The sequence below is a fragment of the Artibeus jamaicensis genome, unplaced genomic scaffold, assembly GCF_021234435.1.
Source record: "Artibeus jamaicensis isolate MK-2021 breed Jamaican fruit bat unplaced genomic scaffold, CSHL_Jam_final contig_2790, whole genome shotgun sequence".
In the NCBI taxonomy this organism is placed as follows: Eukaryota; Metazoa; Chordata; class Mammalia; order Chiroptera; family Phyllostomidae; genus Artibeus; species Artibeus jamaicensis.
The window spans coordinates 2098257-2222989 of record NW_026521616.1 but is presented as its reverse complement, the minus strand read 5'-3'; the positions used below and the strand labels follow the sequence as shown (position 1 = coordinate 2222989).

The 124733-nt window shown below is 39.2% G+C and overlaps 2 protein-coding genes and 2 pseudogenes across 3 annotated transcripts; 1 reads left to right on the top strand and 3 right to left on the bottom strand.

Annotated features, from left to right (window-relative positions):
* Positions 1 to 6197: 6197 nt before the first annotated feature.
* On the bottom strand, positions 6198 to 43695 carry GOSR1 (golgi SNAP receptor complex member 1). Of its 2 annotated transcripts, none has more exons than XM_037162787.2 (9): positions 43610 to 43695; positions 41020 to 41140; positions 37495 to 37582; positions 37047 to 37154; positions 31193 to 31284; positions 28694 to 28768; positions 18664 to 18693; positions 10945 to 11027; positions 6198 to 8134 (listed from the first exon to the last, which is right to left on the bottom strand). In XM_037162787.2, exons 1-9 carry the CDS (start codon positions 43638 to 43640, stop codon positions 8010 to 8012), a joined length of 753 nt encoding a protein of 250 aa, XP_037018682.1. In that variant the 5' UTR covers positions 43641 to 43695; the 3' UTR covers positions 6198 to 8009. The 2 variants fall into 2 exon arrangements, with proteins under 2 accessions (XP_037018682.1, XP_037018683.1); XM_037162788.2 differs by having other exon boundaries at positions 41026 to 41140.
* Positions 43696 to 48455: 4760 nt separating this feature from the next.
* Positions 48456 to 113359, bottom strand: CPD (carboxypeptidase D). The gene is made up of 21 exons (XM_037162776.2): positions 112537 to 113359; positions 106254 to 106501; positions 85196 to 85338; positions 81992 to 82161; positions 80619 to 80968; positions 79984 to 80175; positions 79177 to 79344; positions 74337 to 74446; positions 71445 to 71547; positions 70815 to 70957; positions 69032 to 69201; positions 67322 to 67645; positions 64490 to 64685; positions 62138 to 62273; positions 61118 to 61249; positions 60057 to 60152; positions 59894 to 59958; positions 55737 to 55868; positions 55018 to 55203; positions 54589 to 54688; positions 48456 to 52503 (listed from the first exon to the last, which is right to left on the bottom strand). The coding sequence occupies exons 1-21, from the start codon at positions 113268 to 113270 to the stop codon at positions 52277 to 52279; spliced, it is 4125 nt and encodes a 1374-aa protein (XP_037018671.2). The 5' UTR covers positions 113271 to 113359; the 3' UTR covers positions 48456 to 52276.
* LOC119061990 (60S acidic ribosomal protein P1-like) lies at positions 75004 to 75348 on the top strand (annotated as a pseudogene).
* LOC119062064 (regucalcin-like) lies at positions 87446 to 88431 on the bottom strand (annotated as a pseudogene).
* Positions 113360 to 124733: the final 11374 nt, after the last annotated feature.

Sequence of the window (124733 nt, the reverse complement as noted above, 5' to 3'; positions counted from 1 at the left end):
TTTGCGGCTGGATAATCCTTTCCTGTGTGCGGGGCTGTCCTTTGCTCTGCAGGACATTTGACAGCCTCTCTGGCCTCTACCCACTAAACGGCCAGTAGAATCCACCTCCCCCTGCCCCACCTGTTATGACAGACAAAGATATCTCCAGGCCTTGCTAAACGTCCCTGAGGAGGGGCAAAGTTGGCCCCAGTTGAGACCCCTGGATGGGCAAAGCACCTGGTGCTATGGGAGGCACCTCCCGTGCCAACGGGCCAGCCTGAGCCTGTGGACACGACAGGACATGGGGTGGGACCATCTCTGGGATTTGGGTTCCAAGCTCACAAACAAGCGAATGAGTGTTTAATGTTTGTGGCACTGTTTTATTCCTTCCTCTATTTATTCAGCAACCAGAAAGGACTACTATGTGCCAAGTACTGAGGAAACCATCACAGGGAGGAGTTACTGAGGGATTTAACACCTCATTCTTTCCCACCCTCACAAAGGAGACCTCAGGATTCTGAGAGTTGGGGCTCATCCCGGAAGGTGCGGGGAGGGAGGGAGGTGGGAAGACTGAGGGAGCCGTGAGGAGTTTCCTGGGGAGGCTGTGGGAGACCGACTGGGAGGTGGCAGGAAGTGAGGGGTCGCTGGTGCCCGCTGGTGCCTCGCTCCCTGCTAGTTGGTGTCCCAGTTCCTGGAGTGCCCCCGGGAGTGGCAGCACCTCAAGGAAATGGCCGTGGGGCGGGGTATACTAGGGAGGCCCAATCCCTGGCCCAGGAACTCCTTGGCTAAGGTCCCTGTGACCAAGGGTGACATGGAAGCAGAGCAGCCAATGGCTTCAAGGAGGACATGGGCTCAGACGGTGAGCGTATGAGTGGCGTCTGGTGTGGATTGAGCACCTGTCCCAAATGTTCTGGTCTGTGAAAGACTTCTGAGAGCTTTGTACAACCCAAGAAGCAAAGGGAAGGAGATTCAATTGTGACCAAGACTTTTTTTTTCCGAAGTTCAGCAGGATAAGCACTCTGAATCAGATTCAATTGAATTTAAAGAGTTACATGATGGTTTTGGCATAAAATTCATTGTATCACTCAGGATACAAAGATGAACAGATCCCTGCCCTGGCTCTGCAGGGACTTGCAGTCTTAATGGAACCCCCCCGACCCTACATTACTTATTGAGAACATTCTGAGGAATCACGTACCATTGTAATCTTTTATTCAATTTGATTTCTACAACTGCATCAAGTTGCTAGAGTTCATTTTGCAGATGAGTGATTTAGTAATTGCTCACAGCCTGAAAGTAGCAGATTCCGCACCAGAATGCACGACTTCAGCCTTCAAGCCTCATTCTTTTCACTGCTGACCTCAGTTCATGGGGGCGAGGAACTCCGGTCCCGCAAAGGGCAGCCGGCGGCTATCAGTACAGTGAGTCCTCCCTTCACGTTGATACATTGTGACTTTAAGCAAATGATGTGTAACCAAACCAGTTTTACCACAGGCTAATTGATATTAAAAAGAGTTAACTTGCTTTGGCATCCCTCAAGGTCATAATGAAGCGACACTGAACAAAATGATGTTATTTGAGGACCTGCTGTGCTTTGATCTCTTGGCCTTCTCACCTGAAAAGGACAATCCCACCTCGCTAAGTGAACAGGATTTTGTTGTTTGTATGTGTGGAGTATGCACATACATACACATGCACTTACCCATGTGTATGAAGCAATGCGCCAAACGAGGCCTCCATGCAGTAACTCATGGTAGCACACTGGCATAGGCAATTGGGAGCTGCCAATCCCCGTGCAGGGCTGTGAGGGGTTGGAAGTTGTTTAGGAAGATGCACCACAGAGCTACGTGCAGGGCGGGTTGAGAGGGTCAGATGAGAGGCAGGGCACTCAGGGCAGGGGCTGGCGGTTACACGCAAGCCCGGTAACAAACAACAGGGACCCAGCTGTGGGACAAGCAACGTGGGACAGAAGAAAATGGAGAGGACTGAGTGCTTATTCCAGGGTGAAAAATGCAAAATGCCAGATTGTCAGCATTATCCATAAGAGGGAGAATTGTAAGAATTAAGTGCTGCATGCATTTAGAGATGACTTGTCACTTTGGGGGAAATGATGTTCAAACAATACATACTGGCGCTGACTTACAAGTAGCTACCAGCCCTTCTTCCCTGCTCCCCCTGAAACTATAAGCAATTTCATTAGCAAAGAACCAATCAGATGTTTGAAAATTTCTAAAAGATGTATAGTAATTAAGAGAAAGTTCCCTAAGAGCTTTTATCTCAAAGGAGGGAAGATGATCAGGGCAAGCACAGATCAGGGTAACAAATTACAAGGTAATTTTACAAGGGTGAGGAGAACACTGCCAAGGGTTGCTGGATTCCTCTAAGCAGAGAGCTAGACTTTCAGCACCCAATCTTCTTAGCTTTTAAGCGCCTTCAGAGAGTAAGTAATAAAGAGCTTTGCAAGTCGAGCAGCCCTGCCAAGGGGGGAAGCTTAGCCAAGTAGAGCGGAAGGCATTGGGCGAAAGTGCCTCTGTTCCTCTCTGTTCCAACTCAGCCAGCAAATCTGCATCTTCTCCTGGCTTTTGCTAGAGAAATGAGAGAAAATGTCCTGATAGCAAGTAACTTCAGTGAGAGTCTCCAGCGACCCATTTTTACTTCTAGGCATCTCTGATATCAGACAAGGCACGATGGGGCAGAGCCTCAGACCCTTTCCCAAGGAAAGGCTGGGTTCAGTGGGGGCGGCAGCCTGTTGAAGCCCGTCCGCCCGCACCACCGCCCTGGGGTGGGTGGCACTGACTGAGGACCTGGGCTGAGGTGCCTGGTCTGCCATCTCTATGAAGGTCTCTGCAGTTCTAAACTGGAAGGTACAGAGTTGGGCTGGACATTTGGTTTCAAGTGAAGCCACTGGAAAAAACATTTGTACAAATTGACTGCATTAGTTCTTGTAAAGTGACTTACAAATGAGTCCATTTTATTAAGCATTTGCCTAGTAGTTAACCTTCCTTGAAAATAATCAAGACACAGAGCTTTAAATAGATTCTAAATGTATGGCCTTTAAACAGGCAAAATTGGTGGTTCTTTATAGCTTCTCTTATCATACAGCATGACTTAAAATGCATTTAGTGCAACTATCACAAGATTTCGTTGGCATCAAAGAGCCCTGAAGATTCAGATCCTTGCTTTACTGTTTACTCTGATTTTGAGCAAATTACTTAATCCTTATGGGCTTGTTTCCTTCTGTGAGAACAGGAGGCTAACTCACCAGGTGGTGCTGGGTCTCATGCAGGTCTGTGTGGAGGTGCGCACGCACAGGGCTGGCTGCGCCCATGTGAGGGAGCCACACACACATACACACACACACCCACCCCACCCGCCCGCAGGCAAGAGGTGGCACTGTAGGGGCAGTGTGAGTGGACAGGAGGAAAAAGCCGTGGCGGGTGGCAAGACAGGGAGGACAGCGTGGTCAGATGCCAAGGATGCAGGGGCAATGGGAAGTCACTGCTAACGAGGGTGGGGTTTTTTGGGTGATGAAATGTCCTGTAGTGGCACTGGTTGCACAAGATACTAAAACCCATCTGTAAATTTTTTTTAAAATGGTGAATTATATCTTGATTATACCACTATTTTAAAAAAGGGTCCAGAAAACATAAGGACATTTGGAAAGGTGATAGGAAATGGGGAATTTTCAAATTTTCTGGTGGGGTGGAGGGCTGTTCTGATCTATAGGGTAAAAGTCATCATTTAGGGAGGGCGGGAACATTTTTCTTGCCAAATTCTAAGTTTTATATTCTCGCCATACCTTCTGAAGTTTCATTTTGATAAGTGACTTCTCCTTCACTTCTTGAGCTAAATTATCAGTGGAATATTCGCATGGTGTTTTGGAATGGAAGGTGATGGATATTCAGTACCTGTGCTGTTTCACCCTGGGTCTCGGGACCTCATGAGAAATACTTACCAAACCCAAAGACTTCACATTCGCTACCCCCAAACTGCCTTGGTGGTACTATTCCAAAACAAACAACCATAGGCACAACCATTTAGGTTTCTAATTTATTATTAAATTACATAACAAAGCTTCTTCTATACAGTCAGAAAATGCACATTTAGATGAGAACAAAAATTAAATACAAATACAATTAAACTGGTTTCAAGAAGCCATTTTAAAAGCAAAAACTTAGAAAGTGCATTTGGAATAGATTTTTAAAAACCTATATTGGCATTTTTCACGAGAAAACATCTTCCATCATGGTGAAGTGTGAATGGAATTGATTTCCCTCCCTAAGAGCTAATAGGATGGCAATAAATGCAAATACTTTGATACTAAAGTGAGACCTTGCATATAAAGAAAATGAGAAAGCTTTCTCAAGACATGGCTCCACTTTGTCTAGGCTTCTTATCCAATTAACATTGAGTTACTCGTTCCGTTCTGGCCGGGTGGCTCAGTCGGAGCGCTGTCCTGTACATCGAAAGGTTGCAGGTTCGATTCCCAATCTGGGCACATACCCAGGTTGTGGGTTTGTCCCCGGTTGGGGCATGTATGGGAACTGATTGATGTTTCTCTCTCTCTCAAAAAAAAATCAGCAAACATCCTCAGTGAGGATTAAATAGTTACTTGTTCCTTCCTCATTTTTCTTCTATAAAACTTAAGAATATGCAGATTTATAAAGGAGTAACAAAGATTAGTATATAAAGATCATGATGTAAAGTTTTGCATCTTTTGGAGACCAGGCTAAACCACCCCTATCTCCAAAGGAGAATGGAACACAATCCTTTTTTCTGAGTAGAATCCACTTGTTCTTTAGTTACATTTGCCACAAAGTTCAGTGTAACACTAGCCATGGCCATTTATCCTCATTAGCTTAATATTGCAAGTTAGAAAACCCAATTGCCAAGAAATCGTATCTGGCTAATGATCAAACATAAAGTTACTAGAAACCAAAAAGGCTGGTCCAGTTATTTAAAGTCCTTGTCACCAAGTAGAGATTAGCAGTGAAATAGAAAATTAATGGTGGGATGTAAGTCCCAGGTGCCTCAACTGCACAGAGGCCAAAAGGCTCAAATGTGTCCATTTTTCTATTCAGATGTATTCAGCATCCAAGAGGAAAGAACTAAAGTAAAGCCGTTTGGTTCTAGGTACAGAAAGTGCCTCCCGATGTCTCTCCTCACCGTCTCCATGCTCGGGAGCTGACTCCCTCGCAGGTCTGAGTGTGGGGTGGTCTGGGACACGGCGTTCTCTGCAAAGGGAATTCTGGTACAAAGGAGAGCGGACAGTGGAGAAGGAAAGCCCTTTTCTAACATTAGACAAATGAAGGGTGAGCAACACAGGCTGCAGGGAGTCCTTCAGCATCCCACAGAACAATAAACGCAGAGGCAGCCGGGACAGGGTGACTGAAGCACTTGGATATTTTGGCTTGAACTTCAGTAACAGATTTACAAATTTTTACTAAGTTACCAGCATATGTTAAAACAAAACCTCAGAAGTATACCTTTTGGAATTTTCTGCCTTTATGTTGCCATGGGTTTCCACACTTTTTGTGAAATGGAAAGTTTTGAGCGGTTACAAAAAAGATCCCAAAAGGAACGATCATTATATGAGACAATGGCTGGGGGAGACCACGTCCCCTGAGAGGCAACGTCTGGAAGCAGGAACAGAAAGTTCTTCTCTCTGACAGCTAGGAGAGGAGCTGACTGTTGGCTCCTGAGCCTGGCAATGGGTCTTTAAGGACAGCAAAACAGAAAAGAAAAACCCAAGATGATTAAAAAGTTAAGTGAAAGGGAATCGAAAGGCTTCTTAGGTCAGCTACCCGGGATCCACCCAGAGACCACCGGTAAGCGGCACACTTCTAGTCCTGGCTCTAGGTTTTTTCTCTCAAACGAGGGAACCAAACGCGGAAAGGAGTGTGGTCTTCGCTAACCTGCATTGGGCCCCGGCCACCCTACTGTGGGCTACGGCACCGGGAGCCCAGTCTGACCCGACACCAACACCAACACCAACAGCACGCTTCTTCGACTTCCTTGGAAGAACCGGTTTCTTTATCTTTGTAAAGAAAATAACCAACACAATTCTGTTACTTCATTTCAGCAGAACCCTAATGGAAAGGCCATCAGTCATCAGAAGTGTTTGCTTCCGTAGCTGTGGCTACATCAACTCGGGTCCTGCCACACGATCAGCTTCAATGAATGCACCAAATGACCAGACCAGTAAAAAAGACTGGCAGTATAATTAAATAAATAATTTTATTTATGGTACTTCAGATTTTATAAATGCCAACTATATAGCGACCAAAGTGCTGGCTGAGGTACAACCACCAAGCAAGGCCCTTTGAAAAATCAAAGATGATGAAGTGGCGGGCAGAAAAGCTCTGTCCTCCCGACAGAGAACTGAACATACGGACTTCCCCACCCTTGAGGGCTCACACTGGGAAAACTTAAACTCTCTTTTAAGGGCAGCCCCAATCAACTACTGATCAATCAACCCATATTTAGAAAAATAAAACCCATAGTTCAAAAAAATATCAAATTCCTTTTATACCCAGAACATAATAAAACTTTGACCCCAGAATGAAAAACGTCTCGGCCTCTGCATCAGACCGCGGGTAGTCTGCCCACCGGCCTGTCCATCGGCGTCTGCTGACGCGCTAAAACGTAGTCACGAACCACATGGTAACACCCTGTTACTCCCGGTGGCACAGTCTGAAGCCAGTGCTGTAAATGCTACACCAGATCCAATGGTGAAAAGCAGCCTCCCTTCTGGGTGAGGAGTGCAGGTGCTGGAAGCCTCCGAACCCTCTGTGGTGGTTTGGTTAGACAAGTAATGAACGCACGGAGGCTGAGAAATGGTTAAACTTGAAAAGGACTTGTTGGGTGGTTTCAAGTTCTGTCACTGCCCAGGGATGACAACAGAAGATGGGGCAGATACAGACAGATTCTGTCACGCGCGTCTTCAACAGCAAAACCATTCTCTGGATGTTCGGAAAAGCTGAACACACTTGGAATGAAGAGATTCTCACAGAACACAGAATTCCTGTTACATCAGGTGGTAATTTTTAAAACACCTGCTCATAAGTGGCAGGCATTTACAAATGAAATTCTCCAACTGCGAGCCCTCAATCGAAGTCTCTTTACTGGTGGCCTGTTCACCACGAGACCTCACTGAGGACCGCGCAGCCCCCTCACTCAGCCGTCGGTGTGACTCCGACTCCATGAGGGGTGGCCGGGGCACCGACAGACGCTGGCTGGCAGTTTCTTCTGTCCTGGTAGAACTAAGATTTCATTTTCTCCTAGTAGCGAAAATTAGCCCAACTGAAGAAATAAACAATAATTGACTCCTTAAAAAAAAGCCCGTCATTCCTGATACTTTTCCAGCAATAGTTAAGCCCAGTGTGCACATGATTAAAAACAAGAAAGAACAATGCGTTTTTGCAGTGTTTCTTATTTGAGACCACCTCACCTCTCTTAGAGTTGGCCTGTCAGCGTCTCAAAGAATCTGTGAAAATGGAATTTTCCGTGAATACCAAAAGAGTTGACACAGAGTAGAAATTTATCAAGAAATGACTTGTGATTTTTCATCATGACTATTAAATAAAAGGACAAGAACTGTTTGTATTCACAACCCAATGTGGCAGCTAAAAGGAAAGCCGTCTTTGGATAGAGAGGGGCCTGGTTTTCTGAGGAGTCGGTCGGCTCTAAGACCTGGCTTGTCATCAGCCTCAACACCGTCACCGAAGCACAGACGCCCTCTTTCCGACTGGTTTACTTACCTCCGGGGGAGACAAAAGCAACACAAAGCTATTTCTTATTTTTCTTTTTTTTAAAACTAAAAACAGAAGGAAGTATGTGTTAGAAAAAACAGCACAGGAAAACTGTGGCTTCTGCTCAACCTGACCCTGTCCCAGATCCAGCAGCATCCGTCCTGAATGACCCTGCCGGCCTGGCTAATTATCAGGACAGTCCATGTCTCCTTCCTACTTTTCCGCATTCCAGACCAGGGCCCGAAAGTGGTGGCTGTCCAGAGTCCCGGAGAGGTCCTGTCAATGGAAAGCGTACAGCAGCAACAGGATGGTACAGACCCCAACAATGCCGCCCAGGATGAGGGAGTCTCGCCTCTTCCTAAGGTTGATTCGCTGGATCAGGCTGTTCACAGCAGGAAAGCGATCTTTGGGAAATCTTTATTAAGGTCATATCTGGAAGCTTCTGTAGTGAAAAGTCACAGAACTCACACCAGTGGAGATCAGGAGAACCACAAAGAGTAAGCAACGGGGAGAAAGCCGCACTGAGGGAGTGCAGACTTCAGCAAATACACATGCCCGGACTGCAGATGTCCCGGCCCCCGACGAATGCAGGTGTCACGGTGCACTGCGGCACACAAGTCCGAATGCAAAGATCAAGAGAGAAAGGGGAGGGAGAAAATAACAAGGACAGCTACTATGCATTAAGGGGTTACTGCTAGGCTTCAGGTCAGGTGGTCAGAAACAGGACCACCTCTGCGGGAAGCGTCTGTGTAGCCATGCCTGACCCCGCCATTCCATCTGAGCGCTCCTCCCTCTCCCTCTTCCCCCCACCACACACACACACACTCTCTCTCTCTCTATCCCTTCTCTCAGGAGGCTGACAAGTTTTCCCAGAGGGTTTTGAAGCCTACCATTCCTCTGCCCACGGTGATAAGCTCCCTGGAATTCAGGCAATTGGTGGGAACCAACTCTAGGGTCTGTACAATCAGGCACCACTAATTTTAAAACTTTCTAATTTACTTTGCATCAGTAGGCAGGACATGGTAGGAAAGTAGATTAAACGGCTTTATCGTCCTACTTGGGGAACGTACCAAAAGAGAAGAAAATTTCAACTTTAGAAATTTTATAGCAGTTACAACAGTATTTTCCTTAGTATTTTAAACTGTCTTTGTCCTCTTAGTAGTTTGTGTGTTGTAGACCAAATTACATCCTATAGTGTTTTGTATTTGGTTTTTCACTATATGTCTGCAGGTACACCCTTGCTGTTTATAACAGAGGTGTTATATCAAGGTCGGAGAAACCACCACCAAAGTCACCTGGGACTCTAGGAGCGGCAACGACCCCACTCCCTGTGAAGCCCCACTGCGTTTTCCTGTGACAAACTGACTCCCAGCAGAGACAACATTTGTATACTTACAGGTTCCACATTCTGTATGACTAGGACCATGCTTTCTTCTAATGTGGAATTTCCCTGTGTGTCTAGAATAGAGTTTCATATACTATGGGCATTAATGTGTTTTTTGAATTAAGTAATGAGAGAAGAATACTTTGCAGAAATATTCCTTAAAATGTAGAAGAGTGAGAAGCATAAAGAAATAGGCAAACACTTTTACAAGGTAGAAATCTCATATGGAACAAACGCTTAATCTTTCCTTGCTTGGTAAAAGAAGGGTCAACACTCCGTTTGGGGAAAGTGTGAGGACTCTCGGCATCAGGAAACCCTGTCTACAGTGGACACATTTCTATCCAGTTTATCTTCAGGGAACCTCTCCCCTACCTCCTAAAATAATCTACCTCAGTCCACGTAACAGGATGGAGCTGCCCTCGTCCTCGGCCGCCAGGCACACGTTCGGCCTCAGGCCTGGCCAGTGACTGAGCTGGGAACAGGCAGTGACTCAAGCTGCGGTCAACCACAGTCCGCTGGGGGCATTTCCCACAGCTGTTGGAAAAGACACCCTTTTCCCATGGGGAGGTGAACGGGTAGGAGGTGACTTTTTCAGTCCTCTCTATCACTGTGAGGAGAAGACCTGCCCCAAAATGAGGCCAACACACAGGAGAAGAGGTGGAGTAGGTAGGGGGAGCAGAGCAAAAGAACAGATTCTTGATAATAAAATCTGAGGCCCTGAACACAGCTGTATCGTATTCTACTCCCAGATTTTACAGACATATGAATACATTCATTCTCTCCCTTTCTCCCTTAAGTCAGCCTGAATTTGGTTTCTACTACCACCTCTCTATGGAGTCCTGACTAATTTACGCCCATTTTATTTGATTTTTTTAACACATTCTTTTGAAATGACTGTAATTTGTGATAATGATAAAATGAGATAATGTATAAAACACTATTCTGTAAACTGTATAGCTCTATATAAAATATAAATAATTTTGGATGTGTGGTTTCAGAACAAAATTCACAAAAAAACCCTGGAAAAGACCAACACACTTCAGAATGTTCTTTCCCCTGAGCAACTAAGGTATCAAACTAAAAGTGACTTTAAATTATCCCAGATGAGAAGATACTAAATTTTTGAAAATTATATTGGTCCTTTCCCACTTAGTAACTGGGGAAGGAAACTTTTTCCCCCTAAAAGGCTTGATTTCTTAGTAAACAAAATGTTTCAGAGCTGCAGGCTGGTCAGTTGCCCCGCTGGGTTTCTCAGAGGTGTCAGCAATACTAGTTCCCCTTGGGAAGGGGAGGAATGAAGGAGTGGCCACAACGAACAGGCGGTGAATCTGCCCTAGAGTTCGGCCTGTACCCATCACATTACAGTGAAATACTCTGCGGGCAGTTACAACTCATCTACGAGTATGTCTGTCTCCTTCTTTCCCCCCTTAAGCATCTGCCATTTATTCTCCAAACTGAAAAAAGAAAAAGCATATAATTCATGATGCTTAGGTAAGAATAATGTATACCGTGGAGTTCTAACAATGATATGAGAGCTTTTGAAAAGTAAAACAGTTTTGTGCACAGTTTGAAATTCACATTTATAATTTTTTCACAACCTAATAATAATAAACTCCTGGTGTGCGATCTTTTAGAAATGGCACTAAACAGCACGCACGTTCACGAAGTGGGGTGCAGGGTGCACCTGAGCTGTGTGGTCGGTGATGGCCTCTGCCGCCACTGATGACGGCGACCAGCTGGCTGGGGGTGTAGGGGCCCCGTGAGAGGAAAGCACACTCAGATAATTTTCCCTCAAAGCAACCACAGATTTCAAACTTTCACAAAGGATACTGGCCAAAGTGTTCATTTTGCTCTGAATCGACTTCAACATTCCTCTCTGTGAAGTCATATTTTCTTTTGTTGCCATAGCAATGCTGCAAGAGAAAAAGGGAAGATAATTTAAGAGGATCTACATGGATCCATCATACCCTTACAAGTGAACAGTACACTAAGGTGAACAGCATCATCTTAAAAAGCACTGGGCAGGAAAAAAGAATCACTTCCCAAGTCAAATTCCCACTGTCCTTTCTCTAATGACCACTACATCCCCAGTCCTAGCCTCTGCCATCTTTTTGGGAAGGCAGTAAGCCTTGTCCTGTGTTTCCCCCCGCCTCAAAGTAACAAATGAAATAAGACAGTGACAGACAAATCGCGTACTATAAAGAGCTTCTTAAAATGGTTATATAAGGGGCCAGCTGTTGCAATATCCTTAATCAGGAAAAACTATTGAAGGGGAAACAGGGAATTACAATCATAAAAATAGAACCAAAAGTGTAACATATTACAAAATGTATGTACAACCAGACCTCAATTTATGAAAAGATTATGTTCCAAAAGTCTACTTGAGAACCAACCAAGCAGATTTTAGGACACAAATGCTACATTATGCTGGATTTCTAAGCCAGGTGACAAAGGTCATTAAGCAACCTGAGAGAGAAGGAAAAAAGTCACTGCAGAGTACAGTCTCTCCCATGTAACCACTTTAATATTCTTTTAAAAAAGAATCTCAGTTAATATCTTTTTGCTATCAATGGCAAGATTATTAACTTTTAACAGTCTTCTCTCCCTGACAGCAAAATTCTACAGGGCAGGGTCAGTGTCCACCAGGCAACACACCCACGGTGCTGGCAGAACAGACACACGGACCAATGGACAGAACTGAGAGCCCACAAATGCTTCCACAGATATGTGGGCAAATGATTTTTGACAAAGGAGCCAGACACACAATGGAGAAAAGAAAATCTCTTCAATAAATGGTGCTGAGTCCTGGCTGGTGTAGCTCAGTGAATTGAGTGTGGGCCTGTGAACTAAGGGATCACGGTTTCATCCCCAGTCAGGGAAACCCTGGCCTGGGTTGCAGGCCAGGTCCGCAGTAGGGGACACATGAGAGGCAACCACACACTGATGTTTCTCTCCCACTCTTTCTCTTTCCCGTCCCCCCTCTCTAGAAATAAATAAATAAAATATTAAAAAAAAGAATGAGACTAGATTAGTTTGTTCCATTACACAAAAATTAATTCAAAATGGATCGAAGACCTAAATAGAAGATCTGAAACAACGAAGCACAGAGGAAGACACAGGTACTAAACTTATGGACCTGGGTCACAGAGAAGGTTTTATGAATGTGACCCCAATGGCAAGGGCAGTGAAGGCAAAAATAAATGGATGGGACTACATCAAACTAAAAAGCTTCTGCACAGCAAAACAAACTGACGACAAAACAAAAGGCCACCAACGAATGGGAGACGGTATCTGCAAACAACTCCGACAAGGGGTTAATATCCGAAATACATACAGAACTCATACAATTCAACACCAAACAATCTAATTAAAACATGGGCAGAGACCTGAACAGACACCTTTCCAAAGACATACGAATGGCCATCAGATATATGAAAAGATGTTCAACTTCACTAGCTGTTAGGGAGATGCAAATCAAAACTACAATGAGACACCATCTCACAGCCACTAGAACAGCTATTATCAACAAGACAAGTAATAACAAGTGTTGGAGAGGTTGTGGAGAAAAAGAACCCTCATTCACTGCTGGTGGAATGTAAACTGGTACAACCATTATGGAAAACAGTATGGCGGTTCCTCAAAAAACTAAAAATGGAGCCCTGACCAGTGTGGCTCAGTTGGTTGGGCATCATCCCACAAAGTGAGAAGACGCTGGTTCGATTCCTGGTCAGGGCATGTGTGTGGGTTGCTGTGATGGGTCTCGGGTCAGGATGCCCACAACAGCGGCACCAAGGAGAGGTAACCTGTAGGTGTCTCTCTCTCACACCTGTTGGTGTTTGTCTCCCTCTTTCTCCTTCCCTTTCCCTCTCTCTAAAAATAAACAAATAAAATCTTAAAAAAAACCCTTAAAATAAAGTTACTGTATGACCCAGCAATCCCTATATACCTGAAACACTTGAATACACTTATTTGCAAAGGTATATGCACCCCTATGTTCACTGCAGCGTTATTCACGGTGGCCAAGACATGGAGACAACCTGTGTCCTTTGACAGAGGACTGGATAAAGAGGATGTGGTACATATACACCATGGAATACCACTCGGCCATGAGAAAAGATGAAATACTGCCACTTGTGACAGACAACATGGATGGACCTTGAGAATATCATGCTAAGGATAAGCGTGAAATAAGTCAGCGTGAAATAAGTCAGTCAGAAAAAGCTAAGAACCATATGATTTTATTCATATGTGGGATATAAAACTGAAACTCATGGGCACAGATGACAACCGTATGGTGGTTACCAGAGGGAAGGGGAGTGGAGGGTAGAAAAGGGTCCAAGGGGCAATTACACAGCGACAGAAGATGATCTGACTTTGGGGGGCGGGCACACAATGCAACATACAGATCACGTGCCACAGAAATGCACACTTGAAACCTATATGCCCCTATTCACTAACATCACCTCAATAAATTTAGTAACATTTTTTAAAAAGCAACAGGAAATAGAACATTCTTGAGTAATTCTGAAAATATCTGAAACATTAATTTTAAAAAAAAAGCCTGTTGCTTCAGAAAAGATTCTGGGAAGACGACAGTCAGGGCACAAACTCCTGACCTCATCTGCGGCCCAGTTGGCCCACGCGGGAACACAAGAACAAAGGCAGAGTGCCGTGGCAGGCCCTCTGAGGCCCAAAGTTCTCTTGAGACTGCCAAGGGAAGAAAGGCGGGGAGGGCTGCCCCGCTACACTTTCGCAGGTGAGGGCAGAACTGGGGAGCTGATGGCAGGGCAGACTAGATCGTTCTTCCAGCCTCAGGCAAATACCTCCATTTCACTGCGATCCCGAGGGGCCCGGGAAGAGACAGGGCTGCAGTGAGGGACTGAACTGTGTCCAGTCCCTGAAGCGGGACAAGAACTGCCACATACAGCCAGGAGACTTGTAAGCAGAGAGTTCATGGTCTTCCAGCTGCTGGGAGGAAAAACTGCTGGGCCACCCACTAGTGCCCGGTATGTCCCTGCTACAGGGTCTCTAATGGCCTGACGTGGGGGACTGGCGGAACACATTTTTGGACAGGCAAGACTTGGTATCCTACTGCAGGAAAATGCTAGAGAAAGTACCCTAAGCAAATGACAAATGAATCAACACCGAAATTTCCAGATTTGAGAAGGCATGGAGGAGTGAAAAACAGAACAAAGAAAGCACTGTCTGGAATAGTAAAAGATAAAACATTGGAAGTGACACTGGAATGGTTTAGTAGATTATGGTATAACATGAAATAATATTTGGTTATTAAAAACAATGAGTTGGTATTAATTCTACTAACCTGGAGGGATGTTTGTGACATACTAAATGATTAAAGCAATCCACAGAATGTGTAAATATGAGTCTTTTTTTAATTTTAGGAAAGAAACATTTGGTGTGTATTTGTATGGCCGTAAGAAAGGTATCGGATACGCGGCAGTCAGTTAACACAGGGTACGTCAGGGGAAGAAAGGGAGGGCACCAGAAGGATGCACCTTGTGCGTTTACAGAATTGTTTAATCTGTTACAATGAGAACGCTGTACCTTTAAAATTAGAGGAATTCCACCTGAGTGATTAAGAAATGTGAATAACATCACCAGTACCAAGTCTACTACTATTACTCACCTCAGTACCACTATGAGTCAAGTAATGATTAATAAAGATTTTCTCTAGAGCCTACAAAAGCTCAAGAATTCACGGGATCAGGTATATCTGAGGGCAGGAGTATGGAACAGGGGTAAAAATGGAAATATGTGAAAATTCGTACAAAGAATCGTCAGACCCTAGGTTACCTCCCCCAAACCATGCAGTCAGATGGCTGCCTCCCCTTCCGGAGAAGAGACCTAGAGGCACCGACATTTTGATGTCCCCTGTGAAACAGCCAGGTCCTTCCTGGCCGCCCGCTGTGAGGCCCAGCACTCAGCAAGTCCCACCAGTGGGCACCCAGAATGAGCTTCCAATCACTGGATATTGGAGCCTCACCGTTCAATATGAACCAAGAACCAAGAATTGCCAGATATTTGAGGAGAGCCATTAACAAAAAGGGCAGAGATCTAAAGAAACCAACCAGCAAACAGAAGAGTGAGTCTGAGGAAATAGAGGCAACAAAGGAAGCTAAGGACACTCTAAAATCAACAAATTGAGTAAACCTCCCAGAAAGGAGAAAAACTGGTAAGTGGAAACAGAGAAAAGGTAAGAAAAAGAACTGAAGATGAGTTTCCAGATTATAAGAGCCTACCAAAAGCCTAGTACAACGGACTGAAAAAGATGCACACTAAGCCCATCATGGGATGGTTAAAAACAAACAAAAATACAGGGGGAAAAGGGATGATCCCAAAAACTTTCAGAGAGAAAAAAGCTTATCATATACAAAGGCCCAGAAATTTTAATTGACATTGGACTTAAAAAGCAATACTGGAAACAATGCCTTCAGAATTTCAAAATGATTTTCAAACTAGAATTCTATACACAATGAACCAGAGTGTGGGCAGAACAGAGACATTTTTAGAGGTGAGTGTGGGAGAAGTCCACAAAATGTACCTCCTGTTCTCTCTCAGGAGGCCCCGAAAGGACACGGTCCGGCATAATAAGGGAATAAACTAAGAAGATGAAAGACAGCAAATCCAAGAAACAGGTGATCCAATAAAGGAAATCAGTTTAGGGCAACGGTGAAAGAACATCCCAGGACCAGAAGTACTGAGTACTACCAGGCTCAGAGAACAAGATTAGAGAAGGAAGCAGGCAATGTCAACTTTATAATACACTGAATTTTAGATCCAAAAACACAAAAAGCACAATAAGAGTCAAACTAAAAATGTCCTTTACGTCGTTAGTTCTTATTCATCATTTTGCAGTTTAAGTGTCTATCTATGACAGTATGTGATACATTTAAAATGTGGTTATTTTAAAATAAATTTACAGGATATTTCAAAACTGACCTTATGGTCTTGCATAAAGTAACAGAATTCAAAACTGGGCTTAGTAATCTGAGGCCGATCTTTGAATCATTTTATACCTTTGTTTTTTAAACTGAGACTATTACCAACTCGTGTGCACTCTGATTCAGAAGTAGACAGAGAAGAGTAAAAACTAATTTCTGCAGAGCACTTTGTATTCCTTGGAGAATGGGTATCACCACCATACATTATGTTATTCTTTTGTTGACTATGCATGACTTCCAGTACTGCACCAAGATATCCAGACATACTTTCCCATCTCATTATTTAGAGTCAAGTTGAGTGAAATCTGGGTTGTTGATATTTCAAGGGTCAAATACTAAGAGATAAGATAATATAGGCTCCAAATAATATATAATGCTTTTTTAAAAAATGATAAATCACTGATGTGCTTACTGGAACTTCAACTTTCTTACCTATTTTGTGAACTACTCAGACACATATTTTTTCAACAAAAGATAATACCAGTTACACAGTTAAAGCTAAAGAATGTAAAATATTAAAATATAATTTTCAATAAATCGATGCTAAAGTTTACAATAAGTTGTGTACTTTAAAAATGTATCTCCAAAAGAAAAAAGGAAATTTTTACACATATAGAGTTTGTAAAAATAATTATTTGACACTTAAAAATCATCCATAAGTAATATTATCATCCATAAGTAACCATAACTAGGTTTATATTCAGTGAAATTTAAAGTGATACCTATCATATTTTGACACAAAGGGCATTAGTGAAATAAAAGGCCTTCTAATGACATGTTTTTTGTTTTTTAATTAGCAAAATAACAGTAGCAGTGATTCAGTGGTTCTCAAATGTTCCTACCCTGTGCAGCACTCCAAATTTGTTTACTCATATACCAACCTTTAAATAGGCCCGTGTTGAATTTAAAAGCTTAATTAAGGCAGCCTGGCCCTAGAAGATCAGGCAGAAAGAGGAGGAAATAAAAGGAAGAAAAAAAGGGCTATAAGGAAACTAAAAGTCTGTGGCAAAAGGGGATCTGACTCCGTGTGCCCCAGAGTGCACAGATGAAAGGGAAAGGCAGCGTCACAAGGAGACCCTCTGGTTGACCAGCAGGCAATTCTGTAAAAGCTACTTAAGTTCAGGTAGAAAACCCAAGTGCATAAAACTTAAACAAAATTCCGAAATGTAAAACTGTGTATTGTAAAAGATTACAATTGATTAAGGTTATCATTAAATAACAGAAACATTATAATCCATTGAATAAAACAAGAATCCACAAGTCCATATCAATATGTGGGGTAAATACATAGGCTACGAACACTAAAATATTTAGGGGGAAACAGGCATCACTTCTGCAACGTATTTTCAAGTAGTTCAGGGGAAAAAATCATGAAAAAGCAAATGTAACAAAATGTTAACATTTGGGGAATCTAGTAAAGGGTATACAGGAATCCTTTGTACTACTGGAAGTCTTCTGAAATCTGAAATGGTATCAAATAAAAAGTAAAAAGAATGCAATAATAACAAGCTACCATTTACAGATTACCTAGTACTGGCCAGGCACTGCACCAGCCACTTGACTCATATTATCTTTAATCTTCACAACACTCTTTTAGGGTAGGTATTCCCATCAATCCCATATTTTTAAACACATAATAAAATGGAGGCCCCAGGTAACTTACTCAAGAACAGAGGTCTAATAATAGGGCAGCCAGGGTTCAAAGCAAATCACACTCCAAGGCATGTACTCTTTGTACAAGAGTCAGTGCAGTAGTGGTTTAGACAGAGCCCTGGTTCCCGAGTTAGGGAGACTCAGATTCTCCAATACTACTTATTTGTCATGTGGCCAGAGGTCTATCACTAATCTTAATTTCTTTTTTGTTTTGGAGATAGATATGTAATCGATGAGCGTCTATCTCACAGGTTACTGAGGAGATTAAATAAATGAAGCAGGTAAGGCACTTGAGCACCACAGCAGCTTACAGTGAGAACCGCAGTGTCACTGCTGCTGTCGTGCACTCCAACCGCCTCTTCTGAAAAGCAACGCTTTGGACATTACTGAATTCCAGAGTGCAGAGGCCACACCTGGCTAACCTACTTTCTTACTGTCATAACACAGGTATTTAAAAATTCATTAAACCTAGAGAATTAAGCAGTTTGAACCAAAAAATAAATGTTCCTTCCTAAATCAACAAACTACTTCAATGTTATTATAGAGAATACTAAATATTACCAGTGCAGATTTCCTACAGCTATTCAAACCAAATCTACATAAATGGTATAAGTACGACATTTACCAAATCACACGTTTAAGATCGTTTTCCATTAAAAAATGAGAATAAAAAGATGGAGGCTTAAAAAATTGAATATAAATTAATCAGAAAAATCAACCTAGGTAAAACAGCCTAATTCTAGTATTTCTGGAAACAAATATTTTGGACTTCAAAGGTCTCTTATAAAGGTAAGATACAGTAAAAATATATTATGATGTTATTAAAGTTTCATCTTTAAGGGGGTGAATTAACTTTAAATATAGGGTTAAACTGATTTGTTCATTTATGTGCAAACAAAAACTACAATAAAGTAAAACAAGAAATTATTCCTACCTTATTGTCTCTTCTATCAGACGATCTGAGCTGCAATAAAAAAATTCAAATTCTGGAATTATTAAGAGTACATTTAAAACATGCACTTAACTTTTCTATATTTTCTAGGTAGATTAATTTTCCATCCATCTATTAAACAGAATATCCAGACTTTTGAATGCACAAGAAGATGATTCTGGACTCTGAAATAACTTTAATTTATTTACATATATAATTTTCACCTTACTTTTATTTGTTGGCTTAAACCTATTTCTTTCACAGAGAAGATTAAAATCAGAATGGTTTTAATGTCAGTATAAATAAATGAAATTTCTTTAATCTAGATAGCTCAAAAGTTGTCACTATTGCCCATTCTAAGCTTAAGAGTTACAACCAGTTTGTTGAGACAGGACAGGCAAATACAGTTCTGATGCCCATAAGTAGTAATTATGTACACCTTAAAGTTTCTTCCTTTTTTGGGAAACTAAACCAAATCTCAGCGTATCATGCTTCAGAATCTGAATACAGAAACCAAGTGCTCCCTTGATCTGTGAAGTGTCTACCTTTATGTATCACACACTGGAATAAAAGAAATTCCCCCCCAAAACGGTTTCAGGGAGGAATTTATAGGTAGCTAACTTTGGTAAAGGGGCACTTTTACAACAGAAAGTAGGGGAAAATGCCCAGGTATCTGGATCCACTTGGCACAGTGCATGGTGCACAGTAGGCACTCAAATAAACACCTGCATATTTTCCCAATACTTCTTTTCAAAAGAATTTCTAAACAAAATAAAACAAAACCACACTCATACATATGGACAACAGACCGGAGTTACCAGAGGAGAGGGGGTGGGATGAAATGGCCAACGGGGGTCACATAGAGGGAGACGGATAGAAACTAGAATTTTGGTGGTCAGCTCTCTCTTGTATATACAGATGTCAAATTATAATGTAACCCGAAAAGTTATGTAGCTATCACTTCAAAAACAAACAAACAGGAGAGTTCTGGCTAAGATGGGGGTGTAGGTAGAAACTCTTTGCTTCCTCGTACAACCAAAAGGAAGATAACAACCAATCTAAAAGCAGTAAACAACCAGAAGTGCCAGAAAATCAAACTGCATGGAGCTCCGACAATTAAGGAATTGAAACAGTCAAACAGAAAAACCAGACAGGTGCACCAAGACAAAGAAATATGGCCCAAATGAAAGAACAGAGCAAAGCTTCAGAAACAGAGATAAGCAATGAGGAGACAGCCAACCTACCTGGTGGAGAATTTAAAGCCCTGGTAACCAAAATGCTCACAGAACTAATTGAGCTTGGACCGAATGAACTGATTGCTCATTGAACTGACTGAGTCAAAAAATGAAAAAACAAATGAAAGATACCCAAAATGAAATAAAGCAAAATATTCAGGGAACCAACAGTGACAGGAAGGAAACCAGGACTCAAAGCAATGATTTAGAACAAAACGAAGAAATAAACATCCAACTGGAACAGAATGAAGAAACAAGAATTTAAAAAAATGAAGACAGGCTAAGGACCCTCTGGGACAACCTGAAATGTTCCAATATCCAAATTACACGGGTGCTAGAAGGAAAAGAACCACAGCAAGAAATTGAAAATGTATTTGAAAAAATAATGACGGAAAACTTCCTCAATCTGCAGAAGGAAATAGACTTCCAGAAAAGCCCAGAGAGTCCCAAAGAAGTTGGACCCAAGAAGAAATATACCAAGGCACATCATCATTAAGTTACCTATGATTAAATATAAAGAGAGACTCTTAGAAGCAGCAACAGGAAAGGAGAAAGTTACCTACGAAGGAGTTCCAATTAGACCACCAACTGATTTCTCAAAAGAGACCTTGCAGGCAAGAAGGGGCTGCAAAGAAGTATCTAAAGTCATGAAAGGCAAGGACCTACATTCGAGATTACTCTATCCAGCAAAGCTTTCATTTAGAATGGAAGGGCAGATAAAGTGCTACCCAGATAAGGTCAAGTTAAAGGAGTTCATCATTGTCAAGCCATTATTATAAGAAATGTTAAGGGGACTTATCTAAGAAAAAGATAAAAAATATGAACAGTAAAATGACAACAAACTCACAACTATCAACAAATGAACCTAAAAGACAAAAAACAAAAACTAAGCAGACAACTAGAACAGGAACAAAATCAGAGAAATGGATATCGCATGGAGGGTTTTCAGTGGGGAGGGGGAAGGGAGGAATGGGGGGGAAGGTACAGGAAAGAAGAAGCATAATTGGTAGGCATGAAATAGATGGGGAGAGATTAAAATGATATAGGAAACAGAGGACTCAAAGAACTAGTCAGTACAACCCATGGACATGAACTAAGGAGGGGGATGCTGGAGGGTTGGGGGTAGGGGGGATAGAGGGGGATAAAGGGGGATAAATTGGGAGAACTAATAGCATAGTCAATAAAATACACTTAAAAATAAATAAACAAATAAATTCTACATTCATCCTATAAACTAATAGTTTGAAGTTTCATGATAAAACAGTGGACCAGGAAATGTAATTTACTGTATGAATCAGGGAACAAAGAGGAGCTTCAAAAATGTCACAAACATCTTATATACATCCTATGATTAAGAATTTCAAAAATGTGAAAGATGACGGATTATTAGTTTTAATTCTTTTTTTGGTAGAGTCTTTAGGGTTTTGTTATTTTTTTATCTTTAGAGGGGAAGGGAAGGAGAGAGGGAGAGAAACATCAATGTATGGTTGCCTTTCATGCGTACCCTGCTGGGAATTGGCCTGCAGGGAACTGGTCTGCAACCCAGGCATGTGCCCTGACTGGGAATCGAACCGCGATTGTCTGGTTCGCAGGCCCGTGCTCAGTCGACTGAGCTACACCAGCCAGGGCTGAAAGATGATGGATTAAAAGCCAGACTGTACGTGGCTTTGTGAATGCTGGGTCTAGCAATTACAGTTTTTTCCCCAGACTCTGAGACGCACCCCACCACCCCTTTGGGAGTAATAATGGTTGTTAATGCTGCTGTTGAGTTCTGTTTACATTTACATTGGTGAAATATTGTTATTTATGTTGTTAAATATTTTTAATATTTAATTATATTTTACCACATTTTTTGCTTCAAAAAAATTTTTTCTCTATTTTCCTCCTCTAAAACCTAGGTGCATCTTATGGTCCAAAAAATACGGTAGCTCTGTGATATTCGGCAAGTTACTCTGTGCTTCAGTTTTCTCAACTGTAAAATGGCAATGATAATAAGAGCTATTTGTTAATAGGAATATATATATGCACTTAGATATATAAAAGGAATATATACACACACACATCCAGCTAGTGTGATACCCACCACTTTCAGAACTTGGCAAATCACTTAGATAGCACCTACCTGGAATCTTCTTTTAAAGTTTAAGAATAGGTGATTAAGTAAGTAACAAGTAAATGTGTGAGTAAGTAAATGAGAAAATAAGTACATAATACAAACTTTAAACTGATCCCTTTGTAAACTGCAACTGATGAAGTTATCATCAATGAATCAGATCATTTATATCAAGCGGGTGGTGATCCACTCCTTCACTTACAGTTCACCAGAGAGACCCTAAGGTCTGTTAACAGAATGTAATCAAACTGTAGTAGGATACAAAACCTGTTTGAGTGCTAACAGATTTTTATGTTACAGATAACATTTGGAAAACACAGAAAAACGAAGGTGAAAGTAGAAATTTAGCACCATGTGTTGAAAAGACTATCTTTTCTCCTATTACTTGTCTTTGCTTCTCTGTCAAAGACCAGCGACTCAGCCTCTGGGCTGTCTACTCCATCCACTGATCTGTGTGTGTAGTCTTTCGACAACGCCACAGGGTCTCCATTACACACCATATGCATGCAACAGGAAATCGAGCTGAAGTGGGGAAGAAATTTTGTTTCCTTTTCTCCCTCTGCAAGTATTTTAACCAAACATTTTGGTGCAAATAAGTGCTTAATGTCAACAAATCTGTTTAACTATAGCAGAAGCAGAAAGCTTAAGAACAATGTGGGGAATCACGTTGCCCTCTGCTGTTTTTTACATAAATGGTATTTAAGAAGTTCTAAAAATCCTTAAAAACTACCTGAATCATAAAACACCTATGAAATACTAAGTGTTTTCTAATTTTTGCTGAAACCTCTAAAAAATAACTTGTATATCGATGTGTTAATCTGCTTACATTTAAAAAATTGAATATCTGTCATTATGTTTTTCACAATTCTTTAACCAATATAATCATAGAAACTCAATAGTATTATCAACCATGACATTCATGAAACTACAAAGAATAAAGTAACTAGTTACTCTTTCTTACATCCCAGAACCTGAGTTTTAGCCAAGGCTCGAGCTCGTGGCTGTATGAACGCGCCTCATGGAGCTTCATGAGGCTCAAAAGAGTTAATGTACAAGCCTACAGATACGTGGTGACAGAGATGAAAGCTCTTTAATGTCTCCTAGTGTCCCTCTTGCTCTGCAATCCCCTTTCCCAGTTATCAACATAAACTGCTTATATTTCAAAGTTCAGCTCAAAAGTCACATCCTTTGTGAAGCTTTCCCCATCCCATCTATACATCCAGGCTGAACCAATTCCTCTTTATAATGTATGTTTTCATGGCTCTTTGCTCTTTGTCAACTCTTTTGAGAATATAACAAGCATTTAAGACATGTCAGACATTGTAATATAAGCTGGGGAACAGTATCTTAATTTTGCAAAATTTAAGTTTTTCCATATACATTATCTCATTTCTTTTTTAAAAAATATTTTACTTATTTATTTTTAGAGCGAGGGGAGAGGAGGGAGACAAAGAGGTAGAGAAACATCAGTGTGTGGTTGCCTCTCATGCACCCCCTACTGGGGTCCTGGCCTGTAACCCAGGCATGTGCCCTGAGTGGGAATCGAACCTGTGATGCTTTGGTTTGCAGGCCTGAGCTCAATCCACTGAGCCACACCAACCAGGGCTCATTTAATTCTTTTTAAAATATAGTATTTTACAGGATAGCTTAATTATCTGTTTATTTCTCTAACCAGATGAGTTCCCATGGGTTAGACAATGAGTCTGATTCATCTTTGATGCCCCAGAGTCTAGTACAATACCTAGCTCACAGGAGATACTCATTAAATACTTAAATGAACAAATAAATGAGATACTTGTTGGAGTAATAAAATAGCAGTCAAGAGTTAACGCTGAAATAATCCTTACAAATTTCCATAGCGGGTGAGAAGGGTACATACAGTAGTCCCCCCTTATCCATGATTTCACTTTCTGTGGCTTCAGCTGCCCATGGCCAACCATGGTTCAAAAATATTAAGTGGAAAATTCCAGAAATAAACAATTCTTAAGTTTTAAATTGCGTGCTGTCTAAACGGCATGATGAAATCTCGCATCGTGCTGCTCGGTCTGACCTGGGCTGTGAGTGATCTGACCGGCGTGTCCACGCCGTGGATGCTGCCCACCGCCAGCCTCTCCGCTGACGTTCTGGCTATCAGATCGGCTGTTACAGTCCTGCAGTGCTCGTGTTCAAGTCTCCCTTATTTCACTTAGTGATGGCCCCAGAGTGCAAGAGTAGTGATGCTGGCAATTCAGATATACCAGAGGGAAGCCGTAAAGTGCTTCCCATAAGTGAAAATGTGAAAGTTCTCAATTTAACAAAGAAAAAAATTGTATGCGGAAGTTGCTAAGATCTATGGTAAGAATGACTCTTCTGTTTGTAAACTGTGAAGAAGAAAAAAAGAAATTCATGTTGGTTTTGCTGCTATACTTCACACTGAAAATGTTACAGCCACAGTGCGTAAGTGTTAAGGTGGAAAAGGCATTAAATTTGTGGGTAGAAGACACGAACAGAAAAGTTGTTCCAAATGATAACAATGTGCTGCACCAGAAAGCACTGGGCCTGTACAAAGACTTCAGCAGGGACCCCTGAAACGAGTGACCACACATAACTTTTATTACAGTATACTGTTAAAATTGTTCTATTACAGTATACTGTTAAAATTGTTCTATTAGCTGTTGTTAATCTCTTACTGTACCTAATTTATAAATTAAACTTTATATTAGGTATGTATAGGAAAAAACAGTCTATATAGGGTTTGGTTCTATCCACGGGGGTCTTGGAACGTATCCCTCGCTGGTAACACATCTGGGGAGAGAAAATTCCTCAGTATAGCAGAGCACCTGCTACTCAAGTTTTATTGTTTAAGAAAGCCATGTACCAAATGAAGGTGAATTTGATTTCACTACAGCTCAAAGTGAAGGAAAATGAGTTCTAAATAAAAGCTCCTAACTATATCATTCCTACTTTGTAAAACTGGACGTTATCAAATTAATATAAACATAAGCAAAGTTATGTTCAGAATAATATTAATTTGTTATTTCAATATGGCAGACAATCGTACTACCTGAGACACATGGAGCTTTGACTATGTAATTTTGAAATAATTCATGAATGGAATGACAGATATATACTGAAATAATCGAATGCAACAAGTTCTTGTAGACTAAAAATGCAATTCTCTATTAAGCAAATGACCTGCTATATGGAAGGGTTCTCAAATTCTTTGCATATTTTATGGCTACTACTACTATTACATCTAGTTTCTTCTATTTACTTTCCATTTCTTACTTAAAAGCATTGTTTTCTTAGAATCACCTCACTATCATTACCTTATAAATTGTGCTTTTTCCTTGGAGTGTTTCACAAAGAAATAAAGTACGTGTGTGCATGTGTATAAACCATTTTATCGTAGTTGCCAGGTAAATAACAATCATCAGCAAATATGAAGGCAGAAGTGAGGCTGAAGGGCAAATGCTGTTGTCCAGATAACTGGTCAGGTGTATTTATCAGCCAACTGACTTCCCCAATGTTGGCTTTATGACGCGTAACATTCGAGCTTGTATCTCAACAAAACTATACTGCTGGGTTCATAGATAGTTAAGAAAGCTAAAGTCAAATCCTGAATGCTGAGAGTTTACTATGTTACCTCACTCACAGATGTTATAATATCACCAGTGTTTAAATGAATTGTATATTTATTAAATAATATACAGGGTGGGGCAAAAGTGGGTTCACAGTTGCTTATATGGAAAATATACAATAATAAATAATAATATAAGAATAAACTCTGTGTTTCACCTACTCACAACCTAAAACCTACTGGTACTTTTGCCCCACCCTATACCAAAGATTTCTGTGATAAAAATCACTCCTTCGAAAGGACACTGAATTATGGTGATCATATCTCATACTTTTAAAATACGGTCATAGTCTGTTAATACAACTAGAATTTCATTTCATGCAGATTATTCTGACATCAAAAGTATTTCAAATTCTAAGACATGTAAATTGACAGTGTATATACAGCAAAAGTTTTTCTCCTTTAGCATTTGTTTTTCTTATTCTTTTTTAAAATGATTTTATTTATTTACTTTTAGACAGGGGAAGTGAAGGAGAGGGAGAGAAATATCGATGTGTGGCTGCCTCTTGTTCGCCCTCAACTAAAGCCTGCAACCCAGGCATGTGCCCTGACTGGGAATGGAACAGGCAACCCTTTGGTTCACAGGCCAGTGCTCAATCCACTGAGCCACACCAGCCAGGGCTATGTTTTTCTTACTCTTATACCTCTTATTACATTCTATTTTATACAAAAATGCCTCATAGTTTACTAAGCCTTTTACATGCATTTACTTAGCAACTCTGTGAAGCAGACACCACAGAATCACCTTCCAGGGGCAGTGCGGTACTGCAGAAGCAACACCTCTGGTTAGAGGATCTGAGTTTGGATTTATTAGCCTGAGGTCTCAGGAAAATTCAGCTAAAATCACAAAATAAAAAGTGAAACCACTTAAAAAAACCCCTCACCCAAGGATGTTCATTGATTTGAGAGAGAGAGAGAAAGAGAGATTGATCTCTCCGTGAGAGAGAAACATTGATCAGTTGCTTCCTGCACGTGCCCTGACCAGGGACTTAATTCACAACCTAGGTAAGTGTCCTGACCGGGGTCCAACTCGCACCCTTTTGGTGAATGGGGTGATACTCCAACCAACTGAGCCATCTGGCCTGGGCCAGACTTGTTTTTAGTCTTAACAATTTCTCAAATTCATTAATTCATATTCCATCCAACTTCATCCTGTCTCAGTTTCTCTATGAATAAAATGAGCACATACAAAATCTTTCACAAGAATATTGTAAGGAACGTGAGTAAAGTGTATCATATATAAAATTGAGAAACAAGAATAGAAAATACCTTTCTGATTTCTAATTCTCCTGTCATTTTTATAACTGGGAATAAACTATTTAAGACATGACTCCCTGAACTGTTTTTTCCTATAAAGTGGACAATATGCAACTCCTAAAGGGTTTTCTTTGAATTATTAAAATAAATGTCAAATTACAAATTTTCATATAAAATTTATAATAAACAATGTGTTCTGAAATAAAGAAACAGAAGATATTAATTCATATAATTACTCTGGTATATCTGTTTTCAATAATAAATCATTCTTAAAGTAATTCAACTACATTTGTTCAATTTTTTTGGAGGCAATAAATATAAAAACACTGACACAATCTAATCCTTATCCTGTGCTACTAGAGGATCTTAGCCCTTAAATTAGTCTGTATCCCAATATATTAATATACTTTTAAATGTAATGCAAAAATTCTCTTTATCAAATACAAAATGAACAACCAACACTATGAACTATAAACACACTCTAGGAAAGACTGCCCCCTTGTGCCAGTCCGTGATACTCAGCAGACTGAGGAAGAACACCAACCAGGGTTTCACTAGGTTCCAACAGAAGCACCCAGACTTCTAAAAAGGTCTCAATCTTTCCATGTTCTGATTTCAACAGTTTACACTTAAAGTGGTAACCTTTAAAAAAAACAAACTGTATACTACATTAAGCTCATAAGAACATGATTAATTTATGACATTCAGCACCAAATCTCAGCATAACTCATTACATTGAATAATCATGGATATCAGCAGCTCAAATGCTCAGGGGCCGAGCTCACAGAGATACGTAATTTTCTGACCCTTAACTTCCATGACAAAATACAGAGAAAATAATGAAAGAAATCAGTATCTATCAGAGAAAAAATAAATGAAGCAGGGACAGAATATGGTGACTTGCACTTATAAATAAATAAGTAAATAAGTAAGTAAATAAATAAATGTGATATATAGAGTTTATCCAAGGTTTTAGACATTTTCTTTCGAATTCTTAGAGAATAAGATATTTTCTTTGGATTTGATGGATGGCTAATTACTCTTTATAAGGCTTCTTCTTCTTTAAAAGATTGTATTTATTTTTAGAGAGGGGAAGCAAGGGAGAAAGAGAGAGAGAAACATCAATGTGTGGTTACTTCTTGTGCATCCTCTACTGGGGACCTGGCCTGCAACCCAGGCATGTGCTCTAACTAGGAATTGAACCAGCGACCCTTTGGTTCGCAGGCCAGCACTCACTCCACTGAGCTACACCAGCCAGGGCTATAACGCTTCTTGACATATGTAAGTAGTATCTGGCAATTCAAACATAAGCCATCAGTATTATTACTATTATTATTACTCATAACCTATGGAAGTAAACAAAAGTATTAGAGCAACAGACTTGCTAAAGAAAAAATACAGGCAATAAAAGACATATTTCAGGTAACAAGTGATGTGAATGTAGATTTTTTGTGTGTGTGGAGTCCCGAAGGAATTCACTTTCTTGCGTCTAGCGGGGCGGTTAAGCCGCGGGCCCCACTTTCATCTTCCTGACACCAACTGAAAATGACCAGAAGGACTTTACTGCGCAGGCTGAGACTCCAACTCCCGGCTTGGACCTGAACGTAGACTTTTTATATCGACAGCATACCTTTCCTAATTATGGTTGGAACAGTTGCAATTCCATTTCTACTGAGCAGGGTCAATTTAAAGAATTAAACAAATTTGCACTGATAAAGCACTTACTATAGTAAATACCATAAAATTTCTCATACAAGTAAATGAAAGTACAGGAAACCACACAGTATGCACGCATTCAGTAACACCTACTTTCGAAGGTGCTCGTGTTCCTTCAAAAATAGTTCAGTTCTTCTGTTGTTTACTCCAGACCCACCTTTATATGATCTAGAAGAAAATGGAGAAAATTTAAGAACATTTTTGGCAGACACTGCTAAAAAAAGATTAACTGCCTTTAGTAATATCCAAGTAGATAAACTGAGCCTCTCCATAGTTTTAAATGAGCAATTAAAATGCATATTCCTTTTCATCTCCTTTTAAAAGTGATGTCTACTATAAATAAATATGATTGCCTCTCTCTAATTGAGGCCTAAAAGTTTATTCTTTTTTTTTCACCGAAATAACCCAATGTTCTTAAACAAACAAAAATCTTAGTTTTCCTTTCTGTCTATTATCTCCTGTATCTTTATTTTCTCCCAGAGGAGTGTAAAACTTCGGGCGGATTACTGCATCGCACGCGGGATGGAAAGGCTGCCGAAGCAGAACGGTCCCTTCAGGACAGTGCGCGAGGTCCACCAGCTGCGGCCTCGGGAGCACTAAAATGGAGCTACAGACCTGCCAGTCTGGGCACACCTCAGAATTTCTGTCTTGGTCTTAAGCACATTAATATTTACAAGGAAATGCCTTGTACCATTACTATCAAAACTTCCACCACGTTTCTGTTCTTCACTCACAATAAAGTATCAAGAACAAAATAAAAAATAACTGCAAGTAACCGCACATATACTGCAGTTACAAAAGAGGGTCATGCTGCTAAAACTCAAATACTGGCTGAGAGGCAGTGCTAAATGTGCAAAGCATGGTGGGAAAGAAAACCCCAGGAAAAGCGGAATGTTGTAACTAAGAGCACTCTGGACTTGGAAGACTGATGGTTTGAATTTAAATCTATATTCCATCACTTACAAGCCAGTTGGCAATCTTAGATAAGTCTCTTTATATCTAGTTGTATAAAACAGAACTAATAATTTCTATAAATACCAAAAGATTTTATGAAACTAAAAAAGTGGTAACTGCAAAAAACTTTAAAATGTCACTTATTACTATATCTCATCTAATTGTAGTCCGCTTCACATTATGTTATTTGAGAATGTGTCTTACTACGCTCTTAACACCTAGATTGTAAACTCCTAGAGGGCTAAGTTGGTCTTCTCATTTCTATCTTCAAGATGACTGACATAGTGTCTTACTCTTGGTCGGCAATCGAGAAATAGTTTAATGAATATGTGAGCATGTTTCTTTTATGACCATCCTTCAGAAAGCAAGTTGTTCCAGTGGGCTGTCTTCTAGTCATTTCTGCAAACTACGGGAATGCTAAATGCCTGTATATTAAAGGCTGTCCCCTACACTGGTCCTCAACGCATTCCTTAAGAGGTATATGTAAACAGAATGTACAGAAATTAAACAAAAGCTTTATATGTTTCTGAGAACTAAAAGTATTACAAAGTTCCTAATTATGGCAAAAGTGCTTAGCTTTTTTACTCCCATATATTACACAAAGTACAAATAACTAAAAAAAAGACATAAAAACAGAGATGAACCGTAGAAATTATTTTTGCAACATAATTTCTGGAGGTAGAAACATAATTTTGATGGCTGGATAATCCTGGGTGAGAGTTTTGAACAAAAGTTTTGAATGCCTTGAATATTCAGTTATATCTGCTACAAAACTCTCTTACTGTTATGAAAAAATACAGAGCCTCAAGGGAAATGTTTCTCAGAGTACACAAGATTTACATCAGTTCATGACACGGTAAGGTGTATCACAGTTTGTGAAATGTAAGTATTTTACTTACTTATGAGTGTTATAAACTTATCAAAAGTGAGATAATGACGGGCATCAACAGATGGTCCAAAAGTGGGAAGTCTTCAGCTTTAATAAGATGCCCAATGGGTTCAGCCTTGTCAGCTGTGTTCAGTTGTGAAAAAATGTCAAAAATGTGTATGAAATGTTAGAATATATTATTGAAGGTGAAGTAAAGGAATGTAAGAAAAGAATAGATCTTTAAAATTATGGACTGAGACCAGCATAAAAATATTGGGAGTCCATAAATAATTTTACATAAGGCTGTAAGTTTGTATAAAATTTAGAGGAAACAGAATTTCAGATTCCAGAAAAGTAAAAGCTACTTTAATAGTTACCTGAATATATAATAGTAGGGGCAGGAGAGAGGGTAGAGGAGTAGGTGGTAATCAGGAAGAACAACACAGTGAGCACCAGTTACTGGTAATGTTACAGTCCTTGTGGCGGGTGGTAGGAGCTCAGAGAATAACTCCTGAAGGTATCATCTCAGTTGGGACTTTGAATCAACACAGGAAAGTCATCAGAGGAAACTGCAGTTAAGACCACCAAAGTAGACTAGGGCCACATTGTATCAGCGATGTTTAAAGAACAGTGAAATGGAATTAGAAACCTTGAAACCTAAACCATGATTCTCAATTTTTATTGCTACTCAATTTTGCTGTTAATCATGGATATAGTCTAAATCTATATCTGAATAAATATTTTACAAAATAACGTAAAAGGTAACTTACTCAATATCCTTTCGTACTGATCCCATGAGATTCTCCCTTTCCCGTATTGCTGTAAAGTTTGCTTTGGTTTTATGGAATTCATGTGTATAATCCTGCAATAGATCAATATCCAGTCTCAATGTAAGCTAATCATACATTTTCATCTTATGGAGCCAGTTACATATTGTCATCATATAATCATCAGATTATTAACTTCTGTCAAGAAAACTTCAATGTAAGAAATCAAACTGCCAAGAGGTAAAAATAACATCATCACTCTTCTAAAGTGACCAACTTCTTTGAAATGAAAACGACTCAGTGGCAGGGTGACAGTGCCACTAAATCACTGTCCTTCATTACCTTGTCTAATGGGACAGAGCTGTAAAGCAAAAAATAGTTAAGATAAAATGACTTCAAATAGCCTACGATAAAACTTAAGGAGCTCTTTCTAATCCTTTCTGCACCCCACAGGCTTATTTTCAAATTTCAGCCTTTTAGATCTCCCACAGAAATTTAATTATTAAACCAATCACAGAAAGAATAGAGCCAAGAGAATTGTGAAGAACAAAATAAGCTTTAAATATTTTCCTTTCCTTTTCCTACTACTATATTTTAAAGTTTTTCAGGAGTACTCATTATTTTTCAGAAATCGAGAGGTATAAAAAGATGAGACTCATAATCCACCTCCCCAAAAGTCCCTACTGACCCTTTAAAAAACAAAAATAAAACATGAACATAGGGAAAATACTAAAAGAGGACCAACAGGAATAAAAGCAAAAACATCCTGCTCCACAGTTTATAACATAATCATCACTTTAATCTTCTTTTACGAAATGTTTTTGCATATACAAGCTTATTTATTCTAAATAAAACATGTCATATTCTGCTGTACATTTGCTTTTTTGTAGTTCATGAAATATTAAGTAATCTTTCCATATTGGCAAATAGATATCTACATTGTTTTTAATAGCTATATAGAATTCTACCTTATGACTCTATCATAATTTGATACATTGTCTACCAAACATTTTAGTTGCTTTATTTGCTGTTAAAAATGTCACAATAAACATTCTTGTAAATGTTATTAACCTCTCTTATTAAACTGTATTCAGCAAACGCCTAGCAGAATTGGATCAAAGAATATTACATTTAAATCAGACTGCACTTGATTTGTGTTTCCAGCAAAATAGATGAAATGTCCATTTTCCTTCACTCTTGCCAATAATAGGTTACAAATGTCTCAATATTTGCTAATCTGATAGGTGAGAAATCATGTCTCATTTTGATTTATCTATTTTTATTTGGGAATGCAGCTGAACATCTTTTTATGGATTTGGCTACTCATTTTCTGTACACAAGTTCATATCCTTTGTCAATTTTCTTTCTTTTTTAAAAAAATATATATTTTATTATGTTATTATAGTTGTCCCATTCCCCCCTTCATTCCCCTCCACCCCCTCTTCCTCCCACATTCCCCCCTTTAGTTCATGTTTATGTGTCTTAAGTTCTTTAGCTTTTACACTTCCCATACTACTCTTGCCCTCCCCCTGTCTATTTTCTGCCTGCCATCTATGCTACTTATTTTCTGTACCTTCTCCCCACTCTCCTTCTCCCACTCCCCTGTTGCTAACCCTCCATGGGATCTCATTTCTGTGGTTCTGTTCCTGTTCTACTTGTTTCCTTAGTTTGTTTTTTTTTAGGTGTGGTTGTTAATAATTGTGAGTTTGCCGTCATTTTTGTATACGTTTTTATCTTCTTTTTCTTAGATAAGTCCCTTTAACATTTCATATAATAAGGGCTTGGTAATGATGAACTCCTTGAACTTGACCTTATCTGAGAAGCACTTTATCTGTCCTTCCATTCTAAATGAAAGCTTTGCTGGATAGGGCAATCTTGGATGTAGGTCCTTGTCTTTCATGACTTGAAATACTTCTTGCCTATAAGGTCTCTTTTGAGAAATCAGCTGACAGTCTGATGGGAACTCCTTTGTAGGTTACTGTCTCCTTGTCTCTTGCTGCTTCTAGGATTCTCTCCTTCATTTTTATTTTGGCTAATGTAATGATGATGTGCCTTGGTATATTCCTTCTTGGGTCCAACTTCTTTGGTACTCTCTGAGCTTCTTGGATTTCCTGGAAGTCTATTTCCTTGGCCAGATTGGGGAAGTTCTCCTTTATTATTTGTTCAAATAACTTTTCCACTTGTTGCTCTTCCTCTTCCCCTTCTGGTACCCCTATAATTTGGATGTTGGAACGCTTAAAGTTGTCCTGGAGGTTCCTAAGCCTCTCCTCATTTTTTGAATTCTTGTTTCTTCATTCTGTTCTGGTTGAATGTTTGTCTTCCTTCTGGTCCACTCGAGTGATTTGAGTCTCAGTTTCCTTCCCATCACTATTGGTTCCCTGTGCATTTCCCTTCATTTCACTTAGTGTAGCTCTAATTTGTGACTAAAATCAACCAGTTGTGTAAGCACCCTGATCACCAGTGTTTTGAACTGTGCATCTGATAGGTTGGCTATCTCTTTGTTGCTTAGAAGTATTGGCTCTGGGGCTTTGACCTGTTTTTCTGCTTGAGCCATAATGTTTTGGTCTGTTTGCACCTGTTACATATGAGGGGCGGAGACTCAGATGCTCACCAGGGCGGGGCAACCCAAGTCACTGGGTTGTGATGCTGTACGTGGGGATGGGGTCTGAGAGGGAAAAAAACAGTGCTTTACTCCACTCTCTGTTGCACTTTAGTCCCTTGCGCCACTTTCCCCAAGCAAACTGGGCCATTCTGGTGCTGATTCCCCTGTGGATGGGCTTGTGTGCATTCTAGGATTCTGTGGGTCTCTCCGACGAACTTTCCTGTGAGGGTGGGAGTCTCTCTCTGCCTCTCAACCCCCACAAGTGTTTTCAATGGTGTTTTGATGCTTTATTTCCCGGCGCTAGGACCCTGGGTTGCGCAATCTGTCTCACTCCCCAGTTATCTGTGTGGGAATGTGGGACTGCTGCCTGGTCGGCTAGCCACCTTGCACATGGTGCCCCGCTTCTCAATCGCTGCCTTGCTGGGTCTGCCAGCTACCACCTGGGTGCCCAGGGTTGCCCGGTGTCACTTTGCGTGCCTGGGGTGCCTTGCGCGCCTGGTGTCACCACTTCCTGTGCTGCCACCCCTCTCCACTGGGGCCGCCTGACTTCATCCCGCCTACCGGTCTGGATGAATGTGTCTATTTTAACTTGTTCGTTGTTGGACTTCCATACAGTTCAATTTTCTTTCAGTTTTGGTTGTTACTTTGTTTCTAAGTTGTTGTTGTCCTTATTTTGGTTGTTCGAGGAGGCATAGTTTGTCTACCTACACCTCCATCTTGGCCGGAAGTCCTTTGCTCATTTTCATACTAGGTTATCTTTTTCTTATTTCTCTGTATATTAAGCAAATTAGTTATTTGTTATAGTTTCTGGTATTAGGTCTTGCTTAGAAAGTCCTTTATTACCCCAAATGCTTTATTCTGAACTTCCATTGTTTCTTTCTGTACACATAAATCTTTGACCCATTTTGAATTTATTCTGGATGGAAGAAATGAGAGAATTTGAGAGATTTGTTTCCCCTCCACCCAACAATGAATCCGGTGGTTAAAGCTTCTATTTATTTTATAATCCCTCTCTTTCCCACTGATCTAAAATACTACCTTTAGAGTAAAACTAAATTTCCATGCATATTTCAGACTATAAATGAATTCTATTCTGTTCCACTGATCTCTTTTTCCCTAGAACAAAACTCTTAATTATTCTACCTTCTTCACAGGTTTTGATAGCTGTGCACTTTACTACTTATCTTAAGCACACTTTACTACTTATCTTAATTTTCTCATGTTTTTTCTTGGTTATTCTTGTACGTCTATGATTCCAAATAAACTCTGGTGCCATTTTTCCAATTGAAAAATTGAAATAAATAAATTTAAAAACCTGTTATTTCCATTGGGAAGATATTCAACTTACAGGCTATTTTAGAGAGAAATCTTCCCATCTAAAAGCAGAGTAAACGCCCTGGCTGGTGTAGCTCAGTGGATTGAGCACGGGCCTGCGAACCAAAAGATAGCGGTTCGTTTCCCTGTCGGGGCACATGCCTGGGTTACAGGCCAGTTCCCACCAGGGGATGCACCAGAAGCAACCCCTCTCCTTCTCTCCTTCCCTTCTAAAGATAAATAAATAAAAATAAAAGAATAAATAAAAGCAGAGTAAACCTTTTGCATAAACCTCAGGAGAGTTTTGTGCACACAAATCCTACGCATTCTTATTAAATTTATAAGTAAGGATTTTAGTTTCTTTCATTGTACTTTCTAAAAGGTTATTATTTGTAGGACAAAAACCACTTGCTTTTATATATTAATTTAGTGAGCTACCATCTCACTGAATTTGTTTCTAGTATATTTTGTTTAGTTAGTTTTCTTGGTTGTATTAACGAGATAATCTTATCATTGCCACATAGCACAAATTTTGTCTCTTCCATTATCTTGTTTCCGTTTTACTATCTAATTGTACCACAAAGAAACTTCCAAAGCAATGTTAAACATCATGGTGATATTGGGTATTCCTTTTTTTCCCTTTAATGGAAATGCTTTTAGGGTGCTATCATTAAGCATGATGCTAGCTTTTAATCTGATATATGCTTATTTGCATTAGGCAACTGAAGTATTCTTCTATTTCTATTTATTAATTTATTAGAAAGAGGGGAAGGGAGAGGGAAAGAAGGGGAGAGAAACAGTGATGTGAAAGAGAAACATCAATCAATTGCCTCTCATACACACCAGACTAGGGCCCAAACCTGAAATCCAGGCATGTGCCCTGACCAGGAATTGAACTGGTGACCTTTCAGTTTGTAGAACAAAGAACAACCAACTGAGACACACTGGTCAGGGCCTTCTATTCCTATTTTTAACATGAGTTTTTAAAATTAGAAATGGTAGCTGAATTTTTTCAATATTAAAAAGATTTGCCTTCCTATTTGTATACTATATATTAACACCCCACGTATAAGTTTTCTTAAAAGGTTTATTTATTTTAAAGAGAAGAAAAGGAATGGAGAAAGAAAGGAAGAGAAACATCAATGTGTGGATGCCTCTTGTGTGCCCCCAACCAGGGAACTGACCAGCAACCCAGGCATGTGCCCTGACTGGAAATTGAACTGACGATCCTTTGGTTTGCAGGCTGGTGCTCAATCCACTGAGCCACACCAGCCAGGGCTATATCTATATTTTTTAAGATTTTATTTATTTATTTTTAGAGAGGGGAAGGGAGAAAGAGAAGAAGAGAAACATCAGTGTGTGGTTACCTCTTGTGCGCCCCCTACTGGGGACCTGGCCTGCAACCCAGGCTCATGCTCTGACTGGGAATTGAACAAGCAACGCTGTGCTTCGTAGTCCAGTACTGAATTCACTGCACCACACCAGCCAGGGCCCATATGTAAATGTTTAAGAGTTTAGTTCATTTTGTTGTTACGCTTTTAATATTTTCTCAAACAGTGTACTAAATCTAGTAAATCACTCCTCTTCCAGGTTATTTTTGAAGCCTAATGAAAGTATATTCTAAACCACTATATTATTATCTATGCATGACCATAGGCTATTTTCACAGTTACAGTTAGTTAGCAAGGTTTCCCACAGAATATCTACCTAATGATGATTATTATTCAATTTTAGCAGGCAAAAAGCAAGAGATATTAGTTATTAAACATTCTCAGAATTTTATAATATAAAAAAAAGTGAAACAAGTCAAACTTCTAAAGCATGGCATTTTCCCTCTCAGAGGGTTTTCCCCTTTGTTACCTTAAGTACACGGGCACACACTCTTTTTGGGGATTTAAGAAACCCTGTCACAACATAGAGACCTCAAGCCCAGTGTGTTACCTGCAGTATGTCTCTATGTCGCTGTAGTGTGTGCATCAGAGCCGCGTTCAAGGAGGGGACACCTGCACTGTTGGTATACTCTGCCATTTTATCATTTATTCCTGTAAGCTAAGAGAAAGAAAAAATACATTAAAAATATTTGAGAGAGCACCATAAAGAGATAAAAGTAAATTAGCTGCCTGTTTGTCCTTTGGTTAACAGTAAAAAACAAACCCAAAACCAGAAAATAGGAGGCAAGAACTCAGTACTTCCACCAAATAATACATAAAAACTAAAATAACTCTCATAGGACCTGGTAATGGCTGTCATCAAAACTCAAGGGGCTTGGGAAGCACACATCTTCAATGAAGATGGCTTCTGTAAACATGTCTGCATTAATATAATCTAGTATCACATCTAACAAGTACACAGTTATTAGCAAAACAGCCACTTAATGGTAAGAGCTTACCCTTGCCAAAAGCTGTTCAATCTCAATCGCCATTGTTTCAAACATCCTGTCTTGGCTTGATCCATTTAAAAGGGGGGTTGTGTCAGAACTAAAGAGAAGGTCAAATAAGGAGAATCCATTATTTAAACCTAGTCCTTTAAAACATACTTAAAAGAAGGAGGTAATTACTCTTAAAGAGGTCGAGTGGAATCCCTGAGACATTCTCTCTGTTTCTTAAGAAACTATAATAATTTTTATAGAAGTTTTCCTATAAAGATCACACAGGCCCTAGATATTAAATTCACTATATAAAATATAATTGAATGTAAGATTTCCCCAAGCTTTAATACAGTCAATCATAATAATGTAAAGAAATTCCAAAAGCTTGTTTACTGTTTCCTAGATGAAAGTAAATTAAGCTATGGCAGTGCTCAATTAAATGCTGAATCTAAAAGAAAAAATCATCTGAGATAAAAGTGTAGACCTGTGTAGTACAGCACACGAGAGGAGCCATAAAACATTATAAATTATGCTATGGGATTTATCAGAAAGAATCTTTTAATTTTTACCCCAAAGCAATCATGGTTACCCAGACCTCATATTAAGTTCTCTCTTCTTTCCTTGACTCTTACCAAAAATAAAATTGAGATTTAAATGACCTATAGATTGGATGACTAGTTATTAAATAATCAGGAACTGGTTTTAAGTCTAATACAGATAGCTATGTCCAACAAGTTTTAGTAGCAACCCTCTACATTTCCACTTATATTATGCAATTGTTTCAGTTTTGTTTTTGCAAAAATGTGTTGAACTGTCTTTTAAAATTTGAATGGTCAGTACAAAAAAAATCTTTTTATAAGTGAAATTTATGTTTGGCAGATTCAAATTTTAAAACCACTACCTGAAAGTTTCTTCTGCCTCTTCTGAAAAACCTCTACCATTCATGAGGTCCCCCAAGTGGTAGGCATTACGAGCAGTTTAATACAAATCTTAGTTATAATGAACACAGATAATAATAAATACCCAGGCAATAACTGTGCTCTGCAATCTCACTGAAGACTCTGTCCTGCCCTGTGACAGTAATTATGTGTATGCATGACAAATGAAAACAGATTCAGGCATCAGTTCAACATCAAACAAGTACCTTCGCCACTACTATTTTCCTTCTCCAATACCTTCCACAGCAACAGTAATAAGTAGTGAAACAGCTACAAAGTAGCTAATAAGAAGGAGTTTTATTTTAAGATGTTTTACTAGGTCCAAATTTTTATTTCTTGAATCATTTCAATTTATTTGCCTTAAAATATATAAAAATATCTAGTTCTTTTTTATGTGTCAGAGCCAACCCAAGGCTCTGAAGTTAATCTTTGAGTGTGCCTGGGGAAAATTCTCTATATACTACTAATACAAATCTTCTACTATAAGACATACGAGAAAAGAAAAATTGACCAATGAATGTAAGCTTCATGAGGAGGGAAACTGTCTGTCTTATTCATCTATACACCTAGCTCCTAAAATACTGCTCAGCACGTGGTAGATGATCACTGAATATTGATGAGTGAATGAGGAGGCAATCTGTACATTCACCATTCTCAGGAGAGTTTGTAAGTCCAGGGAAATGGTCAAAAAGCCAATCTCCATAATACTAAAATTCAGTTAAATTTAATTCATTTTATAGGTATGTGATGATTCACAGGCCATTAAGTTCTCAAAATACAGGAAATAAAAAAATTACCCCAGAAAGAAAAATTCTGGTTATCACTGAGTGTATTCACTGTGACATACTTTCAACCTGGGAAACAAACAAAAACTCAGAATGCAAATTAGACCTTGAACTTCATGGCCTTAGGTTTCTTACTGAAGGGGACAGTTGGGCTGAAGTAATTCCACGTAGTCCCAGTTTTCTGCAAAATTTCTTAAGGAATGTTTTCAACATAGTTTTTCCTTTAAAGGAGTCACAAAAGCATTAAGTTCATGAAGCACGGAGAACACAGAAAATGCATCATAAAATTATATCTCTTAACTATTTTATTTGGAGTTTTAAAATTGTATAATCACTGGCATAGGCAAGTGAGGGACTTAAATTCAGGAAATATGCTTTCCAGGGGTAAAATAAGTTAACTTAGAAAAGAACAGTCCTCATTCTCTTTTACAATACTTGCTAAGTAAAGGTGATCCCAAAGCAATGCAGTGCAATCAAAGCTATGTGACATCATAGCTTTGTTTGTTTGTTTGTTTGGGAGGGGGGCAGAAAGAGAGGGAGAGAAACACTGATGTGCGAGAGATACACTGATAGGTTGCCTTTCATGTACCCCCAACTGGGGACCTGGCCTGCAGCCTAGGCATATGCCATGACTGGGAATCGGATTGGTGACCTTTCGGTTCCTAGGCCAGCACTCAATCCACTGATCCACACCAGCCAGGGCCCAGTATTTTTTTAAACAAGTAAATGGCCTGAAGTGAACCTATGATTCAAAGATAAGAATATATTTTCCAATAGAACTACCATATGATGCAGCAGTTGGTCTTCTGGGTATCGATCTGAAGAATATAAAAGCGCTAATTTGAAAAGACATATGCACCCCTATGTTCACTGCAGCATTATTTACTATAGCCAAGATATGGGAATAATCTAAGTGTTCCTCAATGAATGAATTTATAAAGATGTGGTATATATATATGCAACAGATTACTACTCAGCCAAGAAAAAGACAGGACTACTGCCATTTGTGACAACAGGCTAAGTGAAATAAATCAGATGGACAAGTACAAAAACCGTATGATTTCACTTATATGTGGAATAAAAAACAAAAAACCCCAACCCAACAAACAAAAACAAACTCAAAGATACAGACAACAGATGGGTAGTTTCGAGAGGGGAAGGAGAGTAGAAGGAGGGCAAGCGCGGGTAAAGGGGGTCAAGTGTATGGTGATGGATGGAAACTAGACTTTTCGTAGTAAACACACTATTGTGTACACAGATACTGAATTATAATGCTATACACCTGAAGCTCATATAATGTAATTAACCAATTTACCTCAATTAAAAAAGAAAGAACATTTCCTATATGTTCAATATAGTAGTATACTAGTTCCTCATAAAAGAAGCAAAATTAAAAATAGTTTGGATGATTAGTACTGAGCATACATACTACATTAGATTCATTCTAAAACACCAGAAGAGCAGTATACATACTTGGCATTTGGGTAGTTCCTCACATCCATTTAGCAACCAGAAGACATAAGAAATACAATGTGGAAAAATCAAACCCATTTCCTTAAACTGACTGGCCTGGACACACGCCCATTCTTAACCCTTAGCATGTCCCCCCTCAGTGTCACAATTTTGCCTAAGGATCCAAATACACCCTAGTCTCAAGAATTAAGAATTTTTATAAATCACTAAAAAACAAAACCAAAAAACCCCCATAAACAATACCAAATTTACCAGTAGAACAAATTACAGAGTTATATACACTTAGTGTATTTTTTAATGCTTTTAAAAACATTATATAGTTGAAGGCATAAAAGAGAATCTGGTAGTACCTATACCTGTCGCGCCTTCCATCTCGGGCACTGTTGTGACTGTAACTCGTACACAGTTTACTGAAGGAAACTAGTTTCAGGTCAAGTTCATTTTCCAGCTGTCGAGCCTGTTTCCTGAGGTCTTTAACAAAATTATAAAAGCAAATCATCAGCCACAACAAGTCTATCAATAAACATAAAAACTCACAAAACTATTCTGAAGAAACCAACTGAAAATGATCACATACTGATCTAGGTTCAATAAAGAAAAAATTTAAAAGGAAGAACCCAGAGATGCACTCAACCAAGCAAACCGCCACTTACTTTAAACTTTAGGTGGGGAAGGGATGGACAGATGCAAATTTTTAGCTTCATCCCAAACACAACTAGACAACAAATGATGTTCTAACATCCCTGAAATTATTTTCATAGCAATAAATACATTTTGTAATTTAGGGGAAAACAACAGAAAATACAAATAACAAAGAAACTGACTATGGTTTATAACCAGGATTCTATCAATTTACTATCTAACTTTATAAAAAAGAAGCCACCACTGTTTCTGACAGAGATTTTCCTATCTCTTTATGTTCCAAAACTTTATTAGGCTTATGAAATTCTTAATAGTAGAATGACTTAGTAATTGAGCATAAAGAGAAAAATATCATTGACAAAGATTTTTTTAAATTGTCTTTCAATAAGCTTACTCAAATTTGGAGGCCGAAATTAACACTGACAATTGCTACTAACAAGGTCAAATGTAATTATGACAAAAATAACAGCATAAGTAGTAAAAGAACAGAAGCAAACAAGTTAGCAGAAAAATTGGTATAGTAGTTTGCATCTAAGCATGGTTGAAAGGAGAAGTCATAGCCCAAAGACCCCCATCTAGATGTAAGTAATCTCACTCATGGTAAAGTGGAGGTCAAAACGAGAGGGCTAAAACATAGGAAGAATCACCTAAGGATCTCACCTTTCAGTAACGATGAATACAAAATATTATTTCAATATACTTATCAGCAACCAGAGGTAGGAAGCAGCAGTAGAGCATATTTTCCAGTAGAGCATATTTTCCCAGAAACCAAATCTCAGACCTGAAGTTCTGAGATTCTGAGAATTGGCTCAGAAATTTACTGACAATATATTTAAGTATGAACCTTGGCTTTTTGTTTTTTAAACCCATACTTTCAGGGATTTTCTTTTTTTTTTTTTTAAGAGCACTTCTTCTTTTTAAGATTTTATTTATTTATCTTTAGAGGGGAAGGGAAGGAGAGAGGGAGAGAAAAGTCAAAGTATGTTTGCCTCTTGTGTGTCCCCTACTGGGAACTGGCCTGCAACCCAGGCATGTGCCCTGACTGGGAATTGAACTGGGATCTTTTGCTCCGTAGGCCTGCGTTCAATCCATTGAGCCACACCAGCCAGGGCAGGGATTTTTCTATGCATTAGAAACTATGAGTTTAAAACATCTGGCACAAAGTAGGCTATCAATAATAGGCTGCTATAATTATTACAGCATAGTGCTTCCAAAAACTACAGCGTAATCACTGGTATCAAAGTTACCAATAGCCACTTCTATATAATTATAAAACATTTTCTGGCTAGGACACACATTTGAAATAGTCATTTTTAATGTTTTAAACAATAAACCCACTTCTCTGTAGCTAATAACTGTCTTCTCCCATAGAAAACACCAATAAAAGTATTTTGAAAGTATGACAGGCAAGTATGGATGAGCTTAGAATTAAGTATCTTAGACCCTGTAGCTGACAGTGACAATACTGTTATCTGTGGTGGCTTCCAGAGGCTTCAGTGGGTAGCAACAGGAAACAGGTTGAAAAGGAAGAAAGGACTCAGAGAGCAGTTTCTACGTTGCAGCAAAGCAAACAGACACACTTAAAAGAAAAAGGTGAGCCTTCTCTCCGTTGCCATGATGGTCCAAGAGATGAGTTCTACATGAGCCCACTCTACCAGACCGTATTTTTAGGAATTAAGTAAATGTACTTGGTGGAAGAGGTATAGCAAATGCAATAATTACAAATCCCACTAGTTCTCTCAACTTTCTCTGTTTAACAAAATGGATCTCCGGAGCAGAGGATAAAGTTATTTCCTCTATTATCAAACGCGACTCGACACCCAACCCTCGAAGTCCCAGCCTGAAGCAGCCAAGGGGCCGGAGCAGGAGACATTTCACTCCTACAACTTTCCCTCGATGGACCGGAATGACAAGTTCCTCCTTTCCCGTTCCCTGCTCAATTGTCTAAGGCGCTGACTCCTCCGGTCTCCCGGGCTCGGGATAGTCTCGCTCAACACTCAAGCCCCTTTTCCGTTACCCTCTCAACCTAGTTCTCCTCCGGCAACTCGGGCCGTCTTCCTTTCTATCTCCACTCAGCCCTCGCTGTCCAACCCCTGCCGCAGGTCCCGCTGCCTCACAGGTCAGCTCCTTGCCCCAAACCAGTCCGTCTCCTCCGCCCCCAGGCCCCGTGGCTCCCACTAGAGAGCCCTGCTCCTCAGTTCGGCCGCTCCAGAGTCCAGGCTCTTTCCTCTGCTACCTCGCCCAAGACCCGTCCTCATCAACCCCTGAGCGAGACCTGCTGGAAGGCCTCACCCTTACCTTCCCAGTAATTGCTGGTTCCTGCCGCCATCTTTGTTGTCCAACGTCAGTCGGGATAGGAGAGTAGAGGCGGTGAAGCCAGAGAGTCACCCCCGTGCCTTCTTCCGCCCTGGCGCCAGGGTTGATGGGATACATGAGCTTCCACAGACACTGCCACCTGGTGGTGTACTTATCGTTTCCCACCTTTTGAGGAGCGAGGCCGACTCAGGCTGGGCATCGGACACTCCTTGTCTTTCTAATATCCATCCTCTGCGCTCCAGCTGTTCATCATCGCATCACTGCATCATCAGCCTGAGCTCCACTTATTTCTCTCTCTCAGCAGAGCCTACCTGGCTGAGAAGAAAGTCATCCTAGGACACGACTCCCTGTTGCCCACACCGTCTAGCGATGCATAGCTTCAGTAGCAATCTCTTGCCCTGTTTTCAGAGCCAGCGTCTCTTCTTCCCAAGGCCGACTCTTCATCCGACCTGCGCCTGTGGCCCATTATCCCAGGATCCGACTTCCGTGCTCTTCTCCAGTGGTCGCCTTTTCCTGACTGCAGTAGTAGAGGTCCAGTCCTCTTTCCTCTCCAGCCACCAAATCTAGAAAGTGTGTGCTGCTTCCATGTGCCTCATCCCAGACTCATAACCTATTAACATCTGCTGTTTGAACCCACCATTTATAGATTCATAAATTAGCAGTCTACTTGTGTCCACGTTTTACCAGTTCCAATGTAATGTAGAAACCTTACCTCCTGTAAAGGTATTTAAATCACACTTGTCTCTTTACCCACTCCCATCTATCATTGTCTTTAATAAATCCACTACATTCATTGAGAAGTACATCAGCTGTTATGAATTTTGTTTCCACTGTCAAACATAATTTATAGAATTCAAAAGGAGAAAGCCGACTGTTTTACCCATGTATTACTTTTTTTCTTTGTCTTCCTGATGTTCCAAGATTTCTTCTCTGCTTCAAAAACTTCCGTTAGCCATTTTTTAAAGAGTATGTCAGCTGGAGACCAATTCTATTAGTTTTCCTCATCTGAAAACGTCTTGATTTTCCCATGGTTCCTGAAAGATACTGTTGCTGGATATAGAATCTGGGGTTGACAACTTCTTTTTTCAGCACTTGACAAATGTGACAATTCCTCTTGGCCTCTACAGTTCTGGCTGAGACATTGGCTGTTTGAGTTGTTTTACTACTATAACTAAGGCACCTTTCCTTTCTTACTGCTTTCAAAACTTTTTCTTTAGTTTTCAGAAAGTTGGTTATTATGTATCTGAAAGTTGGTTATTATGTATCTTAGTGTAGATTTCTTTGGTTTCATCCTGTTTGGGGTTTGTTCAGCTTCTTGAATCTTAGATTTATGTTATGCCAAATTTGGGAAATTTTCAGCCATTTTTTAAAATACTTGTTCCGCCCTATATTCTTTCCTCTTCTCTCCTGGGATTCCAATAACATGAATGCTAGATCATTTGTTAAAGTCTTACATATCCCCGAGGCTCTATTTTTTTCCCCTATTTTCTCTTGTTCAGATTGGGTAATTTCCACAGTTTTGTCTTTTTTTTTTTAAGATTTTATTTTTAGAGAAAGGGGAAGGGAGGGAGAAAGTGAGGGAGAGACACAATGTGTGGTTGCCTCTCATACACCCCCATCCTGGGACCAGGCCTGCAACCCAGGCATGTGCCCTGCCTGGGAATTAAACCAGCACCCTGTGGTTTGCAGGCTGGCACTCAATCTACTGAGCCATACCAGCTGGGGTGGTCTGTGTCATCTCGATGTTGGCATGTGTTGTCTGTTTCCACTCAAGTTGAAGTTTTATGGGTTCTTGGTTTAATGAGTGATTAAAAAAATTGTATCCTGGATATTTTAGATCAGATTTCTGGTTCTTATTTAAATCTCCATTTAGGCAGGACTTCTCTGATAGTGTGCTGGTAGGGGAGATGGGAAACGGCCTTGTTACTATCAGGTAGGAATGGAAGTTCAGGCTTTTCCTTGGCCTCTTGATATTCCAGGAGTAGGGGTGCCTCATTACTGCTTCCCATGTGGCCTCCACTGACACCATAGCAGGAGGCCTCATTACCCCTGTGCGATGGTGGAAGTCCTGGCTCCTCACCTGGCTGTCTTTGACACCTGACCCAGGTGGGAAGGAGTGCCTTCACTACAGCCAGGTGAGCATGGAGTGTACGCTCCCACTCAGCCTTTGCTGGTGGCAGTTTGTTTTTTTCCCCCTGGGAATTTGGCTGGAGTACTGCAATTTTTAAAGTGTTGTGGTAGGGCTGCCCCTTTTCTGCTTCTTTGGCCAGGGAAGACTTTTCTTTGAGCTCTTTTTTTTTTTTTTTAAATCTGCACACTTTGGCATTTCTGGGTTGCCAGCTTCTCCACTACCTGTTATGGGTTGTATGAGGCAACAAGACAACCCAGGGAACTCGCCACTGTGTCCTTTCTTGGATACTGAGGTCCCTAGCTGTTCTGCCTTCTCTCCACCATTCTGAGTCTTACTGTTTCATCTATAATACATGTCTTCTGTGTTTAGTAGAAGGAACAGAAATACATCTACTCCATTTGTCCAGAACCAAAAACTGTCATTTAATTTTTAATAGATTTTAATTCTCTGCTAAAATTCATCTTCTCTTCTACTTTCTTGAATTTATTCATCACCATTAAAGTTTCTGACTGATAACTGAAAAGTCTGTAACTCCCATGAGACTGTTCCTGCTTCTTTTTGTTCTTAACATTACCTGATCCGGCCTTTTGAAAGTAAGAGTAACTTTTGACTGGATGCTGTCCATTATAGGTTAAAATTTGTAGCACTTATTTGAGGCTTCAGCCGGTACCTCACTCCAGAGGCAGTTCACTGCTACTTCCTGCGGGCAGTTCAGGTAAGGGCACGTCAGCTTACTCCAGTATGGGGTGGGACTAAGGTCCGGTGGAATTGTATTTTTGTACAAATTAGTCTGTTTCTGATGAGCCCTTACTTCTCATGTGTAGTCACTTAAGTGTCCTAACTGAAAGTCTGTTGGCCAGTCCCTCTTCCTTGACAGGTGGTGAGTTCAATTCCCCTGACTCTTATCGCCTGAAGCTTCTTGTCTTCTCTGCCGCTTGCCTAGCCACTCCGCTGCTAGGTGTCTCTGTCACCTCTTATGAATCAACAAATGCCTCAAGGTGAAAACTTTATTATTATATTCACTCCTGAACTCCCTTTGCTCTAGGATCTAGACTCCATTAGACCTTTATGTTCTTAGTAGATCCCTGATCCTTCAACCAGTAATCCAGCTTATCTACTTGTTCTTAAGGGGAGATCTTTGTTTCAATTTAATCCACTCATAGCTGGAAGTAGAACAGAATTATCTTATTTTTTCTAAGATTTTATTTATTTATCTTTAGAGGGGAAGGGAAGGAGAGAGGGAGAGAAATATCAATGTATGGTTGCTTCTCATGCATCCCCTGCTGGGAACTGTCCTACAACCCAGGCATGTGCCCTGACTGGGAATTGAACAGCGATCCTTTGGTTCAAGGCCTGAGCTCAATCCAGAGCTACACCAGCCAGGTCAAAATTATTTTTAAAAAGTCTAGCAATTGTCCATTACCCATCTGTCCCATTCACTATCAATTCTCTAGGCTCTTTGTATCTTTCCAGCACAAAATCAAAAGCCTGTTTGATTCTGAAACACTCTGCTAGAAACCATACAACACATAAGTGACGATAATAATTATAAATGTTGGGTTAACTCAGAATTAGTGGTGGTTCAAACCTAGCAATCTAGACCTTCTCCATGACCCCTTCACTTTGGCTCAACCTCAGTGATAATTGCAGAATATAATCCATTGACAATTTCTATTTAATTTGCAATCTCGTTGTACGTTTCATTTAAAATCTCTCCACTTGCTTTTACTTTCCACATGCTTGAACGCCTTTGTACTCCAGTTCTTGCTTGCCTGTCTACATTTCTTTGCATAGTAGTGGGGAACAGGATTACATTTAACTCCAGCTAAAATGCCAAAAAGACAAATGCTTTAACATTCCATTGATTAATGTAAGGTGGAAATTATATTAAAGTTAAAATTGGGCTTTATATGCTGATTTGATTGCTTTTAAATTGTGGGTCATAAATAATAATGTATTTATCTGAGGTATGCACTAAATACTATAGAGTCACAGGCATTTTACTGCGAACAGAGCAAGATGAAGACCTACACAACAGCTTTTACTCCCAACTGAGCCAAGAATCAGTCATAGATTGGTTCAGCTCCGATGTCCGTGCTCCAATCTCCGTGCTGTACTTCCTCTAGAGCAGACTTTCTTTTTAGAGGAACCAGTCACTACAGAAATACAGCTGACTTCCATTTGTTTCTCTGGTCTGGACTATGAGTCCCTTGTCAGCAGAGCCCATGTTTTTTATATAACTTTGCGTTCCCAATTCTTATTAGGGCAGCAGTTTCAACAAATTATTGCAAAATAAATTCATCTCCACTATGCTGAAAAATGCCAAGGCAAATTCTAACTGAGCTCATCTGTAAAAATGATCAAATGTTCAACAAGCTAGTTTAAAATGGTACATAAACCTTTCAATGACCAGTTTTGTGATGTTCACTGTGGAATGATTAGACATATATCAGTCCAGCTGAGCTACAAGCAGAAAGAAATGCAGCCATACGATGTAATTGTTTCAGAAACGGTTTTTGTGTGACTCAGTTTGAGACAGACACACTCTACAGGTAACACTCTGTATTCCTAGCCTGGTGCTATTTTTCTCCTAGTACAGGTAGAAAAGCTAAATATGAAGTTTCAAATGGTAACAATAACTTTTCCTAGTCTATTGCTTTTGAGATGAGATTATGAGACAAAACACAAAGACAAACATCATAAAATAACTTTTATACAGGATTAGTAGATCTGTTTACATATAAAAAACAGAAAGGACCTCATTACAGTTAGATTTCACATAAATTACACAGATTGACTTTTTAAAACTATGATTCAACTTTGTTTAAAGTCCCTTTAAAAAATTTTGAAGGCACAGTGCATGAAATAAACCAAAGACTAAAGCACTTGAGATGAATGAGTGTTAGGCACCTCGTATAAATAGCTATAGATTTTCCTGGAGCTGGGGAAGGTCACACTGAAAAAAAAATGGAGAGGTGAAAAATTAATTTTTAATCTGAGCATAATAAAAAATACCATTATGTCATACCTCCATAAAATCTGCAGCATGGCCAGCATAGAATGTACCTAGCACACTCATGGTACGCTATTTATAAAAGTCATAATCACACATATTACATAATTTATGTCCAGTGGTCTCAAAATGGAAGCCTACTTTCAAATTTCAGAATATATTGTCAAATCAAAATCAACTAGAATAATATTCTGAAAGTCAAGGGGAGTATTAACCGTTGCTAACACACAGAGGAAATGGGTGCTGGGAGATACTTCTTCATGAATTATAAATCCCAGTTCAGTTGATGTTAGTCAAGGGCCCTAATCTCCCCACCCCAAAAATCTGCTTTAATTGAAACAAATCAGAAACCCAGAGAGTTACCCAAAAGCTGCTATACAGAGAGAATCACTGAACATCAAACAGTGGAATTCTTTTTGTACTAACAACAAAATTGCTTCTGTTTAAAACAATTCCACCAGAGAACCATAACACAGGGAACTAGGTACAGCATTCACAGCTTCAGAAGCTTTTAATACAGCAGGGGCAAAACCTGGCACAAGTGCATTTCTGGCAAGAAGATAAAACTATTTACTGCTGTAAATAAGGGAAAATGGAGGAACAGGCCATGGTTACTGAGTAACCTGGTGTTAGCTCAGAAACACAGTAAGCTCAGGCATTAGCGCTAGCTTTATTTATTTGTCAACTCATAATTCATTTTAAGTTCAAAATTCACCAATTCAGCAAATCCCATTCAGGTGAGTTACCAAAGGTAAACCAATCAATCACAGTGGGCCTGCTTCCTTTCTGAAGGATGACAAAATCCCAAAGCAAATTTCCTCCACTGAAAATTGCAAGCATTCCTCAACTGGATGGGATCCCAATCACTACCTAAACATTCAGCAACATACATCGAAACCAAAGGGTCTTTCCTCCTGAAAGCAGCTTAAGTTCATCCTATGGAAATGCATAACTGGTACAAGTCCATGTACACAGGCAGACACTTTGAACATGACCTACTCAATCACTTCGCTTTTATTAAGGAGCTGGAAGGGAAGAAGGTTTACAAACTGATCATCAGGACACAAAAACATGCCTTGTGAGTAAAGAAAGGCACAACTCAGGTTTGGTCAAATTTCATAATACTGTGATACTTAATTGCCTTCATGACTCCAAAGAAATGGAAGGTCTCCATGAGAAACACTGAAAAAATGCATTCCCCATCCCATATGGCTTCAATGCCTTAAGCAGTTAACGTGGTCTAATATTAGATTAGACCCACACATGAAAGACAAAGCAAGGCAGAGAACACAGTCGTAGTAGTCAGGATCCTGTACATTCATGTTAATAGTTAACACAGGCAGAGAGGCCTTGTTTTCCAGAACAACTCATTACTTAGAAATTCATTCAAGATTAAAGATTTATAGCAGAATTTGGTGTTTTTCCAGGAAAAATTATTTTAAAAATGTACATTCATTTCTAAAAAAATTTTACACATGCTTAAAAGGCATGGACTCAAGCCACTGTGATGTACAGTTAAAAACATGTTTAATCCAGGAGAGAAATGAATTTAAAAGGCATCCTCCAGCGAAGACCTAATTAAGTAAAGGCTGTCACATCAACTTTAATTTCTTCTTGCAATGTCTGAAGAAGAGCTGGCCATTCATAGGCCCTTTGTTGGTTTTCTGAGTTTTCATTCTTAAAAATAAAGCTGAAAAGAGCAATACCACCACATCATCCTCCTAAGCAAAATGTAAAGAAATTCAATCATATACATTTTATTAAATATTAGCACCCTACTAAATCTGTTCAGTGATCTGTGGTAGGGTAAAAACGGGGTGGCAAGGGCCCAAAATTTAGAGTTGTTAATAACAGGATTAATACCAGAATGGCTTAACCTTGAACCACCCAAATTTATCACAGATACTCATTAATAAATGTCATGACTTTATTCCTGCTGAACCAGATCTCGTTCTATAAAGCCATTTTGGGTGGTAAACCAACCCACATGAAGACTTTGAGGTGACTGATATATTAGTGGATATAGAACAGGATTTGAAAAGATGAGAGTACATTTTTTGATCCCCTGATTTAGTACGAGTTCAGCAGCAACTTGGCCATTAAAACATTCAAAGATTTTAAACCATTAGCATTGGTAAGACTCATACTTACAAAAAGCATCATTTCCACTGATTAGCATCTTACAGACACAATAAAATTCAGGTCTTTCAGTTGCAACATGGCAGTGAACATGATACCTTTCTCACCAGTGTTACAGCACACAGCAGTTCATAACTTTTTTTAATGGAAAGAGCCATATTTAAATGCTTTCAATTGAACTTTTAACAAGATTGGTTGATAAAAAAAGAGACTGTCAAATGAAACATTAGGACAAAGAACCCAATCACTTGCAGAGGTGTATGTGAATTAAACTGGCCAAGCTATTTCAGTAACAGTACACCACAACAGGGCGTAGGTTTGGGCTGGAGCATAAGTGTATGTAGATAGTTTGTATTCAAATGTAAGGTAAGAATGTGCCAAGTAGGTTTCGTTCACACTTCTAGATATTTTCAGTAGAATTCAGATCTTGTAGATTGCTGGGTAATCTGAAAACCACAAGTGTACAACATAGAAAAAGGCTCAAATTTAGGGAATATTAAAGAATTAAGCATTCCTAGAATAACTAGTGTTTCACAGATAAAAGCAGCAGCACCTAAGGGTTTTTACAAAGTTAAAAGATAGGCAATATGAGTTTCAGCTTTTGCTAGATCTCCCTCTTAACTCCATTCAAACGGACATTTAGATCTTTTACAACAAAGTCAGTAAGTTCTCCCTTAAAATGGGGATCTTAAAACTTTGCTAAATCTTACACGAGAGGTAGTGAAATCCTGCTGAGAGCACAGGCCACCAGTTCTGATCTAGCATTAGAACAGGTAGAAAGCGAATGCGGAAGCCCATTTATTAATTTCTTAATGTTATATGTTTAAAAATCAATTCAGCCTCCACTAGACCTGAATAATAAGAAAAACTCCAGCTATTTAATAACCAGAGAAAAGTACTCCTCAGTAGGTTAAGAAAACCTTGAGTTTTAAAGCTTTATGTCAGATTCTGACTGCTGTCCCTGCCTTAATGTTTCTGGATTCTTTTGGCCATTTAAAATAAAGAAAAAAAGCTAAAGCCACTAGGAAACACCTGATGTGCAAAATACAACATCCACTAGTTGGCTTTATGCAGTTAAAACATAAGCTCCAAACAGCTCATCTTAAATTAAAAAGAAAAACAAAGTGGCTGTCCCATCTCTGCTGCATAAATAGAAAGCAGATTTAAAAAAGAAAAAAAAAAGAGTACTTTAAGGAGGGGAAGTTCAAAACCGCCAGCCAAATTCACAGAGAATATAAATTTAGCAAGTTAACTTCCCAAAGCTCTTTAAAGAAGCAAGGTAGTCTCTCCTCTTAATGCAGTGTCTCCCAAAAGGACCTATAGTTTTGCTTGGTTCTTATGCTGGGAGATATGCAAGGTGTGTGTTTCAATGTTTGCTAGAATATAATGTCTCCTCCTCAGTGTCCGTTTCATCCTGGAACTCATGGCTTAAGAGGGACTTCTTGGAGCCGGTTGCCATCATGCGAATTTCATCTTCATACTCATCGTGATGCTGCCTGAGCCGATGAAAGCCATCCTTGTGTCTGTTAGACTTGATCGAGCAGATGCACCAAATAATGCAAGCTGTCAGGACCAATGCCGACATGGTGGCACCTGCCAAACAAAACCACCACGTGAATGGTGTTTTACTTTAAGGATACAAATAAATAGCTACTTAAAATGACACTTTTAATAATATGCCATCCATTTGTTTTATTTTTACTTCACATACTTTAAAACTCTTATTATTACAGAAGCAGTATACTCATAGTATGCAAATAAAAAAAACACAAAACCACAAAAATCCCACATCTTCACATTTTCCTTACCTCAACATAATTTTAAAACCCTAGTGTATATATTTTCCAGATTTTTCTTCATGCGTTTGTATGTGTTTGCATTTTTCTTTTACCAAATCAAACTGTGTCCACTGTTCTGCAACTTATCAAAAGCTTTTTTTTTCCCTTTCTGGTAAATTTTCATCCCATTTAAAACCCTTCATTTATTTAAAAGATCTGTACATAAGGTTATCAGAATAAGAGTCTTAATAACAGGAAATAATAATAAAATCATAAATTAGGTTCATGCCAGCAAATGGGTGGCAGAGCGAGATTTAAACCATGGCTGAGTCCTGGCTCCTGTGTTTCTAACCACTGTGAACCATACCTTATCTGGTGCAAGCTAAGAACTCTTTACTTGAAACACTCCACAGAGGCTCTATGATCTGACCATGTTTCCCACACCACTCTTCTTCAACTAGGGATCTCTCCCTACACACCCTGTAATAAAACTTGGTTAGACTGCATCAAGTCCAAGTTGTACAGAAATGAACCAAGATTCTTTGTGCAGGAAGATACAACACAATATTTCTTTTACTACATACATTTTTCTTTCTAACCTTTCAGCAATTCAAGCAATGACACACATTAATCCTGGAGAAAAGAAATAATTCCTCCTAGCTAGGAGGATGTAAAACAGAACTAAGTCACAGTCTAAGGGACTTATGTTCTTAATATAAAGCAAGTCATTCATTGAGTCAACAACTCTTCATTAAGACCCACTACATGCCAACCTTGGCCTTGGGCACGGGGATGCACGTAAACTCTCTGCTCTCTCCAACCTATGCTTCCCGGGGAGAAACTAAATATAGACCAATAAATAACTAAATATGCAATGTAATGTCAGATAGTGATAATTGCTATAATACAAGCAAGTGGGTTGGGGACAGTGACAGGGATACTATTGGGCTGGCTAAGAAATTCATATGGTATTTTCCGTAGGACAACTCTAGCAGCGTTTAGCTGTCTTTAACTTCATTAGAAACAATTCTGTTAGGTTGTATTGTGGCAGCTGTCATATCAGCGTGCATTAAAAAAAATCAAAATTGGTGAATTTTTGTGTAGCTGTTTTAATATTGAAGATGGAAGAAAATACACATTTTCAGCATATTATGCTTAATTATTTCAAGAAAGGTAAAAATGCAACTGAAATGCAAAAAGAAAGATTTGTGCAGTGTACAGAGAAGGTGCTGTGACTGATCGAATGTGTCAAAATGGTTCGCGGATTTCCACGCTGGAGATTTCTCACTGGATGATTCTCCACAGTCAGGTAGACCAGCTGAAACTGACAGTGATCAAATGGAGACATTAACGGAGAAAAATCAAAGTTATATTACGCAGGACAGAGCTGACATACTCAAAATATCCAAATCAATGAAGTTATTGTGAAAATGAAAAATGCGTTTTCTACTTTACAGAAAAAAACTAAATAAACTTTTTTGGCCAACCCAATATTTTCACCAAGTGTGATCAGGGAAGGCCTCTCTCTGTGGAGAGGACGTCTGAGTACAGACCTGAGGGGAAGCCACGAAAATACATGGGGGAACAGCGTTCCCCCCAAATCATGGTTAGGTGAGGAGACAGTAGAAGAAAAGTGATTAGCTTAGGTGATTATAGAAGTGACTCATTCTCAAATTAAAATTTTTGAGCCCTGGCTGGTGCAGCTCAGTGGATTGAGCGCGGGCCCGCAAACCAAACAATTGCAGTTCGATTCCCAGTCAGGGCACATGCCTGAGTTGCAGGCCAGTTCCCAGTGGGTGGCGCATGAGAGGCAACGATACATTGATAAAAATAAATAAAATAAAATAAAAAATTTGAGACTGGTGTTAACTTCAACTACCAAAAATTTAAATTTCTTTACCTGATACAGTTACCACCAGCTCCCTTGGCAAACCAAATATCCGGTTATCTGTGTCAAACACTATCACCACAGAACTAGCTGCATCGTGATGCACAAAGACCTGGAGAGATAAAGTACAAGAAGTAAGAAAAGTTTACTTAAGGTATAATGCATCCCTGCTGTATCTCTAAAACCTTTTTTAACAAGCCACAGAAATGACTCACTGTCATCTACAATATACAAAATGCTAAAGAAAAAATCCCTTTTGTTGCTAAAAGATATAAAGATAACAAGATATCATAATCAAGAGCTGGCCACACCTTTAATTTTATTCCTCACAGCTTTCTAACAAGTTTCAAACTTGTTAGAAGTAGTTTTCTGCTTCTACTAAAGCAGAAGTACTCTTATGAATAAGAATTTCCCTGACACTCCCCAGTGTGAGTCTCTTACCTGTGAGTGTTGTTGCTGATACCCGTCTGCGATGGCGTTGATGTTGTGGACGCCTGGGGCGAGCAGGACGTGGAAGTAGCCTCCCTCTTTTGTGTGCACTTTTATTCCTTCATTGAGTACGATGACTGCGTTCGAGATTGGTTTTCCAGTCTTATCTTTAACGAACCCGTGGACTCCCTTGTGAACCTGAAAAAATATTTAAAATGTAAATTTACGTCTTCATAATGGTGGTCTGGCAATAGTTTGAGGCATGACAAAAACAACAAACAAACAAAACAACAATATCCCCATAAGACTGGTTTATTTGTCCTTCCCCACTGACTGACCTTGTTTGCTACTCACTCTGCTTCAGAGGCAGAGAGACAGACATAAGGGAAAAGAGAACTTTAATACGGTGCAAGCCAAAAGTGTCAGAACCCAAATCTTCTGATGACTTTAATGATTTACTTTCCACCCTACTCCACTGTCTTGAGTAACTCTGTGTGACATTCAAATGAAAGAGCCTGCAACATCTCACAGGGTTCAATCACCTAAATCACAGCAGATTCCAGATATGTGGTCTCATAGCACCTATTTAGGCAATATAAAATGGACAAAATTCGCCTTTCTATATATATTTAAAATGATATACATTTTTGGTAAAAGATTAAGAAAATGTTTTGATAAAGGTTTTTCATTGCACATATTCCTGGGAATTTGCTTCTAGTTAAAAGACTCACCTCCACCAACATGCTAAGAAGAGATTTTTTATTCTCTGCCCACAAGGAAGGGAGTTGTGCTGCGCTAGGGAAGTAGCAGCAGCTGGTATATACTGTGATTTCTGGACAGTGGCCGTAGGTAACACTGTAATCCTGGAATACGAAATTCAAAAGCAAATGTAAGAAAATTAGTAAGAAAAGTAAGAGTGAGGCTTTATAATGCAATGAATAGAATAAGTGGAATAAAAAGAAAACCTGGGTGATGTAAACAAAGAATCTGTAAATCGTTTTACATCACATCTAAATAAATCACTCGGTATTATAACCAGTCATGCACGTGGCCGCTCCTAGAGGGCCCTGGAGACCAGGGACTACGTCCAATTCATTTCTGTGTCTCCAGTGCTTCCCATAGTGTTTGCGAGGTACAGGGGGTTTATCAGGGTCTATTGAATAAATGAATGATGAGTAAGTACATGAAATAGGCCGGCTTCCCTCTAAACCCTAGAACTTCACTGGTATTCTTGGAGCTCTGGAGGTAGAAGCACAAACACTTGCCCTCTGATACCCTCAACCTGAAGCCTCAAGCCTGGTGGTGACAACAGCCACTGTTCCTGTCCAGGTACAAGAACTGCTTGTGTGAGTGGGTTCCAAAACTTAACTTACCACCTTTCCCCCCAAACCTGTTCTTTTTCCTAATTCATTTGAGGGTATTAACTCGTTTTCTCACATGGACATGAAATCTCTTGTCTTTGACTTCAGTGTCTTACTATCATCCATAATTTGCCAAATCCTGTCAATTCTACCCTTATAGTATCTCTGAAATCTAACCCTTGACTCCACCCCCACTGCCACTACCCCAATCTAGGCCTTTCATTATTACTTGTCTAGGCTACTTGTCTGTGTTTAACTCTCAACCAGTCTCCCTGTACCACAATCTCTCTTTCCTCCGAACTATCTCAGCCCACTGCTGAGAGATTAATGTTCATGTAGAAACAGTTCAGACCACATCACTACATACCTGCTCAAAACCTTTAGTGGCTTCCCATTCCTTACTAAAGCAAAGCATTCAAAGCCCCGAACTCTCTTTCCATTCTTGTCTTTCCATTACAACACCGCTCTCCGTTACACACCACATTCTAACTAAACAAGACTGCTTACTGACCTCAGCCCATACTGCTTCCTCTCCAGAAGTGCCCTGCTGATTCACCATCTCCACCCTAATGCCATGTCCTCTACAGAGAGTAGGCTACATCTCTAACTAGGTGTAACCTGATCTGCCTCTAACTTCTCATGGCATATTGAAAGTTGCTCTCTTCTAGATCAAATCGATTAGTTCTGTAACATAGTTATGAAGCCAATTTTCTGGCTGCACATGTGAATGGAATGATGAGCTAACCTCCCATTTGCTAACTACTCCTGACTAATCTGAAGTGGATGGACAACCAATTAAAATACCATTAGAAAGAAATTAAAGATGAGCCAAATAAATGGAAAGACATCCTGTGTTCATGGATAAGAAGACAATACTGTTGACATGCCACCCAAAGTGATTTGCAAATTCAACACAACACACAACAAAATTCCAACAGCCTTTCTCTGCAGAAAAAGAAAAGACCATCTTCAAATTCAAATGGAATTAAACAAGAGCCTTGAATAGCCAAAACAATCTTGGGGTATAATAAAGTATAAGTACTCACACTTCCCAATTTCAAATCTTACTACAAAGCTACAGTAATAAAAACAGTGGTACTGGCATAAGAATAGTCATATAGACAAATGGAATAGAATCGTGAGCTCAGAAATAAGTGCATACATCATCTATGGTAAGTTAATTTTTAACAAGGGTGCAAAGGCCATTCAATGAGGAAAGAACAGTCTTTTTCAACAAATGGTGCTCAGACAACTAGATTTCCACATATAAATAAATAAAGTTGATCTCCTACTTCATATCATATATAAAAATCAACTGAAATGTAAGAGCTAAATCCATAAAACTCACTAGAAGAAAATATAAGGGGGGTAAATCTTTATGATCTTAGATTTGGCACTGAATTCTTAGATATGACAACAAAAGCATGCGCAAAAAAAGAAAAAGATAATTATGACAAAATTAAAACATTTTATGCATCAAAAGGTATTATCAAGAAAGTGAAACAACCTACACAATGGGACAAACTATTGGTAAATCAAACATCTAATAAGGGTTTAGCATCCAAAATATATAAAGAATTCTTATAACTCAACAACAGAAAGACAAACAACCCAATTCTAAAATGGGCAGTAGACTTGAATAGGTAGATTTTCCAAAGAAATATACATGTGGCCAATGAGCACATGAGCATCTGCTCAATGCCATTAGTCATCAGAGAAAAGCGAATCAAAACTACAACGAGGTGCTACTTCACACTCACCAGAATGGCTATAATTTAAAAAAAGGAAAATAAAGAGTACTGTCAAGGATATGAAGAAACTGGAACCTCTGTACATTGTTGGTGGGAATGTAAAACAGTTTGGCTGATATGGAAAACAGTTTGGTGGTTCCTCAAAAAGTTAAACATAGAATTAGAATATGACCAGCAATTCTACTTCCTGGTACATGAGGTCTGTCCAGAAGGCATCCAGCCAGGTAATATGAAAGATAGAGACATTTATTGAAGAAAATATAAGATTCAAGAAACACTGTACACAGGACAATGACATCTCAGTCCCGTTCAAGGGAGGCACCTTGGGACCTCACGCAGTTCTTCCAATTGCCATCAGCTTCCCTGCCATATTTTCCTGAATCTCATCAGTGGTCTGAAATCTATTCCCTTTCGAAGGTAGGTGATTTTAGTTTGGGGAAAAGCCAGAAGTCACAGGGTGCCAAATCTGGGCTGCAGGGTGGCTGAGTCATTTGAGTGATTTGATGTTTTGTCAAAAAACTGCAAGAGACATGACGCACGTGGGGTGTGTTGTCATGATGAAGCTGTCAATCACCAGTTGCCCATAGCTGCAGCCTTATGAATCATCTCAATAGATTCCACAGAGCAATGTTTAAGCTTAATGCAAAATACGATGCAGGCTTGTTGCTCTAATCGCTCACTCATTTTGAATGTGACAGCCACACAACACAGCACACATGCTCACTCAACAGCATCTACCAGCCCCACTGACTAGTATAGTGAAGTCGTCATTGTTCAGGCACACACATTCCAGCCCATTCTCCTTGGCTGCCAGGTTACATCGATGTTGTGCAAACCAAATAAACCACTCTTGTTATATTAACAATGGCTGGACTTTTTCTGGACAGACCTTGTATATCCAAAAGAATTAAAAACATGGGGCTCCTGGCTGGTGTAGCTCAGTGGATTGAGCATGGGCCTGAGAACCAGACAATCGTGGTTCGATTCCCAGTCAGGGCACATTCCTGGGTTGCAGGCCAGATCCCTGCAGGTCAATTCCCAGCAGGGGACACACAAAAGGCAACCCATACATTGATGTTTCTCTCCCTCTCTCCTTCCCTTTCCCTCTAAAGATAAATAAGTAAAATCTTAAAAAAATAAAAGAATTAAAAACATGGGTTCAAACAGATATTTGTACACAAATGTCCACTGCAGCGTTATTTTCAATAACCAAAAGGTAGAAACAACTCAAGTATCCACCAACAGATGAACTGATAAACGAAATGTGGTATATACATACAATAGAACATTATTCAGCTATAAAATGGAATGGAGTACTAATACACACAATAAAATGGATGAAACCTGAAAACATCACTCAAAGTGAAAGAAGTCAGACACAAAAGGACAAACACCATATGATTCCACTCACATGAAATACCTCGACTAGGCACACACACACACAGATAGGAAGCAGCTTAGAGGTTAACAGGCTGGGAGAAATGAGGAGTGACTGCTTAGTGGGTGCGGAGTCTCTGTCCTGGGTGTTGAAACAGTTCTGGAAATAGATGGTTTGAACTGGTGATGTCTGCACAACATTGTAAATGCAATTAATGTCACTAAGTTGTACAATTAAAAATGATTAAAATGGCAAAACAAAACAAATGCCGCCATAGATTTAGTTGAGGGCCATTGTGTCAAGAAAGCCACGAAGCAGATGCCATCTACCTGCTTATTTCAGAAAAGTCAGTGGCCAATATTTGTGATCGCATTCTCACTGTGTTCTATGAAGCATACCTTCATGCTGCCCAGGTGACTGTGCCATTCTGCTCCACGCATTACTCCTCCTGGAATATTCTCATCTGCAAAAGCATTAAGAAGTGTAGGATCAACCAAACCAAAAGGCAAGACCCCTTCCCTAGCCCAAAGTAGCAACAGTAACGGGGGGTAGGGAAACTACCTGATTTATTTGGGCAACTGGGCTGACCCAAGTGCATTGACGGATGATTATTTGCATAAAGTGATGCCAAATGCTTCAGAGTCTCTTTGTTTTCCACTAGAAAGGAAAAAATTCAGAAGTCAGTGAAGAAATACAAAAGATGTTTTTCCAAGTTCAACTTCAGGGTTATAAGTAATTTTTCTCTCCTTCTTACACCCCACTGAGGTTTATCAAGGAGTTATTAGAATTAAACATGTGGTTCTGGTTAGCCCAGAATGGTGACTAAAAGACACATATTTTCCTTACACTAAAAGGTATTAATGGTTAGTTTAGAAAACACACTATCACACCAAATAAAACTTGCTTCGGTACGTTTAACTGCCTTCTTGGGCAGCTGTGGCCTACTGTTAATAATTTCTTGTATGCTGCACTGAAAATGACACAAACTATCTCCATATACAATGGACCCAAAAAGAGTCAACAAGCAATTGTTTTTAAGTCATTTTTTAAAAGATTTTATTTATTTAGTTTTAGAGAGAAGGGAAGGGAGGGAGTAAGAGGGAGAGAAATATCAATGTGTAAGAGCAACATCAATCGGTTGCCTCTCGGAAGCCCCCAACTGGGGACCTGGCCCCCAACCCAGGCATGTGGCCTGACCAAGAACCGAACCAGCGATCTTTTCAGTTTGCAGGCTGGCAAGCAATTGTTTACCCCACCATAAGGTACAACCAGTCAATTAAGGTTTAAAGCAGGGACAGGCTATTCTGTATTGTGGTTTATTCACTTTTACATTCCCAGTGTACACAGACATAATAATTGCTCAGTAAATGCTTGTGGACTAAACCGAACAGATGTGACAAACGGCTCCACTCAGCAAAGCTGGGCCATCATTAGATCTGATCTCTCTCTCACCAGGAACTGTTCGGACAGTTCATATATGTACAACCATATCAGGTTGGTTATTTGCTCAGGGAGTATGCTCAAATGCTCACCATTTAAAAAAAAATTTACAAGGGACATTACTTAATTGGAATTTCCTATCAAAGCTCAAATAGTATAATGTAAAGTGACATTCTAAATACCTGTTTGTACTGGCTTGTCATATGGGTATGTGACCAGCACTGAACCACCATCTAAAGCCACAGAAAGACTGAAGTCCTGTTTTCGAATCAAATTCTCAATGATGGCTTTAGTCTCAGGCTGGGAAGCATTATCTAAAAAATAAAAAAGTAAACTGTCTATAAATTTAAAATTTTAGTATAAGCAGCTAAGAAACTATTCTCTAGTTGAACAATCAGAAAGCTAACTTACCAAATCTGTAGTAAGTACTTTATTACTCCATAAGCCACTATCTCAAGCAAGAAAGGTACATTTTAGAGCATAGGTTATTTTCTGTTTACATACATCAAGATAATCGTGTAAAGGTTGATGACTCTAAGCAAGTAAGAAAACTCTTAGTGGAAACTAAAAAGGAGGAACACATCCTCCTTTAAAAAATAATTTAGGGAATATATAACCTATCCTTGAAGGTAAAGAAGATTTTCAGAGAGCAGTTGCTTTCTGTAGCATTGTTTGCAAGAGTAAAAAATTAGGAATAAACGAAGTGTCTACCAGTCCAGAAATGGTTGAATGAACCAGGGCACTGCCACACATTAACAGTACTGGTAACACGACTGTTAGAGATCTACAGGTACTGAAATGGAAGACTGTCAGTGACATACTCAATGAAAAATTTGCAGAGCAGTATGTGTAGTGGATGAGTCCATCTAAGTAAGGGAAATAGGTTCCTTCAGACGAACAAACATTATGTGTGTGCGCACGTGCACCTGTGGGAGGGTAAGAGATAAACGTCTCTCTATGACCAGTGATGGAACCTCCCAACATTACTGATTGAATTTCTAAGAAAAAGACTTTAATCACTTTTGTAAATTACAGAGGAGAAAATTTGAAGTTTTCTTGATGTCTGTATTTATTACCTTACATCTGCCACCTAGAAAAAAGTACCCCATTACTCATGTACAAAATAGGATCAACCCATCCCCTAGCAAAGAGAAATAAAATGATCTGCAGAGTACTTCGATGGCTTAAAAAATTAGTCTTACTTGTGAAGTCTGTATCCAGGTCTTTGTCGTGAGCATTTGTCTGACCTGTCTTGGAAGTGCAGTCTTTCTCCTGTGCCCTCTCTCGCCCATCTGGATTTAGAGAAGGGACGATCACAATTCTGGTCCTGTCAACCAACTAAAATGGAAACAGAAGTCAGTAAGTTTATCAGCTGTAGGTAGAGTCAAAAGGTACCTACCATGCCTCAAATGGAAAATCTTTATTGTTTGTTTTAAGCACAGATTTAAAAGGCAAAACTAAAAAAATAAAAATAATCTCCTGCTTCAAGTGCATTAAAAAAAGAAATGAAAAACTACCGCAGAACTAATGTTCACAGAGACCTCCTGATGACTCAAAATGGGGGTCAGAAAACCACTGCCTGCAGGCTAGACCCAGCCTGATGCCTGCCACTGTCATTAAAATTTCACTGGCACAGAGTCATTCCCACAATACGACACTTTTTGTGCTGCAATGCCAAGCTTGTAACAGAACACCTGCCCCCCAAAGCCTGAAATATATACTGTGTGGTCCTTTATAGGAAGTTTGCTGACCACTGGCTTGAATCAATAGTAACGATAAGGCTGTATTTTCCAGATTAAAAAACTAGAATGTATAATCTGACAAATATCAGTGTATATCCAGAAACAATGAGACAGAGGAGTTGATATCAGTATGTCAAAAATAATGAAGTAGGATATTTGTCATGCCCACATACTTTCTCCTCCAGATACTTTGTAGGCGTCAATAGCTACATACATGACATGAACTAATTTCTCATATACTTCATACTGTGGATTTCTAGTAATAAATCAGAATAGGTGATCTCTGGTTTGTTTATTCCATTAAAATAGTATATAGATTAAAAATATTTGAGACCCTTTGATTAATTGGTCCTTAAATCTCTCTACTGGGGAGATTTTCCCCCTAAAGTATCCATGCACGGGCTTCACCACAGGTCTCTCTATGTGAGTATTTTCCTGAATTTACCAAACAATTCTTTCCCTTAGTTCAAAACAAACAACAATCTAAAGTGAGCTAGTTTAAGACCAATGAGACAAGTGAGGCAAATTCTCATAAAGTAGGAGCTTTGAAATTCCTAGGTGTTTCACCTGGGGCAAACAGTCTCATAACCATGAGGTCAGTAGGTAGCAACTCTGCCCAAACACTGGAATAAACTGCGTAGCTTTTCAAGGAACACTGATGCCTCTGCGGGTGAGGCCCAGTCACTGGTGTTTTTAAAAACCTCCCAGATGTTTCTAATGTGTAGCCAGGGTTGAGAACCACTGTCCTAGATACCCTCCCATTTTAAAAAAAGAACGAAAATGTCATTGAGATATGCAACTCACATGAAACCGTGCATGGAATTTACTTTGCCTAAGGTTGTGAAATACTTTTTGATCAAGTGTGACATAAATTAGTTAACCTTATCGAATCCCACAGTTTCCTTCTGATTCTAATCAAGACATATACTCTTCCCAAATTCCCTTTAGGGGAGGAGGTATGGTGTAAGCAAACAGCGCACAGGTTTTAGAGTGAGAGACACTGGGTTCAGTTCTAGTTTTACCACTTACTAGCTGTGTGACTTCATGCAAGTTATCGAATACCTCTGTCTCAGGTTTCACATGTATAAAATGGAGATAACAATTACAGGGTTGATGATTAAATTATGATGGATGTAAAGTACTTGTTATGAAGCCTGGCAGACAGTGGGTACTAAATAAATGTTAGTTCCTTTCTCCTCTAATTTCTATATAGACAGTGTCAATCGGTGAGTGTTCCAGAAGCACACACACTCTTTCCTTCTGTAACACAACACAGAACTAGGTTGCTTAACCCTAGGTGCCTTAAGCCTATGAATCAAAGTTCTTTTTGCAGTCATGGATGGGTAAAGTAGACAACGCCATGTTGCTTTTTCTAAAATCTCTAGTCAGCCAAGATATCCAATAATTCTACATTTATTACATGAAAACAAACTATTTGTCTTTCACCTAATTTTTTACTATAGTATTCTAGTTACAAATAACTAGGAATGAAAGTCCCTGAAGTTAGAATGTACAAAATGGTAAGGGAAGATTGGAGGGATCGACTATTAAATAAGGAAGCAGATAACTGAATAGAAATCTTTAATATTTTTCCTCCATGTCTCTTAATTGTATCCAAAAAAGAAATAATAGAAAGACACTATTTATAATGAGTATATACAATGATCCATTTTAAAAAGTAAAGTTTATAATGCACTAAAAGTGCCTGTGTAAAATCTAAGGAGAAATTAAATTTTCAAAATGATGCCTTGATATCTATGTAGCACAGAGCTTTTCCCCTTTAAAGCAGGTCAAAACAGTCTGTTCTCTTACTTGGGTAACAGCTGGATTCTTTTTGTAGTTTAGGCAGAGAAATTCTGCGAGAGCCAAAAGCAGTTCAGTTCCAACAGGAGCATTTCCATGGATACCAGCAACAAAACGGATCTTCGGTTCTTCAGGCTCAGACACGTTGGGCTTATTGGATATTTCAAGGGACCAAATTTGACGATATTCCACACTCTGTCCCAAACTTTCAAAAACCAGAAACACAAATTTAGCCAGTAATCGAGCATTATATAATGCTTTGATTATATGTTAATGCTGGCATAATTTCTTTAAAGAAAACGAAACATGAAAAGTATTACAAAACCTTTAAAGAAGATTATCCTCATGCCAAAAGACCTTAAGAAAATTAGTTTTCCTTGACCAAAAAAGAGAAGTGGCGAAAGATTATGACTTAGCTTTGCATTCCTCCAAATTCAGTCTTTCTCATACCATTTTCACAGCAGTGGTCCTATCCCACACAATCTTCACTGATATTTAGTTAACATACAAGGGGGACCCAAACCGGCCCCAGAATTTATTTATAAAAAAATGTGTGTCTATTCTTACATGTTTAAATTTCAGTCACCTTCCAAGTACTCCCCATTTGATGTAATACACCTATAGAAATGTTTTTCCACTGCTCAAAAACAGTTTTTGAGCTAGTTGATTTTGATACCTTTTAGTACTTCTGCTGTTTTTGGTTTCACCTCTTCCACAGGGACAAAACATTTCCCTCTGAGATCTCTTTTCATCCAGGAAAATAAACAACGTTGCTGGGGGCAAGACTGAGTGAATAGGGAAGGTGGGGCATGGGGTCATGCTGTTTTTCTGGCCCCAAACTGCTGAACATTCAGCGTGGTGTGGGCAGGTGCCCTTGGTAAATCACCCATCATGAAACAGGCAAATGCACTGAGCCTTCAAAAAAAATCAGTGAAGCCCAATGTAGCCTCTCACAATGACATCAGCTGATACACTGATATAGATGGGTTCCTAAAATATAACAGGGGAAGCCTGTATTACAAGGAGGCCACACTCCAGAAGATAATTCTGTTTTATTTGGGGACATCCCCCTCACTTAAATTTTTATTTTGGAAAAATATGAATATGAAAAATGTAGAGAATCTTACTTTTAAATAGAAATTTAGATAACTTTAGACTTTACTATAAATGCAATACCAGTAGTATCACAGTAAAAATGACTTAAAATGCTCTCCTTGCCCAAGACCTCTGCTTTCTTTGATATAAAAGATTTACCACAGTTAGATAGAAAAATATATTCACATTAAGTTGAGAAGAATTAACAGAACAGAAAAATTATTGCTTCCTGACCATGGAAGCTATTCAATGGAACTTGGCACCCGTCTGTGGACCACGCAAACGACCTGTGCCCACCGCTGGCAGCTGTTGTGTACTTTGGGGGAAATGTTTAACTAAAAAGTCATCTTGAATCGAAAGGTTAAAAAATTTAAATGAACAAAGTAAATGGATAGCAAAATAATTTCCTATTATTTTATTTTAAAATAGGCTCTATGTGGCACTAAGATAGACAATATTAAAACCTAAACTGGGCAGAAATAGTCAAGAATTAGTTTAGGAAGAAAGACAATTAGTATTGCCAAAGCAACTATCACTCTTTTCATCTATGAACATTATCAACCAGAATTTGAAAAACTAAGTTTACTGGTAAAATTAAAAGGACCAATGATGAAAAACAAAGTAAAGAAGTAAAAAGCTAGATAACATTCATTAGGTATGCAGCAGAGAACTGCAAGCTCTGGGCAACATGTGAAGGCCCTTTCCCAGCAAACAATAGAAATCAACAAATCCAGGAAATAGTTTTGTTGTAACTGCAACAAGACCTAAAGACGATTTACAATGAAACGGTGAAAGTGAGGTACAGAAGCCCTAGGAAGTGAAGATAAAGCCAGTCTCAGCCATCGGTTTTACAGTAGCCATTCTGCATATTTTCCTGAGAATGTCAATCACGTAAGTCCCTAAGGCTTCAGGGAACAGCATCGGTTCAACTGGGGATAGATATGAGCAGTGATTTTTAGCCTGTAAATACTACCTTATATGGGAACAGAATCTTTGTAGCTGTGAATATGTTAAGGCACTCACTTTCAACCCTTTCATCTCACTGCACACACAAACTAAAATTCTGCGGCACACCAAAAAATGTATTTCTTGCCAATGTGACAAAAAATGGGTATAATTTTGATTCATTCACAATGGATGGCTGTTACTGTGTTAGCTGTTGTCATTTGTTTTTATTTGACAATCTAAGGGAAAAGAGGTCAGTGCTCCTGACTAAATAAGTCAGGTACCGCATGCTTTAAAAAATCTTGTGGCACGCCAGTGTCCCTCTTGTGGCACACCAGGTGAAAACTGCTAGACTAGAGTACAGAAAATGACAGTAACCAGGCTGAAATTTCTAATTTGAAAAAAAGAACAATCCCGGACAAACTCATAGTTCCAAATTTGTTCTTTGCTCCCAGCAAAATAAACTAAGTAATATGTAGTCAGAACATGAATCTGCAGCTAAAAAGTGAAAAGGTTTTTAAAGCAGTCGAAGCAATCACTAGCAAGAAAAATTTTACATTTCCTGTGGGCACAAGACATACATTGCTAATCTAACAAGTTATTCTCCTCCAGATTTCCAAGATTCATTGTTAGAAAGCTCTCAAAGCAAATATGTTTTGAAATAAGTAAACTTCAACTCTATACATTCAGCTCCCAAATAAATTACCAGAACTGTTCAACATAGGTTATGTTGAATGTAACTTCTTAAAAAACAAACAAAGGAAAAACAGAAAAGCAAGGCAGTAAGAAGGTGACCCTTACTTGGTAAGGTTTGTAATATGTGGGTAGTTCATCACAAGTCCTCTCAGAAACTCTGACAAGTCTTTGTATGAATGGTATCGATAAAGAGCCAGGTTTGAGGAGGAGCGTAACATGAGGCCTTCCAAACCGTTCTCGGCTGAGAGGTCTTTAATTAAAGCTTCAAACTCTTTAGTAGTTGGGTCACTGGCGTCATCAGTGTTGGTGCTATCTCCTTTTCCTTTCTTCGATTCATTGTTTGAATCTGTTGAAGATCGAACAAGTGTGAAGTTGACCTGAATGGCACCGTCACTCTTTACGGTCACGTTCTTGGTAACTGGATTATACCTGTGATAAAGGAGAGAGATCAGAGCCACGCCTCCGCGGCTGGAGTGCACGAGCCCTGGAGAAACAGCATGCAGACGATACGTGAATCCTGGAGATAAACGTGGTGCCTCTTCCCAAAAGAGTCAAATTTTTAATTTTGTGATAATTTGTTTTAAACATTCAACAAAGAACAGACGTGGGCAGACTATAAAACATACATGAGTTTTTAAGATTAAATACATGACTTCAAGAGCAAATTTGTACTAGCAGTGGATACCCTCATGTGTCCTGGAATCCGAGTTCACTCGTCTGTCATCAGGATGTATGGCTGGGAAAGTCTGCAAGGTACTAACTTAGGACATTATTTCCAAACACATCATTCTTGCCCTATTTTTCAGATACCTTGCTGCTTTAGTTTTTTCCAATACTAGGCCAAAAAGGAAGAAAAACAAGAAAGACCTCATTACTCTATGGACCACTAAATATTTGAAAATCACTTTTTTAAAGGGTAATGAAAACTATAAATGTTTTCATATACTTACCCTTACTTCAATGGGTGTTCAAACTAATTCTTCAGAAATAAGATAGCTAGTAGGGGGAAGAATATCCTGTGGTAACATCTGCACTTACCAAATATAAAAAAGAAAACTACAAGAGGGTAAAAATGGTAAGCTTCAAATTAAACAGTCGGGTGGTCCAATTCTAAGCTTTTTGTAAAGGAGGGGGAAATAAAGAAAATTAATTTTTTTCCAAGGAAATAAAAGTCCTAAGTTAATTTTCTCTTTTTAAGTAAGTAGCCTTTGTGGAAAGAAAAACCTGTAAAAAAGATAAAAATGTCCTTTCCTAAAAAATTTGCAATAAGAAAGAAAATGGTACTGAAGCAATAAAGCATTAACGTATAATAATGAAACCTGGGTGTCTGGCTGGGATGGGGGTAAAAGGCAGAAAACTGTACTTGAACAATTAAAATTAAAATTAAATAAAGAATAAATAATTTAGAATAAAAAGGGGGTGTCTAAGAAAGAGTATTGGGCAACATGACTGAAGCGTGCAGCAGGGCAGGAGTCTTCTCCCCCAACTAACAGGTGCTTCCCAGATCGGTTGGTTACCAACAGTGAAGGGAACCACTCACTGTGGCTTTACAGGTGGACGGGGCAGGTGATCTGAGGTGGGAAGGGCAGAAGAGGCCCCCGTCCAAGGTTCCTAATTTCACAAATCCCTTACATTGAATAGTTTATATCCTCGCTTTGCAACCAGAGGAGAGTCATGTGTAACCAGCTCTAAACTTCGTAGCATTAAACTCAAGGTTGCTTGGCCTCTTTAGGGCTGTCTGGTAATAACCCTCCAGGATGGAACTATGTTTGTCTTATTCCCAAGTGCTCAATTTCAAAGTATTCAGTCACTCACCCTCGAGCAGATGCTGTGATTTTGTAAATTCCTGGAACCAAGAGACGCCAATAGTCTCCAGTTTTGTAAGTAGTCACTGGGTGGTTTATTTCAGCAACACTAATGGTGGCATTTAATATGCCCCTGCCGTCTGTGGCATCGAGGACAAATCCTTTGACACCCTGATGAATCTGGATAAAGCACAAGGAGACCAAGATCATCATCTAATTATTCTGGGAGCTCATATCCAAAATAACGGACTGTTAGTAATGTAAACATGTGGAACGAATAGCACTTTAGGAGTTTAGAGTAAAGCTAGACGTAAATGCCTATTAAACAAACTATTTTAGTTTCTGAAAGGCTAATTTTTCATAGGCTAGGTTTGTCTTTACCATAAATATTATAAAACACACTGTTTAAACTGAGCACACTGACAACTTCAGAATATAGGACATTTGGCAAGAAAACTGGCTTGGCTTCTTTAGAATGGAAATGTCAAGCCCTGGCTGGTGTAGCACAGTGGATTGAGCGCGGGCCTGCAAACCAATCTCGGTTCGATTCCCAGGGTACATGCCAGGGTTGCAGGCTGGTTCCCTGCAGGCCGGTTCCCTGCATGTCAGTTCCCAGCAGGGGACGCACGAGAGGCAACCATACATTGATGTTTCTCTCCCTCTTGCCTTTCCTTCCTCTCTAAAGAAATAAAATCTTAAAAAAAAAAAGTCATAAAAAATAGAAGGACTATTCTAGAATAAAGCGAGCAAAAGTTGTGATAACCAAATGCAATGCATAAAGCTTGACTTAATCCTGGTTTTAAAATATAACTATAAAAATCATTTGTGGTACAAGAGGTAGAAATGTAAATGTGGACTAGGTACTAAGTAATAATATTAGGGAATTACTGCTAATAATCTTAGGTGAGATCATGGCATTTGAGGATGGCAAATAGGAGAATATATGCTTATTTTTAGAAAATATATTCTGAAATATTTGGGTATAAAATATCATAACAGCTATAATTTACACTGAAATAGTTCAGCAAACAGGTGTGTGTATTTATACACAATTTATAATAAAGCAAATACAGTAAAATGTTAAAAGTTGTTAAATCTAAGTAAAGGAACAGTAAAACAGGTGTGTGTATAATTTATAACAAAGCAAATACAGTAAAATGTTAAAAGTTGTTAAATCTAAGTAAAGGAACAGTAGTGTTTATTGTATCTGTCTTATAACATTTCTGTGTATTTAAAATTTTTTAGCATAAAATGGTTTTAAAAATTAGTACGCACACTCAGAGCTTTTATGCTACTCCAGCAAAAAAAGTAAAGCCGAAAAGTTCTGACACAAAGTATTGGTTAGATTATCTGAATAATTAACCATTATCAGCATATTTCTTATAGTCTTACCTATTGGTCACCATGCATATCCAAACAAAAGGAAATAAATCATTTCACACTAAACCATTGGCAAAAATAAAAAGAATAAAAGTACCCCATAGCCCATCTTTTTATCACTTGACAGATGCTTATGTGTGTGTCCAATTAATGTTAGCCTTTCATAAAGACAGGGTAAAAAGTGGCCACTAGCAATTAAAAGTAAACATCACTGCAGTGTTTAATCATTTACAACTCTTTCCCATGCATACAAATTAAACTTACTTCCATTCATGAATTTTCTAGATAACTGTACTAAAACACGACAGCCCAAATTGGAATTCAATAGGGTGTATTTTAAAATCACCACATGAAAATCGGATGTAACCTCTTGCTTTGGGGAGAAATTTCATACTTCACTCCTGAGTAGTTACCTGTTTCATAAACTGGATTAGAGATCTTCGATTCTGTTCCCAAAATTTTGGCAGATCCTTTTCCAATGGGTATTTCACACAACCTAGTTCAATAGTCACTTCAAAGCAGTTTGTTTGTAAATAGTTCCAGTCCTGCATGCCACCTAAAGGATACAAAATTAAAATCAGTCAATTCTAACTTGAGCTAGTTGCTCAGGGCCTAAAAGGTAAGCAACATTGCCAGTGAAAATCCAAACTCATCTTTTCTCAGCATTGGTTGAAAAACAATAATGTGTTCATTTGAGAGCTGTTTGATGCTTGTGGTACAGGTAAAACACTTTTACTTTCATGTTCAAGAAGAATTCAAGCTCAGCTTACCCTTGTCTTATTAGCACATCTAAGGTTCCTTGTAATATAGCCAGAGGTAAAATATAACACCTGTATCAAAAGTTAGTACATTATTTTTATTCAAGGTGTACCAAATGTAAAAATAGCTGAAAAGGTTATTTGAATATTGTAAACTATTTAAACAATATCTTTAAAAGAATAATTCTTTTCCAAAATTAAAAAATTAGTAACAAGCAGCACCATCCAGGGAAACAGAAAATCCATCCAATTATATGACCTTAATTTAAAAGAATGTTTGTTTACCTGGGACATTATACCAACTAGCCCCGTTTGTTATTCCATGAGGAAAGTATTCATTAGGGTATATATTCTTGCAAGGTCTTCCTTGAAACATCTGGGAATTTTCCTGAGGAGGAGAGAAAAAGCACCTTTATTTATATTTATTTGTATCTACATCAAAAAATACAGGAAGGATAAGGAAAAAGAACAAAAGCAGTTAATAAGGAGGTGTATGTGGAGGTGGAAATGAGATGCATGGAGCCATGGGAAGCAGCGAGACTTTTCAACGCGTAGCTTCCTAAGCCATTTTAATTTGTTAACATATGACTATTATCTATTTTTTGAATCAAAATTAAATGTGCTCTGGAAAAAACTGGACTCTAACTTCCTACAATTGAACTAATCCAACTCTTTTAAAAAGTTCATATTGGTATTTTCATTTTATGTTTTTAAGAACCTTAAAGTCCAGAAAAGATCATTCACATACAATGTGCATTAAGCAGCCTTTTCTGACTTCTAGGGGAACTTCTAAGGCAGCCAGCCCCTTATGCTTTGAGTGCACTCTGCACAGTTCTCCTGCCCTGTTCCAACTGGTTGCACCTTTTCTCTTCCCTAAAAAAACACAACACACACTAGTCCTTCAAATGGCAGTGTCTTTGTGTGCCCAACATCTAGCACAGTGTGCAGCACGCAGTACATGGGCAACCCCTTACTCAATGAAGGGTAAAAGAACTGCCACGAAAGCACAAATAAATGCTAGTGGAATCCAGAGAAGAGAAAGATTACTTCTGACCAGAGTGGCAGGGACAGCTTTAAAAGATGGTCAAAACTTCATTTCTTGCTTTTGGAAGTACAAAAGTACAGAAAAGTATGAAGAGAAAAAAAAATAACAAGGTCCCATTTCCACCCCTGGGAATTAACCATTTAACTTTAAAACACATAAACAGCTCCCTTTCATAAACTTACTACACCAATTACAGGCTTATGATCCCACTGCTCTCTTGTCAAATAAAAATTATTTTAGATTACTGTGATGCTCTCTTGCTTTCTGGTTTTTCCACTGGAGACTTGCATAATCTTCTACGTCTTTCTCTTTCTCCATTTCCATCAATATCTATACAGCTATCAATTTAATTATTTAGATATATTGCTGTACTAATATAATATGTATATTATAAACCTGCATAAAAATAAAAATTTTAAGAACAAATTTAAAAATACATATTTCTAATATTTTTATCTAGTATAAATCCCACTCCGGACACCACAGTTTTAGGTAGTACTAATATTTCAACTTTATTCTTAGAGCAGTAAGAAGCCAGTGAATGTTTCTGAAGAAAGGGTAATATGTGGTATATTCACGGCTCTGGGAAGTTTATTCTGGTTATCATGTTAAAGATGGACCACAGCCAGAAAGACCCATCAGAGCACTGCTGGAAAAGTCCAAGTGAGAGATAGTGAGCTCGGAAAAGGCTGGGGCAGTTTTACTTTACCATGCGCATTTTACTATCTCCCTTATTTCTCAATGCTCTACTTTGACAGTTTTTAAAAAATCTAATTAAAATGTTAAAAGCAAACATTTTGGCAAGACTAAAGGTGAGGATGTAGGTGTCCAGTCTCAGGCCATACACAAAGAAAGAATCTAAAAGTTATACACCAAGATACTAAATAATTGATGATCTCTAGGTTTATTTTCTTTTTTTGGTTGCCTATATCTTCTAAACTTTTCACAATAACTTTCATTGTATGATAGAATTTTTTAAAGAAACATTACATAGTGTAAATGAATTTGCCAAGACATTAAAAATGGCAAAGGACATACTTTGGAAAGGGGAAAAAAAGTAAGACATGGTATTGAGCCAATGAGAGGAAAAACAGCTCTCTATTACAGAGCTCTCTACTACATAACGGGACAGAAATCAAGGGGAGACTATATTAGTGTCAGACTCTGTGGTCAAGAAAATTTAAAAAAAAAAGGATTTGGCACCCGTGGGGGGCACAGAAGGGGTCAAAATTCATTCTTTTGCATGTGAACACCCAGTTTTCCCATTGCCATTGGCTGAAAAGATTATTCTTTCCCCATTAAATTGTCCTTGTGCCCACTGTAAAAAAAAAAATCAACTGACCATAAATGTAAGAGTTTATTTCTGGACTCTCAGTTCTATTTCATTGATCTACATGTACACCCTTATGCCAGTATGATAGTATTTTAATTACTGTAGCCTTGTAGTAAGTTTGAAATTGGGAAGTATAAGGCCTTTAACTCTTATAATTTATGCCTCATTTTGGAGGTAATTTTGTCTTTTTCTTCCATTTCTTTCCTGAGTTCTATCAACTCTGCTTCATTTCTTCCTGTTTCTTTTTCTTGCTCTTTTTATTTTTAAATATCTAGGCCCACATGACTATAGCATTTTTCTTTTTTAATCTGTTAATATAGTAAATTAAACTGACTCATATTCAAACGTTGAGACAGAAAGTAGGCATAGACAATATGTAAAAGAATGGATGTGACTGTGTGTCAGTAAAACTTTATTTGAAAAAAACAGGTGCTAGGCTAGATTTGGCCCCAGAGCTGTAGTTTGTAAAGCCCCATGTTAGGTTACTTTACTAGTTTTATAACTTAAGTACTAGTCAAGTGAAATAAAGTAGCATGCATATGTTCCAGGTACTGTGCTAAAATACACAGATGGAAAGACAGTACCTGAGCTTAAAGGCTAATAGGGAAATACATTTACTATGTTCAAACATGATATGGGAAACAGAGAAGGAAAATTAATAAGGCTGCCCAAAAGGAATTGTGGAAGGCTTAACCTTCTGAAAGCACCCAATCTGAGTCCCACAGGACTTGGTTCACTGCATTTTTTTTGAATGTACAGAATTAGTTGTATAGCATATTATGCTTAAGCACAAGCCTACCTTGGAATAAGAAAGTGCTATTTGTTGAAACACAGCATCATCTGGTGATTTACTGTACGTGGCAAGCCCTTGTTCATCATCGTCAAAAGGGTAGTTAACCACTAAAGAACCTACCAGGGAAAAGAGGAAAAGATGTCATGTTAACCGTTTCAAGATGAATCATTAATATAGTTAGTTTTTCATAATACTGTCAGAGACGGGAAACCAATACAATTTTCCAAGGCTAATTTCTTCCACAGAAATGAAAAAGTCGCTCACTTCCTGAATAGAAAATGCAAATAGATAACTAAAATATTAAATACTGTGCATGACACTTAAAGGTTGTCTTAACTGGAAAGGTCTTGGGGATTTACCTGAATTTATAGGTATAATTTACATGTCAAGGCTGAAACTAGAAGAAAACAGGCTTAATTTAAATAATTTTATTGTTGTAATACATAGGATCAGAAAAACTGAGCAAAATTTGATACTTTTTCAGTGAAATTCAGATATTTACAGGGCCATGAAATCTTAAAATAAGGGATCCTTGGCTTCCTTCCTCAGGGCAGTGGGCACTGGGTCCTTCTGTGGAGGCTCAGGCAGTACTGACCTGAGGCCCTCACCACCAGGCTGCCTGGCAGCACTTGCCCAGCACTCGCCCAGCACTTGCCCAGCACTCGCCCAGACCATGGCCTTGTCCTAAGAGCTCACCTGCATCTACTTGGCCCTTGGCCCTTATCCTGCACAACAACGAGGTGACAGTCATGGAGGATAAGATCAACGCCCTCATTAAGCAGCTGGTGTAAATGTTGAACCTTTCTGGCCAGGCCTGTTTGCAAAGGCTCCGGCCAATGTCGACAATGGGAGCCTCATCTGCAATGCAGGGGCTAGTGGACCTGCCTCAACGGCTAATACTGCAGTAGCAAGATGTCCTCCCTCCACCACTACTGCTTCAGCTGAGAAGGAAGTGGAAGCAAAGAAAGAAAAATCTGCAGAGTCTGATGATGACATGGATTTTCATCTTTTTGACTAAACTTCTTTTGTAATACCTTCAATAAGAAGCTGAAATCTGAAAATAAAAAAAAGAAGGGACCCATCTCATTCTGCAGATGTGGAGTCTAAAACAGAGAGGTTAAATGGTATATATATGGATAGCAGAGCTAGCCCTGATCTACACTCAGAAAAAAAATGCTTTATTTTCTGACCTACAATTAGAAAATAAAAATATCTCCTGCTCATATTAAAAATTAGTCAGTTGGAGTTATATCATATGATTTTTCATGACCTAAGGTAAATAAAGTGATGCTTTATGACATGTGTAAAGGACATCAACTCCCTTCATGCTCCCCACAGGGCAAAGAGCAGCTTGGGTGCCTCTGAGACAAGAGCCCAGAGCTGCACATGCCTACTCCTCCACCAGAGGGTGGATCCCATATTTTCCAGTTAGTTCCTTGTTTTCATTTGCCCATTGTCCATTCCATTCATTTTGCCTCCACCCAGCCATTCAGTCACCTTGGCTTTTTTTTTTCTTTTTACCACGCCACTTCATGAGAATGGAAGTGAAGGAACACATTTAACTTAAACTCAGATGAAGTAATACCATGATAACAAATATCAGCAAACATTTATATATCTAAAAAAAATGCTCTTTAAGAGTATGAAGAAGTATGTTCATTCTACTCCCCCAAATAGTTCTAACAAGAACTTTAACACTTCTTCTGAGACAAATTTCTCAAAAATATTTGACTTCACCCTGGACCTATGACCCATTTCTAAAACTTCAAACCAAGGAGTGGGCAGTGCACAGGAGAGCAACAGGGGAAAACTGGGACAACTATAACAGAGTAACAGTAAAAATAAATAACTAAAATAAAAAGGCAAACAAAAAATGTCAACATCAACACCTACTCAATACTGTCAAATTGCTAATTTTTGAAGGCCAAAAAATAAGGTCATAAAAGACTTAAAATACTTCTATGAAACATTTATTTTAAAAAATGATATCAATACAGAAGCATAAACAATGAAAGAAAAATAGATAAATTTGACTTAATAATTAAGAACTTTTGTGCATCAAATGTTATTAACAAAGTCAAAATACCACCCGTAGAACGAGAGAAAATATTATCAAATCAGCAATCTGATAAGGTTAGAGAATCCAGACTATACAAAGAACAATTACAAGTCAACAAAAAGACAAAAAACAAAAACAATTAAAAACAGGCAAAAACTTAAACAGATGTCTCCAAAGAAGATATACAAATGGCCAACAAGCACACAAGATGTTCAACATATTTAGTCAATAGGGAAATGCAAATCAAAACCATAATAAGATACCACTTTTCACCCACAAGAATGGCCATAATAAAAAAAAATAACAAGCACTGGTGAGGATGTGGAGAAACTGGAAGTCTTATACATGCTGATTGGAATGTAAAATAGTTTAGTTACTGTGAAAGTAGTTTGGCAATTCCTTGAAAAGCCAAACATAAAATTACCCAAAAGAATTGAAAACAGGGATTCAAGAAGATAATGTATTCCAATGTAGTATTATTCATGATAGTAAAAACGTAGAAACAACCTAAATATCCATAAATAGAGAAATAAACAAATTGTAGTATGTGATAGAACATTCAGCCATAAAAAGGAATGAAGTAATAATACATGCTACAAATATAAATGAACCTTGAAAACACTGTGCTAAATGAAAGGCAAGAGACCAAAAGAGGTGATATATTGTATGATTCCACTACTGTAAAATGTCCAGAACAGGCAAGTCTACAGGGACAGAACACAGACTGGAGACTGCCAGGCCTCAAGGGAAGGGGGACAAGGGAGTGACTGCTCAGTGGACAAGGAGATGAAACACTGTGGAACTGGGTAGAGATGGTGCTTGCACTGTGAACACACTAAAAACATTATTGAATTGTTCCAACATGGTTCATTTCATGTTATATAAATTTCATCTAAAAAAATTAGTGTCAAAATGTACAAAAAGGAACCTTACTTTTCTCTATACTCTTTCAATATCCTTCTAAATTGAAATCCTCTTTTAAACTTCTTTGCCAATAGTCCAAAACCCATTTAAAGATTTAAGATGAGAAGACAAAATATGCCATGGAAAGAAACACATCTACTCGACTGAAGGTGAATTTCCCACCATAACAAAGTCTTGATACCACATGTATAAGTTTGTATTTTTTTCCACTGGAATGTAACTAGTAGGTAAGTTTTGAGGTTTAGCCAACATATGTGATGTATTTTCAGAATATTTTAAATAACTCAATATAAAAATATTTTCTATCAAAAATATTTGTACATAAAATATTTTTAAAAGTTATTTTGCCAACCTGGCTATAACACAACTTCTATTTGGGTCTTTGAGAATCATCCATGATTACCAACTGTGGAAGTATTTTTTTTCTTCTACTGTCAAGCTTTCAAAGCAATTTTTTAGAGAATCTCAATTCTCTAACTTAACATCTTAAATCTAAATATTCTAAGTATATACACTGTCATTCTAAAATGGAGTGACATTTTAGGTTAATGTATGTGTCATCAAATCTCAGTTGTGATACTTCTTCAAATATTCCAACAAACATTAACATTACATTTCTTCCCCCTTACCCCTGGTGCTAATACCTTCACTTAAGAAAAAAAACTTTATTGAGATATAATTCACATACAATACAAATCATCTGTTTAAAGTGTGTAAGTTGATATTATTTAGTATATTTACAGGGTTACACAATCTCCTTCACTGCTATGTAGTTATAAAACATTTCATCACCTCCCCCCAAAATCTGTACCCATTAGCATTTTCGCCCACCACTACCCATAATTTTCTATCTACGGATTTGCCTATTCTGAATATTTCATAAAAAATGTAATCATACAATATATGGTTTCTTGTGATTGGCTTCTATCTAACTTAGCATGTTTTCACAGTTCATCTATGTTGCATAGTTGATTCCTTTTCAAGTACAAATAATACTCAGTCATAATGAGTACACCACATTATATTTATCCAATCATCAGTGAAGGGACATTTGGGTTGTTTATCCTTTTTGATTATTATAAATAACGCTACTATCAACATTCATACACAAGTCTATGTACAGACATCGCTTCTCAGTTCTTTTGGGAATTGACTCTGTCACTCTTATTCACACAACCCTAGATGGACATTGTAATAATTTTTCATCTTGACCTCTCATCCTATTCAACTGCTCAATTCCTGCTAAATTGCATGGAAGTGTATAAACTCAGATACTACATGAGCAGGACTTTGCTGTGCTGCAGTTAAATATATATAGCAACTAATAAGAAAATGTCAAAATTTAAACTTATATAAAAGAGTTTATTAAGCTTTAGGGAGAAATAGGACTAAACATTTAGATCTGTTAGTGTTCAATTTTTATAAATGACAACAAGCATGTTCCTAAATTCCCAGTGAGAGGGATAAATATAAAACACTCGTGAAGGCCCTGGCTGGTGTAGCTCAGTGTACTGAGCACGGGCCTGCGAACCAAAGGATCACAGTTCAATCCCCAGTCAGGACACATGCCTGGGTTGACAGGCCAGTTCCCAGCAGGGGACACACCAGAGGCAACCATACACTGATATTTCTCTCCCTCGATCCTTCCCTTCCCCTCTATAGATAAATAAAGGGATGGGAGAGGAAGGGACGAAGAGAGAAAATTGGCTTAAAAAGTAATGAAAGGGACATTTATTGCTGTCTGGCATAAAAGCATAACAGGATACCCATTTTAAGATAGCCTAGGACTATAAACAGACAAAATCCCACCCAGATTTTCAAGTGCTCTCAACGAGAATTAGTAGGATGTTAAGTTGCCATTACCTCCGTGAAGGTTAGCTGACAGTACAAACGGATAGGTCTTCATCCAGCTCATGACAGCAATAGTTTCAGGTTGGGTGGGATCTGCGATCTGAACAAACTGGTCTGGGAAATTTCGGTTCAAGTCGAAGTTGTTACTGTTGTTTCTGCCAATTACACTTACTGAATCTCCTATACAACAAATGATTCAAACTTAAGCCATGTTTCACTTACATTTTGATCCAACACATACTGCTTTAGCTATCTTACCTTGGAGATAAGTGGGAACACACCAGGCTTCACTATGATCAATCACAATATAGTTAAAATTCACACCGTTTTAAAATTATACATTTCAAAAATCTTTCTCTTCCAAATCCTTTGAACAGAGTGGTAAAACCATTTTCTTTTTGTTTCTGCCCTCTGGTCATACTTTTAGGGGAAATAATCCAACTACACAAATTATATTAAAGTATTGCTCAACTGTCAACAGTCCATGAAAGTGACTTAATCATGAGGTTGAGTGGCATGACTGATCTGATGGGGACCTATGTCCTAGCATACGAATTAAAATTTTTACAATTTTATCTATTTTTAGTAAAGAAGAGCAATTACCAGAGTAGAGAACTCTATTAAATATAAACTTGATCATATTATTATTGAACAAACTGGTCTTACAAGTATACAAAAGCTAGAAGCAATTATAAATTATAAGAATAAAATGAGAAGAAATTTGAGGGAAACAACCAGTTCCAATTCTCTTCTACCCCCAAACAATCATACCACGTAATACTCAAAATGATTAAGCATTAATAAACAGCTATTCTTTACCTTCCTGGGCCTTTTCATACCCATCAGGATTCATGGATGGCATAAGGTGAATTCTGGTGCTACGAACCAAATCTGTAACTTCGGGGTCTGTTCCAAAGTTCTTACAAAGGTATTCGATCAGGTTCAATAGCAGTTCTCTCCCAACCACTTCATTTCCATGCATGTTTCCAATGTACTTAAATTCTGGTTCACCTGAAAACAAAGTAATTACACACAAGACTTTTTTTCCTTTCCATTGATCATGAACTCTCTCTGCTTTCCCCCCAACCTATACAAAGACACTGAGCCAAAAATTTAAGGAAAGAGATATTTCAATAATAAAAGCAAAACAAAAGCATCTTATAAAGCAGCTTCCTTACTCATATTATATGTCTGAGCAGGCTCAGAGCATGTACATATGCTATATACTATGAAAAGAAAAATACTATTAGCAGAAAGAATCTAGGTAGGATGTTAAATACTGTGCCTAATATGAATTATTGAATGACTTTTCTTCTTTTCTGGTGAGACTGGTTACATTTTCTCTGTTCCAGTCATACACAGAGTACGTGACCTTTCAGATGACACACAGCAGTACTGTAGTACACAGATCTAAGAGGCACTACTGAAATTATGTGTAATACCACACTAATTACCTGGTTCATGGACACCTGGATTATCAGATATTTCCATTACATAAAGCTCTCTTGACTCTACTGACTTTCCCAATGAATAAAGCCGGGTGATGTTAGGATACTCATTGGCAAATCTTCTCAAAAAGATTTCCATGTCAGGGAAATGGTGGTGGTGAAAGTCCTTTGGCTGAATGGGCTGGTGGGAGGACTGTGTTCCAGGAGAAGGATTAAGTACAGCAACTGTGCTAGCGGTTACTACAGCCTCAGTTGTGTCCGGGATTACTGAGGTCACGGTTGGCCGAAGGGAAAAATTCGTCTTTGTAGCTGGTCCTTCTTTCACTATTATATTATTAATAGTCAGTGGCATATACCTGAAAAAAAATTGAAAAACTAGGTTGGTTTGGAGTTAAAATACACAATGCTTTGCATAATACTCACAATATTTTTCACACTCTAGGACTCAGTGGTGTAACAAAACTCAAAAAATAAACACAAACATGTAAATTCAAGATTGTCGGCATATTATTGCATAGAGAATCTCCAATTAAGTCTTAAAAGATCTATTTTTCTTAAAATTTTCCCAGGTTCCACAGATCAGAATGCTTATAAAAAAATTACATTCAGCCTTGACTGGTGTGGCTCAGAGGTTGAGTGCCAGCCTGCAAATCAAAGGGTTGCCAGTTCCATTCCCAGTCAGGACACATGCCTGGGTTGTGGGCTCACCCCCCTGGTTAGGGGCACATGAGAGGCAACCACACACTGATGTTTCTCTCCCCCCCCCTTCCTTCCCTCTCTAAAAAATGGATAGATAAAATCTTAAAAAACAATTACATTCAAAGGACAGAATACAATGAATGACAGAGGTCATTTACCCACTGCAACCATTGCTACAACGCCCCAAAAAGGAATAAATTACCAATTCTTTGCAGTGCCTTATCAAACTTACATTCCAACTATCCAAATAGGAAAGTCAAAAATTAAATCAAAGGTTATCAGTTAAATCCTTAGCAAAGTGATCCTACAGGAAGGTTTCTGGAGGAGGTGAGAAACCACTCATTTCAGATGTTAGAAAGCTAATGATAAAGACAACCCTTCACCGTATCTTTTACAGAGACAACGTACTCTGGTATTCAATAGCCTTGAAGCAATGCTTTACACAGCTGACCATCTTTTAAGCTTTAAAACTCTCCTTCCTCCCAATTTTACAATTATGCTTCCTACTCAGTTTTACTATTAGACTACGTGAGAAGACTCTACAATAGTATTTTCTCATTATAAAAAAGGGGGAAAATCAGGAAAAAATCAGATACAATAAATAACATTTCCTAAACTATATTTTTATCTTAGATATAAGCAAAGGTCTGGTATTTTAAGAGTCTAATTTAAATTCTTACCCAGTTAAAACTGCTGTAATGTTATAAGTTCCAGGAACAAGTAATCTGTGGAAATCACCAAATCTGCCTGTTGTGATATTATGATTAATACCAGCCACTGAGATGGTTGCATTCTCTAAGCCAGATCCGGATACTGAATCTTTCACAAATCCTGTAACTCCAATGTGGACCTAAAAAACCAAAATCAAATCAGGCTGCTCAGAGACAATTTGGAAGGTAAGAGAACATAACATCTCTGCACTGATATAGAATTCATTAAAAAATAAGGTGACTTCTTTGTCTTCCTGAAATATTTTTCAATCTCTCCAAGTTAAATAAACTATGGACAAAAATACTAAATCCTTAAACTTAAGTATTATGTGTCTGAAATCGATGCTGGCAATGTGCTTTTGAAATTTTTTCTCCTCCAAGCCAGACTTCTAATTTTCTCAGCAAGACGTAAGTAATAATTTCTGGTACATGCAACAGTATATGAAACTATCTGATATTCAAATTAAACTTATATTTTGATTACTCATGGGCTTCTGGTCAAGATGGAGACACAGGCAAACACAGCTCACCTCCTCATACAACCACATCAAAATTACAACTACACTACAGAACAACCATCATTTAGAACCATCAGAAATTAAGCTGAATGGAAGTCCTACAACTACAGAATTAAAGAAGAAACCACATCAAGACTGGCAGGAGGGGCACAGATGTGGAGCCGGCTGGTCCCACACACACGTGTAGTAGATAAAAATCGGGAGGGATATCTCAGGAGTGAGAGGTCCCGGCCCACACCAGGCACTCAGAGTTCAGTGCCAGGAAGATCAGTCTCCGTAACTTCTGACTGTAAAAAACAGGGGGGATTAAGACTGCAGGAGACAGAAACTGCTGGAATCCCAAGCAGTTTTTTAACTATGCACAGACTTACTCAGATTCATTCCCTCTGAGCTCCAGCACCTAGGTTGCAGATTACAAAGCATCAGAAACATATGGGGAGGAACTGAATTGTCCCAAATCAGGGCCAGAGCTGGGGACAGCTTTGTCCCAAACAGAAGTGCTGGTAGAGGTGACTTCTTTTTCTGAACCTTCACCACACAGAGCCAGCAGGTCATAACTGAGACTCCATCAACCTCATACTGTTCTCCCCACTCTGGTAATTCCCTAAAGCCCTGCCCCACCCAAATTCCACTCCCACAAAAATTGTTTCCAGTGGCTTTTGCATACGAATGGCTTATCTTGGCCCATGCTTCTCATTTTTCTAAATTCCCTTAAACCAGCAGCATCTGGCTTTGGCAAGCCCTGCATCTCTCACTAAGTGGCCCCAGGCCTGGCACTGGCAGCAGTCAGCATTGGTTCACAGTTTGGCCTCTCCTGGGAACTTTCAAGCCCAGCACAAGTAGCAGCCATCTGTAGATCACTTTGTAGCTTATGCTGTATGACCCCGAACAGAACACAGGTGGTGGCTGACCTTGGACATGCCAAAAGTAATCAAGGCTCAGCTACAACAGGAGGGTGTACACAGCCCACACAATTGGTGCAGCTAGAGTACCCAACTTGGGTGATAGGGGAGGCTGTGCTAGTAGACCCTACAGGACACTCACTACATTAGGCCACTCTATCAAGCCTGGGAGACCTGGCAGGTCTATCTAATACATGGAAACAAAGGGAGGCTGCCAAAATGAGCAGACAAGCAATCTAGTAGATGCAGAGTTCAAAACACTAGTTATAAGGATGCTCAAGGAACTTAATGAGGACCTCACCAGCATAAAAAGATCCAGTTGGAAACAAAGGATACACTAAATGAAATGAACAATTCACAGGGAATCAAGAGTAGAGTAGATAAATCCAAGAATCAAATTAGTGATTTGGAACATAAAGAAAAAACAACCAATTAGGACAAGAAGAAGAAAAAAAGAATCCAAAAAAATGAGGACAGTGTAAGGAGCCTCTGGGACAACTTCAAGCACACCAACATTCACACTATAGGGGTAACAGATGGAGAACCAAAAGAGCAAGAAAATGGAAACATAATTCTTTCTTAACCTGGTGAAGGAAACAGACATACAAGTCCAGGAAGCACAGAGAGTACCGCACAAAATGAGCCCAAAGAGGTCCACACCAAGACACATCATAATTAAAATGCTTAAGGTTAAATACAAAGAGAGAATTTTAAAAGCAGCAAGAGAAAAGCAATTAGTTAATTACAAGGGTAACTTGTAGGGAAAACTGTCAGCTGATTTCTCCCAAGAAACTTTGCCGGCTAGAAGGGATTGACAAGAAATATTCAAAGTGATAAAAAGCAAGGACCTACAACCAAGACTACTCTACTCAGCAAAAATAATCATTTAGAGGATGATCCAAAGGATAGGTAAAGAGCTTCCCAGACACAAGAAAGCTAAAGGAGTTCATCACCACCAAACCAGTATTAAATGAAATGTCAAATGGTCTTCTTTAAGAAGATCAAAACTATGAACAATAAAATTGCAGTAAGTACTTATCAACAGCTGAATCTAAGAAACAAAATACACAAAGAAGCAGAACACAAACAGAATCATAGATACAGAGAATGTTTTGATGGTTGCCAGATGGGAGGGGGATTAGGGGTTAGGGGGTTGGGTGAGAAAGTAAAGGGATTAAGAAGTACAAATGGGTAGCAGATACAGGATAGCCATGGGGATGTGAAGTATAGCATAGGAAATTGAGTAGCCAAGGAACATATATATATGCGTGACCCATGGACATGGACAATTTGTGAGGCTTGCCTGAGGGAGTGGGTGGGGCTGGGTGGAGGGAGATGAAGGGTAAAAAAATTGGGACAACCGTAATAGCACAAAAAATAAAATATGATTTAAAAAAGTTATATTCATCGTTTATATGGTGATAAAGGCTCTCTAGCAAATATGACCAGATGATATTGTAAGAACCTGGCAGTACAGGTTTGGCTAATTATTTCAGTTTACAAAGTGTTCTGAAATAGTGAAAGGAAGCCCTCAGGAGGAAAAGAGCTTAGGGAGAGGACAAGGAGGCACAAGTGAAAAATGTTCTAATAGATTCTAACATAATAGTTTTTAAAGATAACCTACAAATTTAAATAATAAAAACATAAGTGGTATCTAGTATAGACTGCTATTTATGTGCAACTGAATTTCCCCCATATTTAATCCATTATTTCCATATCCCAGCCTTCCAAACCTTCCAGCCCGCTACTTTTACCTTTTCAATCAATGTGATCAAAGACTCACGATTGTTCTCCCATTCTTGTCGAAGCTGCGAAGCAGGTGGGTATTTGCAACAAGACAGTTCTAATGTGATCTCAAAACAGTTGGCCCATACATAATTATAATCTTGCATACCACCTGTAACATGAAGGAGAAAATAAGTTTACTCTCAGGATTCTACTCTCAAAAAGACTCCAAGGAAACTAAGGAAACTTAGGAAACTAAGGAAACTAAGGAAACTTGGAGAAACTTAGTTTCTCCAAGGAAACTAAATCTGCCATCTCTGCATGTATATAAATTTTCTTTTCATTAAATTGTTTGAAATTGGAGAAGGTTCTTGAATTACACTGAAGACTGAGGAGGATGGTTAAAAGGATATACAGGAAAATGAATATACATAAAAGAAATATATCTGATTGACAGGATAAAGTTATAAATAGCATGAACACATCAGTTAATAACAACAGCAATAAAGATAACAGATCTACATGCCACACATATCCTTTAATACACAATGAGCTTTATGTGTATTGTTTAATTTTTATAAGATATTAATATTTAATGCCTTACAACAACTGTAAGAGATGGGCATTACTATTTTACCCATTTTACTGAAGTGAGTCACAGAGAGGTTAAGCTTTTTGATAGAAAAAAAAATGAAAGGTAAATGTTATCTTGAAGTTGTCAAGGATATTCATGCCAAGCATTAAGTGCCTACTGTTCTAACTGTTCTCCCCTACATCAAGAAGATGGCAAGAGAGAAAAAAAGGTTCTATATAGGGTGGTGCAGTTACACAAATCAGGGGGGGAAAGACAACAGAACCTTTCAAAAGCAAAAAAGGGCAATAAGCATCCACGCTTAGCCACCTTCACGATACTTACACCTGTATAAGCCCACACACTCACTCTTATAAAGCCTTTTTAGCTTATCACTCCCGTCACCTGATTTTTAAAAATAGACTTTAGGTCAGTTTCAAGTTCACAGAAAAACTGAGGCAGAAGGTACAGAGCTTCCCCATTCACCCCCTGCTCCACACGTGCATAGTCTCCCTTACCACCAACCCAAACCAAAATGTATTTTTGTTACAACTGGTGAACCTACACAGATACATCATTACCACTCAAAATCCAATGTTTATATTAGGGTTTACTCTTCTTGTCGTATATTCTATGGGTTTTGGACAAATGTGTATGTTTCCACCATTACAGTATCATACTGAGGAGTTTCACTGTGCTAAAAATTCTCTGTTCTCTCACTAGTCATCCCTCCTGCTCCTCTCCCCCAACCTTTGCCAACCACTCATCTTTTTACTATCCTCATATGGTTTTGACTTTTCCAGAATGTTATATAGCTAAAATCATACAGTATTTAACCCTTTCCCATTGGTTTCTTCCATTTAGTAGTAGGTATGTAAGGTTCCTCTATGTCTTTTTACGGCTCAATAGCTCATTTCTTTAAGTGCTGAGTAATGGACCATTGTTTGGGTGTACCACAATTTGTTTATTTAGTCACCTACTGAAGGACATATTGGTTGCTTCCACATTTTGGTGATTATGAATAAAGTTGCTATGAACATCTGTGTGCAGGTTTTTTTGTGGATATAAGTTTTTAACTCCTTTGGGTAAATAGATGCCAAGAAGCTCAACTGTTTTACTGTAATTATACAGCAAAGTATATTAGTTTTGTAAGGAATAACCAAACTGTTTTCCAAAGTGGTTGTACCTTTATGTATTCCTGCCAACGATGAATGAGGGTCCTTGTTGCTCAACATCTTCGTCAGCATTTGCCATTGTCAGCATTCCAGATTTTGGCCATTCTGATAGGTATGTACTGCTAGGTATGTAGCAGTACATACCTATCATTGTTTTAATTTGCACTCCCCTAATGATATACGATGTAGAACATGTTTTCTTTTCTTTTTAACAAATCATTACCAGATTACTACTTATTAGTTTGCTTGAAGTTTTAGTTATGGTAAGTATGGAATGCAGAATAAAGAACAGATACAGTCTCTCCCCTCTCTCCCTGTCCACCAGAAATTTGCAAAGAATCAAGAGGCTGGTTGACAGTTGAACAGTTCTTGACATTTCTACAGTACCTGTGCAGAAGGCCTTAGAGTATGTTATCAAACCCACCTGCCACCTCTTGTTTAAAATCTCTACATTTTAAACAAAGGAGTAAATGAAAATCTAAGTATTATAATATTACTGCCTTTTTGTAACTAGATGGAAATTTCAGCTCCAGACTTTTCTTTGTCTTCAAAGTTTCCTCTAGTAAAAAAGAAGGCCTGTTACCTACTCTATTTAAGGATAGGGAGGAATTCCTTTGACACCGCCCACACCTTCAGTCTAGTTATCTTGAAAGTTCCACCTGCTTCAGGTTGTTGTAAAAGAGTCTATTCCATCCTGGGCGCAGGTCACTTCCATTTGGGTCATCCTTCCCTCTGAAGCAGCATGAGGTTGTTTTATCAACAGGCATCTTCACAGTTTGGAGTCTTTTCCCTTTCTCAGTATCTAAACAAATCACTCTTCCTCCATTGTAATAGGCCACCCAGAGCTTCTCCTTGATACACATTCCACCTGGGTTTTGTTCTTCTTTCTCCAGCTGTAACCACCTGTCTGCAGGTCATAGTCAAAGGCATCCACAGAATAGGACTGGCTACTGATTTAATAGATGATTTTGTGGTCCAGGGACCAATCCAAACCACTGGAGATACCCACTGGGTCAAAGTACTTTTCCATGCAGTGGTCAGGAAAGAGGGAGTTCAGGGACCCTTAATGCCACTCCAGAACTGGCAGGGCTGTTTCCTCAGCCTTGGTGCCAGCAAAGTATCTCCCAGCAGGGTCCACCTTCCTTGTCACTGAAATGACTTTCTTGTCTTTACCTACTGTGGCAAACACAATGGTTGACTGACCTTCCCAGTTCAAAGCACAGGACTTTGTTCTAATTGTGGTGACACAGCCTCCTGATTGGCAGAGGGCCACAGAGTTGACTAGGGCATCCACAGACACTCACTCAACTTGCTTGCTGAGTGAATCCCACCAGCAAGCCTTTGTTGCAGGAACACCTATGTAGAGCAGAGAGTCAGACTCTTCCTCCCACACTGGAGACTCACCACACAGGCAGTTCTCAGGCAAGACACACTCAATCTTAAAGGAAGACCTTGTCGTGGGGGAGATCTTGGCACTGGTGACCCTCAGAGAGCCACATGCTCCGTTTTTATTTGCCATCTGTGTATCTTCTTTGGTGAAGTATCTGTTAATGCCTTTGACCCATTTTAAAATTTGATGATGGTTATCCTATTGTTGGGTCTTAAGAGGGTTTTTTGGGGAGTATATGCATATTTTAGATAACAGTCTTATATCAGATGTGATTTCCTTCTTTTGGGGCTGAACAAAATTCCATTTTATGTAAATACTGCATTTCTTTTTCCATTCATATGTCAGTGGACATTTATGTCTTGGCAATTGTGAATAATGGTACAGTGAATATCGGTGTGCAAATATCTTTTCAATATGCTATTTTCAATTCTCTCTCTCTTTATATACCCTGATGGGATTGCTAAATCATACGGTAATTCTATTTCTAACTTTGTGAGCCAGCTTTATACTGTTTTCCACAGTGGCTGCACTATTTTCTATTCCCACCAGCCATGCAAAGAGTTCCAAATTCTCCACATCCTCACCAACATTTGTTATTTTCTGTTTTTTTAATAGTAGCCATCCCAAAAGGTGTAAGATATCTCATTGTGGCTTTGATTTGCATTTCCCTGATGATTAATGATACTGAGCATCTTTTCATATGTCTGTTGGTCATTTGCGTATCTTCTTTGAAGAAATAAATGTCTACTCAACTCTTTTGCTCATGTACTAATCAGATACTTGGGGTTTTTTTGGTTATAGTTGACTTGTAGGAGTTCTTTATATTCTGAATATTTACTCCTTATCAGATATATGGTTTGTAAATATTTCCCATTGGTTACCTTTTCACTCTGCTGTTTGGCTTCCTGCACAGAACTAGGAAGGCTCTGAGCAGAGGTGTGACATGATTTGAACGCTTTTATGAAAGATCATTCTGACTGCTGGGTGGAAAATGACTGGAAGGGGGTGAAAAAAGGGAAGCAGGGAGATGAATTAGAAGAGAATGGTGGTTTGCATGAGGTTGGTGATAGTGGAGATGAAGTGAACAGATTTGGCTGTTCAAAGGACTTGTTTATAAGGAATCAAGGATGACTTCTAGACTTTTGATTTGAGGAACAAGGGAGATAGTAGTGCCATTTACTGAGAGGATGAAGGAGAACAAAGGAAAGAGATATGGCATGCCTAAGGCTCATCTTTGTCTTCCTCTTACTTTATTTCTTCCCCTGGTGCCTCCTATATCCCTATGGTTTTAAATATTATCTACAGGCTGACAACTCTCAAATTTCTATCTCCAGTCTAGGCTTCTTTCCCATACTCCAGTCTCGTGCATCCAATTGCTTCTTCGATATCTTTACTTGCGAACTTAACATAGTCTCATCTTTCTCAAACCTGCTCCATCCATAGTCCCACTCTCACTGTAGTTAATGGGACCTTCATCCTTCTAGTTGTTCAGGACAATATATCCAAAATCCTAGGATTTGTATCTCTCTTGACTTTCACTGCTGCTGCCCTGGAACAAGCCACCGTCCTTTCTCCAGCTGGATTTCTGCAATCACTCTAAATAGATCTTCCTGTTCCTGCCCTTGCTTTTCTATATTCTTTTCTCAATAGAGATGCCAGAATAATTCTGTTGAAATATAAGTCATATGCTACTCCTCTGTACAATGACTCCCTATTTCACTCAGACTAAAAGTCGAAGTCTTTGCAGTGGCCTAAAGCCCTACATACTCTGTCCTCCACCACTCCTCTTCCCTCTTTAACCTCCTTCCATACTCTCCTCGTTACTGACTCAGCACCGGACACACTGGCCTCCTTGCTGTTTACCAGATGGACCAGGTACCTCTGAACTTTGGGTCTTGGCTCTAGCTGTTCCCTTTGTCTGGAATGCTTTTGTCCCAGATACCCCTACTTGACTCCCTTACCTCCAGCTCTTTGTTACAGTTTCAACTTGATAATAAGCCTTACCCTCACCTCACTTAAAGTTGCTACTTACTTCTTTCCTTGAATATCCCAAGCCCATTCCATCAACACTTGTAATTTCTCTCACGCTTTTCTACTTTTGTATATTTTTCTACAGCACTTAATAATTTACCTACTATGCTTATTATTTACTGCCTGTTTTTTCCTTCTAGATTTTAAGCAAGGGTGGAGATATTTGATATGCCCACTGATGGATATCCCAAACAGTACCTGGCACATAGTAGTGCTTCAATAAATAGTTATTGAGGTATGAAAGTAAGTAGTGGGAAAAGTAAATAGTGGGGTAGTGGGACGTTAAGACTTCTGTTCTGAATGTGTTAAAGTTGAGCTGTCCATTAAGCACCTATGTGGAGATATCAAATAGACTTTCTCTTCCCAGAATATATGCAGACTTATAACCACCACAAGACTAGTAACTTGATCTTAATCTTTTTTCTTAGAAAGTAAAGCATCCATCTTTTGGCTTTCTCTTATCTTCTAGTGTCTTGCACTCACTTTGGGTCTGGCAGGAAACCGGTGAGACACTGAGTTTCATATCGCTCCCCAGTTGCATTTAGTCACTGAGTGATGTTAGTCACTGCAGTCATAGTTGACCCACAATCATTTCTGCTAACTTTTACTTATATGTACACATATATACATACATACACATGCTATTCACTCTCCATGATATGTATTAAATTTTCCAATTTTTATTATATTAGTCACAGTACAATGCATTATGTGTAAGATACTATACTAAGATTATAGATTGATAAATAAGAAACATACTTTCAGTTTAGAGTTTTAGTGACAAAGCAGAACACAGAACACATAAAATATCAATTTCAGAGTGATGCAAGTGTCGGTTAAAGGTTTTGCATATGTAAAACTTAACAGCTGTGCTCAACTGCAAAAATAGGGGACTCACCTTTTAATTATGCCAGAGGCAGTGAAGTAGACCACTTATAACCTTATAATCACCAGGCCTGAGTCCTAGCATTCCTTTGTCTGCCCCTTAATTGTTTTACTTCAGTAGCAATTTAAGAAATACTGGCTAACAGCAATAGGAAGACCAAGTTTACAGTAACAGTGTGTTATCTCATCAGTTTTTCAGAGTAATTTAAATAGGACTGTAACTAGCCAGCAATCAATGACTGGCTAGTTAAGTTCACAATCAATGACTCACACAAATATATTCCCAGAGCAGGGATGAAGAAAGACAGAGTCTTTTAAAAATGAGACCTAATTCCAAGAAAGGAAACTACTATCATACATTCAGTGGTCAGGAGTCCCGAAGATGACACACTGTTTTCCAAAGCTGTGGTGTGTTTCACGTTCCCACAGCAATGTCTGAATGTTCCAGCTGCTCTGCAACTCACCTCACAGATGGTCAAGCAACTGGTCAGCCTCACTGCTTTTAAGTATAGTAGTGGGTGTGTACTGGTATCTCATTGTGATTTTAATTGGTATTTCCCTGATTACCAATAATACTGTACATCCTTTCCTGTGTTTATTTATCATCTACTTTGGCAGACCTTGGAAACCACAGACTACAAGCAAGACTGTAGAGAGGAGAGGGCTCAAGAAAGGGATCCCACAAAGTTTTCTTTGAACTCCTGAGCTCAACCCTGAAATGCCCATGTGTGGATATGACTCTAAACAACATACCAAAAGCACTGAACCATACAGGACAGACCACTCACTATCCATGTCCCAGCGGGGCCAGGCTGGTACACACACAGGGCAGATCTGAACAGGCAGTGTGAAACCTTTGAAAATGGAACTGATATTGAAATCACAGCCCACAGAAGGTGAGTAAAAACTTGTAAAATCTAACTGCCATTCACTGCTAGGTCAAATTTTTAAAAAGCCTGTTTATTATAATATTTAAACAAGACTCATCTCATAAGATTCAAAATGTCCAGGATATAATCCAAAATTGTTTGACATTCAAAGAACCATGAAAACGTCAACAACTTGAAAGGAAAAAATAATCAATAGATACCAACCCCAGGAGGATGAAGATGTTGGAATTATCAGAACAACCTTACAACAATTATAATAGCCATTCTCTAAAGAAGTAAGATTAAACATTCTTTTTTTTTAAATAAGATTTTATTTATTTATCTTTAGAGGGGAAGGGAAGGAGAGGGGGGAGAGAAATATCAATGTATGGTTGCCTCTTGTGCATCCCCCGCTGGGAAGTGGCCTACAACCCAGGCATGTGCCCTGACTGGGAGTCAAACCACGATCCTTTGGTTCACAGGTCCACGCTCAATCCACTGAGCTACACTAGGCAGGGCTTAAACATTCTTGAAATGAAATAAAATAAACAGAGACATAAAAAAAGGACAAAATGGAAATTTCAGAAGAGAAAATACAGTAACCAAAATTTTAAAATTTACTGAATGAGTTCAACAGAGGAATAGAAATGACAAGGGAAAAGAGGGGGTTAACTTGAAGATAGATAAATAGAAATTACCCAATCTGAATGACAGGAAAAAAAAGAAATTTAAATAAAAAACAGAGTTTTAGGGATAATAATACCAAAAGGTCTAACATTCCTGTCTTTAATCTTGGAAGGGAAAAAAAAGGGTGCCATGCTCAAAACAATGTTGCAGTAATGGCTAAAAACTCCCTAAATTTGGCAAAAGACATAAACTCCCAATTCAAGTGGCTTAGCAAATCCCAAACAGGATAAACTCAAAGAAATTCATGCCTAGATACTTCACAATCAAACTGCTGAAAACCAAAGATAAAGGAAAAAACATTAAAAGTAGAGAGAAATGATATATTTATACAAGGGTACAACAACTCAAATGACTGAATTTCTCATCAGAGGTCATGCAGGCCAGAAGGCATAAAATGTTAAAAATAAATAATAAATAAAGGAAGGAAGAAAGAAAAAAATCAGAATCATCAACCCAGACCCCAGTTTTATATCCAGTGAAAATATCCTTCATGGAATGAAAACAAAAAGATATTCTCAGTGAAGGAAAACTAAAAAAGAAAATGCTACAGAATGTTCTTCAGGCAAAAGAGAAGTGATACCAGAAACAAACAAACAAACATAGAACTTAAAAACAAAAAAGAAATGGTAAATATCTGGGTAAATATAATAAACTATTTTTCTCCTCTTAAATTCTTCAAAATATGTATGACAGTGAAAGCAAAAACCGTAACCCCATCTGGTGGGGTTCTCTATGTACGTAAAGATAACACATGTGACAACTAAAGGGGGGAGGGAAGATCTGCACATTTACCCTGCAGTGGTAAAGTGTTAATTCTAGGTAGGACTATGAAGAGTTATGTAAGTAAACTGTAATTTTTAGAGCAACTACCAAAACAAACTCTACAAAGAGATATAGTAAAAATACTACAGACAGAAAAAGTGAACTATTGAATATTCAGGCAATCCAATAGAAGGCAGGAAATAGAAGCAATGAAATTTTAAAAAACAGGAAAATATTAATAAAATGGCAGATCTAAATCCAAACATATCAATAATTATATTCAATGTAAATGGTGCTAACATTTATGCCAACTAAAAGAAATTGCCAGACAGAATTAAAAAACAAGACCCTTGCTGTCTACAAGAAACTCACTTTAAATATAAAGGTATAGGTAAGTAAAAAGTAAAAGAATGAAAAAAGATATACTATATAAACACAAATTAAAAGAAAGATGGATTGGGTATATTATTATTAGATAAAGTACACTTCATAGCAAAAAAAAAAGTGGCAGAGATAAAGAGGAAAATTACGTAACGATAAAAGGGTCAATTCACCAAGATGACATAATCCTAAACGGGGCACCTACCAACAGAACTTGAAAGTACATTACACAAATACTGATAGTTCTAAAAGAAAAGATGGACAAATACACAATTAGGGTTGCAGACTTCACATTCCTCTCTCAGTAATAAACAAAGCAAGCAGACTGAGAAACAACAAAAGATAAAGAATTCAAAACACCACCAACTAACTAAATCTTAGACATTTATAGTATAACCTACCAAACAGCAGCAGAATACACAGTTTTTTCAGGTGAACATTCACCAAGACAGGCCATATCCTAGGTCATAAAACAAACTTAACAAATTTAAAAGAACTGAAATCATACAAAATATATCCTTCGACATGATGAAATTATGCAGTAATCAATAACAGAAAGCTATCTACAAAATAGCTTTCTCGATGAAATCTCATAAAAGTAAGCACACTTCCTCTGAGCCAATGATAATGAACTCTTCTCAGAAGGCAATTAGTGAGTTTTGATAATATACCCTAATCTATCTGCTTCCAAACTCTCAGAAGCCAATCAATATCAGAGGAGTAGCAAACTGACTGCAAGACAAAAGCAATAAAGCTACCCAAACTTTAGAATATCAAAAAGTCTTTATTTACCAATTTCAAGTTTTAGTTTAAAAATTACTTAAAAAATATCCAAAACACTGGAAACAAATAAGGATATTAACTAAGTTATGAATAATTTAAGAATTTTTTGTGAGATGTCACAAATAGGGACTACTTGCCATCTGTGTTAAACTTATTTATTTTTCCAGTACTAACTGTCAAGGACTGGATAATAAGTAATCTTAACTAAGTACCTGGTTCAGATTTGTTGTCTTGAGAGTTTCCTTAACAGAAAACCTACTTATTCAAAGCCCAAGTTCACTGAAACAGAGGACCACCACCAATCTGTAGAGAGGCCTGACGTTACTGACACCTGCAGCTAGTCCCAGATTCAGTCAATACCTTCGTTTATTTATTTTTAGGTTGCTATGTCACGTGGCTCGACACTGACTAAAGGATGAAATGTCAGATTTCAGAACATCTTTGTCCAAAGAAAATTTTATCTGAAAGTTTTCATCCTAAGTTTGAATAGATGCAAAAGTACCATGTAAATTTTAGTATTTCCTGCATAATGCAAATTTTATATATTTAAATAAAATATTACTATTTTAGATTTATCCAAATAAATAAAAATACTACTGATTCTCTACAGAATCATCTATTTAAAACTTGCATGATTATATTCTAACAGCAGAAATTGTACATCCCCCCCTTTTCTCATTGAACTTTTATTTTCATCCCATTTCCTCCACAGGAAATGTGAAGTGTGACATATTTGGAATGTGACATATTTGTATGCTTGGAACTCTCTCACTGATCATTCCATAATACTGCAATCTGTCATATGTATGTGTGTGTATTTAAATTTTTCTTACTCTCTGATGACTTTAATGCCTGAATATTAAATGCTTGTCTTCTAGAGTGAATTATTATAGTAACTATTGGTATATAATTTATCATAAAGATATGATATTATTATAAATTCTGACAAATAATAAACATAACAGGTAACAATTACTGAAAAAAATTCTTTTAGTGAAAAATTTGTGATACTGTTAAAGTAATTGCCAAGTGTCTCTTTTGTTTTGGTGCTCTGGGAGTGGGAGAAAATATGAGGATGAACCTCTTCAGCAAGTAACTTTCTCAGGCAGACCCATTTTAGGAAAGAGGTATGCAAGACCTGCCAATTTATTTCGTTAACATTATCCAAATTGACTGGTCTCTTTCTCCTTCCTAGATATACCTCAGTTTGAAAACCACTTATCTAGAATATTTCCTGTATTCACAAAGGGAGTGGACCAAAAAAAAAAAGAAAAAAGGTATAAATTTTGCTTTTAAACCTTCTTACCAATCCAGAGTTTTCTATGCTCAGGAAAATTAAATGCAATGTACTATGAAACCTCAATGCTTTCATTCTTTTATCAATGTCAAAGACAGGACTACAAGTTGTTAACCATTAGGAACCTGTCCAGTACTCTAACAAACTGTTATCAACACTAATTGTTATGGGTAATACAATCTTCTGATCAAAGGAGCTACTCATGCCCATTAAACGGCTTCAATCCATTTGTCTCACAACTCATCTTCAAATGCTTTAACATACCCAATTCCTCCCCGCTATGGAACCAGTCCCTGCTACCATGACTGCTTTCACTGCAGAAACATCTAGCTTTAAGAGAGGGGGCTGTGCTTAAATCCAGGTCCTGCATTCAAAGGTGTGGCACTAATGTTTCAAGCAGAAAGCCAGTTGAAAAAATATAATCAATGTTTCAGTGTTAAGATAAACATAGCAAGTTTTTCTTTAGCTTGCCTAAATGGGCCAACTATAAAGTATCAAATTGTATTATACAGGAATCCTAGAAATCTTTTATTAGAGAAAAAACACACAATGTATATTTTTTAATTAGGAGAAGCATTTTAGAGTATAGAACATATATAGGCAATTTCCACTCTTTAAATTTGAACTTTATTGTAATTTCTTTAATAAAACTATGTTCAAGGAAGTCCGCACAATTTTGGGTTTTGTGAACAATTTATTTATAGATAAGTAAGTTATTAAGTGATGGTTTTGCATTCCTTGAGTTACCTTTAAGAGCTACTTAGCATGATGTTCATTAAAAATTTTAAGTGTAACATCTGGGTCAAATGAATGGAAAAACCAGTTTGCTCTTGAAAAAAATTCCCCATATTCTTGGTCTTTAAACTCAACTTCATTTTAACCAAATCCTAACTGAACTTGGTCTCTGTATTCTGAGAAACTTATCTTATGAATATCTACTTCCTTCACCACTCCCACTGAGCATATATTTGCTAGTGATATGATTCTACAAAGTTAAACTGAACTACACAGTCCTGCATCTGTTTTCAGTTTTACTGAAGTCAACACTCACACACAGCTCTCGGGACTGAATGTTCCCTTTTTATTTTTCAGAAAAGTGCTTTCCAACTCTACCACCTAGGTAAAACAGAAAACAAGAATAGGGGTAAAGCACATCTAATTTTAGACACCGGATCTGAAGATTTAGGGGCCAAATTCTAAAATAGTGTTTAGCATTTGATTCTCAATCTTTCACGTAAGTCTTAAGATCATATTACAAAATAAACAACTGCACTGCTCCCAAAGGTCAGATTTTATATTAGGCTATATTTTAATTTACCAAAGCAAACTCATGACTCAAGCAGAAGCAAATATTCTGTTTGAGTATTATTTTACCTTTTTATTTTCCTTTTAAATTAGGTGGCACTCAGATTAAAAGAGAAAAAGGAAGAATGAGATGCAATCAGCTCCTTAATTCAGAAGATGAGATAAGACAAAATTATAAAATGCATACCTTATTAATGCACATTTTATTATCAACACTGTTTGTAAAACACGTAAAACAGGTTGAGAATATCTGAACTATTAAAGTTCATTAAAGAAAATATCCCAGTATGAAATGCCAGAAGCACATTCACTGTGGAGGTGAACTAGCACCCGTGTACGTGTGTGTATACACACACATAGATACATACACATATATACAGTCTCAGATAGATAGATAGATAAAGATATGTGGTTGTATGCTGCTTAACAGGGGGCATACATTCTGAGAAGTGCCTTGCTAGGCAACTCTGTTGTTGTGTGAGCATCATAGAATGCTGTTACATAAATCTAGACGGTCTAGCCTACTACACACCTAGGCTATCTGGTATTGCTTCTAAGCTACAAACCTGTGCAGCATGTTGCTGTACAAAACATGAGGTTAAATGAAGAACAAGAGAAAATGATGCAATCAAGAGACTTAGTAAACACAAGATTTACGAGGCTGTTGCCAGTGTAACAAGACATACTATTTTACCACAAACTTTTTTGTAAGTAGAAAGAGTACATTCTACAATAACCATAAAAAGTACAGCAAATAAATAAACCAATAATGCAGTCATTTATTACCTTTAACAAATATCCTGTACTGTATATAATTTTATGTGCTACAGTTTTACCCAACTGGCAGGGCAGTAATTTGTTTACACAAGCATTGCTACAAACATGAGTAATGCACTACAAAGTTACAACAGCTCCAACATTGCTATTTCAGCTCCATTATAATCTCATGGGACCATCACATATGTGGTCTGTCACTGACCTAAACATCATTACTGCATAACTGTGTGTTTACATACACACACGAACACATGAATTTCTGGCTGCAAGCAATTCTTACACCAGGAAACAATATTAATTCAATTTTCAAAATCAGGTACACTGCTATATGCTTTCCACATCTCTCCTAACTCCTAAATCTCTTTATCATCTTGACCTCCTTCTCAAGCTCCAGAGCCTATTTCCTAACTGCCCACTGGGTACTTGCAACTAGTATATCAAGTCCTACCTCCAATTTTCATTCCTCTTCCATCTAAAGAACACACACACACACACACACACACTCTCTCTCTCTCTCTGTCTCTCCCCCCCCTCAATTAGTATTTTCCCATTCCATTATCATTCTTACTCATCCAGGTTCAAAATCTGGGTTATATCTTTGGGTCCTTCTCCTTGACACTTTTCTACCATCTAACTGATGGTCAATCCTGAATTTTTCTTGCACAATTTCTTAAGTACTACTTCATACTCCTTTTCATTCCCACAGTATCCCTCTAGATCAGCAATTTTTAACAGGTGTGCAACAGGAGGCACATTGGTGTGTTGCACGAACTTTTTTAAATCCTCACCCAAGGACATGCTTATTGATTTTAGAGAGAGGGGAAGGGAAGGAAAGAGAGGAAGAGAAACATCGATTGGTTGCCTCTCAAATGGGACCCAACCAGGGACTGAACCAACAACTTAGGCATATGCCCTGACCGGGAATCAAAACCACGACCTTTTAGTTTACAGGACAACACTTCAACCAATTGAACCACACCAGCCACCACAGCGAGAATTTTTAAAACATGCAATACCTGACAATTTAGTCAGGGTCACCTCTATTCCCTTAGATTGTCAAAATAAAATGACAATAGCCAACACAACAAATGAATCAAAATTACACCTGGTTTTCTGTCAGATCAGCAAAAAATATATTTTTTGGTGTGCCGCAGAATTTTAGTAATTAGTTTGTGTGTGCCATGAGATGAAAAAGGTTGAAAAATCACTGCTCTAGATAAAGCCCTAATCTCCCCCCAAAAGGCATGACTCTAAATGACCAAAATTTCCCTAGTCTCTCTCCCTCCAGGATTCCTTCCCTGCCAATACACTTTGTATATGGGTAGCACCAAAATGAAAAGCACCACAGTTTTTATTATAAAAAAATTCACATTCCAGCAGGAGACACAAAAAAAGACTATTAAGAATGTGCCCTGACTAGCATGGCTTAGTGAGCTGGGCATCATCTTGCAAAGCGAAAGGTTGAAACGTCAACCAATTGATTCCCTGTCAGGGCACATGCCTGGGTCGTGGGTCCAGTGCAAGGCTGGGGCATATGCAAGAGGCAACCAATAAATGTTTCTCTTACACTGATATTTCTCTGTCCCTTCTTCCCCCCACCCTTCTCTCTAAAAATAAATAACATCTTTTAAAAAGACTATTAACAATGTAATTGGATAAATAGTATACCGAAGGTATAAACAAAAAGATCTAGGAAGGCAGGAGAGTGACAGTTACTACAGGTGAGATTTCAGAGGAGGCTACAGGTGAATGGGAGGAAATCTTTCCAGACAGAGCAGCCAGACGTGTGAAGTTTCACATTCTGGGGGAAGGACAAAGTTCAGTGGCAGGAGAGAAGACTGGAAATGTCTGCTTGAGTCAGGCTGTGGGACCCTTAGTGTCATGCTAGGAAAGTTTAGATTTGATCCTGTTGAAATGTGAAACAAGCAGGTATTACATAGAAGGCTCTATTTCAACTTTTTGTGTTTGCCACTTTGTTTTCACTGTATTATTTTAAAAACAGCCCTGGCTGGTGTAGCTCAGTGGATTGAGCACGGGCCTGTGAAGCAAAGGGTCGCCGGTTCGATTCCCAGTCAGGGCACATGCCTGGGCTGCAGGCCAGGTCCCCAGTACGGGGCACATGAGAGGCAATCACACATTGATGTTTCTCTCCCACTGTTTCTCCTTCCCTTCCCCTCTCTCCAAAAAATAAGTAAATAAAATATTTTTTAAAAAACCCAAAGTAACCCAAGCACCAGCAGAACCAAACACATCTTTCAGAAATTACTTATCACTTATGCTTCAGATCAGTACACAGACTCTGTAGAAAAATTAGAAAAGAGGCAGTCAGATCGGTTTGTTATTGAAATACACTGTGTCTTCACAATCTAACAACTGCCAAGAGGAGACAGGTTTAAAATCTCTCACTCTGTTTATGAGTTTGTCTATTTCTTTTTAAAGTTTTTTATTGAAGTATAATGGCATACAGTATATTAGTTTCAGGTATACTACACAGTGAGTTGACATTTATATACCTTATGATATGATTTCCACACCAAGTCTAGTAACCATCCATCACTGTGTAGTTTGCATAGTGTTGACTATATTCCCTATGCTGTATACAGTTTGTGTATTTCTTAACATAAGATACTGTATTTTTTTTCAGTTCTATGCCATTCCTTTGTTTTTTGTTGTTTTTAAATAGATTCCAATTTTCTGGTGTCATCTGGATTAATCCATAACATCCTGTTTAATGACACCAAAAAAAAATGTCCCTTAAGCTTTTCAGTCTTTTTGGACCAAATCTAACCTGTTATGCTGTTCAAAACAGTTTGGTAATTAATTTTCCCATGCTCTTCCCTTCCCATCAGCAATCTATTTCAAGCCCAGTATACCTCAGTACCTAGAGCACTGCTACTCAGTCTGACCTCTGCTTCATGCTGATAATCATTACCCACATGATCACAGGAGTTTATATTCACAAAAACTAAGTCAGTTACATTATATGCCATCTGGTCACATTTCATAGTTCTCTGCCCATAGTATAAAAGCAGAGGGAAGAAACTTTGATAAGTCCACAGAACATTTTCTTTTTCTTCCAGAAAAGAAAAAATTTCATAATTACCAGTTTGTAAAGACTCAGCCCGAAGTTAGTAGTGGTTTTTAAAGATGTAAGTAAGCCTTATGGTAGCTAACTAATCGCAGAGTGCATGGACTGTAACATGTATGCCTGACAACTGTATTTCAGACCAATTTCCTACGTCAATACTCATTCATACGATAAAAAAGGCAATCTAAAAGTAGGTCATCTGAGATAACTATCTGGGCCTCAGTCCTTACTGGAAATGACTAACATACAAACAAGACAGGACAAAAGAAAAAGTCTTAAAAAAAAGTAGTATTATATGCAGCTTGTAAAGTGTTTTGTTCCTACTTAGAATTTGAAAATAAATCAATTTTATCATGGAATGACCAAAAACAGTGTTTTTGTTAAGCTGCAGGTCATGGTCCATTAATGAGCTGTGAAATATATTAGTGGGTTGAGACAAGTTTTTCTGTTTAATGAAATAGTAGGGATTAGATATAACAATACCAGAATACATTGCAAAGGTTAAGTATTATTTCATGAAAATGTTTCAGTTTTATGTACACACATATATGAAAGGTACAAAAGTAACTGAAAGTTACTTTTTGTATTGTAGGTTACTTTTTGTATTTTGTATTGTAGGTTAAGATAAAAAAAAGTTTAGAAACGACTGATCTAGAAGCCACCAGCAAGATAAGCTTATTTTCTCCGAGTAGGAGCAAAACTGGGAGGAATATTTTTATCCCCTTTTCAAAGATTATCTAGGCTAAAGATCATCTATCTAAGATTTTAAATAACCATTATTCATTTATCAGATGCCAAAATTGATTTATTTAAAAATTCAAAAAAGACTATTATTCATCTTCTATATACCAGGAATGGTTCTATGCACTAGAAATAGAAAAAATGAATAAAACAAAGTCCCTGCTTTCATAAAGTTTAAACTCTACCAGAGTGTATGTAAGTGCTCTACATTCACTCTCACTTGGATCTCCTGATCCTCTGTGGTAGACGGTGCCTATCTTCACTTTGTATGTGAGGTAACTGAGGGTCAGAGAAGTTATTGAGCTTGTCCGATATCTCTCTCTCTCTCTCTCACACACACTCACACACACAGAGCTAGTGGCAAGGCTGGGCTTCAAACCCAAGGCGGCAGGATTCCAAAGTGGTCTTAGCCACTCCACTCCACTGCCTTCCAGAGTCCTTCTATCTGCAGGAAAATAAAGTGGGATTACTTGCCCTTTTAAAAATTGTATAAGTTGAAAGAGGACTATTCTTAAAAGTTGACTTAAACTAAAATTCAGTTTCATTCAATATGCCTTGGAATAAACATACTCAACCATCAGATGATTTTTTTAATGTCTTCTGTGAAGGAAAAAAATTAATGAAGAGTGGTAGACAAAAGGCATGTAAATCAGCACATTGTGGTTTAAAAAAAAAAATAGAAGGCCAGGTCCATGATTAAGTTCAGCTTAGTCTCCCACAATAACAAGCGTCAGCAGAGGAGCACAACTACTCACAGGCCTTACTAGAATAATCATGCCTTAGGTGCAACCTGCAGGTTTGAGAGTATGTTCAGAAAAGCAAGGCTGACCCACAGGAGCAGCTAGATATGCTGTGTCAGCCCTGGCAATGAAAGTGATCATGGTGCGGCCAGAAGATTTCACATTTGTACTTCTGACATTCTGATCCTTGAGAGCTGCCAAGTGTTTATGTTTTGCTCCCACTGTATCCCCATCACCTAATACAGAGTATGGGATGTGGCAGGTTCTCAGTAAATATTTGCTAAGTAAATATTACACAAGTTATTTACAAAATATTTCTTCTCTCAAGCGTTGGTTTCCTATAATTCAAAAGGGTTGGTCTAGGTTAATATAGGGTTGGACTTTCAGCTCTGAAAGTCATACTTCTTTGAGGTAGAATTTCTAAATACATCACATAAAGCATCAGTAAAATTACTCCAAGACATCAGTGTCTGAATACATGCCTACTCACAAGGTTTCATAACATCTTACATCCTACTCATGCAATCCCACATAAGGTAAACAATGAATCTGCCTTTTGAAAATACTGAAACTGTTCAATACTGCTGAGACAGAAAGAGATAAAAGCTAGCTACTGTAGAAATAATATAACACAAAATACACCTGACCATTTGGCTAAAGTGAGAGAGAAGTTGGTGCTCATAAAAACAATTACAACAGCAGCAACAAAATTAAGCTTTGTCAGATGTTTGAAGAATCAGAAAAATCTATTAACTGGTTTAACCAAATAATTTTACTGTGAAGGCAGAACACTTATTTTTTAAATAGTATAACATAGATTTATCTTCCATAATCAATTGTTAAGATCACCTCTAATTATTATGGGCAGAAAGTTTTTTTCTAAACATTTCAAACTGCTCTGAATGTGGACAGATATTTGTTATATATAGGGTGGGGCAAAACGGAGGTTTACAGTTGTGAGTACATGAAACCGAGTTTATTCTCGTATTATTATTTTCTAATTATTGCATTATTTTCCACTCAAACAATTGTAAACTTACTTTTGCACCACCCTGTATAAGGAACATTGGTAGAAACGGTAAGGCAGGGGTGTCAAACTCATTTTCACCAGGGACCACATAGCTGCACGGTCGCCTTCAAGGACCTAACGTAATTTTAGGACTGTCTAAATGTAACTACTCCTTATTAGTTCAGCGAGAGCTCGGCACTGCCGCTGGGTAGACGCAAGGTGCTGGGCTGGATAAAACAAGGTGGAGGACCAGATTTGGCCCGCGGGCCTCGTGTGTGCCACCTGTGCTGTGAGGGAATCAGAAAACTCTACGAAGTATGGAGTCCTCACACGTAGGGCCCAACCTGGGTACACATGTCCTGACACATGAAGTCAAAGAATAATTTGAAAGTTTAAGGGAAGGCATGTTAACAGAAATATCATAAGATATTTTATAATGTGACTGACAATAAGAACAAAAGGAAGACCTATATTTCATCATGGGCAGATTCTAAGAAGAGAAAAGGTTTATACTGATGACATTTCCATGGGTTGACCTCTTCCTTCTGGTTACTCTTAATTAAACAGTCTAAGCCTGTATATAAAAACAAAAAAGTTACTATTCCAAAAGTTTATCAAAAGTTTAAAATCAACAATAGCTGCTTTTATAACATTTAAAAGAAAAGGTAAACAATTCTAGTTTACTTTAACAATTCTTTCAAATATCGCATTCCATGAGAAATTGGAAGCCTTGTGTATTGTTAGTGGGAATATAAAATGGTACAGCCAATGTGGTCAACAATTTGGCTGTCCCTTAAAAAAGCTAAACACAGAATTACCATATGTCCCAACAATTCAACTCCTGAGTAAACACATATACCCAAAAGATTTAAAAATAAGGATTCAAACAGATACTGTTCACCAACATTCATAGCAGCATTATTCACAGTAGCCAAAAGGTGGAAACAACCCTGCGCTTATCAACAGACGGATAAAGGAAATGCAGTATATACATACACACGACAGAATAGGTCTCAATTGTACAAAGGAATAAAGTTGTCTCCTGGCCAGTGTGGCTCAGTGGGTTGGAGCATTGTCCTGTAAATGTAAAGGTCATGGGTTTGATCCCCTGTGAGGGCACATGCCTGGGTTGCAGGTTAGGTCCCCAGTCGGGACACGTACATGAGGCAACTGATATGTTTCTCTCATATCCATGTTTCATTCCCGCTCTCTAAAACCAATAAGCATGTCCTTGGGTGAGAATTAAAAAAAAATTTTTTTAAAGGAATAAAGTTCTGCTATATGCTACAAAATGAATGAATCTTGAAAACATTATACTGAGTGAAACAAGCCAGATACAGGGCAAATATTATACGATTCCAGTTATACAAAATACCTAGAATAGGCAAATTCACAGAAATAGAAAGATTAGAAGTTACCAGTATATAAAGGTCTGTAATATATTGTACACCTGAAACTAATTCAATATTTTATGTCAACTGTAAACTGAACAACAACAAAAAATCACCCGCAGCTGGGAACAAAAAAGGAATAGGGACTTAATGCTTAATGGTTACAGAGTTTCTACTTGAGGTAATGAAGTTTTATAAAACAGTAGTGACACAGCTGTACAACAATATGGATAAATTAATGCTACTTAATTCTACATTTAAAAATGGTCAAAACAGCAAATTTTATAACTGACATATCTATATATGCTTCTGGAAAAACACACACACAGCTGCTACCACAATTAAAAAAAAACACAGCATTCCATGACCGCACCACAGGTTAGAATACAAAAGGAAAATGTGCCTTTACATAAAATGAAGAAAACTGGTGGCCATCACCAGTAACCAAGCTGTCCAGTGAGGCCACCAGCATCCTGGCGTGATGTGCCTCCTGATGTGATGTGATCTCTATACTGGCCTCACGGGAAAGTCTGTCCTGAATCTTACCACGAAGAAGGTGACATCTAGAGTACGGGATGTCTGTAGGACAACTGGCCTGAACTCTTTAAGCGTTCGCTATCATTAATAAAAGAGAGTGTTAATGATGATTGTTCTAGATTAGGGGAACTAAAAAAACAAGCAAGCAAAAACCAAAACCCCCACAAGAGCCAAATAGTTTTTGAACCCTGACTGGATCTGATCTGCAGGAAAAGGAGCTAACAAGAATATTTTTAGGATAACAGATGAAATTTGAGTTAGACACTATGTGGGATGACATACTGAATTACTGTTGATTTCTCAGCTGTAGCAATGGTATATGGATACACAAGAGAATGTCCCAGGAGTTAGGAAATACATGCTGAGGTACTTCAAGGTGCGGTGCCATGAAATCTGCAACCTACTTTTGGATGGCTTGACAAAAGAGAATGAAGGGTGGAGCGGGGAGGGAGAGCACACTGAAATATCTGGGGTAATAACTGTAAATGAAGGGTATACAGGTGTTCATGTAGTTTTCTTTCAACTTTACTGTGGGTTTGAAAATTTCAAAATAAAAAAAGATTTTAAAAATGAGAATTCTTCAAAGTTCCCTCTTTTCCATTCAAGAGTATACATAAGGGACTAAATGTACAACGGGGAAAATATAGCAAATTCAGTGCTTTACATACCTTCTACGTCATACCAGTGTGCACCATTTGTGATCCCATCTTTGAAAGTCTCATCTTCATCTCCGGGACAATGAGGCACCCCAGTTTTCATAATGGGGTGATTTGAAGCATAGGCTTTTGCCAGGTATTTAAATACTTCATCATCTGAGGTTCTGCTATAGATTCCAGTGGCCTTATGTTCTGGAGAATCATCAAAAGGATAGCTTGCTACCACTGAGCCACCATGCAGATTTCCAGAAAGCACGAACCTTTGAAAATACAACCAAATCCCATGTTATTTTAAAAAGGCACAGAAAACTCTATGTATTTAAAAATTTCACATCTTTCATAAATAAACCCAGTATGTCTTTTGACACCTAGGAGACAACACTAACAGCTGTTATAAATAGGCTGACAACAACAAAAAAAGAAAGTGGAAAGCAAGCACTGTCGATTTAACAAATTTCAAACAGTTTTTAACAACTTGAATTAACCTCAAATAACTTTAAAGAATTTTTCCATTATTAAAAAAGTACCAGATAACACAGTATAAATTAATGTTTTCAGGAGATGTCTTAGTGAATCCCACATTCATGTATTAGGTCAAATAGTTTGCCAATAGCTAATCATTTTTTGACCTATGAAAATGACAATATCATAGAGTTCAACCTAAAACTTGTGGTTCATAATGTGTTAACTTCATAGAAAGTGTGACTTGTATAAATAAATATTTGCTGAATATATTAGTTAGGTTAATAACTTTCATGCTTTCTATATCACTGCCCAAAGAGAACTTTTAAGATGGGGAGTCTAAAACAGGATGTGTTTTGTCTTGCTCCAAGTTCACAATATACTAAACTCACATTTTTCAAGAGAAAAGCCGCAGTTGAGAAGACTGGTGGGAGCGGGGGGAGGGGGTATAGAACCTGATACACTGAGCTGCTTTCAGAGAAAAACAATACAGCACATAAAAGACTAGTCCTCCATTGCATCACCGTAAAAGCAGCTCTCTTTGTAGGCCCAAGGTTCCTGATCGGGCCATTAGAAAATAAACTGACAGGGAGACAAGACTGCTCCTACGGAAGAAACACTTTTACTTTTTTTATGTTTCTACTTTTAAGTGAACCCATCTACAATCTGGTCAAATTTACAGACACAGAAATACTTCTTTTATGGTGAAAGGTAAAGGCAAAACCAGGCTTAAATCCTACTTACACTCCTCTTCCTCATGTAACAGTTCAAGCCAGCACTATGAGTAAAGATTAAACACTTTTCTCTTTGTACTTGAAATTGGATTTTCTTGCTTCTGCCTCTTTGTGGTTGAAATGAACTGACCTACAGAAATTTTAAAGGAGGTTGATAGATAACATTTACTTCTATAGGCTTAAAAGAAGATTAAACCTATGGAATGTCCCAACGAACTTTCCATAGGTTTAAACAGATCCCTAAACTGTTTGAGGAGATCAAACAGTGAAAATTACAGAGAATCTGCTCATCAGTAGGCAGAATTTAGCCATTAAAGACAGTGATTAAATACTAAAATAGACTATGAAAAGACACTAATTAAAAACTAATATAATTGTAATTAGCACTCTGCCAGACACCACAGGAGAATGCTGTCTGGTGTAGTGGCAATAGCACAGGCTACGGAGCCAGGCAAATGTGGGTGAAGAACACTCAGTCTCCCAGACCTGGCTCACTGAAAATATGATAAGGAGAAATGACTACCTTTACATTAATTGAACCCGTTTCCCTCTCATCTGTAAAATGGGGATTGATGCTACCTGCTTCCCATGGTTGTTATGAGAATTAAAAAAAAATAACATGTGAAACATCTCTAGCAAAATGACCGCTTTATAGCACCTGCTCAATAAATGTTCATCCTTTGGAGAGATCTAGCATCTTGCATTGGGAATCATAGATTATCTTTCTACTCCCCAGGTCTACTGCCAGCCCTTGACTGACACGATGATACAGAAACAAAAACTAATTGCACATTCTAACTGTACCTTACTCATCCCTCTCCCAGCTTAAGGTATTAACAATTTACTTTCTGGTTTGCATGCCTAAAATAATTTAAATACTTTTCCCCCACTGACTTTGGGAAAGTTACAAGAAGGGGCCCAGTTCAGGAATCCATTCGGTAACAAGTTTTCTTGAGTGTCAACTGTGCACCAGACAGTCTACACACTAGAGTACCTCGGTGAAGAAACAAGACACAAAAATGCCCTCAAGGCATTCATGTTGCAGTGAAATAAAATAACTCAATAACATGTTTCATAACTGAAACATGTTACTTTAATTATATAGTCTTTATTTTTATTTTCAGTTAAAACTTGAAATTCCACAATTCTTTACTAAATGCTAGTTTTTACTTTGCTCCACAATTTTTGCAACACTTCTTAGAAATAGTATTAAAATGGCCTGTACTGTAACCAAATACAGTACTTTGAGAACAATGAAACACTCGCAATGTACTAAAGTGATAATATTCAATTATTAGATTTTCCTTATTCTACTTATACGGTCTTAAAAGTACCAAGGCCCCCTGGCTGGTGTGGCTCAGTGGATTGAGCACTGTCTGTGAACTACAGGGTCATTGGTTTGATTCCCAGTCAGTGCATGCAGGCCAGTTCCCCAGTAGGGGGCACATTAGAGGCGACCGTACATTGATGTTTCTCTCCCTCTTTCTCCCTCCTTTTCCCTCTGTCAAAAAATAAATAAAACCTTTAAAAATAATAAAATAAAAAATAAAAGTACCAATACCATTCTTTGTCAAACCAACTTTGCATATCAATCCAATTTTATTTAAAAGGTATTTTATGGTTTCCATTCAAATCAATTCTCTTAAGGGTTTCCCATACTTGACTTTAGCATCACCTTTCTTTTTTTAAAAACAATTTATTCATTTATTTTTAGAGCAAGAATAAAGGAAGGAGAAAGAGAGGGCGAGAAGTATAATATGTAGTTGCCTCTCGAACGCCCCCCACTGGGGACCTGGCCCCCATGCCTGGGGGCCTGGCCCAGGCATGTGCTCTGACTGGGAATCGAACCAGTGACCATTTGGTTCACAGCCTGAGCTCAGTCCACTGAGCTACATCAGCCAGGGCTCAACTTTGCATAAGATTTAAAGTAGCTGCTAAGTATATTACAAATATTATAACAAAAGTCTATAGATACTAAAATATAAATCTTTAAGTTAACTATATTACAGACAACCCTATAACTCTATAGATAACCCTATAAATAACTTTCAAAAATTAAGACAACTTGATGTCTAATAAACTAAATTAGACTTCAGTTTCATAAACTGAAACTAAAGATTCAGGAAACTGTAGATATATACACAAGCCTCTAAAAGTAATCTATACCCACCTTCAACAATATGATAATGCTTTTCACAAAGATACCGAAAATAATTTATAGACTAGTCTATTAAAATCTAAGCATATATCTTTAATTAAAAAAATACAGTGTGACAGGAATATGGGAGTCAAGTAAATTGTAAAGTCTTTAACAATGGAGTTAAAATCTTGAATATTTTCCTGAGTATATGTCTCAATCTGTACTCATCTGGAGTACAGAAACATTCACTGGATGAAGTTTTAAAGTGAGATGAAGAAAATAACTTCACTTTTCTAAGCAGGAAGAATTCAGTCTTAAAATTTTTCATATTTAAAATGATAACAAAAACCTATTTCTACTATAGCTAAGTGAATAGGATTCCAAGAAATTATTCGAATGATTTATTTCACAAAATACACTATAAAAGGTAATGTCCCCACACAGACTAATCTTTTGGGTTTCAAATTTCCTGACCATAAAGCTGACTCAAATTGTGTGTGCATATGTCAGTTTTATTCACATATCTGTGTCCTTTGCTATTAATCATTATTTGAGTTAATTTTTTAAATCCTCACCTGAGGATATGTTTTGTTGATTTTAGAGAGAGAGGAAGGGAGAAAGAGAGAAAAGCATGCATGTGAGAGAGAAACACTGATTGGTTGCCTCCCCATTGCGCCCATGCCCCACTGGGGGATAAAACCCGCAACCTAGTACGTACCCTGACTGGGAATTGAACTCACAACTTTTTGGTGTATGGGATGACACTCCAACTAATTGAGCCACCTGGCCAGGGCTTGAGTTAATTTTTAAAGACTGGGGGAGGATGGATGTACTTTTTCTTCCTATATACAGGGTCCAGCACTAACAAGGCCCCTTTTTTATTACAAAATCATAAGCATGTAATTCTGTAACATAACAATATCACACTCAAGCACACCATATGATACTTCAGATGAAATGTTCAAATTAAAATGATAAATTATTACATCCATATTATTACCCTACCAACCACACTCAAGCAGGCGCTGCTTGTGCCAGACCCTGTGTCGTCACCTACTTGCTCTTCTAATTAGTTACACGTTTGAAAAATGTGTGATTAGCCTAGTCCATAGCCCCAAAGCAAAATGACTTTCTATGCAATACCATCTGAGACAGATGAGTTTTTAACATCTTCACAAGCTCGTATCATTGAGCCAACTGACCCAGACCATAATTTACCATCATTAAATACTGGCATTATGAAACAGTTAACCAGAGTGTGAATTCGGGATTCCAAATTTTAAAGTTTGAAGCTTTCAGGATAGCCTCAAGGTGAACGTACCAAGACAAAGCTCATTTTCATTTTTGGTTACAGCAGAACTAACAGTGAAGAGAAAAATCTAGTCATAGAATTTACATCACTGCAAGGGTTGTGACAGGGTATTTTAAACATGTCTTTGAAGCACTGCAAGCAGTGTATCTGATATATCATCTCTGAAAAGCCCGGCCATCACAGCTTCTGACAATAAGATGTACATCGAAGTTGCATTTCTTATGCAAATGTTCAGAAGTCATGACACGGTTATCTTAAAAAAATTTTTTTCTGAAAGCATACGTGAAATTAAATACCTACAAGGGATGTCAAAAGGAGTAAAGTGAAAGGCAGAAGATAAAAAGAATCTAGAATTGCCACAATGCCCACAAATTTTCTAGGTGTTATATACACTGAAATCTTGTAGATGACTCCAGCTCCGAGAGACTCTTCTTTGCTCATTACTACTTTTATCTTACCTGTCATTCCAAAATCTTCAAATCAAGATGGAAAGATTAATTAGCCTTATGAAGGCAATAAAAAAAAAGGAGGGGGTATCCTGGCAAACTGAACCTTGAAAAAGGGAAGAGGTGCATATTCACTTCAGGCACTATTCCATCCAGAGTAAGTTCCCTCTTCCTCTACTCCTTGCCTCTGTTTTGCTAAAAATCCTATCCATCTCTCAAGACTAAGTGAAAGTTCTACCTGTTCCACAGAGAGGATCCATATGATTGCTGCCCACACACATTTTGCTGTAGGAGCAATTCCTATAAAGTTTTACTTGGTGCATAAACACATACCATAGGTATTTATATAATATTCCCTGGTTATACACCAATTTCTTGAGGTCCTAATGCTTTTTGATTTTCAAAACCTATATAGTGCTTAATAGCACTTAAGGTGGGTATTAAGTGTGACAATAAAGTGCACAAATGACATCAGAAACCCTTCAGAGAGTTTAAAATGAAGCCGCTCACAGATGAAGGTTCCAGATCTGTGCAAGTTCTCCAGCCATATCCATATGGTCCTCAGCTGGGTCAGAGGTAGTAAAGACTGGAAGAAAACCAGTTTCTGTCAAATAACCAAGAGGAAAATCTGAGTGTCCTTTATCAATTCGGGGGTACGGTCTCCCTGTATGGCTTCTGAGAGCACTAACAATCTGCCTGCGTCTAAGTCCCAACTACACTCCGTACTATGTAAATTATTCAACCAATCTGACCCTCAATTTCCCCATATGGAAAACAGCAATATTAATGGTGTCTATCTCAGTAGGCTGTGGCCCCTGAAAGGGCTTTGCTCAGAGTAGTAAGATAATCACAATACTGACAGCTTATCTATAAAATGAGGGAGCTGACCTAGGTTATTCTTAAAGTCTCCTCCATCACTCAGCTCCTATGGTCCTGTGAAAACAGGAACCGGAAGGCGAGAAAGAAATCTTCCCTCCAGCCAAACTGCTCTCTTCGCATCAGTTGAACAAATGACAGCCTCTAGGCAGAGCTTCTCGGACAATTACCGGAACACGAGGCTAAGCGGTCTGGGCCCTGTCCCCTCCCTAAGGCCCCGGTCCCTAAGGCCTGTAAGCACTGTTGGAGCGCCCACTGAGCGCGGGGGCCTGCCTTTGCGCTGGTGGCTCCGGTGGATTGTGGGGAGAGGGAGGAAGGCACTCACTTGTTCCTGCGGATCCAGTCGATGAGGGCGCGCACCTCGGGCACATCGTCTAGGGCCGGGGGCTCGCCTGTGCTGAACTGGTCCGGGAAGCTGCGGTTGAGGTCGCGGCCTCGACTGTTGTCGCGGCCGCTGGACCCGGGAGGTCCACTGTCCCCGAAGCCGCAGGCGCCCTCGCGGGCGCGCTCGAACCCATCCGGGTTGAGACTGGGCAGCACGTACACGTCGGTGGTGTTCAGCAAGCGAACGAGGCGCGGGTCTCCGCGGCTGTAGCCAGCCGCCAGCTCGCGGGCCAGGTAGACCAGCACCTGGCGCGACACAGTCTCGTCGCCGTGCATGTTGCCCACAAGCTTCACCTGCGGCCGGCCGGGCAGCAGCGGCCCCGCCGCGTCGAGCCCCGCGTCCCCGTCAGGGGGTGGCGGCCCCAGGCCGGCCGTGAGGCGCAGCACCCACAGCGGACGGCCCTCCACCGAATTGCCTATGCTGAAGAGGCGGGCCAGGCCGGGGGGCCCCGCGGCCACCGCCTCCCGCAGAGCTGAGTGCAGCTCCTCTTCGTGGTAGTAGCGGTCGAACTGGCCCTCGTCCGCCTCGGCGCCCGCACTGGTCGTCGTAGTGGTCGCCTCCGCCTTTTTGATGTGCGCTGTCCGGCCCGGGCTCCACAGCAGCAGCAGCAAGCACAGCAGCGGCGGGAGGAGCCCTTGCCGCCCGGGCGGCCGCGCGCCCCAGCCGCTCGCCATCTTCCAGCAGCGCGGCGAAGCTGGGCTTCACTCCCGCAGCTTCGAGCTCCGGGCGGCCGGCCCGGGCCCGCCGGATCCCCTCAGCACCTAGCAACCCTCCGATCTCAGCCAATCGTGGAAGGGTCTCTTCTGTTGCGTCACGTTGGTGGGCGGGGCTTTCCTTAAAGTCGCCGATTCCCTTTGGTCTTGCCTTCCTCCAGTCCGGGAAGTTTGGTCACTCTATTTCTTCACTAGGGTTCCTCTCTCCCTCCTCCTCATTCTCTCGCTTGCATTTTCTCCGCTTGTCCTCTGCTGGCTCAGTCTCTTCTTTATGGCTTACTCCATTCTTTCATTCTCTGAGTAGAATGGGGTAAGCCATAAAAGGGAGCTTTTACTAGCTCCTTTACCATCTTTGTTGGAGTTTTTCCCGGCTTCACTTAAACGCTTAAAACCGAGAATCAAAAGAACCAAAAGATTCGAAAGAATGTACGTTGGGAAAGCCTTGGGAAGCCTTAGCCCTTTCCACCTTTCAGCCTTCACCGGAGTCGTTCTGCCTTGGCTTGAGACCAACCCTCTGAACGCTATTGAAAAGAATGGGACACTTGGAATGGCCGGGGCTCATTACCTCACAAAGCAATTAATTCGAATTTTAGTTTTCGTGTTGAAAGAAGGTGTCTCCTTTTTGTTTAGCGATATCTGATATGTAGTAGGCTCCCTTTGTGTTCATTTAAATATTTCTTTAGTGTCACCCCAGATTATTTCACTGCCACTTGTTCCCGTGGGTGCTGGTCTCAGCCCTCTGTAGGCAGCTTTCGTTTCATAGTTCACTTGCCCACCCTTCACAACTTTCCTGAGCGACTTGTTTGTCTAAGTGCAACGTTACAATGACATTTTAAAAACAGCAGGTTTGACATTTCTGGAAATGCTTGGTGAATAATTCTTGAACTCAATGGTCAAAACAGGCAAATACAGTGTTTTATATTATAAAGAGACCTTTAAACTGGTCTTTAAACCAGGCTCTAGTCACTTTAGCTTGAAGAAAAACAAAACCTTACAATCCTCTTATCAAGTGTGAAATTCTACCCATCTAACAATATAATTGCAATAACTTTCATTTCCTTCTTTCAGAGCCAGGCATTTCAAGGCCCCTTCCCTGAACTATGATTGAACCCAGTATGACTGGTAAGGGGTTAATTCATTCGTTTATCAAATATTTATTGAGTAACTACTGTGTGCCAGAGCTAGGCGCTGGTAAGCAATTCATTCCCCTCAGTTGGAGATTGGATACAGTTTGTGATCAGTGCTACAATAGAGATATGGGGACTCAGGTAAGGGAAACCTCATTCGGCCTGAGGAAGAGGAAGGGAGAAGGAGAGGAAGTGGGGAGGGAGGAATTCTGGACAGAAGGAAGAACAAGCGCAGAAGGCTGCAGGCTTGAGAGCAAATACTTCACATTCTGGGAACTGCATGCTGATGATCAGGATTTCTGAGGTGAAGGAGTTCATAGGTGTGGAGGTGACCCGATAGGACACAAGCCAGAGAAGCAGGATCGGAACCCAAAAAAACTCTCAAGCCAGTGCTCTGGGGAGTACTTGGGAGACCATGGAGAGCCACTGATGGATTTTAAGCTAGTTTAGAAAAATCCCTCTGACAGCAGTGTGGAGAATGGAGTAGACCTAAGTCTCAAGACTGAAAAAACTGTAAGAAAGATACAATCCGAAAAGACATTATAAAATGCCGAACCCTTGAGGGCAGTGCCAGTGGAGGTGGAGAGAAAGAAGTGGATTTGAAAGACCTTTAATGAGGGAAAATGGACAGGATCTAGTGACAAAGAGGATTGTAGGCTGACTCCAAATTACAGCCTAAGCAACTTACAGGTGTTCACTGAGGTTTTTTAGGACAGGAGAAAGCAGACAGGCTCAGGTGAAGACAATCAGTTCAGCGGTCACTCTGGTCCTGTGGATGCTGCTTCTTCTCCACACCGAATTTGGTCTAGGCTGCATCATACACAGCAGCTGCAACTCATCAGAAACAAAACCCCCACTCTGCACGGAGACCACTCTCTCCTGGGAGTGCTTAATCATTACACTACACACTTTGGCAACAATCCAGATCAAAGAAGCCCCAGGGGACATGTTAACCTCTAATCAAATACTTCCTTTTCCACCATTTTCACTCTCCTTTGAAGCCTCTTCCTGCCACCTCACTCCTGGAGCCTCACCTACTGATGCAGATTTGAGATGTAAGTGAGCACGAGGGCAGTGAAATAATATGAGGTAACTGGAGCCAGCACCCTCCCGGGAATCCTCAGGCCTCACATGGCATGTTTGCAGCCTCTTTTCAGGTCTGGAGCCTTCATCCTTTTTGGGTACACTGTGCCTGTGGTTAGAAGTGAAACCCACAGCTCCTGACCTTGTCGCTGCTCACTAGAGGGGAACCTCCAGCTAAATACCTCCAGCTGTCCCTGAAAAGTCTTGAACCCTGTGACAGGTGGTCCTTTCTTCCTCCCCACCAAGGAAAGCCTCGACTTCCTAAGAGAGGGAACATGGGGAAAGGCTTCGTGTTCACAGAAGCAGAGTGGTTATGACTTGGATTTTTAAAAACAGGGCAGAGCTGTTGGAGGGCCTGCCTGACTTTGGTAACCACTTTCTTTAAAAAAAAAAAAAAAAAAAAAAAAAACCTCCCAGGTGCTTGAACTTGTAAATGTCACATAGTCTGGCAGAAACACCCACGGACTCACACGTTCAATTTGACAAATGTTTGTGGAGCCCCCACTCTAGTGAAAGCTACTGCACTCGGTGCAGGAAGAGTAGTAGATGAATGAGGGACACTTCTGTCCCAGGGGGCCACAGTCTAGGGAGAGAAACAGAACACAGGACAGGATATGTCCACAGGGCCAGGGCTCATGACAGACACTGGGCTAAACCTGTTACACTGGCTGATGCATTTAATCCTCATGACAATCCTGTTATAGGTACTGTTATTATTCTCATTGCAGAGATGAAGAGACTGAGACACTGGGGGTCTCACAGCTGGTGAGTCACAGATCCAGGACTCAAACCCAGGGGGTCTATTTTCAGAGCCTGTGTGTTTAATCTCTATAATAGGTTCTATGTAGTGAACTAGGAAAAAAAGCTGTTAGAACACAGAGGGAAAAAAGTAACTAATTATGATAAGAATCCAGAGAAAACTTCACCAAAACCATTAGATCATAAGTTTGGGCATCAGAACTGAATTCAAATCATAGATCAACCATTTTCTTAGCTGTTTTACCTTGGGAAAGTTATTTCATTTTTCTGAGAATTAAATGTGATAATAGGTGTATAACCTTTAATGTAATAGTTATTGGGCATATAACAAGCTTTCAGAAATCATTATTTTTAAAAATATTTTTATTGATTATGCTATTACAGCCATCCCAAGTTTCCCCCTTTGTCCCCTCTACCCAGTACCCCCATTCCCTCCAGCAGTCTCCCCTTAGTTCATGTCCATGGGTCATGCATATAAGTTCTTTGGCTATTCTATTTTCTATACCATTCTTAACATTTTTCTGTCTATTCTGTACCTACCAATTTGTACTTCTTATTCCCTGTGCCTTTTCCCCCATTCTCCCATTCCCCCCTCCCAACTGATAACCCTCTAAATGATAAATCATATCTATGATTCTGTTTCTGGTCTCCTTGTTTGCTTAGTTTTTTGTTTGTTTTTTTTTACTCAGTTGTCGACAGTTGTGAATTTATTGCCATTTTAATGTTCATAGTTTTGATCTTCTTTTTCTTAAATAAGTCCCTTTAACATATAATAATGGCTTGGTGATGATGAACTCCTTTAACTTTACCTTATCTGGGAAGCACTTTATCTGCCCTTCAATTCTAAATGACAGTTTTGCTGGTTAGAGTAATCTAGATTATAGGTCCTTGCTTTTCACCACTTTGAGTACTTCTTGCCAATCCCTTCTAGCCTGCAAAGTTTCTTTTGAGAAATCAGCTGATAGCCTTATGAGAACTCCTTTATGGGTAACTGTCTGCTTTTCTCTTACTGCTTTTAAGATTCTCTCTTTATCATTAACATTTGGCATTTTAATTATGATGTGTTTTGGTGTGGTCCTCTTTGGGTCCATCTTGTTTGGGACTCTATTCTTCCTGGACTTGTATGTCTATTTCTTTTACCAAATTGGGGGATTTTTCTTTCATTATTTTTTAAAATAAATTTGCAATTTCTTGCTCTTTCTCTTCTCCTTCCAGCACCTGAGTGATTCGAGTGTGGATATGTTTGAAGTTGTCCCAGAGCCTCCTTAGCAAATCCTCATTGTTTCAGATTCTTCTTCCTTCTTTTTGTTCTGATTGAATGTTTTTTTTCCTTCCTTATGTTCCAAATCATTGATTTGATTCTCAGCTTCATGTACTCCACTGTTGATTCCCTGTAAATTTTTCTTTATGTCACTTAGTGTAAACTTCATTTCTGCTTGGATTTTTTTTATGGTGTTAGAGTCTACAATGAGTTCCTTAAGCATCCTAATAACCAGTGTTCCAGACTCTACATCTGATAGATTGCTTATTTCCATTTTGTTTAGTTCTTTTTCTAGAGTTTTGTTCTGTTCTTTTGTTTGGGCCATATTTCTTCGTTTTCTCATTTTGGCAGTCTCCCTGTGTTTGTTTCTATTTGTTAAGTAGAGCTGCTTTGACTCTGTGTTTTAAAACTGAGGCCTGTGATAGAAAAGCACACCTGTAAGTTGGATGGGGCAGAACTCTAGGTAATCGCCAAGGGGGGAAAACCCATGTGAACCAGGTTGATGCATTCTCTGATATGGTGTCTTCACTCTGTGGCTCTCTGTGGGGAAGCGCTCACAGAGGACTATGAGCCATTGCCTGGCCTCTGGAGTTTTGTCTAGGGAGAAGCACCCCCTGGCACTCATCTTGATGCCAGACACTTCAATTTCTCCCTGTGTGCCTCTGGTGCCCTTCCAGCTGCTGCTCTGGTGCTGGAGCCCAGAGGGAGGGAGTGAGTCTGTGTATGTTCTAAGTCTGTTGTGGGCCCTTTAAGAGGAGGCAGCTGAGAATCCCACAGTTTCTTTCACTGCCCTAACACCCACTGTTTTTCACAGCCAGAAGGTATGGGGACATATGTTCCTGGCACTGGAACCCTGTGCTGGATGGTCTGGTGTGGGGCTAGGATCCCTCACTCCTGACGTATCCCTCCTGGTTTTTATCCACCACACGTGTGTGGGACCATCTGTTCCACGTCTCCCTGTGTCTGCATCTCCACATCTCTTTGTCTCCGCCCCTTCTACCTGTCTGGATGAATATGATTTCTCTAATTCTGTGGTTGTCGGACTTCCACACAGCTTCATTTTCTGATGAGTTTGGGTGATGGTTGTTTTGTGGATTAGTTGTCGTTTTTGCTGTGGTTGCGCAAGGAGGCAAGCCACTTTTACCTATGCCTCCATCTTGACCGGAAGTCAGACATCATTCTTTTTATTGTTTCTAATAAGAAGAATTCTCAAACAGGAAAAAAAATGAAGAAAAGAGCACTTGAAGCAGAGGCGTGGACTAAGTTGAGTTGATCATGGACTAGCAATACAGAGGTTATTGATGGCTGTTGTAAGAGCAGTTGTTGTGGAATGGTGTAGGGAAACCTACATGGAGTGGATTCAGAAGGTGATGAAATAATTCTTTGGGGGGATCCTGCTGTAAAGGAGAGTAGAAAAATGGGACAATGCTGTATGGGGATGGAAGACCCAGAAGGTTTTCAGGGATTTGGAGTTTTTTTTAAGATGGGAGAAATTACAGGTTGTTTATATACTAATGGGAATCAAGTAGAGGGAAAATCTGATGGTGTATCAGAGAGGGGGGAGAATTGCTGGAGCCATGCCTTTGAACACAGATAGTTGAGAAGGGACAGGATCCGTTACACCGGTGGAAGGATCGTCTTAGGAGCACAGACACTTCATCTGTAGTCACAAAGCGAAAGACAGACTGTATTGGGCATAGGTGCCAGTAAGTGGGTAGGCGAGGTGTTGGGAGCTGGTGAGTGTTCTCTGCTGATTGCCCTTATTTTCTTAATGAAATAGGAAGTAAGGCCACCAGCTGAGTAAGGGTGCAATTGTAGGTGTTGGAGGCTTGAGGAAAGAGAAAGGTGTGAAATGATCATTTCAAAGAGTGAAAGAGAAATGGAAAGTAATAATAGTTTTCAGCCACTGACACTTTATAGGGACCAACAAGCAGTTTTCTAACATGTTATCTGGACCTGAAAGCTAATGGGACATGGGTCAGAAGGGTTTTTTGGTTTTTTTGTTGTTGTTGTTGAGGAGGCTGTCTGAGGACATGAAAAGTGTGGCTGAAGTCCAAATAATTGAGTTCTGAAAAGCCATCCTGTGGAGCTGGGAGCTCCCTGAGAAGATGGACACAGACAAGGGAGAGGAAAGACTGTGTCGCTGTTAAACCTTCCCTTTCAATTTTGCTCCATGCCTGGGGGGCAGGGGGCCTGCTGTTAACCCACCCAGACAAGTGGCCACTTGCTCGGGATGACCTCTGCAAAAGAAAGTCAAATCCCAGCAACTTGCAGCCCAAGAAACACTAGTGAGAATTGAAGTCACCTCAGAACCCAAAGCAACCATTTGAAATCAAATCTGGGATTTGAAAGGTAAATGTGTTGTCAGTTGCAGTCTGCATGTAATCATACCGCCACATGTTTGTATGTGCTTTCCTGTGTTATTTTATCCAGTTTATCCAGCTCACAACAACTCTGAGGACTAGCACAGCCTCCTAGAAAGTTTTTAATTTTAAGCTGCCACTCACCAGTTCAGGCAAGTCACACAGCAGAGCTGGAGACTCCAGCCCTATTTGCAAAATCCTTTCAGAGCTCAGAGCTCTTGCCATCATGCACCGAGGTTCATTTCACTTAACTTGGTCTGAGCTTTATGTGTATTGTATGCGCATCTAACTTGCAATGATAATAAGTAAGAAAAAGAAATAAGCAACCAAACCTAAAACAGAAGTGTATGTTAAAGGAAACTGTGGGAAGAATGTGGGACTAATTTGAAGGGTTTATTAATCACCAGTGAAGAAATGAAATGCATTATTCAGGTCACCAGACACCTAGTTAATGCCTGTGGAGAAAGAAACTAAAGAATTAACTGAGGGCCAAGAGACACATGAACTTTCAGAAGAGTTACAGGGACTGACAAAAAGTTATCTCTAGAAGACATGAATGGTGAAAACACAAAGCAGCATTTAATTAGAATTTTTGAAAATTTGCTGCTGTGTCTGAAACAGCAAAAGAAGAGAAAAAGAAAAAGAATGATTTCATTTCTGAAGAGAAATTTTTTCAGTGAAACAAAGTCTCAAAATGAAGGCATTGAGGGAACTTTCAAGAGAAACTTTGACCGCATCAGTTCCTGTACTTGCTACCAGGTCCCCAGATCCTCTTTACCAGGCCAGCCTGCCCTTCCACCAGCTGCTGCTGACATCCGACCACTCCTCAGAAGATTTCCGTTAGAACAGGAGCTGCTTTGCCAGAAATCCCTGCCAAGTTCAACACACTGCCTGCACCCTGCCCCCCACCATCAAATCACCCCCTGTTATCACCAGGTTCCTCCAACTGCCTCACAGATGCAGGGTCCCTTGCTTCTGGATGGGACAAATTCTGGAGCCATGTACGCTTCAGAGCTTGCTGTGGAATCAGGCCAAGGTAAGAGTTTGTTCATCCTTGCCTAGCTTCTTCCCCTATCTTGCTTCCCTTCATCTCTTCTGGGTTTCTCCTAAGGGCACTCCCTCAATAAATCATTCATCCAGAATCCCTGTCTCAGACTGTGTGATCGTAGAGAACCTGCCTTAAGACAGCCAGGTAGGATGTAACTCCACAGTACTTCCTTCTGTGAGTTAGGTGGAATACATCTTGCTTTACGTTTTTGTTGTGGCTTATTTGGCTTTCTCATTGTTTTTTACAGAGTTTGCTCTTCCTTCCTTGGAGTCTTTATCTTTCCAGACCAAAAAGAAATTCAAGTTGTTTATCAAAATCTCTTTCAAAATGTGCTCTTGGTTAGGTAGGCCTACTCTATTTTCAACTTTAGTTAAGACCTATTTCTAGGGCAGAGCTCTGCTGCAGCCACATCACGAGGCCGTGACAGTGACTTTGATCTCTATTTCCCGAAGACTCTCATTAGCTGGCACCACACGGACAGCAGTTCTGTTCTCATGAGTCAGGGAGGGAGGGAAGCAGATATCAAATACTTTCTGTTGTACATATCAGAAAACCTGACTCATCCTAGTTTGAATAATAAATGGAATTTATTGGCTCAGAGGATAAGTCTGGATTCAGGCATAGCTTTATACTGTGGCTGCATGGTCACCAAGCACCTGGTTTCTTTTTGTCCCTTGGCCCTGCTTTGTACAATGTTGAATTTATTCTAGGTCTGACTCCCGTTGTGGTCCCAAGAGGACTGCCAGAAGCTCCCAAAGCCACATACTTTCTCATTCATGCTGGGCAAGAAACAGAGGAGGTTTTTGTCAATTTTGCTGAGTTTCACTCAGATTGCATCAACTTAGATCATATGTGTACCCCTGAACCAAACACTACGGCCAGGGAGACAGCGTATGCTGGTTGGCTTAGCTTAGGGCATGAACTTCATCGCTGAGGCCGGGGATGGAGTCTGATTCCCGAGAGTTACATGCATCTCCAAATGGACATCGGGGCCAATGCAAAGAGGAAATAGGGAATGGAAGCTGGAAGACAGCCAGTCAATACCCACCTGCTTCCCGATGCAGGTGAAAGTCCCAGTACGTTTTGTTCACTCATTTATGAGGTGCGCCTGTGCGCCCTGTCCTCGGATGGGGGTGGGGTATGTGAAAGAAGAAGAGAAGGAGCAGGAAGAGGAAGTGCTGCCACTCAGTGAAATAACAGTAGGTACAACGTGCTGATAACTAATACCTGCATGGGGCTTTAGAATTTACAATACACAGCTTGTCTCACTAATCCTCACAATTTAAAAAGGTACTAATTTTCGCCCTTATTTTTTGTTGTCCGGTATCTGAACCCCTCACCCCTCATTTGGGGAACCCTCTACTTCAGGGGTTTTGGTGACAGGCAGGGCCTTCTCCCGCTATACAGGCTGAAAATGCCAGGCGCTTGCTTTCCCAGGACATGGGCTCATAGCGTAGGTTTGGCCAAGCAGATGAACCTGTAACAGACTTTGAATTGGAAGCTAATGACAGAAAGACACAGAGACTGTTGGGAGTGAGGGTGGCAGCAACACACAGTTTCTGGGCCACAGAACAAACAGGACAGCCAGCTCCCAGCTGCCGTGGTGGTGGCAAGACAAGCTGCGGCATTTGCTATTTGGTGACAGTGGCAGCAGCTTCCCCCAAGTTCTGCCCCTTGCTTTGGAGCATTGTCCCTATCTGTGTATAACCTCTGACTTTCCAGTCCTCCTAGCAATTCTGTGAGCCAACCTATATCCTCTCAATAAATTCATTTTCAATCAGAATCTGTTTCTAAGGCTGCCACTTATTGAACTGAAAATTAGAAATAATGCAGCCCTCAGGTCGACATTATCATCTTTGTTTTCCAGGTGAGAATACAGGCTCTGAGAGATTAAGGAACTGATGCCTAGGACCACACTATCTTCCAATTTCAAACCTCATACTTTTCTCTGTATAGGCCTCATTCACAGGTAGAGGAGAAACTGAGAAAGCCTCCTTCAGTTCCCAAAACAGTCCCTTCCTCTCTCCGTCTGTCTAGTGTCTAAAAGGTACCATTAGAGAGGAGTTCTTCTGAGTTTGAAAGGCTTTTAACTCAATTAAAAGGCATCCAATCCAGGGATCTTGAGATCCTGTCGGCTGACACCAGGGATGGTGTGGAGGAGGCGGGGCTTCTTGCTGTGGAGAGGACTTACCAGCAGTGGACAGTAAGGACCCCTGAGAGTGAGGTACAGGTGGGGGGGATAGGAGAGGGAGAGAAATACCCAAAGGGGAGGAACAGGGTTTCCCTGTGACTGGGGTGAAAACAGAGGTTGCCCCCACACTTCTAAGGAGGATCTTCAACTTGGCTGCTTAGTCCACTGGGGCAAAGAGTGGCGATGTCAGTAGGGGAAGCCCCAGGGAAGATTAGATTATTCGATGCTGATGGCTCTCACCTCTTGTCACCCTTTAGAGTCACCTACGGAGCTTTTTAAAAAATATAAGTGCAGGCGGATGGGGCAAAGCCTGCTTAATGGGCACAGGGCTTTTTGGGGTTGGTGGAGAGTGAAAACAGTGTGGAACTGGATAAAGCTGATGGTTGTCTAACACTGTGAGTGCACTAAATGCCATCGAACTGTACGATTTAAAATGGCTAATTTTACGTTATATGACTTTTATCTCAAATTAAAATTTAAAAAATACCAGCACCCTGCCTTCCCTGAGCGGGGAGAGGGAATATAACACCTGTGTGAGGGCGGAGGAGATTTAGAGAGAAAAGGGAGGGTGGAGGAAGCTCTTGAGTGAGGCCGGAGAGGAGGGAGGGCATCCTCTGCGAAGGACTCCGCGACTTTCTGTAGGTTGGCTTCAGAGAAGACTTACCATAATTTATGTCTCAAAGCTTTTATGGGAGTTGGATTTGGATTTTTATTGGGTGTGACTGCTGAGGAAAGGCTAAGTATAGCCTAGTTTTACTTGTGTTATAACTTCTATCTATTCTACAGGTTTGCCCAAGGCTAGCCCTAGATTCTAGCAACAGATTCAAATGGGACCAAGTGCTCTCTTGTCCAGACATAGTAGGGTACTACCTGATCCAAAGACATCCTCCAATAAAAACGGCAAGAGACCGGGACTCTGCATTCTTGCAGAAAAGGCTCAGAGCACAGCTCACACCTCCTAACCAGAAAAATATTCAGTTACCAGGGATGCTCTGGCAGCCAGCAATTTCAGCATCTAATTTTGATGAAAATACTTGCTGAGACAGACTTGGCACAAACAAAGCACATTCACACCCAGCCAGCTGGACTCCCTCTCAAGAGTAGAAGATGAAGCTCCAGAAGGTGAAGAGACTGATGCTATTTATGGGAACAAGCTGCAGTCTCCTCTCCATTATAGGTCTGCGTGAGAGGGGTGCGCAGGAGTTGCAGCAGCTATAAGGAGAAAGCAGTTACTGAAATGCTGCGAGCCCACCCTAAACCCAAAGCTCCCTCAGAAGCCTTGTGTGCCTGGGACACAGAGGAAGGCAGCGGGTTTGCAAAATGACTCTTGTAAGAAGCAGTTACTAGCTCATATGCTCGGTGGAGAAGGGAAACACTTTTTCAGCATTCAGAGAGAGAAAAGAACAGAGAGTGAAGCCAGAGAAGCAGAGTGAACTGATGCAACCAAAGACCAGACAAAAAATGAGTGCAAATTAACAGCGAATCTCTAGGGACAGCAGAGCAGATGTCCCCGTCAGGTTCTCTAATGCTGCTTCCCAACACCGCTCCACCCCCACTCCCATCTTTACCCTCTTCCCAGCTTCATTCTGCTT

Excerpts from the sequence above, each read along its gene's own strand:
- CPD (XM_037162776.2), bottom strand. The coding sequence starts at position 113,270 with ATGGCGAGCGGCTGGGGCGCGCGGCCGCCCGGGCGGCAAGGGCTCCTC. Across the intron at positions 82,162-85,195 it reads TGATCACATTGATTGAAAAG|GTCCACATTGGAGTTACAGG; the intron begins GTAAAAGTAGCG and ends TTGGTTTTTTAG. Across the intron at positions 79,345-79,983 it reads GTATGAAAAGGCCCAGGAAG|GAGATTCAGTAAGTGTAATT; the intron begins GTAAAGAATAGC and ends TTTGTTGTATAG.
- GOSR1 (XM_037162787.2), bottom strand. The coding sequence starts at position 43,640 with ATGGCGGCAGGAACCAGCAATTACTGGGAAG. Across the intron at positions 28,769-31,192 it reads TCAGTACGAAAGGATATTGA|ATCATATAAAGGTGGGTCTG; the intron begins GTAAGTTACCTT and ends ATTTTCTTCTAG. Across the intron at positions 18,694-28,693 it reads GAACACGAGCACCTTCGAAA|CTCAGATCGTCTGATAGAAG; the intron begins GTAGGTGTTACT and ends TTTTTATTGCAG.